This window comes from Xenopus laevis, chromosome 7S, assembly GCF_017654675.1.
Source record: "Xenopus laevis strain J_2021 chromosome 7S, Xenopus_laevis_v10.1, whole genome shotgun sequence".
NCBI lineage: Eukaryota > Metazoa > Chordata > Amphibia > Anura > Pipidae > Xenopus > Xenopus laevis.
Window position 1 is genome coordinate 5372690 of NC_054384.1, and position 144179 is coordinate 5516868.

The following is a 144179-nucleotide window of genomic DNA, read 5'->3' on the forward strand; positions in this document are numbered from 1 at the left end:
CATATACTCAGAATCTAATCCTCTCTGTGTTTATATTATAGTGAATTAACTAGACTTAACAAAGGGTTTGGGAATCATCCGCTGCCAAGGTTTATAGCCGATTCCAACCCTTGGTGACTTTCCCAGAAATCGCTATTATTAACGTATTAAATGTTGGAGAATTTGGGGGAAGGGAGGAGTTAGTCTCTATAAATGGATTTCTGTATTCACTCTGAGTAAAAATTAGCTGGAATTCAAGAACAGTGATTATTATTAGTGGAGTGAGTCAGAAGATGTGAAGAGCCAGAGGGCATCCCTGCCAGGCCATTAGCAAGTCCCCGGGGCTACCTCGCTATTTCCTACCACTGGCCTTTTAAGGGGAAATTCACCTTCAAATTAACTGATACAGACAGCGGCATCTGCTCAGGGACCTGCAGTTCAAAATCAGTGACAGTTATTAAATTCATTTAGGGGTTACACAAGGTGGTTGTAGTTCAACAATAGCGATGAGCCGATTGGTCCCATTTGCCAAAGAATTAGCCACTCCAAATGCATCAAAGTCAATGGGGGCTTTTTCTTATCCGCGACAATTTCGTCTTTTTTGACGCAGCAAAATTTTTCAACACAGATTTTTTTTTTGGCGGCAGTTTCGCACAGATGACGAATTTCATCATTCGCTAATCACTATTCAACAATAGCTGGACAATTGCAGTTTTCATGTACCTTAGATAGAAGACAGTTTGGGATACTAGGAGTTGTAGTTCAACAACAGCTGTAGGGACACTGTTAGTAGTTACATCTAAGGCTAATGTCATGTGAATTCATCAGTAAGTGCCTGAAATCTTGGAGACCTGTCCTTCTGCTAAAGAATGAGGCTTTTGAATATGATTGTACTGCTAATAGGATCTGTCCCATTTCACTACGTCAAAAAATTTGCGAAACTCTGAAATCATTTGCGAAACTCTGAAATAATTTGCGAAACTCAGAAAAAATTTGCGAAACTCAGAAAAAAAATGTGATATGCATTGAAGTCAATGGGCATCAAAAATGTTTTTGACATGCGACAATATTTTTCTCACTCCAAACGCATCAAAGTCAATGGGCGTTTTTCTTATGGTGACTTTTTTGTCTCAGCGACAATTTTGTCTTGGCGACTTTTTTGTCTCGCCAACTTTTTTGTCCAAATGTATTAAAGTTAATGGGCATCAAAAATGGAATAATCTGTGCATTACAGAAGTGGAAGCAGCCTCATTGTAAACTGCAACGTATTATTATACTATCGCTTTCTCTCTATCTCTCTCTCTCTATATATATAAAATTATTATCTCACTGCTATTGGGCTGAGCAGCACAGGATTTATTTTTTTGCAGAGTGCGGTCCCTTCATCTAAAATTTCAGCCCTCCTTTCCTATATCATATACAGGATAATGTAACTATAACCTGTCTGTGGGAGCTTTGGCGACACCTGCTGTTCAGTATTGGATGAATTTTTTTTACCATTTGGTTATTGTTACGATACCCAGAAAAAAACACAAATAATAAAAATACGAAATATAGTTGTTATTAATACTATTATTACATTGTTCATCCATTATCTGGAAATCCATTATCCAGAAAGCTCCGAATTACGGAAAGGTCGCCTCCCATCGACTCCATTACAATCAAATAATCCAAAATTTTCTCTAGAATAATAAAACAGTAGCTTGTACTTGATCCCAACTAAGATATAATTAATCCTTATTGGAAGCAAAACCAGCCTATTGGGTTTATTTAATGTTTATATGATTTTCTAGTAGACAATTTATGGAGATCCAAGTTGAGGAAAGATCCATTAACCAGAAAACTCCAGGTCCCGAGCTTTCTGGATAACAAGTCCCATAACTGTATTCTAAAACACTTTTATGTTTTGGTGTTACTGCTCCTTTAAGTAACAATTACTTACAAAGCAGAACGACAGTATCAGCGAAACTGATCAACATGACCTATTGGCAACATTTCATGTACATAAATATTTTGAAGAGTAGATTCTTTAGTGTCGGTATCACTTTAGGGCATTTATATTGATATGGTCTTGCCATTTATACACTATATTTTAACTGTAGTTAGTGCTGAGAGGAGAAGCACCGGTGCAAAAGATTTTGCGTTCTTAATTCACAAAAAAGTTTGAAAGGAATGAATGTTTCCTAAATGTGTTTGGCCCCCAAATCCCCAACACTTGCTCCACCAGTGGAAGGTCCACCCCTGTGTCCCCATTTTCCATAATTAGCACAATAGCAGGTATAGTAGGGAGAGATGGTGCCTATAGTAACAGTGGGATAATAGTCTCTAGGAAGGGAGTGTGACTGTGGGATAGCAGGTATAGTAGGGAGAGATGGTGTCTATAGTAACAGTGGATAATAGTCTCTGGGAAGGGAGTGTGACTGTGGGATAGCAGGTATAGTAGGGAGAGATGGTGCCTATAGTAACAGTGGATAATAGTCTCTGGGAAGGGAGTGTGACTGTGGGATAGCAGGTATAGTAGGGAGAGATGGTGTCTATAGTAACAGTGGATAATAGTCTCTGGGAAGGGAGTGTGACTGTGGGATAGCAGGTATAGTAGGGAGAGATGGTGCCTATAGTAACAGTGGATAATAGTCTCTGGGAAGGGAGTGTGACTGTGGGATAGCAGGTATAGTAGGGAGAGATGGTGCCTATAGTAACAGTGGATAATAGTCTCTGGGAAGGGAGTGTGACTGTGGGATAGCAGGTATAGTAGGGAGAGATGGTGCCTATAGTAACAGTGGATAATAGTCTCTGGGAAGGGAGTGTGACTGTGGGATAGCAGGTATAGTAGGGAGAGATGGTGCCTATAGTAACAGTGGATAATAGTCTCTGGGAAGGGAGTGTAACTGTGGGATAGCAGGTATAGTAGGGAGAGATGGTGCCTATAGTAACAGTGGATAATAGTCTCTGGGAAGGGAGTGTGACTGTGGGATAGCAGGTATAGTAGGGAGAGATGGTGCCTATAGTAACAGTGGATAATAGTCACTGGGAAGGGAGTGTGACTGTGGGATAGCAGGTATAGTAGGGAGAGATGGTGTCTATAGTAACAGTGGATAAAAGTCTGTGGGAAGGGAGTGTGACTGTGGGATAGCAGGTATAGTAGGGAGAGATGGTGTCTATAGTAACAGTGGGATAATAGTCTCTGGGAAGGGAGTGTGACTGTGGGATAGCAGGTATAGTAGGGAGAGATGGTGTCTATAGTAACAGTGGGATAATAGTCTCTGGGAAGGGAGTGTGACTGTGGGATAGCAGGTATAGTAGGGAGAGATGGTGCCTATAGTAACAGTGGATAATAGTCTCTGGGAAGGGAGTGTGACTGTGGGATAGCAGGTATAGTAGGGAGAGATGGTGTCTATAGTAACAGTGGATAATAGTCTCTGGGAAGGGAGTGTGACTGTGGGATAGCAGGTATAGTAGGGAGAGATGGTGTCTATAGTAACAGTGGATAATAGTCTCTGGGAAGGGAGTGTGACTGTGGGATAGCAGGTATAGTAGGGAGAGATGGTGCCTATAGTAACAGTGGACAATAGTCTCTGGGAAGGGAGTGTGACTGTGAGATAGCAGGTATAGTAGGGAGAGATGGGGCCTATAGTAGCAGTGGGATAATAGTCTCTGGGAAGGGAGTGTGACTGTGGGATAGCAGGTATAGTAGGGAGAGATGGTGCCTATAGTAACAGTGGGATAATAGTCTCTGGGAAGGGAGTGTGACTGTGGGATAGCAGGTATAGTAGGGAGAGATGGTGCCTATAGTAACAGTGGATAATAGTCTCTGGGAAGGGAGTGTGACTGTGGGATAGCAGGTATAGTAGGGAGAGATGGTGTCTATAGTAACAGTGGATAATAGTCTCTGGGAAGGGAGTGTGACTGTGGGATAGCAGGTATAGTAGGGAGAGATGGTGTCTATAGTAGCAGTGGATAATAGTCTCTGGGAAGGGAGTGTGACTGTGGGATAGCAGGTATAGTAGGGAGAGATGGTGTCTATAGTAACAGTGGATAATAGTCTCTGGGAAAGGAGTGTGACTGTGGGATAGCAGGTATAGTAGGGAGAGATGGTGTCTATAGTAACAGTGGATAAAAGTCTGTGGGAAGGGAGTGTGACTGTGGGATAGCAGGTATAGTAGGGAGAGATGGTGTCTATAGTAACAGTGGATAATAGTCTCTGGGAAGGGAGTGTGACTGTGGGATAGCAGGTATAGTAGGGAGAGATGGTGCCTATAGTAACAGTGGGATAATAGTCTCTGGGAAGGGAGTGTGACTGTGGGATAGCAGGTATAGTAGGGAGAGATGGTGCCTATAGTAACAGTGGGATAATAGTCTCTGGGAAGGGAGTGTGACTGTGGGATAGCAGGTATAGTAGGGAGAGATGGTGTCTATAGTAACAGTGGATAATAGTCTCTGGGAAGGGAGTGTGACTGTGGGATAGCAGGTATAGTAGGGAGAGATGGTGCCTATAGTAACAGTGGATAATAGTCTCTGGGAAGGGAGTGTGACTGTGGGATAGCAGGTATAGTAGGGAGAGATGGTGTCTATAGTAACAGTGGATAATAGTCTCTGGGAAGGGAGTGTGACTGTGGGATAGCAGGTATAGTAGGGAGAGATGGTGTCTATAGTAACAGTGGATAATAGTCTCTGGGAAGGGAGTGTGACTGTGGGATAGCAGGTATAGTAGGGAGAGATGGTGCCTATAGTAACAGTGGATAATAGTCTCTGGGAAGGGAGTGTGACTGTGAGATAGCAGGTATAGTAGGGAGAGATGGGGCCTATAGTAGCAGTGGGATAATAGTCTCTGGGAAGGGAGTGTGACTGTGGGATAGCAGGTATAGTAGGGAGAGATGGTGCCTATAGTAACAGTGGATAATAGTCTCTGGGAAGGGAGTGTGACTGTGGGATAGCAGGTATAGTAGGGAGAGATGGTGTCTATAGTAACAGTGGATAATAGTCTCTGGGAAGGGAGTGTGACTGTGGGATAGCAGGTATAGTAGGGAGAGATGGTGTCTATAGTAACAGTGGATAATAGTCTCTGGGAAGGGAGTGTGACTGTGGGATAGCAGGTATAGTAGGTAGAGATGGTGTCTATAGTAACAGTGGATAATAGTCTCTGGGAAGGGAGTGTGACTGTGGGATAGCAGGTATAGTAGGGAGAGATGGTGTCTATAGTAACAGTGGATAATAGTCTCTGGGAAGGGAGTGTGACTGTGGGATAGCAGGTATAGTAGGGAGAGATGGTGTCTATAGTAACAGTGGATAATAGTCTCTGGGAAGGGAGTGTGACTGTGGGATAGCAGGTATAGTAGGGAGAGATGGTGTCTATAGTAACAGTGGATAATAGTCTCTGGGAAGGGAGTGTGACTGTGGGATAGCAGGTATAGTAGGGAGAGATGGTGTCTATAGTAACAGTGGATAATAGTCTCTGGGAAGGGAGTGTGACTGTGGGATAGCAGGTATAGTAGGGAGAGATGGTGTCTATAGTAACAGTGGATAATAGTCTCTGGGAAGGGAGTGTGACTGTGGGATAGCAGGTATAGTAGGGAGAGATGGTGTCTATAGTAACAGTGGATAATAGTCTCTGGGAAGGGAGTGTGACTGTGGGATAGCAGGTATAGTAGGGAGAGATGGTGTCTATAGTAACAGTGGATAATAGTCTCTGGGAAGGGAGTGTGACTGTGGGATAGCAGGTATAGTAGGGAGAGATGTCAACTGATTATTTTATTTATTTATTTGCTTTTAGCAGGGGAAAACCTTTCTAGCTAAAAAAAAACATTGCAACAACTTTGGAAAATCAGTTGATTTATATATATATAATACACAAAAGCCATGAATATCCTGTAAATTATATCCTTATAAACGGTGAGTAGTGATGTCATCAGTTATAAATGGTGAGTAGTGATGTAATTTCTGTCACATGACTCACTAAAATTTGTGTATTATAATAAATAAAGTACCCCCAGTTGTAAAATATGAGGATATTAGAAGTTACCTCGGAGTTCCATGACCTGTATAAAAACACTCGGCCTTCGGCCTCGTACTTTTATATGGTCATGAAACTCCTCGGTAACTAATAATATCCTTATATTTTACAAGAGGGGGTACTTTATTCACTATATATATCATTTCTCAGCCTCACATAAATAACTTACATTTGTTCTAAAGGCTCAAAGACTGGTGTTCAAGTTATCCCGGAATCGCACACTCCCTGAGTACCTTCTCATACTCAAATACACAGAAGCACCAAGGAGACAGAATGTTCTCCATCTTTATAAACATCTTTTCCCTGAGTAAAACAAGAGAATTCCAATGTGACAGTAATGTTGTTGCTATACATTGGTCAGGCACTATGGACATTTCAATGATCTTATTGGCTACATGCTGGTCTATTTAATCTCCTTACTGGACTTGAGCTAAAGTTTATGTTTCTCTTACACTCTACCTAATTCTGTTAAAGGATAAGTAAACCTTGAAATATAAGTGAAGGAACGAGGAAAGATGTGAGAAAGGTTTCTAATTTTATTCCTAAGCAGAAGAACATCAGACTCTTTCTTTCTCCTGACAACTTCCTTGACTACTTGCTGGTCAGACTGGTGGGAAACTGACCAGCAGGTGGCGCTGTTGTAACAAAATTCATTCATATTAACAGTACATGTATCCTTTAATATCTTGGAATTAAAACAAAATAAACAATGAATGTACATAGCAAAAGTGCTGAGAATAGCACCGCCATCAATTTTACATTCACTTATTTTTGAGGTTTACTTATCCTTTAAGTCAGTAACTGATGTTTGATCCCCAATTCTTAAATTCTTAAATATTTAAATTATCAAAGGAGGTAACATCTGACTTGTGATAAAGCTATAAAGCAAGGAGGGAATGTGTAGGTGTCACAGGAAGGAAGTAATTATAATCAAGTTCTCAGGAAATGCACTTTCCAATGCAAGTAATGAAACCTGAGCAATTAGTCTCCCCTTCTTGGTGAACCATTTTGCTTCACCAAAAATTCCCAAAATGGCAAAAATTCGCCAAAATGTATTGGAATCTGACAATTTTTTTTTGATGCGCAACAATTTTTTTCACCCGTTGGAATCTATGGGCGTCATTAATTTTGCAAACTTGCTGAAAAATTTTGCTCATCGCTAGTGTTAAGTGTTCTGAACAAGGTCAGACTGGAGTTGTGGGGACCCACCAGGGCTGCAAATGAAGGGCCCTTCTGGCCGTCCCCGGGGACCCCCTCCTGACCTCCAATTCCCTGGACCGCTACCCGTATACGTTGCACAAGCGTGGCAGCACAGTTTATTTCTCTATGGGGCAGCCAGGGAGCAGGTCTGGGGTGGAGTGGTGTCCCAGCGGCCCATTCGACACTGGTTCTGAATTGCTAACCTTAGCCTGCATGCCCCCTGCTGTACTTTTTACATGTATTCTAGGAATTAGGGAAGCTGAGACCAAGCCCTTGTTCTTCTGTCCCTCTAAACGTAGAGGCAGGAGTAAATCCAGGCCATTGTGCTGCCCATGGAGCCTGATAATCACTCATCTCCAGTACATACCCTGCTCCAGGGCACAGGGTGAGTTGGTATTAAGCAGTGCAGAAATATTCCTGCTTTCTCTTGTACTAAATGAGGCAAGTTGCTAGGAGTTATGTGTAGTCCCAGGGGCGTTTCTGCCATGAGACTAGGTGAGGCGGCAGTTTCCCTGAAGTTACCTTTTAAAAAAAACGCTCATGGTAACTTTAAGAGCCAAATATCCTGTTATTAAACTAGAAATTTGGCTTTTCTAGCACTTTAATCCTGAAATGCCCCTGTGTAGTTCTTAGAAGTGCATGGAACCTTTCCTGCCACCACTTCAGGAGGAGACATTCTTTCCTCGTCTCATTGCAGAAGTATGGGCATAATGTATGTATATGTATTGAGGTTCCCTTTGGTCCTATTCTCCTCTTAATAAGGCAACAAGATGAGTTCTTAATCCCCTCACCTGTTAAATAAATACAACTATCCACAGGCAAATTCATTTGTAAATGTGCAATCTAATAATACCCCAGTAAACTTCAATGTTCTCCTCCCTTCCAGTTTGTCCTATGGACCATGATAGCTTCCTAATTCCTAATTTTCTAATTCCTCACATTATGAACACTCAGCTGCACAAAATGGGCTGCATCATCTTCTTCCTCCAGTTTGCATTTCTATACATATAACATGATGTCCATTGAAACATTATGCATCCAATATATATGGCGGCCACTCTTGTCACCATCTCCATAATGGAAGGCTTTGCAGCACTCATAGTCAAGAAGAAATAGAGTCTATTCAAGACAGTAACAGTCAAATCACAGTTTTGTTCACCCTTTCGTCGTTGATTGCACCGTTCCCATGTGCAATCTCTTCTTAATGCGGCACTTTACTGTTTAATATATTAATGATATTTTCTGCAGGTCTATTGAGGCCACATTCTCTGAGACTTTCAATGAGTTTCTGAAATGCCCCTTGTTGACCATGTTGTGTATACCAGCTTCTCAGCAACTGGTACTTTCCTTCAGAGCCTTGTCCGTGGTTGTTTTTAATGTCATCTATGGTAGGATCACCGAGACACATTCTTCTTACACATTGCACCATCTGCTCATAGAACATTTCACCAGCCAAGTCTTGTAGATACGGTTCCAAATCAATATCTTAGGAGAAAAAGTAAATTGCAACATGATCAGATCATTTTGAATTGGAGACAATAAATGGAGAGGCTTCAAATTGGGGGGGTTGCGTTCCTCTGGATCAACTAGCAGTTACGCAGGTTAAAATAGAGTTAAAAGTTTGAACTCGATGGGCGTGTGTCTTTTTGCAACCTAACTTACTATGATACTATGTTAACTTCATAATCTTGTATGCACTTATTAAAAACTTTCTCTGTGTCAGGTCCACTTGAGGTGGATCATGGGCCAATTTTTAACAGTACATGTCTTCACAATTTTCCCTCAATAATTACCCAGATAAAGAGCTTTGATTCTCTGTACTTCCTGTTCATGGGCTGCTCTCTTTCCTATGGTTGGACAAAAGGTCTTCAAGGAAAAGTTTGACATTGCAAATTTCTATATAATTCAGACTGATGCCACTTTGGCCATCAAACTTCCACTGTATCTCCTGACCCAAAGAGGTCAAGAGTTTTCACAGCCTAGTCATCTCATGTCCAAGGCTCACTCTCCCTTTTCATAGCCACGGGGAGAGAACAGCCCAAGAATGTGAAGTTTATAGATTTTAATCAACGTTTCTGGGTAAGTAATGAGGTAACAGCAAGAGGATTCTAGTGAGGATATAGATATTTACTCGTGCACTTGGATTTGATATTTCCCAAGGTTATACCTCTCTCCCTCTCTTTAAGAAGCACAACCTTTGTCTCCAAGGAGAAGATGCACCAGGAGTTTCCCATTGCAGTGATTTCTTTGTGCACTCGTTCCCATGGTCAGATTAAAGGTCAACCTTAGTTTACACGTTGAAGTCGGACCAGGGTCTGTGCAAATTTTTATGGGCAATATAATTCAGAGTGATGCCATAGTGGCCTTCAAACTTCTTCTTCACTCATTCCCATGGTGAAAAAAGGGAAATCTTGGTCTTCAAGGAGAAGGTTTCCCATGGATTTCCATAAAAATGATTACTATGGCCAATGTAATTCAGACCTGTAGGGATCAAGAGCATGTAAATCCCAGCCAGACCCCTTTGCAGGTTGAAGACTCGTATCAACTTTCCTGGCCATGGGGAACAGGAATCTCTGCACCACAGCACTGTACCCGATTAATAACCTTGATAGGAATGGATTCTTATTTTGGGGCTATTGTATCCCATCCCCCCTATGTTATATGGTATGTCACAGAATGAAAGGCATTAAAACCTTAACCATGAACCATGGAAGATGACCACATTTATACATAATATATATATATATATATTGTTTTACCTTTAAGGTATGAAGGATAAGGCTAGAAAAAAATGAAATAAAGTGTTATTAAAAGTAGCTATTGTTATAAATATGGATATTACTGCACGAAAGGACATTTGAAGTCCAAGTAACATTGACGATATCACTTCTAACATATAACACATATATTAATGAACAAGAATTTACATTTATACATAAACTGGGAATTTTAAGAAGCAGAATAGAATAAAATAAATACCTCCAATGGGGGAGTTGGTGGCTAATGTCAGGGAAGGAAAGAAAGAAAATAAATAAACACAAACTGTCACAAGATACTTCTAACTGTCACATGCTCCCCAGATGTACCAAAGACACCCACAGAACCATAGGTAGGGATGTCGTGGACTGTTCGCCCGTGAACTAATTCGCGCGAACATCGACCGTTCGCGTCCGCCGAATGTTCTCGAACGACGCGCGACGTTCGCCAATTTGGGTTCGCCTTAGCTGGCGCTTATTTTTGCCCTCTCACCCCAGACCAGCAGATACATGGCAGCCAATCAGGAAGCTCTCCCTCCTGGACCACCCCCACACCCCCTGGACCACTCCCCTTCCATATATAAACTGAAGCCCTGCAGCGTTTTTTCATTCTGCCTGTGTGTGCTTGGAAGAGCTAGTGTAGGGAGAGAGCTGCTAGTGATTTGAGGGACAGGTGATAGTAACTTTGCTGGCTAGTAATCTACTTGATACTGCTCTGTATTGTAGGGACAGAACTCTGCAGGGATTTGAGGGACATTTTAGGTTAGGTAGCTTTGCTGACTAGTAATCTACCTTCTACTGCAGTGCTCTGTGTGTAGCTGCTGTGGGCACTGATCTCTTCTGATCTCTCATCTGCTGACTGCTGCAATAACCCAATAGTCCTTGTAAGGACTGCTTTTATTTTCTTTTTTGTTTTTTTACTTTGCTACTATAAGAGCCCAGTGCTATTAGTCTAGCTGTGTTGGGGAGTGGGACTGGTGTGCTGCTCCTCCTAGTAGTTCACCACTACCAGCACCAACCAGAGTCAAAATTGTTACAAAGTATCTTATTTGCACCTGTTAGCTGTTCTGAGCTCTCTGCCAAAAGCTAATTAAGTTAGAAACTGTTTTTTTTCTGGCTGTTCAGTGCAGAGAAAAGAGGGACTTTCCAGTATAAAAGAGGGACAGGGGGTTGAGTGGTCAAAAGAGGGACAGTTGGGAGGTATGCAAGTGCCACCTAGCTGTGTGAGCTTTTTCACATTCTGTCTAAATAACAATAATAATTCCGTGTCCATAAACATCACCTGAGTGATGTTTTTACAGCAGCAATAATATATTCCGTACCCACTACTGTATACGTTGCCCTTGCAGGCATTGTTTGCCCAGTCTTTAACCAAGTGCCACCTAGCTGTGTGAGCTTTTTCACATTCTGTGTCCAGAAACATCACCTGAGTGACGTAGTGTGATTTCTGCCCTTTACAGCACAAAACGCAGCGCTGTGTCAACAATGTATTTTTCAGATACATTTTTGCCCTTGATCCCCCTCTGGCATGCCACTGTCCAGGTCGTTGCACCCTTTAAACAACTTTAAAATCATTTTTCTGGCCAGAAATGTCTTTTCTAGCTTTTAAAATTCGCCTTCCCATTGAAGTCTATGGGGTTTGCGACGTTCACATTTTTTCCGCCGTTCGCTACATCCCTACCCATAGGGCCACTAACTAAAGCAGCACTCGGGTTATAATTAGTTATAAATATGGATATTACTGCACTGCTGGACATTTGAAGTCCAATGAAAATAAAAGTAACATTGAGAATATCACTTCTAACATATAACACATATATTAATGAACAAGAAATAAACTGGGCATTTTAAGAAGCAGAATAGAATAAAATAAATACCTCCAATGGGGGAGTCGGTGGCTAATGTCAGGGAAGGAAAGAAAGAAAATAAATAAACACAAACTGTCACAAGATACTTCTAACTGTCACATGCTCCCCAGATGTATCAAAAACACCCACAGACCCATAGGGCCACTAACTAAAGCAGCACTCGGGTTATAATTAGTTATAAATATGGATATTACTGCACTGCTGGACATTTGAAGTCCAATGAAAATAAAAGTAACATTGAGAATATCACTTCTAACATACAGTATAACACATATATTAATGAACAAGAATTTACATTTATACATAAAATGGGCATTTTAAGAAGCAGAATAGAATAAAATAAATACCTCCGATAGGGGTGGTGGCTAATGTCAGGGAAGAAAAAGAAAAAAAATAAACAAACTGTCACATAGTACTTCTGACTGTCACATGCTCCCCAAAAAAACTCCCACAGGGCCACTTACTATAGCAGCACTTATATAGATAACTAGAGTTGCCTCAGTCCTTGGGGGGGTAAATTCTGCCACTCTCTGTTCACGTGTATCGGATTTTTAGCGGCATATTTGTGAGAAAGGGAGAGTTTGCCACACAAGTGAATAGAGAACCTCAGATTGTGGCCCTCGATGGTTTCTACTGGGGCCACACCCCAAGTGAAGTGGTAACATGTCAATCGATCAAAAATAGATAATAAAAGAAGGGTTTTATCTGCTCCATTGGGCGTTTTCACTGCCATTTCTAAAAAATATATAAATACTTTTTTTTTACTTAAATGCATCAAAAATCTATACAAAGTTAATAATACACAACCCATAAATGTGTCATTTCTATATGAATTGAGATGAAAATGAGGATTTTTAATGTTGCGCCACACAGACAATAAAGACTGCTTTCAGTTCATAGAGGGGACAGGAATTGCGAGTGCCAATTGTGCGTCTCTTCTTTTGATACTGATACAATTTTCGTACACAATGATACACAATGCAGAATACAGTGGGGCTCATTTATAGGGCAGATTTGCCCCTGTGCAGTTACCCATAGCAACTAGGGATGCACCAAATCCAGGATTCGGTTCAGGATTCGGCCTTTTTCAGCAGGATTTGGATTCGGCCGAACCGGGTTCCGGCCGAATCCAAAATAGTGGATTCGGTGCATCCCTAATAGCAACCAATCGCCAATTCGTTTTTTTTCAGCCAGCTGCAGGCAGAGCAATGGAAGCCAACATCTGGTTGTCATGGGTTACTGCCCAAGGTGCAAATTTGCCCAATGTTAATACATGACCCGCAGTGTACAAAGTGCAACAAAGTAGCCTGTAGCGTTTTGTATTTTGCACATTGCATTAAGCATTGTAAATGACCCTACTGGCTGTGGCATTTAAGCGGCTGTAACTACAAATAAAATGGACAGATATGATGAAAGGCGCATACCTGATACCTGACACTGGTGTTTGACATGCATTTCTGTAAAGAGAAGAATCTCAATTACTCATCCGCAGATCATTGCTTCTTTTGGGCATTTAATTGTGCCTCTAAATACAGATTCAATTCTGCCTCTAAATACAGATTTAATTGTGCAGAAACCCTTTATCCAGAAAGCTCTGAATTATGGAGAGGACTCCATTTTATCCAAATAATCCAAATGAGGTTAAGCCACTGATTCCTATATTCCCCTTTCTTACATATCACAGGAACATTCTGCCTTAGAGAAGAGAGGGCTGCTTGTAAGAGGGTGAACCAAATGTGGTAATTGAATTGTGGTTGGAAGTTGATTGAATAATGTGTGTGAGTATGTGTTAAAAATTGTTGAGAGTGTTATTTGGGTGAGTGGCCAGCAGGTGGAGCTCAAGGGTAAGAAAAGACACAGGATAGGGTTAAAGAGGCCTGGGGCATAAAGAAGGACTGTGAGTTGTCCCGGTCGGAATAGTAAAGGGGTGCTGGTCGAGCACCGGATTACTGAGACGGGAAGGCTTGGCGGAGTGGTAAAGGGGTGCTATGGTGCACCGGATTACCGAACCAAGCGGTTGACGAGTCCGGAATGGTAAGAGTTAACCTTGCCTGAGATCTGGGAAAGGCCCTAGGAAATTGTGGTGGAAAACTAAGAACAGTTGTGACACAGGAGTTGATGTTGCATGAATGTGTGTAACCAGCAAGTGTGACTGTACGAAATCCTTGTGACTCCAAATAAATCAGAAATATTTTTATTTAAAAATGACTACGTCTCACGATTCTTTCCTGTAAGGGGTTAACAACTGGAGGGCCCCCTACATATTCAATCAACTTCCAACCCCAATTCAATTACAACATTTGGTTCACCCTCTTACACGCTTGGGTTTATAGAGAAGAAAAGGGGAGAAGAATTGAATGACACTTGGGCAGAGGGAAGATAAGTAGCAATGGGCGAATTTGTTGCGTTTCGCTTTGCCGAAAAATTGGTGAAATTCCAGAGAAATCCACAAAACTGTGAAAAATTCGCAAGACATGAATTTTGACGCCTGCGTCAACTCGCGTCAATTTTGCCGCTTGCATCAATTTTGACGCCAGCGTTAAAGTCAATGGGCGTCTGAATAGTGTTTGATGCGAGTGACTTTTCCGACGCACGTCTAAATTTTTTTGATGCCGGCTGGCGAACTTTCGCAGTAGTTTTGCAAAATTATTCGCAGGCGGAGAAAAACATGGAAAATCTCAGCAGATTCTCACCTGGCAAATGTATTTGCCCATCACTGAAGATAAGGGGAGAGTGGAGGGACAGCATAAGCAAATAGGGGTGAATTGCAAGCAGAAACTGAAGAAACATCATTAATCAGGTGGGAAAGTAAAATAATTCCCAAATTATATTGCTGAACCTGCTTATTAGTAAAAAAAACAATATATGAAATGTGCCACATTCCGGCACTGGACATGTACTTACTACAAACTTGAAAACTGCGCCTAGAAGAAAAAATAAAGAAATACAGCGTTTATTCAGTTGTACAACATAAGTATTACTAGCTGACTTGTTGTAGTGGCTCAGTACTTACACACAGCCAGTACTATCAGTGGCAGTAATATCAGCAGTGCCCAGTAGTATCGGTACCCTGCACAGGAGGCAAAAAAATACAAATATCTCACTGTGATCTCCATGCAGTACCATAAGGATTCAAGGGAACCTCAAACCATTAGTAGTTTATTTGTTATTCCTATTATATAGTTAACCATTGTTAAAGGGCACCTGTTGGGCAAAAATGTTATCCCCAAACAAAGTTGCCATTATCCGGACACCTGTTATCCAGAAAGCTCTGAATTACCGAAAGGCCGTCTCCCATAAGACTCCATTTAACCCAAATTTTTAAAAACAATTTCCTTTTCTGTGTAATAATAAAACAGTCGCTTGTACTTGATCCCAACTTAGATATAACTAATTCTTAATGGAAACAAAACCAGCCTATTGGGTTTATTTCGTGTTTTCTAGTAGGGCTGTATTAGCCGGCACCTTTGGTCATGGTCGGAAAAAAATCTAGTGGGCCCCGGCCCTTATGGGCCACCGCCTGCTCCCCCAATCGGCTGGCAGAGTTCACGCACGCGTACGGGGCCCCGGAAGTTTGGAAGCTGGTGGACCCCAATGCTCCAGTCCGACCCTGCCTTTAGTTGGAGATAACATTTTTGCCCGACAGGTGCCCTTTAAAGGCATACTGTCATGGGAAAAAAACATTTTTTTCAAAATGAATCAGTTAATAGTGCTGCTCCAGCAGAATTCTGCACTGAAATCCATTTCTCAAAAGAGCAAACAGATTTTTTTATATTCAATTTTGAAATCTGACATGGGGCTAGACATATTGTCAATTTCCCAGCTGCCCCAAGTCATGTGACTTGTGCTAATAAACTTCAATCACTCTTTACTGCTGTACTGCAAGTTGGAGTGATACCACCCCCCTCCCTTTCCCCCCCAGCAGCCAAACAAAAGAACAATGGGAAGATAACCAGATAGCAGCTCCCTAACACAAGATAACAGCTGCCTGGTAGATCTAAGAACAGCACTCAATAGTAAAAACCCATACCAGAAAGCATTTCTCTCCTAAAGTGCAGGCACAAGTCACATGACCAGGGGCAGCTGGGAAATTGACAAAATGTCTAGCCCCATGTGAGATTTCAAAATTAAATATAAAAAAATCTGTTTGCTCTTTTGTGAAACTGATTTCAGTGCAGAATTCTGCTGGAATAGCACTATTAACTGATGTGTTTTGAAAAAAACATGTTTTCCGATGACAGGATCCCTTTAAGAAGACAATATACAGAATATATTTATTGTATACACATTTCTCTTCTGTCCTCAAAGGCTTAGCTTTGTCAGATCAGTCGGCCACTCCCTATCTAGCAAGCTGGGCAGACTCACTACCTGGTATTTCATGGATTCAGTATTTCAGGACCTATTTATTAATCATATCCCTGATGGAACACCCTATGCTTTGTTACCCACGTTTTTTTCTCCACAAGTGCAGGTGACAAAACTTCAAAATATACCAATTTTTCTGTAAATCTCCGGTGGTAAAACATCGGAATTGGGCAGCTCCCTTATATGATTCGACGTTTTAGCACCAGAACAGATCTAAAACTGAAAAGTGTTTGGGAAATTTGATCCATTAACACAGAGATGCTGAATGATTCCTGGACACAAATAACGACATCTCATTAGAGGCATTTATGGGCCAGAATTCTAATATTACATAGGTGGCCATAGACGTAACAATTACCATCTTTCTTGGATAAGATGTTTCCAAGAAAGATCGTTTGTTTCAATACACACGTGTAGAACTGAATCATCAGATATAGATATAATAAGATTCTGTATCTGACGATTCAGCACTAACAATGGATGATTTTTTGGTCCCTTCAAAGGCACCAGATCCAAATTGGACATCCAGCCCAATCGACGAGCCGACCGATATTCAAGTCTTCTGCTGATATCAGTCGGCTCTTTTCCCGCCATACACACACGCCGAATATTGTATAAACAAATTTTTGGACGATATTCAGTGCATGTATGGGGAGTCTATGGCCACCTTTAAATACAGTATATTTTCTCTTGTCACCTGTAGATGGCAGTATCACCTCAATCACTAAATGCCTGAAAAGTATAAGTTTAGAAGCACCAAATGATTCTGTTTGTTCTTCTCTGAACAACAAAAAAAAACAGGTTTGGCCACTAATTTGGGCATTAGATTATATTCTCGTACATAAGGAATTACCTTTGCACACTGCGTCTGTTGTCTCTGTACATCTTTCTGCAACACCGTTTTCACACCTACAACAAAAGGCCCAAAGTTCAGGGACATTTCTTCTATCCACTACCATTTTTTTTAAAATAAAACTTTATACTGATATAATCATCTTGCGTGAATTGCTGATCGTTAAACTGACATCATTATACTACTACTATAGTTTATATAAACAGGGGGCAGCCTGTTTATATAAACTATAGTAGTACTTATCTGTTATCTACTGTGTATCCTGTGCTTGAATGGCTGCCCCGATGGCTACACAGCAGCTTGTTTATATAAACTATAGTAGTACTTATCTGTTATCTACTGTGTATCCTGTGCTTGAATGGCTGACCCCATGGCTACACAGCAGCTTGTTTATATAAACTATAGTAGTACTTATCTGTTATCTACTGTGTATCCTGTGCTTGAATGGCTGCCCCCGTGGCTACACAGCAGCTTCTTTATATAAACTATAGTAGTACTTATCTGTTATCTACTGTGTATCCTGTACTTGAATGGCTGCCCCCATGGCTACACAGCAGTTTGTTTATATAAACTATAGTAGTACTTATCTGTTATCTACTGTGTATCCTGTGCTTGAACGGCTGCCCCCATGGCTACACAGCAGCTTGTTTATATAAACTATAGTAGTACTTATCTGTTATCAACTGTGTATCCTGTGCTTGAATGGCTGCCCTCAAGGCTGCACAGCAGCTTGTTTATATAAACGATAGTAGTACTTATCTGTTATCTACTGTGTATCCTGTGCTTGAACGGCTGCCCCCATGGCTACACAGCAGCTTGTTTATATAAACTATAGTAGTACTTATCTGTTATCTACTGTGTATCCTGTACTTGAATGGCTGCCCCCATGGCTACACAGCAGTTTGTTTATATAAACTATAGTAGTACTTATCTGTTATCAACTGTGTATCCTGTGCTTGAATGGCTGCCCCCATGGCTACACAGCAGCTTGTTTATATAAACTATAGTAGTACTTATCTGTTATCTACTGTGTATCCTGTGCTTGAATGACTGCCCCATGGCTACACAACAGCTTATTTATATAAACGATAGTAGTACTTATCTGTTATCTACTGTGTATCCTGTGCTTGAATGGCTGCCCCCATGGCTACACAGCAGCTTGTTTATATAAACTATAGTAGTATTTATCTGTTATCTACTGTGTATCCTGTGCTTGAATGGCTGCCCCCATGGCTACACAGCAGCTTGTTTATATAAACTATAGTAGTACTTATCTGTTATCTACTGTGTATCCTGTGCTTGAATGGCTGCCCCCATGGCTGCCACAGCAGCTTGTTTATATAAACTATAGTAGTACTTATCTGTTATCAACTGTGTATCCTGTGCTTGAATGGCTGCCCCCATGGCTACACAGCAGCTTGTTTATATAAACTATAGTAGTACTTATCTGTTATCTACTGTGTATCCTGTGCTTGAATGGCTGCCCCCATGGCTACAAAGCAGCTTGTTTATATAAACTATAGTAGTACTTATCTGTTATCTACTGTGTATCCTGTGCTTGAATGGCTGCCCCCATGGCTACAAAGCAGCTTGTTTATATAAACTATAGTAGTACTTATCTGTTATCTACTGTGTATCCTGTGCTTGAATGGCTGTCCCCATGGCTACACAGCAGCTTGTTTATATAAACTATAGTAGTACTTATCTGTTATCTACTGTGTATCCTGTGCTTGAATGACTGCCCCATGGCTACACAACAGCTTATTTATATAAACGATAGTAGTACTTATCTGTTATCTACTGTGTATCCTGTGCTTGAATGGCTGCCCCCATGGCTACACAGCAGCTTGTTTATATAAACTATAGTAGTATTTATCTGTTATCTACTGTGTATCCTGTGCTTGAATGGGCTGCCCCCATGGCTACACAGCAGCTTGTTATATAAACTATAGTAGTACTTATCTGTTATCTACTGTGTATCCTGTGCTTGAATGGCTGCCCCCATGGCTGCACAGCAGCTTGTTTATATAAACTATAGTAGTACTTATCTGTTATCAACTGTGTATCCTGTGCTTGAATGGCTGCCCCCATGGCTACACAGCAGCTTGTTTATATAAACTATAGTAGTACTTATCTGTTATCAACTGTGTATCCTGTGCTTGAATGGCTGCCCCCATGGCTACACAGCAGCTTGTTTATATAAACTATAGTAGTACTTATCTGTTATCTACTGTGTATCCTGTGCTTGAATGGCTGTCCCCATGGCTACACAGCTGCTTGTTTATATAAACTATAGTAGTACTTATCTGTTATCTACTGTGTATCCTGTGCTTGAATGGCTGCCCCCATGGCTACACAGCAGATTGTTTATATAAACTATAGTAGTACTTATCTGTTATCTACTGTGTATCCTGTGCTTGAATGGCTGCCCCCATGGCTACACAGCAGCTTGTTTATATAAACTATAGTAGTACTTATCTGTTATCTACTGTGTATCCTGTACTTGAATGGCTGCCCCCATGGCTACACAACAGCTTGTTTATATAAACTATAGTAGTGTGTCTGAAGCAAACAAACCAGCTTTACCAGTACAGGACAACAGTACATTATATTATCATTTCTTTAAAAGGGGCAGTAATACTATTATGCTACTCGTGCCAAATAATGGATTTCTTTTGCTTCCACTTTATATGGCATGTGCCAATGCAACTTCCATTACTAAATATACAGACACATATAAATACAACCTACAAAACAACACAGAACAATCCTACTCACTGGGTACATTGCTGACAGTGATCGCAGCTCCTGGGGTCTTGGCTGGAATTAGTACGGCAGAAATAACTGGCTCTGCATTTACACACGGTATTCCGAGAGACTGTACAAGGGAAATTGACTTCCTCTCCTATAAGGTATAAAAAAAAATATTTATTTAGTTCAGGGTCACCAACCTTTTTTATTTGTGAGGAACATTCAGATGTAAAAAAGAGTTGGAGAGCAAGTCCTGGGGATGCCACATAAAGGCTGTGATTGGCTATTGGTAGCTCCTATGTAGTGATGGGCGAATTTATTCATCACGCGTGAATTTGCGGCAAATTTCTGCATTTTGCTGCCGGCAAATACATTCGTGAAATTGCCGGCAAAATTTTTTTTGACGCCGGCAACAATATAACGCACACCCTCAGACTTTAATGCAATTGGACAATATAGGCGTGCATCACCGACGACAATTTTGACGCCCGTGAAATGACGCCGGCTTCGTGAATTTTTCAACGTTTCGCAAATTTCGCGGAAAAAATCACAAATTGTTCGGCAAAGCGAAATTGGAGAAATTCGCCCATCACTACTCCTATTTGGACTGGCAGCCTACAGGAGACTCTGGTTTTTAGACAACCAAAACTTGACTCCAAGCCTGGAATTCAGAAATAAGCTCCTGCTTTGAGCTAAGGCCGGGGTTGCAACTTGGGGAGGGGGGTCAGAAGACGATTCACTTCTCGGGTGGGGAACCCCAAGCCTGCGCTGGAGCACCCATAGTGTTGATGCTAAGTCTGGGTTCTGGATGCACCAAATCATGCAACCACCTGAGAGACCACCTGAGAGACCACCTGAGAGACCACCTGAGAGACCACCAGAGAGACCACCTGAGAGACCACCAGAGAGACCACCTGAGAGACCAACTGGGAGACCACCTGAGAGGCCACCTGAGAGACCACCTGAGAGGCCACCTGAGAGACCACCAGAGAGACCACCTGAGAGACCACCTGAGAGACCAAACCCACATTATGGCAACCCATGGTCAAGTTATACCCACCATGTTCCTGATCACACAGTCTGCAGAGGAGACACTCATGGTAGCCATTGGCTTTGTCCATATAATCTTTTCCATCAGTGCAAGGAATACAGGTGGGTTTCTCGTGCTCCTCCTGACAGTCGTTCTCGACACGCGTCCCTGCAAGAATAAAGCAAAAACCAAGTCACTGGCAGCCACACTGACGTATCTACTGCAACATTCAAGCGCCGAGAGTCAGCACAGCTGGTTAAAAAGCCACTAAACGGCACCTTCATGAGTCCTTCATCTTTTATTAAGACGGAAATGATTTGTTTATAAGGTTTCCACTAGGGATGCACCAAATCCACTATTTTGGATTCGGCTGAACCGCCGTATCCTTCGCAAGAGATTCGGCCAAATACCGAACCGAATCCTAATTTGCATATGCAAATTGGGGCTTGGAAGGGGAAAAAAAATTTTCTTCCTTGTTTTGTGACAAAAAGTCACACGATTTCCCTCCCTATGCAAATTAGGATTCAGTTCGGCTGGGCAGAAAGATTCGGCCAAATCCTTCTGAAAAAGGCCGAATCCTGGCCGAATCCGGAACCAAATCCTGGCCAAATCCGGAACCAAATCCTGGATACGGTGCATCCCTAGTTTCTACCTTTGCCGGTACCTAAATCGGAAGAAAGGGGGTGGGGCAGATGCCATTGGGGGTGGATCAGTGATGACATAAGAGGCAGGCACAAAGAAGTAGGTGGAGTTATGACACCAGGGTGGGGTTATCGTATCGCTGTAATGCAACTTGCTGGATTTCCATCCAGTTTTCTCAATGTTTTAAATCGGACAGAAAATGTTTTGTCTTGTTCAAAACCACACTGGTGGCACCCCTATCTCTTATCTATATTTTGCCTGATGAGTAACCCCGATCCTTTAATTACAGGTGTGGGATCAGGTCTGGACTGGGACTCAAAATAGGCCCTGGCATTCCAAGTACAGAGAGGCCCAATCAGCTCCCACCAAACCACTAAATAGTGACTGTCTATGGCATCTTATGGCAGCCCCTCTGGCATTTGCCCGAACCCACAGATTGCCAGTCTGAGCCTGTATTGGGATCTATTATACAGAAATCAGTTATCCAGAAAGCTTTGAAATACAGCAATGCTAATTATGAAAATCGATTTCTTGATTGATTTGCTTTTTTTTTTTGTTTATTTAATAAGAAATTAACCTCACTTGATAAACCCTTTATTGGCCAGATTATTGTTCAGTTTTCGCAAGGCTGAAACCCGAGCAGAAACTTGAGACCCAAACAGAAAAACCGAACTCTACGGGTCAAAACAGAACAGGTGGCAACCCTTTTTATTTGCTTTGCTTCTAGTAAAGGATTAAATGGCTGGGCCTTAGTTATCACTAGTGATGGGCGAATTTATTCACCAGGCGCGAATTCCCATGATTCCCTGCTGGCGAATAAATTTGTGAAACCGCCGTAAAAAAAATATGCTGCAATATCTTAATGGTGCAAGTTAATGGTTAATCTGGGTACATACCATGTTAATACACATCCAGAGACAAGCAGTAAAAACAGAGAGATGGACAAGTCATTACTAGACAGACATGTTATACTAAGTAAATCTGATGTAGGAGGAGGCTAAAGAGATATCAATATTCATTACTTACAGGGTAAACCCCATTGTACATATACCACTATCCCATATAGAACACTTGAGTAATAATCAGTATTGTGTCTTTATATCAGGGGTCCCCAACCTTTTATATGAGCCACATTCAAAATGGAAAAAGTGTTGGGGAGCAACACAACTATGAAAAAAGTTCCAGGGATGCCAGATAAGAGCTGTGATTGGCTATTTAGTAGCCCCTATGTGGACCGGCAGCTGATAGAAGACTCTGTTTTGGCAGAACACTGGGGGTTTTCCAGCTAAAACTTGCCTCCAAGCCTGGAATTGAAAAATAAGCACCTGCATTTTGGCAACTGGGAGCAACACCTAAGGGGTTATTGTTCAGGAGCCACTGAATGGAGGCCAACTGCTTTATGTGAACCCCCACAGTAACTTCTAATATCCTTATCATTTAGGGGGTACATTATACCTTATAATACATGAGTGATACTCAGAGTTCTCTGTATAACTCAGCCTGCAGCCTTGTGTCTTTATATGGTCACAGAACAACCCCTCAGTGACTTCTAATATCCTTATCATTTACAGTAGGGGGTACATTATCCCTTATAATACATGAGTGATACTCAGAGTTCCCTGTATAACTCAGCCTGCAGCCTTGTGTCTTTATATGGTCACAGAACAACCCCTCAGTGACTTCTAATATCCTTATCATTTACAGTAGGGGGTACATTATCCCTTATAATACATGAGTGATACTCAGAGTTCCCTGTATAACTCAGCCTGCAGCCTTGTGCCTTTATATGGTCACAGAACAACCCCTCAGTGACTTCTAATATCCTTATCATTTACAGTAGGGGGTACATTATCCCTTATAATACATGAGTGATACTCAGAGTTCCCTGTATAACTCAGCCTGCAGCCTTGTGTCTTTATATGGTCACAGAACAACCCCTCAGTGATTTCTAATATCCTTATCATTTACAGTAGGGGGTACATTATCCCTTATAATACATGAGTGATACTCAGAGTTCCCTGTATAACTCAGCCTGCAGCCTTGTGCCTTTATATGGTCACAGAACAACCCCTCAGTGACTTCTAATATCCTTATCATTTACAGTAGGGGGTACATTATCCCTTATAATACATGAGTGATACTCAGAGTTCCCTGTATAACTCAGCCTGCAGCCTTGTGCCTTTATATGGTCACAGAGCCCTTTAGTGACTTATAATATCTAATATCTTTATCAATTAGAGTAGGGGTGCAATATTAAATATGCATAATAAAGAGAACTCACCAACTGCACAGTTCATACAGCAGAATTTATTTCCAGGATATTCCCCTTCTGGACATTTTGAGTCTCTTCTAAAAACCTTGCGCAGTGACACTGATCTATTGCCAATGTTTGTGTTTGTGGGATCTTCTATATTATGAATTACAGATGCAGAATTCCTTTCCACTGCCTGCGAATAGATATAAAATATACAACAATAAATATTAAATACACGTATAAATAACATCTGGGGGTATCTTCATACTACATGTGTCTTTTTCCCTTACCCTCTAGATTGTAAGCTCTTTTGCACAGGGCCTTCCTCTCATTTTTTAGCGATATTGGTTGTGATGTATGTAACTCCATATGTTCTATGTATGTAATTCATATGATTTAGTTGTATAAACATATTTACTTTACGGCGCTGTGAAATATGCTGGCGCTATATAAATAAATGTTAATAATAAAATAATAATAATAACTGGATTGGGTTTCCATTGCCAAATAAAAGGTAAGTGCACATGAGATGATCCTTATCTGCATTAGACCCCTTACAACCACCTGGTTAATTGGAACTAGTCTTCAATACTAGATGTCTATGTACTTCTTGTTCTGTCTCTACTCATTTCTATAGTGATACTGGGGGTGGGTTTGCTCCCTACAGTGCCCCCCAAAAGGGGTTTAGGTAGTAGGGGGCTGACTGGATGTGTGACTTACACAGTGGAAAAGGTGGTGAGTTTGCAGCAGTATTGGGTAGGTTTTGAGGGGGCAGTGGGTGGGAGTAACAAAGTGTGTCTGGACTGGGGGCAGTGGCGTAAATACCGGGGGAGTAGGGGGTGCGATTGGGCCAGGGCCTGCACCCCCTCGGGGCCCCCTGGTAGCTCGCGCGCCACTGAGTTTTTTTACTAATTGCGGCTATACGGAGGGGGGCGGGGGCCCGGCTGCACGTCCCGCACCAAGGCACGCCCCCCTCTAGTTGCGCTACTGACTGGGGGTCTGGGCCCACTGGGGTTTCAGGTCTTATGGCCCCCCAGAATTTCATCTCCATACATCAACCCCCTTCCCAGCCGCACCCCTCCCCTGCACGGCCCCCACACACCTGCTTTTTTCTTATTATAGGGAAGTCAGAGTGCAGCACTTAGGGTCACAGGTGGGTGTGGGTTTTATGAGTCGGCAGGGCCCACCTGGTTTTTCCCCAGTGTCCCGCTGGTCCAGTCCTACCCTGGGTCTACTCAGAAACAGGTCCCTTCTACTTCCCAAGGGGGCCCAAGTGGACAGTGGACTTTCCCCTGGAGGCAGACCCTGTTAAGTAAATATTATTTACTGTGTATTTTTTTGCTGTAGGTTCTAAGAAGAAAATAGTGGTTCATTGTGCAGTTTCAGCTTTACTTACATCCAGGCTCACCCTTCCTTATCATTTCCCACAGAAACATAATAATCACATATAATCGATCTAAGGGTCAGGGCACACAGGCAGATTTCGGGGGGTCGTCGGCCGGGTGCCACTAGGCCGAGCAATCCGCATGGTCCTAGCGCCTGCCTGCACTACCTCACTCAGGCGCAAGTGTGCTGGCGTGCAAGTGTTGGAGAACTGGGGAGCAGCGCACCCCCAGTGCTCCCCATAGAGCGGCAGGGCGGGCCCAGAAAAATGTGCCGCCCTAGACCCGGGCCTATGTGACCTTGCCAAAAATCCGGGCCTGGTCGTCAAGCAACAAATCTCCTCTTCTTCAGGGTGACTAATCTCGTGTAAACTTTGGGCGACTTCGGAAAATTTACATTTTACATTTTAGCCGGCAGGAAGGCAGTGGAGGCAGTTCAGGGAGATTAGTTGCCGGGCTACTAATCTCCCAGAATCTGCCTGTGTGCCCTGACCCTTCGGGCTCAGGGGATATGAAAGAGAAAGGTGCAGGTAGGGACCAAGAACCCTTTGCTATTTGACACCTACTGAATTCACTTTCTGTTAGTGAGGTGATAGTTAATATGTGTAGTTTGTTTCTATAACTCAATTACCTATCTGATCCCACCTATTAACTAGTGTTAGTGCACGGTGCTCCAGGTCAGTGGTCCAGATCACTACAACATTCTTCATTGTTTTATAATGTCACCACTAGGGGCAGAATAATACCTCCCAACTGCTGAAAATCACAAGTCCGAATCTTTTAGACCACACCCCTGACTTTCCCTGTTCTGCTTAAGATCCAACCCACTATTCTGGATTGTTCTGCCTGTAACGGGACCATTGGGTTCAGAAGTAAAACTTTATGTGTAAAACAGAGTCATATTAAATTGCCATTTCCACCTATGTCGGGGTTATATTCCCACAGTTATAGGGGCCATAAAGATATTTAGCAACAGAAGCAATATAAAGGGAAAGTAAAACTAATCAATTACATATTCTTGTCTTTATACTGTAACATTGTGTTATTGCAGCACATACCCAGGCCAGATCTGAGGTTGAACCACATTTTTGCTTTTTATAAATATAAATATAATCTTGTTATCCCTCACAACCCCAGCAAGGTCGATGGACTGATTGTGCTAAGCAATATGCACAGTGACATGACACTAATACTTTCTTTGACTTCGCCTAAACAGAACGTTAGATATGTATAAGTACTATAGTAGTACTTATCTGTTATCTACTGTGTATCCTGTGCTGGAATGGCTGCCCCCATGGCTACACAGCAGCTTGTTTATATAAACTATAGTAGTACTTATCTGTTATCTACTATGTATCCTGTGCTTGAATGGCTGCCCCCATGGCTACACAGAAGCTTGTTTATATAAACTATAGTAGTACTTATCTGTTATCTACTGTGTATCCTGTGCTTGAATGGCTGCCCCCATGGCTACACAGCAGCTTGTTTATATAAACTATAGTAGTACTTATCTGTTATCTACTGTGTATCCTGTGCTTGAATGGCTGCCCCCATGGCTACACAGCAGCTTGTTTATATAAACTATAGTAGTACTTATCTGTTATCTACTGTGTATCCTGTGCTTGAATGGCTGCCCCCATGGGCTACACCAGCAGCTTGTTTTATATAAACTATAGTAGTACTTGTCTGTTATCTACTGTGTATCCTGTGCCTTGAATGGCTGCCCCATGGCTACACAGCAGCTTGTTTATATAAACTATAGTAGTACTTATCTGTTATCTACTGTGTATCCTGTGCTTGAATGGCTGCCCCCATGGCTACACAGCAGCTTGTTTATATAAACTATAGTAGTACTTATCTGTTATCTACTGTGTATCCTGTGCTTGAATGGCTGCCCCCATGGCTACACAGCAGCTTGTTTATATAAACTATAGTAGTACTTGTCTGTTATCTACTGTGTATCCTGTGCTTGAATGGCTGCCCCCATGGCTACACAGCAGCTTGTTTATATGAACTATAGTTGTGTTGTTTCTGAAGCAAACACACCAGTTTTACCAACAGTACATTGTCTTTCCCTTTAATTCTTACTGTTCCTTTTACTCCATGTTTGTGCTCTCCATATTGTAAACGCTAGGGAACAGGCAGCAAAAATAACAAAGGAAACTGGTTTCTATAATGAGGGAATGGCGAGGGCCTGGGCAGGGTTTGCTCTCTCCTTATTATAAATGACCACAGGGTGGAACCACATGAAACTGCCGGCCCTGCGAGTGTAAGTTCTGCCTCAACATTAATCAGCGCATTCTAGTGATATGAATCAGCGCTTTATATCGTATCTCATTATAGCGTATCTCTGGTTAATTACCTTTATGTAATAACAACTTGTGTGTAAGAAAACACTATTTGCATAATTACAAAGGGGGCAGAAATAATACATGAGTGAATTGCTAATATAGAAACGTAATTGGAGCTTGTTTATCAACACTGGGCAAATTTGTCCTTTAGCATTTACCCATAGCAACCAATCGCCGATTGATTTGATTGGTTGCCATAGGTTACTGCCCATGGGCAAATTTGCCCAGTGTGGATAAATAGTTTAAATCAGGTAAATCTGTTTTTCTTGTTATAACTTGACAAATCGCTGGAAGAAGGGAAATTCCCTCCCTCGGAATGTACAAGAAACAGTTATGAGTCACTGATATAGAAGGAAATGTTTTAAATGATTCAAAACTATAGGAGCAACTTTAGGCCTCTCCATTGGGCATATTCTGAGCTGGTACATTGTATACACACAGACATACTAAGGTACAAGGCTACAGGGAACTCTGAGGATCTCTCATGTATTATAAGGGATAATGTACCCCCTACTGTAAATGATAAGGATATTAGAAGTCACTGAGGGGTTGTTCTGTGACCATATAAAGGCACAAGGCTGCAGGCTGAGTTATACAGGGAACTCTTGAGTATCACTCATGTATTATAAGGGATAATGTACCCCCTACTGTAAATGATAAGGATATTAGAAGTCACTGAGGGGTTGTTCTGTGACCATATAAAGGCACAAGGCTGCAGCCTGAGTTATACAGGGAACTCTGAGTATCACTCATGTATTATAAGGGATAATGTACCCCCTACTGTAAATGATAAGGATATTAGAAGTCACTGAGGGGTTGTTCTGTGACCATATAAAGGCACAAGGCTGCAGGCTGAGTTATACAGGGAACTCTGAGTATCACTCATGTATTATAACTAGGGATAATGTACCCCCTACTGTAAATGATAAGGATATTAGAAGTTACTGAGCTGTTCTGTGACCATATAAAGGCACAAGGCTGCAGGCTGAGTTATACAGGGAACTCTGAGTATCACTCATGTATTATAAGGGATAATGTCCATTTTAATCATGGGGTGCTTGTGTCTAGTAGAACCTTCAGGGCTGGAGATCAGAGATCAGACAGAATTGCACAGACCAAAAGGGAAGCAGGGCCCATAGAAGTTACAGCATCAGGAATGTGAAAGTGTTATGCTATTGTCATAGATTCTGTGTTGTGTAGCGTTAAAAGTTAATTGCTATTAAATGTCATCTGTCCCTATGCACTGCTTGTTATGACTCCTCACACAATGTAGCAGAAGCCAGATTAACAGACCTGGAGGAGAAATAGCCCTGCCAGACTGTGATTATTTAATATAATGTGTGTCTGACATTGCCACAATACAACCGCCCAAGCTTTAACTACTAAGGGCTACTCAGACTTGCAGTTTATTCAGAGCCGGGCCCAGTAGAACTACTTCACCCCCACCTGCTACTCGCTCTGCACATTCCCCCACTGCCACTGCTGCCTGTGATCCTTCAATACGAGCGAAGCCCCTTTAACTGCCCAATAATTCTCCCTCTGTGCCATTGTCTTACCCTCCCACTACAGACCCAAGATTTCCAAGTATAGAGTCTGAACTGAACACAAAATCTGTATGAACTTACCAGGGCGACAAACAGGCAGATCCAGGACAATAACATATTGGCAGCCACAGAAAGACTCACAGGGACGCGTCTCTGCTTGTGCTGAATAAAATGAAACTAACTGACTTGGCTCCTTATTCTACTGCGGTAGTGACGTACTCAACAACTGACAGCAGGGAAATGCCTCCCTTTCAGGGAAGAGACTGATACTGAGCATTTCTCAATCTTCACCTTTATCCCCTATAACCATAATAGTCTCTGTGGGATAGCAGGTATAGTAGGGAGAGATGGTGCCTATAGTAACAGTGGGATAATAGTCTCTGGGAAGGGAGTGTGACTGTGGGATAGCAGGTATAGTAGAGAGAGATGGTGCCTATAGTAACAGTGGATAATAGTCTCTGGGAAGGGAGTGTGACTGTGGGATAGCAGGTATAGTAGGGAGAGATGGTGTCTATAGTAACAGTGGATAATAGTCTCTGGGAAGGGAGTGTGACTGTGGGATAGCAGGTATAGTAGGGAGAGATGGTGCCTATAGTAACAGTGGATAATAGTCTCTGGGAAGGGAGTGTGACTGTGGGATAGCAGGTATAGTAGGGAGAGATGGTGCCTATAGTAACAGTGGATAATAGTCTCTGGGAAGGGAGTGTGACTGGTGGGATAGCAGGTATAGTAGGGAGAGATGGTGCCTATAGTAACAGTGGATAATAGTCTCTGGGAAGGGAGTGTGACTGTGGGATAGCAGGTATAGTAGGGAGAGATGGTGTCTATAGTAACAGTGGATAATAGTCTCTGGGAAGGGAGTGTGACTGTGGGATAGCAGGTATAGTAGGGAGAGATGGTGCCTATAGTAACAGTGGATAATAGTCTCTGGGAAGGGAGTGTGACTGTGGGATAGCAGGTATAGTAGGAGAGATGGTGCCTATAGTAACAGTGGATAATAGTCTCTGGGAAGGGAGTGTGACTGTGGGATAGCAGGTATAGTAGGGAGAGATGGTGTCTATAGTAACAGTGGATAATAGTCTCTGGGAAGGGAGTGTGACTGTGGGATAGCAGGTATAGTAGGGAGAGATGGTGTCTATAGTAACAGTGGATAATAGTCTCTGGGAAGGGAGTGTGACTGTGGGATAGCAGGTATAGTAGGGAGAGATGGTGCCTATAGTAACAGTGGATAATAGTCTCTGGGAAGGGAGTGTGACTGTGGGATAGCAGGTATAGTAGGGAGAGATGGTGTCTATAGTAACAGTGGATAATAGTCTCTGGGAAGGGAGTGTGACTGTGGGATAACAGGTATAGTAGGGAGAGATGGTGTCTATAGTAACAGTGGATAATAGTCTCTGGGAAGGGAGTGTGACTGTGAGATAGCAGGTATAGTAGGGAGAGATGGTGCCTATAGTAACAGTGGATAATAGTCTCTGGGAAGGGAGTGTGACTGTGAGATAGCAGGTATAGTAGGGAGAGATGGTGCCTATAGTAACACTGGATAATAGTCTCTGGGAAGGGAGTGTGACTGTGGGATAGCAGGTATAGTAGGGAGAGATGGTGCCTATAGTAACAGTGGATAATAGTCTCTGGGAAGGGAGTGTGACTGTGAGATAGCAGGTATAGTAGGGAGAGATGGTGCCTATAGTAACAGTGGATAATAGTCTCTGGGAAGGGAGTGTGACTGTGGGATAGCAGGTATAGTAGGGAGAGATGGTGCCTATAGTAACAGTGGATAATAGTCTCTGGGAAGGGAGTGTGACTGTGGGATAGCAGGTATAGTAGGGAGAGATGGTGCCTATAGTAACAGTGGATAATAGTCTCTGGGAAGGGAATGTGACTGTGGGATAGCAGGTATAGTAGGGAGAGATGGTGCCTATAGTAAACAGTGGGATAATAGTCTCTGGGAAGGGAGTGTGACTGTGGGATAGCAGGTATAGTAGGGAGAGATGGTGCCTATAGTAACAGTGGGATAATAGTCTCTGGGAAGGGAGTGTGACTGTGGGATAGCAGGTATAGTAGGGAGAGATGGTGCCTATAGTAACAGTGGATAATAGTCTCTGGAAGGGAGTGTGACTGTGGGATAGCAGGTATAGTAGGGAGAGATGGTGTCTATAGTAACAGTGGGATAATAGTCTCTGGGAAGGGAGTGTGACTGTGGGATAGCAGGTATAGTAGGGAGAGATGGTGTCTATAGTAACAGTGGGGATAATAGTCTCTGGGAAGGGAGTGTGACTGTGGGATAGCAGGTATAGTAGGGAGAGATGGTGTCTATAGTAACAGTGGGATAATCTTTCTTTGTATAAATACTAATCTTGCACCCCAATCTGTGTACTTTTAATGGCAGTCACTAAGAACTGAAATACTAATCTCTTGGCCCATAGCCCTTAGAGAAGAAATGTCTGCATAAAGTGCCCATAATTACATATGACAAAAATACTTTTTTCTCAGAGATCACTAATTTCCTGGAAACTGTTTTTGTTTTTAAAGAAGCTTCTAGGAAATGAGTCATCACAGCATTTCTACAGTAAGTGCTGCTTTCAGTGTATCCCTTCCTTGTGTAGTAGTAAATCCGCCTGCATTCTTTGTCGGTGTTATAAAGTAATGTTGTTGTTGTTGTAATTACCTGTAGTTATGTTTGTGTAGATGAACCAGCGCTATAAGCTCGGGATAGACAGAAAGTAAGTAATAGTATATAGTATAGTATTTCTTCGTTCGTTGTTACACCTTTCTGTGGGGTTGGAGTTATTTATTAAGCGGAGTGTCTATTTTTCTTTCACCTGCAGGGTTCACTTGCCCTTCAACCAATATTTTTTTAAAAAGTGGCACTATCTTTGTATTCAAATTATATATTTACAAACGTTTAGAAATATTGTTTGCGTTATTCCACCAGGCGTTGTAGGCATCCGTTGGTTCTAAAGAGATGTGCTCAACATTGTGTAAAAAACCTTTAATAAATAATCTTAAAATTAGGGATGCACCGAATCCACTTTTTTGGATTCGGCCGAACCCCCGAATCCTTCGTGAAAGATTCAGCCGAATACCGAACCGAATCCGAACCCTAATTTGCATATGCAAATTCGGGGGGGTAAGGCGAAAACATTTTTTACTTCCTTGTTTTCTGACAAAAAGTCATGCAATTTCCCTCCCACCCCTAATTTGCATATGCAAATTAGGATTCGGTTCGGCTGGGCAGAAGGATTCGGCCGAATCCGAATCCTGCTGAAAAAGGCCGAATGCTGGCCGAATCCCGAACCGAATCCTGGATTCAGTGCATCCCTACTTAAAATAAAGATTGCATATTTACACTTGGAATTAGCCGACTTCTTCCATGTAGGCCATCTCATTGTTGTTCCTGATGAAGCCCAACACTACCGTCAGCAAACTTCACAATAGTGTTTGAGTGATGTGTGGCCACACAGTCCAAAGATATATTCTTATGGATGATGTGATCCTTTCGTTATTGTATATGGTTCACCTTCAGAGTTAGGCACCGCCAGACCATCAGACTTATGCACGACATGTTTGGGGCCCAGTGGCCCTTCCTCAGGTGCTTATACAAATTTATATTAGCACCTGAGGAAGGGCCACTGGGCCCCATACATGTCATGCACATTTTGAATAAATGAATCACCGAATCAGCAATTGGTCCTATTTAAGAATTGTGGCCACACAGTCGTGGGTGTAGAGAGAGTACAGCTCCCTTGTGGAGCTCCAGTATTAATAGTGATACTGTTAGACACATTTTTACATAAAAAAACAAAATATAATTGTTTAAAATGAAGTATAGCAGCAGAGCATATGTAGTACAAGAGGAACCGTGTTATTTACATAAGTGACAGTGAGTGAAGATTGTATAAAAATATAAAATATAAAAACATCAGTACAGTACACCAAATAACCATATTATGGCGATAGTGAAATAAAAGAAAAGAAAACGGTGCAGTAACAGCACACAGTATTAAAGTGCAATAGATGTGAATTGTATAGTACTGTATTGTGGTGACCGAATGTGTCACATAGATCAAGTGGGTGCAAGGGAAAAAAGGGAGAGGGGGTGGGAGATATGGTTAAGGTGACATGAACCATATTATTTACATATTACATAGTAAGTGAAGATTGTATAATACGTATAAAAATTTTAAAAAAACAGCAGTGCAATACTGTATTGTAGTGATGTAGAGTGTCACATAGGTCAAATAGGTGCAAGTGAGAAAAAGAAGAAGGGGAAAGGGATATGGAACATTATGAGTAAGGTGGCATGTCCTGGTTCAGCAGTCTATTGGCCTGAGGATAGAAGCTCCTTTTAAAGGAGAATGAAAGGCTAAAACTAAGTAAACTTTATCAGAAAGGTCTATATAAATACACCAGTAACCCCTCAAAGTAATGCTGCTCTGAGTCCTCTGTCAAAAGAAACAGCACATTTCTTTCCTTCTATTGTGTACTCATGGGCTTCTGTATCAGACTTCCTGTTTTCAGCTGAAACCTCCAGGGCTTGGGCTTGAGCATGCTCAGTTTGTTCCTCTCTCCCTCCCTCCTCCCATCCCTGCTGTAATCTGAGCTCAGAGCTGTAAGTGAGCAGGGAGAGACTCAGGCAGGAAGTGATGTCACACCAAGATTATATGGCAGCTTCTATTCTAAACAGAGACAGTGTCTAGAGCTGTTTACTCAGGTATGGTAAAGCATTCTGCAGAATAAATATAGCATTCTAGCTTGCACTATTGTGGCTAATCTGTTGGCAATAAACTGTCTTGGAGCCACTCCTGGTACCTTTAAGAGCCGAATTTCCAGTTTTAAAACGGAAATTCGGCTTTACTAATGCAAGAGAGTGCAATTGCGCTCTGCGCATTAGTGTTCCTACCTCCCCTCCCAACAGCTAAGCCAGCGAGGGGCGGCAGCATTGCAGGAGCCGCCTCAGGCGGCGCTTTCCTTAGAATGGGGGCTGATCCTGAGGGCTTTGGTCCTGCATCTCTTGGTATAAATGTTCAGCAAAGATGGAAGAGCTGACCTGCAGCAGTGTTCTGCTGTACATATCACTCTCTGAAGGGCTTTGTGGTCCTGGACACAGCTGTTTCCAAACCAGGATGTAATGTTCTGTTAGGATATTTCCACAGCACTGAAGTAGAAAGTCTTTAGGATCTTCAAAGAGACCCCAAACGTCCTCAACTGTCGGAGATGGTACAAATGCTGCTTTGCCGTTTTAGCTTGAACCTGGATATGTTTAGACCATGTCAGGTTCTCAGAGATGTGGACTCTGAGAAATTTAAAACTGCTCATCCTCTCCACTAGGGTCCCATTGATGTTAAGGGGTTTGTAGTTCCACTGTTGTCTTCTACTAAAGTCCACCACCAGCTCCTTGGTCTTGGTAACATTCAGCAGGAGGCAGTTTTCCTGACACCACAGGGTCAGGTTATCCACTTCTTCCATGTAGGCCATCTCATCATTATTCGTGATGAAGCCCAAAACTACCATGTTGTCAGGCCACACAGTCGTCCCAAAAATAATCTAAAAAGAAGGTTTTTAACCAGAAAGCCCCTTGAAAAACTGAACAATGAATGCTCTTCTGCCTTAGATAATTCATTTCCTCACCAATGATGATTGTCAAACTCATCAACATTTAATATTGAAAAGATCGGCCAAGTGGATCCCTTTTTAGGAGATTCCTCAAAACAACAGAAGGCTGAAGGACTGATTCCCAGTTTAATCTGTGTTAAATTTGCTTCTAGGAAGATTTCACTTTAAAAATGATGGCAGGATTTGGATTTGACTGAATTAGTAGATCAGTTCGTCAGATTATTTTGATTCCATTTGAAGTTAAATTTTTAATTTGGATTGGTATTAAGATATTTTTGAGGAGGATAGATCCCCAAATGGCCTACTGAGGGAGCTAGTGAACTTGTCCATAACACTGAAACAGAAGAAGGGCCATGAAGATCCAAAACATATTAGGGCTAGTTTCTAAAATGCAAATGTATAAATTCTGCTATAGCTTAGGAACCCCTCTAGATGTCACCACAGAAACAGATTTTCTGCATAGAACCAAGACTCCCATGAATCAAGAGTCATGAATTGTTCTTGAGTGAGGGGAAAGCAAAACAGATTTCCATAGTTTCCAAAACAAAATCAGCATTTTCTCCAAAACACATTACTAAACATTACGTGTATGTTTTGGAGTTAAGCAGACTACTGTGAGTCTATTTATCTTCTTGTTGGTCTTTCTCTTTCCTTTCAACTCCTCCAAGATTAGCTTTCTCTCCAATAAATTGAGTCTCCTCATAATGTGTCCAAAATAACCTTCAGTCTTGCCATGTTTGCTTCATGGGGATTTGTTTGGACAATGATCCATTTGTTTGTTTTCCTTGTCCATCATATTCTCAAGACGTATGCTTCTTTGTTGTCCAGCTTTAATATCCATAAAGACTCACAAGAGATACCATAACCTGATCTTTGTTCTTCTAGATGCAGTAGATCAGTACAGTCTTTCCATGTCTTTCATCCTACACATCTATGCACCCGGCACTTGATCAAGGAGGCAAAAGTTCTCTACTTCTCTGTCTTCCCCACCATGTCTACATTTGGTGTGTTTTCTCTTGGTATAATATACAGTACATATTTAGCTGTAGTCCCATTTTTTTGTATGTTTAGCTTTCTTGACATGGCTCTTCATGTCTTCTGAACTTTCAGCAGCTTGACCATGATGTTTCTTCCACTAATCTTGGACCCTGAATCAAATTTCTCCAGTTTTCCTTGTCTCGTTATATGTCTTAATGTTTAACTGTGATCCAACAAATCTTCTGGATTTGTCTGTCTTCTTCATTCCAAGCCTTAGTAGATGTTGAAATCTTTGAAATGCACGATGGGAAGTAAATACCCAACAAAAAACAATGGGATGGTTAACTTGCCTATTAAAATATCTTTATCTGACTTTTCTGCCACCTGCGTGTTTTTCACTGTGGCTTTGTCCTGTTCTTTTTTGCATCTTTCAGTGAGACTATATGATGACTTCCATCCATAACACTATCTTTATGATGTTATTGAAGCAGTGCCTCCCAGGTTCTATCTTGGATGGCCTGTTTTTTCAGACAGTCCCTTCCCACAGACTATTATCCACTGTTACTATAGGCACCATCTCTCCCTACTATACCTGCTATCCCACAGTCACACTCCCTTCCCAGAGACTATTATCCACTGTTACTATAGGCACCATCTCTCCCTACTATACCTGCTATCCCACAGTCACACTCCCTTCCCAGAGACTATTATCCACTGTTACTATAGGCACCATCTCTCCCTACTATACCTGCTATCCCACAGTCACACTCCCTTCCCAGAGACTATTATCCACTGTTACTATAGATACCATCTCTCCCTACTATACCTGCTATCCCACAGTCACACTCCCTTCCCAGAGACTATTATCCACTGTTACTATAGACACCATCTCTCCCTACTATATCTGCTATCCCACAGTCACACTCCCTTCCCAGAGACTATTATCCACTGTTACTATAGATACCATCTCTCCCTACTATACCTGCTATCCCACAGTCACACTCCCTTCCCAGAGACTGTTATCCCACTGTTACTATAGACACCATCTCTCCCTACTATACCTGCTATCCCACAGTCACACTCCCTTCCCAGAGACTATTATCCACTGTTACTATAGGCACCATCTCTCCCTACTATACCTGCTATCCCACAGTCACACTCCCTTCCCAGAGACTATTATCCACTGTTACTATAGGCACCATTTCTCCCTACTATACCTTCCATCCCACAGTCACCCTCCCTTCCCAGAGACTATTATCCACTGTTACTATAGACACCATCTCTCCCTACTATACCTGCTATCCCAGTTACACTCCCTTCCCAGAGACTATTATCCCACTGTTACTATAGGCACCATCTCTCCCTACTATACCTGTTATCCCACAGTCACACTCCCTTCCCAGAGACTATTATCCCACTGTTACTATAGACACCATCTCTCCCTACTATACCTGCTATCCCACAGTCACACTCCCTTCCCAGAGACTATTATCCACTGTTACTATAGGCACCATCTCTCCCTACTATACCTGCTATCCCACAGTCACACTCCCTTCCCAGAGACTATTATCCACTGTTATTATAGCTGCGTGTGCACTGATTACACAGTGATGAGATTAATATGTGTAACATTACTTAGTGTTCTCAATCTATTGTTACTAACAACTGGTTCACTAATGGGTCCCAGGCAGCCCCCCCCCCCAGCTTCAGCCCCCGTGCCATGAAAATACTACAGTAGTACAATGTCAGGAGACACAGTTCAGTACTTTTTTACCATTATGCTGATTTTGATAAAGATTACTATAATGTGACCCCATTAATCACTTATATTATATCTCTATTTAGGAAATGCTGCAATATACACAACACTGTGTTCCTGCTGGGGAAAAGGAATTATTTTAATCAGAACTTTTTCATTTCTTTCCATTGGGTATTTCTGTGAATTGGCAAAGAAACTGGCTACGGGCCACGGGTTCCTCCCAGCCAATCAACTTATTGTTACCATAAATGTAGATATGAGCCGTTTCCTTGGGGCTCTGGGATTGTCGCTGGGAAGCCGGAGAGGTGCCGGGAGACAGTCCATTTGTCTCTCCCGAGGAGCACGGAAAGTAAAAGCTTATAATATTCATTCTCTGGAGATGGAATTCTTATAAACGTTGGGTTCTGGGGTTTGTCGGATAGATATAAACAACAGGGAAAGGCAATGTGTTTAGGGCACAAGGGATTCAGCCTCTCTACTTCTTATGTGAACAAAGTGGTGTTGCCGTAGTGGGAATCTACAATGTTACTGTCTCATTGAGATATTTGCTATTAACTTACTATTAATTAAAGATGGAATTGTTGGTTTCTGTGGCCTTGGTGCAGAGCAATAGAACAAGGGCACAGCAATGATTTTAGAACATTTTCATTTAATGGCGTTACTTGTCCTTCAACTGCTCCTTCTATGCTAGAGTGCAGTCCCTTGGCCCTTTAATAATAAGTAATAAATCTGCTGAGTGCAAGGCTTAGAGTTCTCCTATAAAGAGACAGTGGGTAAGAGTTAGACAGCAGTGCAAGTACTTAATGGTTCCCTCCCTTTAAGCCCAATATGGATGTAATGTGATGTATCCCTTTGCAGTTGGTCTCCTATAAAGTTTTGCATCGGGTCACATGACCAGCACCCATTCTGAGACCAGTTATGGTACCGATGGGAGAATTGAGCTCTCACTGGTGCGCTGTGTTTAGGGTAGAGGCCGGGCCCCCAGAGAAGGGAGTGGGGGTTTTATTGGAAGAGTAAAGACTTGCAGCGCTCCTGTCTCTAATGGAGTGTATTAGGGTTACTTATAACCTTCTCTATCTGCACGGAGCACTGATATAAATCTGTTCATTTCTCATTTGACCACTGGCTTTTGAAAAGGTTCTTAACAATGTGATTTCACCTTCAGCCATAAATATTAGGCAACATAGAAAGCCTAGTCCCAACAAATGGACGCACACTTTCTCCCTTAAAGGGATACTGTCATGGGAACACATTTTTGTTTCAAAACGCATCAGTTGCTGCAGCAGAATTCTGCACTGAAATCTGTTTTTTTTTCAAAAGAGAAAACTGATTTTTTTATATTTAATTTTGAAATCTGACATGGGGCTAGACATATTGTCAGTTTCCCAGCTGCCCCCAGACATGTGACATGTTCTCTGATAAACTTCAGTCACTCTTTAGGGTAAGGGCACACCTGGAGATTCGGGGAGATTTAGTTGCCCGGCAACTAATCGCCTCTTCTTTGGCACACAGGCAGATTCGGGGAGATTTAGTCGCCTGGCGACTAAGCGACTCTTCTTCCCCGTGTCTTCCGCCTGCTTCAATGAAAAAACGCCTGCGGCAATGCACACGCTGTGCTTCGATTTCCGAAGTCGCCTGAAGTTGGAAACTTTGGGCGACATCGGAAATCGAAGCACCACATGTGCATTGCCGCAGGCATTTTTTCATTGAAGCAGGCGGAAGACACGGGGAAGCAGTTTGGGGTGATAAGTCACCCCAAAGAAGAGTCAATTAGTCGCCAGGCGACTAAATTCCCCCGAATCTGCCTGTGTGCCCCTGCCTTTACTGCTGCAGTGCAAGTTGGAGTGATATCATCCCCATCCCTTTCCTCCCGGCAGCCCATCAGCAGAACAATGGGAAGGTAACCAGATAACAGCTCGCTGGTAGATATAGCACTCAATTGAAAAAATCCATGTCCCACTGAGACTCCAGTTACATTGAGTTGGAGAAACAATAGCCTGTCCAGTTCTATCCTGAAGTACTGGCTTGGTCTTAAAGCACATGACCAGGCAAAATGACCTGAGATGCACCTACACACCAATATTACAACTAAATACACTTGTTGTTTCCTGAATAACATTTTTTTATAGTAGAGCGAATTATTTGCAGTGTAAACAGTATAATTTAGAAATAAAAACTACATCATAAAAATCATGACAGAATCCCTTTAACCAACTCTTATACTGTTACACTTTGCAATATTTCAACTAAATGGTATTTAGTAGATTACCTATGCTACTACAGGGTATGAGCAAATATGCTGAATTGTGCTTAGTACAGGGAATACCTATGCTGCCATAGTTTTATGGGATCTCTCTGTACAGACTATGAGCAAACTTAGGGACTGTTCCTGCTGAATTGTGCTTAGTACAGGGAATACCTATGCTGCCATAGTTTTATGGGATCTCTCTGTACAGACTATGAGCAAATTTAGGGACTGTTCCTGCTGAATTGTGCTTAGTAGAGGGGAATACCTATGCTGTCATAGTTTTATGGGATCTCTCTGTACAGACTATGAGCAAACTAAGGGGCTGTTCCTGCTGAATTGTGCTTAGTACAGGGAATACCTATACTGCCATAGTTTTATGGGATCTCTCTGTACAGACTATGAGCAAACTTAGGGACTGTCCCTGCTGAATTGTGCTTAGTACAGAGGAATACCTATGCTGCCATAGTTTTATGGGATCTCTCTGTACAGACTATGAGCAAACTTAGGGACTGTTCCTGCTGAATTGTGCTTAGTACAGGGGAATACCTATGCTGCCATAGTTTTATGGGATCTCTCTGTACAGACTATGAGCAAACTTAGGGGCTGTTCCTGCTGAATTGTGCTTAGTACAGGGAATACCTATGCTGCCATAGTTTTATGGGATCTGTCTGTACAGACTATGAGCAAAAGGTGCTACAGAGCCAACAGTCCTTGTACACACTATAAAGCTGCAGGGGGGTAACCGTGTCCCCCAGCTCAGCCCAGCACCACTCCCAGCATGCACTCCTACACCTCTGTATTGTCTGATAGCAGCAACCTGGCATTGAGCTGATGCTCTCCCTTTGGTCAAATAGTGATTTCCCTGTGCAACAAACCAATGTCAGATTCTTGGCAAGATGCTATGGGGAGTTGCCGTGAGCAAGGTCCTCCGTTGTGTATTTATTTGTGTTTCTTTGTCTTTATTTGTTGCATTTTGTCTGATCTATATGAGATACTGCTCAGCACGGTACTATAAAGTGTCATAGACTGGTCTCCCACCCACCAGAGAGCACTCACCCTATATGGAGCTTTCTCCCCCATCTCTTGCCCTGCCCTGTGCCATAGCTCATTACTGACACATGGATTGCGCTACAGTCTGCATCCGAGGAGAGAGTGCAACTCAACTGAGCGACTTAAAGGGGACAGATACTGATGAGAAAACGCTATGAATTTCTCTGGGGTGCAGCTGCAGTTTGCAGATATTTCTGTTCCTAACGGTCTCCGAATATGAATGTGTTTTTTCCAGTGCTGAGAATTGGGGGGATTTTATGAGAGCTGGGGTGGGTGGGGGAGCTGCTCTATTACCCAAGCTCTCTGCACAGAAAGAAAATGGCAGCCCTCCAGCACTAAGCATAGTAACAATTACAATTCGCATATTAAGAGAATGTCTCCTGCCATTAAAACAAAATAGTTTTATGCAAAAAAAAATTGCTCTCTTTACAAATCGATAGTTAGTTATAGTTAAATACATTGTGCCTTTCAGAGAGTAATTAAAGGCAAGAGTAATGAGCCCATGTATCCCTATGTCCCTGCTTTATGAAAGAAATTCCTCCGTCCCAATAAAGCAGGAGCAGCCCTCGGCCAATCACAGGGGACCAGGAAGAGCCGCACGCACCGGCCGAGCTGCTTTCCCTTATAAAGTCAAGACACATAACTGGTATTTTGTGTGTTATGAGTTGAAGGGATCGCACACATTATTTCATGTTTTCCACAATGCTGCCTGAAATACCTCGCCTCTCTGAAGCCTCCCATATAAATGCCTGGCATTTCCAGACCGGCGAATATTTCTGCACATGAGCCAAGTGACTTATAGATGCAAGAGACTACTGGTCCAACTAGAATGGCCATTAAATCAGAGATAGCAGTAAATATACAGTCTGTGAGCCAAAGGAGGAGGGGAGTAACATAACCCAAAATGTAGATCATTTGAACCAAAAATTGATATGTAAAACATATCAGCCAATCAGCAGCCTTAACAGAAGCTTAATTTATTAAAGCATTGTGCAAATCTCACATTATGGCTGTAAATTGCCATGTTTTATACCCACAATGCCATGTTGCTTTCTAAGAATTTCGGGGTACTGAGGTTACACTTTAATTGGATCCAGCACAGCATGTACTCAGTACAGCAATATGGGAAAGTATTTGTGTTAGAATGACATTACCAGCACATCAATAAATGATAGTGACAGTCCTCAGTCGAGCGTATTTCACTTTTTTCACTTAAAGGGGTTGTTCACCTTTATACGGTAGAGATGGATATTCTGAGTCAATTTGGTTTTCATTTTTTATTATTTGTGGTTTTTTTTGAGTTATTTAGCTTTTTATTCAGCAGCTCTTCAATTTGCATCTTAAGCAATCTGGTAATTAGGGTCCAAAAAAAAAAATAATAATAATAAAAACCAATTGAAAAGTTGCTAGAATTGGCTGTTCTATAACATAATAAAAGTTACCTTAGGGTCAGGGCACAAAGGCAGATTCGGGGAGATTAGTCGACCAGCGACAAATCTCCTCTTCTTTGGGGTGTCTAATCTCCCCCCACTGCCTCCCCTGCCTTCCCGCCGGCTAAAATGTAAATCGCCGGCGTAATGGCACTCGAAGCGATTTGTTTTCTGAAGTCGCCCGAAGTTTCCTCGTGTGCTGCCTAATTAGTCGACTAATCTCCCCGAATCTGCCTGTGAGCCCTGACTCTAAAGGTGAACCATCCCTTTAAACTTTCTGTGTAGCTTAATTCAGATCAGGATAACTTAGCTAAAGATCATGCAAAAAAGTGGACCCACTTAGATTGTAAGCTCTATGGGACAGGGACCTGCTTCCTACAGGTCTCTCTTACCACATGGCACTTAAGCTCTGTGTAGGGTTTTAGTTGTTCTTTAAAGTGATATTGACACTTTTATAACAGAACTGAATCCCTGACTCAAAAGATACAATGAAGCCCATACCATGACTGATGCTTCTCCATGCAGAGTGAGCTCTCTGTTCTGCAATACATTAGAGGAAGTGAGACTTCCTGTTTGTAAAGGATTTCATCTGCCCTCTGCCTCATTGATAGGGGCTCCCATCAGTCTGTCAAAGCTTAGCGCCTGGGCAACAGAGAAGGTCCCACCTCTGGAACCCTGCAGAGCAGAAAGCACATTCTGCATGTATAAAATACAATATATTGTATAAAATACAATAGAGTGCTGATATTAATCTAGACGGCTCAGTCCCAGGTAAGAGGTAGATCAGAACAAAAGCTGTTAGCTATGTATCCATGTAGGATACCATGTTCATTAGCAGAATAAGACTCCAGCAGTATAAATGGCACTGCACTTGGGCCTTTACACTTACCTCCCAACATTTTGGAAATAGAAAGGGAGGGACAAAAAGATTCACCCAGCAAAAAAAATATTGACCACGCCGTTTTTGTGGTCACACCCCCTAATAACCATGTCCATTGTATAAATATTCATCAGGTTATGAAAATTTGAACACATTTCTGTGGATTTTATGTGTTATTACAGTTTTGCTAATGAAAGGGATTTGCCCTTTAAGCTGCAAATGACAGTTTCCCCAAAATACCTGCTTATCTTAAGTTGTTACAATTATTTCTTTGCTTATCTTAAATTGTTACACTTGTTTCCTTTGTTTATCTTAACTTGTTACAATTGTTTCCTTTGCTTTTCTTTAATTGTTACAATTGTTTCTTTGCGTATTCTAAATTGTTACAAAAGCATCTAAGTGCACCTGCCACATATTCTGGGCTCTCTGTCAAAAGCCAATTAAGTTGTTTGTGACATTTCAGTAACAAACCCGGGACTGCGGGCTGAGCTTTCAAAATCGGGACTGTCCCGGGAAAAACGGGGCAGTTGGGAGGTATTCTCACATCATACCCGGTAAATATGTGTAATAATATTTTCCCTATTACAAAAGGAGCCCTGGCACAAGAGTTATCTCAAAACAGTCGCAGGCCGGGGTCCATGACACCTCCTCTCATAGTTTGGATTTTAAGGTTCTTCCCTCATTCTTGAAAAAGTGATGTCACAAAGAACTAGGGAAGAGGGTTATATTATGCAGAGCACCCAGCAAACTATGGAGCAGAATGTTTAATGAAACATACACCTTTATATGGTCATGACAGTGCCGGGGGATCAGGGAAGATCATGGAGTAGAGGGGAGGAATTTAACTTCAACTCTGGGAGAAGGAAAAGTATATCAGCTCTAGTGACTGGGAGGCAATGCCCATCCTCAGTGTGCCAGGGGAAGAGAATGGCTCTATCCTTGTCCAAAGAGAGAGAGAGAGAAGGGGTGAATGGAGTTGCAGTTTCAGCCTTGGCATTGGAATCAATGAGTAGCAGTGCTAGGGTGTGTAAATGTAGATGCAATGAGCTTTCCTGCTGATCATTCCCATGATGAGTTGTCCCTGCAGTGCAGATGACAGTTTCTGAGGGCCACAACAATAAAGAGTGATGACAAGCTTTGCCCAAACGTCCCTATAAATAACACACACCCAGATATAATTACCCACCCAGTTGCAGGACACTCAGAATTCACCTTAAATAGACAAAAAAAGATCAGATGCGTCACTTTCTAGCAAGAAAAAGGCCGGGGCCCTTATATGAGCACCACCACATTCACAGACATGATAAAGAGATGTACAAGGGGGAGGCCTGACTGCTGCTCTAGAGGCTGATGCTTTTTTAAACATCTCTTATTAATAGTGATACCTGGGGATTTCTATGTAAAACTTCAGCAAATTCCCCTGTAGAGTGGGAGGGAATTCTGGCAGTTGGTGTAAAGCTCCTTTCCTGTAGTTTATTTCTCAACTTATTGAACAGCAGCAGATTTATTCCTGGGTGGGGGATGCGTCGCAGGTGGCGAGAATTCCCCCAAACCATAAAATAACTTCCTTTATGATAAAATTATATAAATCCCCTGAGTAATCCAGTTCCGCTAATGCTAAATACCCCTTAGGGTTCTTCTGCTAAACTGTATTACTTCTATAACCCATCGCAGCCAATCAGATATTCCCTTTTATTATACTGCCTGATCCAGACCACCCGAATCTAAGTTCTGATTGGTTACTGTGGGTCACTGGTATGTGAATTTAAATTTTAAAGTTAGAGGACATCAGGCAAATGATACCAGCATGTTGGTGGGTAATAGAAGCTCTTGGGTTTTGAAGTATTTCTATTTATATGTGTAATAAGAATGGCATAAAAGGGGTCTATTCTATAATACTAATCCCATACCTCCCAACATTTTGGAAATAGGGAAAAAAAGATTTGCTTCGGCGAAATTTCTCTGACCACATTTTGTGGCCACACCCCCTAATTACCATATTCATTTTACAAAATGTGGCAGGTTATGAAAGTTTTAACGCATTTCTGTGGTTTTTATGTGTTATTACAGTTTTGCTAGTGAAGGTGAATTGCCCTTTAAGCTGCAAGTCACAGTTTCCCCAAGAGACCTGCTTATCTTAAATTGTTACAATTGTTTCTTTGCTTATCTTAAATTGTTACAATTGTTTCTTTGCTTATCTTAAATTGTTACAAAAGTGCACCTGCCACGTATTCCGGGGCTCTTTGCCAAAAGCCAATTAATTTTTAGAAACTTTGTATCTTTTTATGACTGTTCAGTGCAGGAGATCAAAGTCGGGGCATTTCAGTAACAATCTGGGACTGCGGGCTGAGCTGTCAAAATTGGGACTGTCCCGTGAAAACAGGACAGTTGGGAGGTATGTAATCCTAAAGTGAAAAAGGTTTTACTTGCCCTTTGAATTAATTACGCTACAGCCAATCATATTTGTATAGATATGACCCATATGGGTCCAGGTGGATCTCTAGAGACATTTAGACAAACATTACTGATTATATATAGAGACAGAGATAATAGAGAATTCAACCTACTGGTAGAGTCGCACTGGGCAGGTGGGATATCGGGAAAAAACCTGGGGGGCCCTGTGAACCCAGACCCACTACCTGTCCGCAAACCCTATGCGCTAAAAAAAGATGATCACGGCCCCAAAACGATTAAGGTATGTTGGAGGGGGTTGCGGCTGGGGTGGGGGGTCCCTGATGGCCGCAGCCCTGATGCCAGGTAGTGTAGGGTAGGGAACCAATTTGTTACACCTGCGACCCGCATACTTACCCACTTGGACCCGCTACCCGACCCACAAGTACCTTATCCGCAAACCTATCCGCGACCCGCTGACTATCAAGAAACAGGAAGTGCGGTCATTGTAAACCGGAAGTGAGGTCATTGTAAAACTCGCTATTAAGAAGACCAGCGACCCACAAACCCGTAGAACCATGATCTGCGTCTATACCCGCTCCCGAAACCATCACCTACAACCCGTAGGGTACTGCAGATTTTTGCGGGTAACCCGCGGGTACCCTGCCCGCTGTAATACTCTAGTGTAGGGGGAGGGGGGTAATTTCCTATGCAAGTCCTGTTTCTCTCTTGGCACCCATTGCCTGTGGGGTTGAGTTGGATTTCTTTCCAAACAACGAGTCTCCTGGCGTAGTCACTTTAAGAGACGGGTCATTACAGAGGACTTGTCTCACAAAGCCCCGGCAAATAGCCAGCAAAGTGTTGCATTCCACAGCTCGATTCTTTCTACCTATTTCTATTTTCTGCACTGCCGGTTCTGACTCCTGAACTAATTCAGCAGATGCCAGTTAATTAACAGGCCACGGATGAAAACTCACATCTGTTACAGTTTTTGGGTGGCGTTGCCCTTTAAGTGGGCAGATGCTAGAGCAAAAAGTACAGATGCAGGCAATGGATTTGTGGGTTTATTTAATGATATCTCATTATTAACCCTGTCTGTGCAGTGCTTGGCCCCGTGGCTACATGAGGTTACAGAGCAGCAGCAGCAGCACCCAGTGTAGTGCAGGGAGTAGCACCGAGCGTTTAGTAAGGGGCCGGGGAGAGGTCTCAGCACCCTATGAAATTATTTCCTTTTATGTACATTGATGGGGAGATGCAAAGGAGCACACCCTGTGTAGCCGCCACTGTCTCTTCTCTTATGCCCATAAGTGCCTGCTCTGTCTCGGCAGCGGAGTTAACCCTTCAGCTCACAGACTGGGCTGCCTGCCCCTATTTAGCCAACTCTCAGTCACTGAAGTGAATTTGAGCAGCATCACTGGCACCTTCTGCTTATGTTACAAGGTATAACTGAATCAGGGAAGGCAAAGCAGACCTAGAAATAATATCTGCTCTGGCCTCTACCTACTTGCTGTGCTATTTGTAAGTGTCACATGGTATAACTGAATCAGTGAAGGCTAAAGGGGGACTATTTCTGTTGTGCATTTTGGATATCGGCACACGGTCAGATTTGGGGAGATTAGTCGCCTGGCGACAAATCTCCTCTTATTCGGGGCGACTAATCCCCCCGAACTGCCTCCCGCCAGCTATAATGTAAATCGCCGGCAGGTTGGCACTCGGAGCGATTCGTTTTCCAAAGTTGCCTCACGAGGAAACTTCGGGCGACTTTGGAAAACGAAGCACTCTAAGTGCCTTCCTGCCGGTGATTTACATTCCAGCCAGCGGGAGGCAGTTCAGGGAGATTAGTCGCCCGAATGAAGAGGAGGTTTGTCACCAGGCGACTAATCTCCCCGAATCTGAGCGTGTGCCCTGACCCTAAAGGTCAGGAGATTTTGCTTGGGGTAGGAAATTGTAGGTCAAATCCTACTGTCTGCACTGATTGGTTATCCACTTCCTATTCACTGACCAATCATCTCCCACTTTGAACTTTCTTTTATAGAATGCCTCCCTTCTGCCACTCAAAGCAAAGCTGTTTTTTTGGGGGGGGGGATATAATTTAACTGTACTATAAATATAACATGACTGTAACTAACTGTACTGTAGCTGTAACTAACTATACTTTAACTAACTGTACTGTAACTGTATTGTTATTGTAACTGTACTGTAACTGTATTGTTATTGTAACTGTACTGTACCTGTAACGATACTGTACGGTAACTAACTTTGTAGTTCCAAAGGATGTTGCTGAATACACCTCAAAAGAGAAATAGGGAAAACACATGGCAACTAACTGTACTGTAACAATACTGTAACTATACTATAGCTATATAACTGTATTGTAACTGTATTGTAACTGCAACTAACTTTATTGTAACTGTATGTACCTGTAACTAACTGTACTGTATCTGTAACTGTACTGTAACAGTAATAAAACCTGTATGGTAATTGTAACGATACTTTAACTTTTACCATATTTGTACTATGGATATAACTGTCACTGTATTTTAACTGCAACAAACGGTACTGTAACTATTGTAACTGTAATTAACTGTAGTGTAACTACTGTAATGGTAACTATCTGTAACTGTATTGTAACTGTTACTAATTGTATGTACTGTAACTATATAGTAGCTGTAACTAACTGTACTATAACTGTAACTATACTTGAACTTTACCATTTTTGTACTATGGACATAACTGTAACTGTATTGTAACTGTATTTTAAATGTAACAGTAACTGTTTTGTAACTGTACATAATTGTATTGTAACTATATTGTTACTGTACTGGAACTATACTGTAACTGTATCTAACTGTATTGTAACTGTTTTGTAACTGTAACTAACTGTACTGTTATTATATTGTGTCTGTAACTAACTGTATTGTAACTGTAATATACTTTAACTTTACCTTTATTGTACTATGGATATAACTGTAACTGTATTGTAACTGTACCTGATTGTACTGTAACTATATTATAACTGTACTGTAACTGTACCTCACTTTACTGTAACTGTTTTGTAATTGTAACTGTAACTAACTGTATTGTTACTGTATTCTGTCTGTAACTAACTGTATTATAACTGTAGCTATACTGTAACTGTATTGTAACTGTACCTTATTGTACTGTAACTATATTGTAACTGTACTATAACTGTAACTATACTGTAACTGTATTGTAACTGTACCTAATTGAACTGTAACTATACTGTAACTGTAACTATACTGTAACTGTATTGTAACTGTATTGTAACTGTACCTAATTGTACTGTAACTTTATTGCAACTGTACTATAACTAACTATACTGTAACTGTATTGTAACTGTACCTAATTGTACTGTAACTATATTGTAACTGTATTATAACTGTAACTATATTGTAACTTTACTATAACTATAACTATACTGTAACTGTATTGTAACTGTACCTAATTGTACTGTAACTATATTATAGCTGTACTGTAACTGTAATTATACTGTAACCGTAACTGTTTTGTAACTGTAACTATACTGTAACAGTATCTGACTGTACTATACTTTAACTTTATCATAATTGTACTACTGTATATAACTGTACTGTAACTATACTGTATCATAACTGTAACTGTATGTACAATGCACTGACCACCAGTGTTACACTGCCGTTCCTGAAATCCTTGCACGACTCCCTTTTTGGAGATGAAATTTCTTTATTAACCCTCACTTTGCCACTGAGCTTCACACCTCCTCTCTCCCTGTGTTCCCACTTTGGGGGGACGTTGGGCCCGTCAGTCGGGAGCATTGTATGTCAGTGGATTTTACCAGCTGTCCTGTATTTTTTTCCCCTTTTTATTTGTTTATATTCTGCAGCTGAAATCTCCTCCTCTGACTTGAGTACTATAATGGAATGCAATGGATGAGACCCAGGGCCCTTATCCAGCCAGATTAGAGGGATTCTGTCTTAAGGTCCCTATATGGATGTGTTAGAGTGAGAGATTGGGTTGGTGTCTGTCTGTGCTCCTTGTTTGGGAAGCTGGTGGGTGGGGAAGAGGCCAACACACTATATAGTCAAACCAGTTGCACATTCCCAGTGCACCATCCCGGAGTAGCAACCCCAGCACCGAGAGGGTAAGTGATGCTCTGCTGGAAGAGACCATTTGGATCTGATAGGGGGAAGGGGATGGTAATAGGGCGTGGTGGGGAGTGCATTGGCTGTGACAGTCCATTCCTCCATGGAGCTTCTTAGCTATAAAACAATCCTTATATATATACAGTATTTTACATTGTATAATAACATATATTTTGCCTTTTTCATGAGATATGTGCAGCCTGGGACCTACAGGTTTAACAACTCCCAGCAGCCCCTGACAACCTGTTGGGAGTTGTATCTCAAGCTTGAGGAATCTAGCAATGTATTTGGAATTACAAAAGTGCCTTCTTCTTGCAAGAAGGAATGATTAGTACTCTTGTCCAAGGAGCTTACAGTCTAAGCACAGGTTTAAAGCTTGCCAGGAAAAATGTTAAACTGAATGTGCTTTTCAAGGAAATAAACTGAAATGAAGGAAGGTTTGCTTGCCGTGTGGTGGCTGATGAGAGCTGCCCGGATACTAATTTAATTGTAATTTGGGAACGTTTCCACTGTGTACAACCAGCTAATCTCAAGCAGAAAAGGGAAAACAGATGCTTAACTATTAAGCTGCTGTGCAGTACTGCTGCCTTTTGGGTTTGTGGCTGAAAACAAACTTTTAATACATGTTTTTAATTTTGTGTTAATTTAGGACAATTTGATGTTCAGTCTAGTTCCATCAATGAGAATGAGGAGAAATGTCTGGTCTGTGTGTTTAGAATCAGTTGTTTCTTGACTTCTTCATGTGACAGGCAGGGAATGATAAGAGGAGGTTCTTATTCATGGCAGGGCCTGGGGCTAACGATGATCTTCATGTAGAAAGTGGGATTATGTAGCAAAGGTGTCAAATTATCGCCAGGTCTAGTAACCCATAGCAACCACTCAGTAGATAGTATTCACTGGATTAAAGCAGGGTTACTGGATGTAGTTTGTTTCTGTTATTCCACATAAAATCTTGTTGTATAAGTGATACTATTGCTATCTTGCTTTGCTATAACTGCTATCCCCAAGCCTCAGCCCATTCCCAGAGACTCTTATCCACTGTTACTATAGACACCATCTCTCCCTGCTATACCTGCTATCCCACAGTCACACTCCCTTCCCAGAGACTATTATCCGCTGTTACTATAGGCACCATCTCTCCCTACTATACCTGCTATCCCACAGTCACACTCCCTTCCCAGAGACTATTATCCACTGTTACTATAGGCACCATCTCTCCCTACTATACCTGCTATCCCACAGTCACACTCCCTTCCCAGAGACTATTATCCCACTGTTACTATAGACACCATCTCTCCCTACTATACCTGCTATCCCACAGTCACACTCCCTTCCCAGAGACTATTATCCCACTGTTACTATAGGTACCATCTCTCCCTACTATACCTGCTATCCCACAGTCACACTCCCTTCCCAGAGACTATTATCCACTGTTACTATAGACACCATCTCTCCCTACTATACCTGCTATCCCACAGTCCCACTCCCTTCCCAGAGACTATTATCCACTGTTACTATAGGCACCATCTCTCCCTACTATACCTGCTATCCCACAGTCACACTCCCTTCCCAGAGACTATTATCCCACTGTTACTATAGGCACCATCTCTCCCTACTATACCTGCTATCCCACAGTCACACTCCCTTCCCAGAGACTATTATCCCACTGTTACTATAGACACCATCTCTCCCTACTATACCTGCTATCCCACAGTCACACTCCCTTCCCAGAGACTATTATCCACTGTTACTATAGACACCATCTCTCCCTACTATACCTGCTATCCCACAGTCACACTCCCTTCCCAGAGACTATTATCCACTGTTACTATAGACACCATCTCTCCCTACTATACCTGATATCCCACACTCACAATCTATTGTGAATCTCAGGAATCTCTCTGATAGATACTTTCTCTGCAGTCGGTGGTCTATTACTAAATATGGTTTCCTTGAGGACCTACTCAGTAAATTACAAGTCAGGCGGCCCCTCCTCGGGAGTCTTTTTTTGGCTCAGAGTGAGACTAAATTGGTGTTTGAGCAAAACCCCCTGACCTGGAATTCTATTCCAAAAACAGATTTTTTACAGACTATTTCCTAATTAGGAAGTGATTTGTTCCGAGCCAGAAGCTTCATTCATGTGGAGCGAGTGATTGAGCTCAGGCACCAGACCCAGCGGCTGCCGCACATCACACACTGAAAGCAAATCCATTATTAACATGATCATCAGTCCAATATTTACATTACTCTATTTATTTTGTCATCAGTGCTCATTAATTCTGCTGGATTTTTTTTAGTAGGTATTTAAACACAACATGTGCTTTAAAGTAGAAGTTATCCAGAATTATTTTTTTGTTTTATTCTATATGGCATTGACATGTATTGAAATTCTGAGACTAGTTGCAGTTGGCCCTCAGATTTGTTCATTTTTTGTGCATTTTTTTGTACCTCTGTCAGGAACATGAAGGGGCGTGGCCAGAGAGCCAGAGGCCAATGATCCTATCAAAGCATGGTTAATTGTGGGGAAGTAACCGTCTATAGCTGAATCAAACATAGTGGGAGCTGCCATATTGATTACATGTGCTGAAGCATTCACCACTGACATAGACCATGTATTAGCTGAAACAAATAATATCTCAACACCTTCTCTTTTACCCCAGGTTTCTTGTTGGAAAGGTTTTAGCAAGTAGCAATAAAAGATGTGTGACGAAGAAGACACTACTGCACTGGTGTGCGACAATGGCTCTGGACTCTGCAAGGCTGGATTTGCTGGGGACGATGCTCCAAGGGCCGTATTCCCCTCCATCGTGGGTCGCCCAAGGCACCAGGTAGAAAAACGTTTCAGGGTGGAATATTAATGTGCAGTGCTACAAGGTAACCAGAAGGGGGCATGTTTATTATAACATTGCATGGCTCCAGAACTATTTGCAGCTGTAGCTGAATCAAATAAACCAAAATGGGTCAGGTTAAGGGTAGGATGGGGCAGTGTCTGGGCATAATTGACATGGCTGTATATAAAAAGGGTTGTCCTCTAAATAATATATAGTATTGAAGTGTTGGGGGGTATTCTAGGCTGGAGGTAAAATTGGTTTTGGGTGTTTTCTGAGTGTGAAAAAGTCTCAAATTGCCTCCACTCATAACCATGGCTTCCCATGGAAGCTCCTTCATGGCAGAATCTAGTAAACATCCCAATAAAAACACAGGCACTAATGGGGCAACTGGAGAAAATTGGTGCACTGTGCTTATAAGCAAAAGGCATAAAACCATTGGCCTTAAGAGACAATGCCAATAGCCACGCGGCATCCAGGTCTGGTAACCTTTAGCAGCCAGTCAACAAACCAAAAAAAATGGACTTATTAGACCTGAATCAACTCCCAATATTCCGCTAACAAAAAAACTTTCAGGAGTAGGTCAACAGCAGTCGATGGGCTTCTGGTTGGGCCTACAAGTGTAGCTTACTCAACAGGGAACAGCTTGGCAGAAATGTGCTCTACTGACCAATCCCATTTCTTTTTTTTCTTCCCACCAGGGTGTGATGGTTGGTATGGGTCAGAAGGACAGCTATGTTGGTGACGAAGCTCAGAGCAAGAGAGGTATCCTGACACTGAAATACCCAATTGAACACGGCATCATTACAAACTGGGATGATATGGAAAAGGTATGGAGGACCGACTTTCACATTTGGATTGGTCTTTTAATAAATAACTAGAAACACTGGAATAAATGGTGGGAGATTGACTGAATTGTGGGTGGTCTCAAAATAGGTGGCCACCATTATTCTGAGCCTTCATGATGCATTTGGCTAAACACAGGGTACATTGCCATATATTTATGGTCCTGCAACAAGTGTTAGGAAGCCACAACCACTAGAAGAGGCTCAATACATCAAGAGGCACTTGTTTTGTGGACCTACTAATTGCTAATCTCATATTTTGCAATTAAACCACAGCCCTCTATCACAGGGCACCTTTCAAATGACCCAATATGACAAGAAATTATTTTTAAAAAAATGCCTTATAATATTATCTCTATGTGTTGCATCTGTAGATTTGGCACCACAGCTTCTACAATGAATTACGAGTGGCCCCAGAGGAACACCCAACCCTGCTCACAGAGGCTCCACTGAATCCCAAAGCAAACAGAGAAAAAATGACCCAGGTATGTGAGTTGTATAATAATGGCTCCCAATACTCATGTTCTTCACCCTTTTTTAGCCTTCAAGTTGCCTGAACTATGTCAAGCCTACTTACTGTGCCTGACCTACTCATTATGTCCAGTCCACTGACTGACACCAACCAATTGACTGTGTCCATCCTGCTGACTGTTTCTGACTGAGTCCTACTGGCTAATTCCAGTCTACTAACTTTAACCAACCTTCATGAGCCACTGACTATGCCCTGCCTACTGACTATCCAGTCTACTAGTTATGTCCAACATAATATTATGTCCAGCCCACTGACTGAATCCACACAACTGACTGTGTCTCGCCTGCTGACTTTGTCTAACCAGTTGGCGTGTCCCATTGACTGTGTCAAGTCTACAGACTGTCCAATCTGCTAACTATGCCTAACCTACTGACTGAGTCCAACTTAATGACTATGTCTGGCTTAATGAAAGCATTTCATATTTATCCTCATATACTGTACATAAGCGTACAGTACAACGGTACGTTGATGACTTTTTTTTTTAACAGTAGGCACCAATGCACAAAGTGGGGTCTCTCGTTGACTTTACCTTCCTCTCTTTTTTAGATAATGTTTGAGACATTCAACGTGCCAGCAATGTATGTTGCTATTCAGGCGGTGCTATCCCTCTACGCTTCTGGCCGTACTACTGGTAAGTGCTCCTCAACCAGCCATTCGGGAGCCTGTGCCATCTCTTTTGGTGCTTATCAGTAATAACCGGTTTAAAACCATTTTATTTCAAGGTATCGTACTTGACTCTGGTGATGGTGTCACCCACAACGTACCAATCTATGAAGGGTATGCTCTCCCTCATGCAATCATGCGTCTTGACCTGGCTGGCCGTGACCTAACAGACTACCTCATGAAGATTTTGACTGAACGCGGCTATTCCTTTGTAACTACTGGTAAGATGGTCCATTTTCATAATGAGAAACAAATTCCTCCACTCCCAGCCTACCTTTAATATCATATATGGTGCTTTCATCTCAATCTGATGTTTTTTTTCATCAATTATTTCCCCTAAATGAGCTAAATACCCCTTGATCTTCAGGGTTATTCTTAGATAGGGGAGCCAGAAAATTCCCAACTGGCAGGGATATATATTAAACACTATTCCTTTTACTCTTCTCTACAGCTGAGCGTGAAATCGTGAGAGACATCAAGGAGAAGCTGTGCTACGTAGCCCTTGACTTTGAGAATGAAATGGCTACTGCTGCCTCTTCCTCCTCTCTAGAGAAGAGTTATGAACTTCCCGACGGTCAGGTCATCACAATTGGAAATGAGCGTTTCCGCTGCCCTGAGACCCTGTTCCAGCCATCCTTCATTGGTAAGCGTTTGTTACAGTAGCCTTCCAAAATGAGCTATTCCCTTGGGAATAACTGGACAGTCTGAGTGAAGGCCGCTGTCCTGTACTCACCTGTGACTTCTCCAAGTGTGGTGTATTTATCCACGTCATCTTTTCCCCAGGTATGGAATCTGCTGGCATCCATGAAACAACTTACAACAGCATCATGAAATGCGACATAGACATCCGAAAGGACCTGTATGCCAACAATGTATTGTCCGGTGGTACCACCATGTACCCCGGCATTGCTGACAGAATGCAGAAGGAGATCACAGCTTTGGCTCCTAGCACAATGAAAATCAAGGTATGGCTAAATTTTGTTTGGTACAGGTACACTCTTACACTCTGGTGCAACCTGCCAACATTACACTAAGCCCCTCCCCTGGACCGTTTCTTTCATCTAAAAATTCATGGGACAGGTAACAACTATAGAGGAAACAAACCCTACAAGAGCTGTGGGTGGCAGCAGGTGTAGGGGGTTCAGTTGGGCACTGAATGATGTTTATGAAAGAAGTCTTGATCCATGTGCTCACAATCAGGTAGATCAGGGATCCCCAACCATTTGAACCCGTGAGCAACATTCAAAAGGAGTTGGGGAGCAACACAAGCCTGAAAAATGTTCTTCGGGTGCCAAATAAGGGCTGTGATTGGCCATTTAGTAGCCCCTATGTGGATTGTCAACCTACATTGAGACTCTGTTTGGCAGTGCACCTGGTTTTTCTACAACCTCCACACCTGGAATTCAAAAATAAGCTCCTGCTTTGAGGCCACTGGGAGCAAAACCCAAGGGGTTGGAGAGTAAAATGTTTCTCACAAGCTACTGGTTGGGGATCACTGAGGTAGATGGTCCACCAACTAGGGTTCAGTGTTGGATCACATGGGAGGCAATGTACATAACATCCATCACCCTATTTTAAGTCCAACCCCTTTTCAAACCCATGATTCATAATTGTCCCACCACAATAACACCTTGCGCTTTCTCCTCCAATCAGATCATTGCCCCACCTGAGCGCAAGTACTCCGTCTGGATTGGTGGCTCCATCCTCGCCTCCCTGTCTACCTTCCAGCAGATGTGGATCAGCAAACCAGAATACGACGAAGCCGGCCCCTCCATTGTTCACCGCAAATGCTTCTAAAAAAATTCCTCTTCTTTATTTTATTATTTTTTTATTCCAGCCTATAACTGTGAGTGTGCTCCAAAAAAACAAAAAAAAAAAAAGTACACGGCCGCCACCGTTTCATTCCAAAATCATGTCTTAGTCTCTGATTCGATACAAAGTATTATTATTATTTTTTTTTTTGGTTTGTTTTGTTAATTAAAGCTTAATCATGCCAACAGAATCAGCTTGTCTTTACTTTCTCATTACTGGCAATTCGTTTTGGCTTAGTGCACCCTCTGCTGGAAAATAAGGACGCAACAATAAATTAAGCTAAAAAAAAAGGGATGAAGAACATGCAGTTATCTTTGTGGTAAAGGAATTCTATTCCTTGATTGCCTCTTAAAGGGATACTGTCATGGGAAAAAATGTTTTTTCCAAAATGAATCAGTTAATAGTGCTGCTCCAGCAGAATTCTGCACTGAAATCCATTTCTCAAAAGAGCAAACAGATTTTTTTATATTCAATTTTGAAATCTGACATGGAGCTAGACATTTTGTCAGTTTCCCAGCTGCCCCTGGTCATGTGACTTGTGCTCTGATAACAGCTGCCTGGCAGATCTAAGAACAACATTCAATAGTAAAAACCGATGTCTCACTGAGACACATTCAGTTACATTGAGAAGGAAAAACAGCAGCCTGCCAGAAAGCATTTCTCTCCTAAAGTGCAGGCACAAGTCACATGACTGGGGGCAGCTGGGAAATTGACAAAATGTCTAGCCCCATGTCAGATTTTAAAATTGAATATAAAAAAATCTGTTTGCTCTTTTGAGAAATGGATTTCAGCGCAGAATTCTGCTGGAGCAGCACTATTAACTGATTCATTTTGGAAATGTTTTTTTTCCCATGACAGAATCCCTTTAAGCAGAGAACCCATTCTTATGCTGATGGTAAAATCCCCTTTCTTCCTTTTTCACGGTTCTTCCTATTCCAGTAGTATGTTTTCTTCTGCCAATTAATTTGACTGCCTGTCTCTGAACCCTTCCCAAATTTCTCAGGGTCACTTTCATCTACACTGAAGCCAATGTGCCAGTTCCATTCCTAGTCTGCCATGGGGCACAGTATCGAAGGCAGCAAATATTCTATTAAATCTGTTTATACCTAGTAGTATTGCCTGCAGATCTGGGAAGCCTACTCTATATTCCATCTACAATATCATCCTAGGGGACTGCAGCGGAGTGGCCATACGTAGAGATTCGCTCGCTTGACGTCTCCCCGACGTTGAGGTGGGCTTTATTGGTCTGATCTGATCATGGGGCCTAGGGCCCAACAATTGGATCATAATGTAGCCAACACGGGCGGTCGGATAGCGGAACCGCATCAACGTATAGATGCACCCGCGATTTGACGGGATTTTTTAATCCTGCCCGATCGACATCTGGCCGACTTTTGTTTTCCTAGAGCCCATTTTCGTTTTTCCCATTTCAAATGCTGTTGCGTTTAAAACGACACAATGCTCCGTTATACAGATATGAAAACAAAGGGAATTAGCGTCAGGTTTGTTCATTTAAGTCTCCTTTAATTCCAGGCCCCTCCATCTAAATGCACAGACACAAGATGGTGCAGGTTGTTACAGCACAGCCGGAATTGTCACAGAAATCAAGAAAACAACCTCAAAAATATCCAGGTGCAATAAATAGGAAACTATCACATTTAAATGTATAAATTAGAAAAAAAAAAAAAGTCCATTTGAATTCCTAGAAAGAGGGGGAGGGGGCAATAAAACTGTCAGCCGCTGTCCAATCAGTCCATTGCAGTGGAGAATGTGGCCCCCGAGTTGCCATCACCTCAGGTCCAGAACAGTGATACCGGCATCTCGTACCATCACGTGTCTGCAGGTCTGAAAGGGAGAGACTGATCAGTGACAATCTGCATTGCACTTTCAGAGCATTAAAAAAAGATAGATATATATATAGTGAATAAAGTACCCCCTATTGTAAAATATAAGGATATTATAAGTCACCGAGGAGTTCCATGACCATATAAAAGTACGAGGTCAAAGGAAACTTCAAAAGAGGCTGGCACAAGCCTGGAGCCACGAAGTAGTAAAGCCGGAGTCAGATTTGTAAAAAAGGGTTAAAAAGAGCTTACATTTTATTTACCAAAATTAAGAACCATAGCCTGACGGGTCATAAGACTGGTAAAAAAAGGTCAAACCCTTCCTTATCTCGTCCTGCTAATTTATAAACCCATTACAAGAACCCAGACTATCCCATCATAGATATTCCCCAGGGGCAAGCAGGAGGTGTAGATTTTGGGTGAATTTATAACAATGGCTGCAGGGCCAGGTGTGTGCTTTTATCTTAGACCAGAGGTGTAACGTTGGGGTCCGGGTCCCACTGGGCCCCCTATGCAACTAATCAGATCTTTGCTTTTAGTTTCTAACTGCTGAAATCGAATGGCTGATTGGTTGCTCTGGGTATCATCACCAGTAATCCTTCACTCCACTTTTTACACAGCTTGATAAATAGATCCCTAAATCCCATTATTTTAGAACAGGGGTCCCCAAATTTTTTTTACTCGTGAGCCACATTCAAATGTAAAATGAGTTGGGGAGCAACATAAGCATGAAAATGTGCCAAATAAGTACTGTGATTGGCTATTTGGTAGCCCCTATGTGGACTGGCAGCCTATAGGATGTTCTATTTGGCAGAACAACTGGGTTTTATGCACCAAAACTTGCCTCCAAGCCTGGAATTTAAAAAAAAAAAAGCAGCTTCATTAAGGTCACTGGGAGCCACATCAAGGGGCTGATGAGCAACATGTTGTACCAGAGCCACTGGTTGGGGATCACTGATTTAGAAGGACCCACTTACATTGAATTGTCTGGGCTCTTTGCTGTGAGGGTGGAAGCCCTTCTTTTTACATGCAGACACCTCCAACATCCCGGCGCTAGTGAGTCGGAAGATTCCAGTACTAAAGAAAAAATTTATGAAAAATGAAAAGGTGCCATAGGGTATTTCAGATAATTCAACAGAGGGCATAGGGTATGTTAGATGATAGGGTTTAATAAAAGGGCATGGATATGTTAGAACAACAGGGGGGGCATGGGGTATGTTAGATGATAGGGTTTAATAAAAGGGCATGGATATGTTAGAACAACAGGGGGGGCATGGGGTATGTTAGAACAACAGGGGGGGGCGTGGGGTATGTTAGAACAACAGGGGGGCATGGGGTAAAGAAAGGAAACCTACTCATTGTGCTTTGGTGAACAAACAATGGCAATGGCTTCTGGTAACATGAGCTGATAGGAGCAGTGAGTATGAAGATCCACGCTGGATAGGAACGCTGTCTGAGTTGGATGCGTCTGAAAAAACACAAAAAAGTATTTCACATAAAGGCGCATTACATGTATTCATGCCTAATGTGCCTATTGGCTAAAGTATTGGGTATCCCCATGACCACTGTAATCCCTATGGTGGCACAGAGACCTAATATGAGCGGTTCCACTGACATGTTTTCTTGGCCTGTGCAAAATGGTTCAGGTGTTTTCACCACTCTATTTGGTCACCATTTTCTTCGGGAGCAGAAAAAACACTTCCAAACACCAGAACTGATTTGTGGGTCTATATTCTGATCCTTTTTTTTTCTGGACGCCTACTAGGCATATGGAAGTCTATTGGCTCTGTTACTGGAATGGTTAGAGCTGAGCAGCTAATCTCAGTGGATGAGCGCAAGAGGCCATCCAATCACAGACTCAGAAAGGATAGACCTGATATTGGCTGGTCTGAGTCAAGAATACAGTTTAAGAATGTGCTCAAAGCCAGAGAAGCATGGAGAAGTAGGTGACCCAGGCTCTGTAGTGGAAGGTAGGGGGCTTGGGACAATCCAAGAAGGTTGGGATTTTCAGACATCAGAGCTGTAGGCTGGGCAACACCACATGCACTAGTATCTCTTGGCACCCCCTTGCCCTACAATACCAGCTATACCATAAATTTACAGTACTAACTAAAACTGCAGCTCCCCTATGCATGGGGCTCAAGGCACTTGTCCCTCTTTGCACCCCCCATAAAGATCTCAGCAGATTGCTCAGACTGGCCATTCCTATAGCTATTAGTAATACAGAAAAACCCAAGGCAACTATCTCATGATGCACAAAAATTGTGCTTCCAAATCCAGGGGTCACTTTCTGAACCCCAGCCAGAATTAGTCTAGGCAGCCATAGACAAGTGCAAATGAAGGCAAATGTGCTGTGAGCAGTAGGGTGCCGACTCACTTACATGGATCCAACCCAGGGTGAGGAGGTTGTGCTGATCCTGTACATTAAATAGTTCCTCCACATTCTCCATGTCACAGTAGTCCGGTCCCGCAGACTGCTTTGGTACAATCACATGGGTGATGGTGAATTCATCGTGAGTCTGCAGTACAGAGGGGAAGGCAAAGGAGAGGTGAGCCATCGGCCATGGCAGTAGGAGGAGGGAAAAAGAGACTATACATTGGCCAACAGGTGCACAAGCTGAACAACAGTATAAGCCAACTTGCCTATCTCCCCGGATGGCCAGCAAGGAATTCTCTTCTCCTTTGGGTTATCTACAGATCTGAAATTAGGTGGAGGGACTTGCACATTAGGGATGTTGCTAGGTCCCAAAGAGACCTGGAATGAAGACCCACCACCATACAGTTCCCAATACACACCCATGTGATCACAGTCTCTCTCTCTTCTAATTCTTCCTCTCTTCTTTTCTCTTCTACCCTTCTATTTCCTCTTGTTTTTCACATCTTTCTTCCCATTTCCTGCACCTCCCTCCATGTTTGTTTCTTCTGTTCTCCAAATGTCTCTTTCCCACCTTTTCTGATCTGCTTTTCTGCTTCTTATTCTCTCTTTTCATTTTCTTTTCCTTATTTGTTTCTGCTCTTCTGTGCCTTTATATTGTCCTGCTCATGTTCTCCTCTTCTGATCTCTTTCTCTGGCTTTTTCCTTTTCATTACCTTCGGTCATCTCCCGTACCCTTAATATTTTTGCCCTCAAACATTTCCTCTAACCTTTTCAATGATTTAAGTAATGTGTAGTAAGTTGCCCTGACATATTTTTAGGCTATAAACCACTGCTCCCTAATCTTGCCAAGATGTAATTCTAAGCACCTTTCCAATACATATATTCCTTTTCAATGGTTTTAAAGATATTTGTAATTCGTTTCATACAGGAGATTTGTATTAAAGTGTATTTGTATTTAATTCATAATGTAGCAAAATAATCATCATTCTGTTATTAATCTCAGTTTTTAATGGACTCCCAGTAACCCTTACCAGTTTGCCACAGAGGATACCACAGGTCTCGATCCCTCTGGAAGTATTGGCTTCAGCCAACTGTAGAAATCGGTGGGACAGATCCCTGGGCAGTGCAACCAGCCGAAGGCCATCCACTATTTCATCTAATGGGGAGAAAAGATATGGGGTCAGCAGAGGGTGGGGGTACAGAGCACAGGTCTGCAGGTGGAGCAGTACATGGCACAAGTCTGTAGGTAGAAGGTACATGGCACAAGTCAGTAGTAAAATGAAAGATATTCCAAAAACAATAGGGAGCCAAGCTTAACTTAGTTGACTTCTTGAGGCTTCACATATACTGGAGGCCATAAATGGAACAGTTAAAGTATCCAATAAGGAGTGTGGAACCTAGAGCCAATCAGCTGCAACACAGGAACAGCTTCACAGTTAAGGGGGCCACGTATGGATGATTTTAGAGATCTGATCAGAAGAGCCGTCCTTAGGGGTGGCAAATAGGGGCAGCTGCCCTGGTCCTCCTACTTGAGAAGGACAGTGGGGACCCAATGCTGATTGCAAAATCACTGCTTAATGACTCCCCAATCAATACAAGGCTCTGAACTAGATAGTATCCCCTGGGACCCACAACCCTTTAGGACAACTCAACTATCAGCCCAAAATCCACATCGTGAGAAAGTATTCATTTTTAAAGCAAATGCGGAGTATTTTATGATTATATTACTGTTTATACATACTGGTAGTACTGGGATACACAATGCTGTACATTCTTTACACTTGCTGGTACTTACTCTGCACAGCACTCAGTGTAGCTGCTGGTTTCAAGGCTCTAGTCACAGGAGGGGACTGCCCGGAATAGATAGAGGCATCATTCCTCTTTGCCTGTTCTTTAGAGCTGGATTTGGTGGTAGAGATGCAGGTCACCATTCCGCCATCAATCTGCTCCGGCACCTTTGGCGCATCTTTATTTTTCAGCTGATCTCTGATCAAGTCCTGCTTCCGCAGCTGGTCCTCGAAGAAGCTGAACTGTTCCGTTTCGATCTGTTGTTGGCGTAATTGCGCCAGGCGCTTTTTTTCCGCATCTATTAACTGCTGTTGCTCCAGTTTCTTCAGGCATTCCGATTTCCGCTTGTGCTGGAGGAAGAAGAAAGGCAAAAGTCTGGAATTAAAGGCCATCACTAAGGTAGTGCTTGTCTGATTTTTTTGTTTTAATTCTCCTCCAATTCCCCAGTGGAAGAACTGTTGCTCAGGGCCCCCTTAACTCATAACAAGGTTACAGATATATAGAAACATTGGGGTAACAGTCACCCTGCTATAGTTCCAGGGGTACCCAGGGCACAAATAAGCACTCACCCCAAATCTCCCCCTAACTGGTCTTCAGACTGGGCCCCCTTAGCTCATAACAAGGTTACAGATATATAGAAACATTGGGGTAACAGTCACCCTGCTATAGTTCCAGGGGTACCCAGGGTACAAATAAACACTCACCCCAAATCTCCCTCTAACTGACCTTCAGACTGGGCCCCCTTAGCTCATAACAGATGTATAGATGCATAATTGTCTGTTCATATTCCACAGCAGAACATACTATCCCTTTATAACTAAAATCCAGGTATTAGCGGTTGTTGCCTGTTTTTCCAGACCCTTCCCATAGGTGTCACTGTTCCCACTAAGATAACAGGCCCGGGGCTGAGTGCAACAAATTCACTCCCACTGCAGAATCTACTCCAGACTCATCACTAATCATCATACAAACAATTATCTATTATTTGTAAAGCACAAACACATTTCCTCAACACTGTACAGAGATTATACATTATACTGATCAGTCAGGGTTGGACTGGGACCCCCGATCCACAGCTGACTTGGACAAGGAGCGGGTCTGGGCCACCGGGGCCCACAGGAGCCGGGGCCCAGCAGGTTTTTTCCTAGGATCCCACCGGCCCAGTCCGACCCTGTCCCTGCCCCAGTGGAGCTTACAATCTAGTCCCAATCACATTCACACACACACACTAGGATGAGTTTTATCAGGAGCCCATGAACCAGCCTGTGTGTATTTGGATTTTGTAGTTACCTTAAAGGAGAAGCAAACCCAAAAGTTAAAAAACCCCTACCCCCTACGGAGTTCACGGGCACCATCTTCAGCCGATTCGGTAATCTTCATAATGAGACCAGCGCTTCAGCAATTTTTGGCGCATGCGCAGTTGTCGCGATACAGAAAATTGCTCCAACTGCGCATGCGCCGCTCCACCAGTCTCATTCCGAAGAAGATGGCGCCCGTGAACTCCAATGCCTGAATCTACACCGAGGGGTAAGTAAAACGTTAGGGGCATTTGCCCGGGGTAACACTTAGACTGGGTGGGAGGAGGCCTATGTAGGGTAGGGTTTTTTTAACTTTTGGGTTTGCTTCTCCTTTAAATGATTCCATTATCATGGCAGTTAGTCATCTGGGACATGGGAGTTGGGGCAATTCTGCAACAATTATTACCCAGTAGACTATGTCCTTTGCCCCAAGGGAACCTGCCAAAATCCCCCTCTGCCCTACTCCATAACCAGCCCTGATTGTATAGGAATGCCTTGACCCAAGATATATTCATTTTTATCCAGGACTTTGTTATTTTTTGTTATACGTTTATTGCGCCTCTGTCATAGGTCAACAGTGTGACATGAAACAAACACAACGTTATTATATGAAAATCAAAATATAGTTTGTTTCCCAAAGGCCCAGCCAACGAGGAGCATCATGGGACTTACTATGCCTTGTAGGTACTCCTGGTATTCCAGGTTGTATTTCTTCAGCAGATCCTTCTTTAGCACGTCCGTTCTTGGAAATGCAACTTCCTTGAGTTTCTTAAAGAGAAACATACAGAGATTAAACGTTTCCAAGCTCCACCCACTAGAGGGCGTATTAGGACTCTGTGTCAGTATGTGGGTGTTTCCCCGTGAAGCAGCAGGACCAGTATGTCTGTAGGCCACATTACATTAATAAGTATATGACACCCAGACAGCACCTTGAAGGGCCACAGCTGATTTGGGGGCTCCAGTTGGAGAACTTAATTCCAAATAAACATAGATCAGGGCACCCAGGCTCCCTAATTCCGAGCTTCCTAGTCTGTGGTCTTTCAGGTTTTTGAACTACAACTCCCATAATCCCCCCATGCAGATGTGCCCATTAAGCACAAGGCTAGGCTCATATTGGGGCCCCAGCTACAGAACTCATGGGGGCAACATCTACCAAAGGGACACTGGGGGTTGTTACAAAGAAGGGAGACAGGACAAACTTCAGTTGGTGATAGCGCACACCCCTTTAACTGTACTCTGATGCCTTTAAAAGAATGTCTTGGTTGTGCAGATCTGGAGGAGGAAAACTATTTTATACCGTCAATATATCTTGCTTTTCGGGAATTTCATATTGCTGATAGTCTCTGTGTCCGGGCAGTTTTTCTACAAATAACCTGTAACAAAAATAAATACATGTTCACGGTGGTATCATTTTAAAGGAACACTAAAAAAATGAAAGTGTTAAAAAGGAGAAGATAATATAATACTGTGCTGCTCTGCACTGGTACAACTGGTGTGTTTGCATCAGAAACACTACTATAGTTTATATAAACAAGCTGCTGTGTAGTCATGGGGGCAGCCATTCAAGCACAGGATACACAGTAGATAACAGATAAGTACTACTATAGTTTATATAAACAAGCTGCTATGTAGCCATGGGGGCAGCCATTCAAGCACAGGATACACAGTAGATAACAGATAAGTACTACTATAGTTTATATAAACAAGCTGCTGTGTAGCCATGGGGGGAGCCATTCAAGCACAGGATACACAGTAGATAACAGATAAGTACTACTATAGTTTATATAAACAAGCTGCTGTGTAGCCATGGGGGGAGCCATTCAAGCACAGGATACACAGTAGATAACAGATAAGTACTACTATAGTTTATATAAACAAGCTGCTGTGTAGCCATGGGGGGAGCCATGCAAGGACAGGATACACAGTAGATAACAGATAAGTACTACTATAGTTTATATAAACAAGCTGCTGTGTAGCCATGGGGGGAGCCATTCAAGCACAGGATACACAGTAGATAACAGATAAGCTTTATAGAATCCCATTGTATTGCTACACCCAAAATAATATCTGATCCTGTTCCCAGGTACAGTCAAAGATCCTTAACTGAAAGCAATCTGATTGGCTGGTATGGATTAGTATGCAAAGAGCCAATGGCACAGCCCAATGAACCGGGTTCTTACGTGATAAATTTGTTGTAGAGAACAAAGGCATTTTCAAGGTTTCCTTCTTCCAAATACACCGACGCCATCCTCTCCATCTCCACCCCCGAGCGGAAATATCGCCTTGGCGTGATGTCTTCATTGATGGTGATGTTACAGCCCAACTTGCTTAGCACTCGCACGCGCTCATCTGGGCTTAGTGATACGTCAGTGTGATCTGGAACAGCCACCAGCTTCTTCTGCGATACACGAGAATACACAAAGTTTACTCTACAGTAACTATATAGGCTGCTGCCATATGGGCTCTGTTGAGCACGTACTCAATTTACATTCATTAGTTAATTTTTCTAGATTCTGAGATATTAGCAGTTTTAACTTTGAAACAACAGTGCCACCTACTGGTCAATTACTGGATAGCAGGTAAAAAGTCTGTATTTGGTTGGTTGCTATTTGTTAGCAGGGCTGATACAACACTGAGACTTATTACATAACCCTCAAAGTTTGAACCATGTCTATTAACTTATAGCAGTCAAGTTGGTGGCATTGTTGTAAAATAAACATCTGATCTGGTTACTATAGGCTACTAGTGGCAACTGGTCCTTTAAATCTGCCCAACCAATAGCCCTTCAGCTGTTACATAGTTAAGTTGGGTTGAAAAAAGTAGGGATGCACCGAATCCAGGATTCGGTTCGGGATTCGGCCAGGATTCGGCCTTTTTCAGTAGAATTCGGCCGAGTCCTTCTGCCGGCCGAACCAAATCCTAATTTGCATATGCAAATTAGGGACAGGGAGGGAAATTGCGTGACTTTTTGTCACAAAAGGAAATAAAAAATGTTTTCCCCTTCCCACCCCTAATTTGCATATGCAAATTTGGATTTGGATTCGGTTCGGTATTCGGCCGAATCTCACGAAGGATTCAGGGGTTCGGCCAAATCCAAAATAGTGGATTCGGTGCATCCCTAGAAAAAAGACCAAAGTCCATCAAGTTCAACCGCTTCAAACAAACATAAATACATACTCTCACATAAACTATATACACCAATATCTATATTATACTATTATACCATGAAGTTCAATTGGAGAAGCGATCAGTACGAGGATGCACGTTGTTACAAATTAGCAACTAGATTATAAAGAAGAGCCACAGTCCGGGCAACACTGATACAAAGTGCAAGTACTAGTGATCCTCTGATCAGTTGTACAGTATACAGTTTTTATTATTTCTTTTAGTTTTCATAATATTAGCAGTTTTAGGCTGCTGCCATCATGCATTTGTAACTGGAGCCCCTTCTGCTGCACGGAGTGACTGAACGGAGCAGAGAAGCGTTTTGACATTCCCTCTTCATCAGCAACTTGAGCTTCTGGAGTTCCGTCCAGCCGGCCTGACTGTACTGCAGGGGGCGCTCCTGTTGCAAACTCATGATATTGACAGTGTAAAACTGCTACAATCACGAGAACTGAAAAAAAAATGTAAATTGCACTCGGAGCAATTTTATATTTTTTTATGGATGGGTGGGGTGGGATTTAACTGCTGTTAAAGGTTAAGTAAACATTTAAAATAAGTAAATGTAAAATTGATGTTGAACATTTGTTACAATACCACCACCTGCTGGTCAGTTTCCCACCAGTCTGACCAGCAAGTAGTCAAGGAAGTTGTCAGGAGAAAGAAAGAGGCTGATCTGATGTTCTTCTGCTTAGGAATTAAATTAGAAACCTTTCTGAAATCTTTCCTAAGCAGAAGAACATCAGCCTCTTTCTTTCTCCTGACAACTTCCTTGACTAATTGGTGGTCAGACTGGTGGGAAACTGACCAGCCGGTGGCGCTGTTCTAATTCATTCATATTAACAGTATATATTTCCCTTAATATCTTGGAATAAAAACAAAATAAATAATGAATGCACATTGCAAACATTCTTAGAATAGGACCCTCATCAATTTTACACTCACTTATTTTAAAGGTTTACTTATCCTTTAAGCAGCCTTTGCAGTGGAGAAGTACAGAGTGGATTATTCTCACACTACACTATGTGGCACATGACAGTTGCCCAAAAATCCCATCCCCCTTCCAGCTGTCACCTGAGCATGGCCAGTCCCCCTGACAGTTACCAGAGTATGCCCCTCCTCAAGGGGTTGTCCATGAATGGTGCCCCCCAACATTTACCCAACTGTCCCCCTTCTCATAGCTCAACCTCACGAATATTCATTCTCCCAACACCACCGTGATGTCTGCACTCCCCTCCCACATCAGAGCTGTTATTATGGTTTCTGTTCCACCCCCATTAGGAGAGGTGCAGGTTGTCCTCTGCTGAGACCCAGTTCTCTGCTCATAATAAGAACATAATAATGAAGGCAAAATGCATCACCAGAGAAGAAACAGAGATCGGCTGCTCCATCTTGACTGCAGGTTGTTGCTCAGGAGGCAGCGGGGAAACAGCTTCACAGTCGTTCCATCTGCAGCCTGGGGGGGGGGGAGAGAACAGAGACAGAGAATCAGTGACGGCTCCAATATATCAAGTAACGTCAGTTCCTCCATATGAATCAGAAGTCAATGAATAGACAGGAAACAATATGTTATGGTCCCTTATCTATACGGCTGTATATGAGCAGCACACCCATCACTCCAGCAAGAACAGAAACACCAAACACATCTGTTTATATCGATATAGGGACATAGCAGCCGAGTCTGAAAAAAAGGCACATTTTCTTTTTCTGACTCCAAAAGGGCAATGGGACCAGTCCCTGGATTAAAGCTGGCCATAGACGCAAAGATGGAGTCGTACGATTTTCTGACTGCGTGTGGATCGTCCTGACATTTTTCGTACCATGGGGACCGGTCGTTTAGTGGAAAGCACAGGTTAGAAGATTTCTGATGGATAATTTCTCAGCATGTATTGATGATATGACATTAGTGACGGTCACTTCTTTTTGTCGGACATAACTTTCGTACGATTTCGTATAGGCAGAACATCGTCTGATTTTACTACTTTATTTAATCTGAATGGTTAGAGGCAGGTCAGAAGATTGAGACCAGTGTCGGACTGGGCCGGCGGAACACCAGGAAAAACCCTGGTGGGCCCCGCCGGCCTAGTCCCAGTCCTTGCATGGAAGCGGCTTTATTCCCTGGTCCCCAACGAGGCTGAACTAAAAAGAAGGTAGGCGTGGGGAGCCAGTGGATGTCACGGCTAGGGTTGCCACCTGGCCGGTATTTTACTGGCCCGGCCAGTAAAAATGATGCTTAATCCCAATGTTATTAGTAGGGAAAAAAAGATGAATATATAAGAGGGCCGGTATTTCTTTCCAGAAAAGGTGGTAACCCTAGCTGCGGCTTGCGGAGTGGGACCAGAGGGCGCTTTGCGTCTGGGGTGGGAGACCCTGGTGGGGGGCCCAGGGAGGGGTGGTGGTGGGCCCCCGGCCCCCCAGTTCAACGCTGATTGCAACGTCCAATCGTTCGTCGGATACAAGTCTAAAATCGGCACGTCTGTGACCAGCTTTACTCTGCATTCACAGTATTAGATCAGTAACCAAATAGTGTTTTACTTACTAGAAATGCAGCCAACCAGGCCCGGACTGGCAATCTGTGGGTTCTGGCAAATGCCAGAGGGGCTACAATAAGGTGCCATAGAAAGCGAGTATTTAGTGGGCTGGTGGGAGCTGTTTGGGCCTCTGTGTGGGAGCTGTTTGGGCCTCTGTGTACCTGAAATGCCGGGGCCTATTTTAATTCTCAGTCCGGACCTGCAGCCAACCCTTCCTTGAAACATCCTAATGAATCTGCCATTACTGCTCTCAGTCACTGGGGTGCTGGGAGCTGCCGTACGTATAATAACGCCGCACAATTTTTCATATGGTAAATCCCGCGGCATTTGGTCTGAACGCAGAGGCTTCCTAAATAAACTCCAACCAAGAATGAGGCAATGTGCGGCTCTGTTTGGTGTAAATGAACCTTATGAAAGGTGGCTGAACCGGTTCCCGCTATAGTGGGGCCTCTAATGAAAAGGCCATGTGCCTCCCTAGAAAAGTAAACATGCCCATGGGCTACGAGGCAAGGCTCAATGAGTGCGCAGAATTCTTTTCAGCTTAATCCAAACTAGGTCACTATACCTTCATTATAGAGACACTAAAGGCCAAATAGGCTGAAATTTGGGGTGAACCCAGAAAACCATTACTGGGAACTCAGCTACACAAATATGAGATATCCCAGTCACTATTAAAAGGAGCTGCTGGGACAGGGGGCTGCACTTCTGCTGGAGGTTAAAAGCTTTCCGTCTTGTGGACGTACCACCAGCACAGAGTGAGAGGACAAAAGCAGAATTGGCAGCTGACAAAATGCCAAGTGTGACGCCGACCTAAGTGCCGGCAAATCTGCAGCGGAGAGAGATAAGGGGGTTAACTGGAGGCGCTCAAGGTTGTTCTGCTGAAGGGCGATTGGTATCAGTGAGCGCAATTCATTCAGCCTTGGAACCAAGGTGCCATAGAAGCACCCATATATAATAAACCCGCACACCCAAGATAAGTGCAAATGTATCTGTATTGCAATGAATCAGCTAAAAGACTGATGTGTATAAGATACAATCCCTTTCATCCTCTAGTGCAGGGGACCCCAACTTTTGTTACCCATGAGTAGCGATGGGCGAATAAATTTGCCAGGATTCGCAGCAAATTTCCGTGTTTCGCCGCCTGCAAATAAATTCAATGGCGAAAAACCTGCAGCATTAAAATTATTCAGACGCCCATTGACTTTAATGCATTTGGACCAAATAGCCGCGCATGTAAAAACTGGCGCTCGCATCAAAATTGACACGGGTCAAAATAATTGTCTTCCAATGGGGTTGGTGAGTAACATATTGTACCAGAGCCACTGGTTGGGGATCACTGGTCTATATCCTCTTTGTTTTACCTCTAAAGTTTCCCCAGTTTTCAACAAAAGCTGCCTAAGTCATTGCTTGAACCTTTATATTGCATCAGTCCTTGAATGTCAAAAATGGGACTTTTTAAAGGGATACTGTCATGGGAAAATTTTTTTTTTCCAAAATGAATCAGTTAATAGTGCTGCTCCAGCAGAATTCTGCACTGAAATCCATTTCTCAAAAGAGCAAACAGATTTTTTTATATTCGATTTTGAAATCGGACATGGGGCTAGACATATTGTCAATTTCCCAGCTGCCCCAAGTCATGTGACTTGTGCTCTGATAAACTTCAATCAATCTTTACTGCTGTACTGCAAGTTGGAGTGATATCACCTCCCTCCCTTTCCCCCCCCTCCATCAGCCTAACAACAGAACAATGGGAAGTTAACCAGATAGCAGCTCCCTAACATAAGATAACAGCTGCCTGGTAGATCTAAGAACAACACTCAATAGTAAAAACCCATGTCCCACTGAGACACATTCAGTTACATCGATAAGGAAAAACAGCAGCCTGCCAGAAAGCATTTCTCTCCTGAAGTGCAGGCACAGATGACCAGGGGCAGCTGGGAAATTGACAATATGTCTAGCCCCATGTCAGATTTCAAAATTGAATATAAAAAAATCTGTTTGCTCTTTTGAGAAATGGATTTCAGTGCAGAATTCTGCTGGAGCAGCACTAGTAACTGATTCATTTTGAAAAATGTTTTTTTCCCATGACATTATCCCTTTAAGCTCAGTAATGATGATCATTATCTGCCAGTCTCTGGCACGGAGCATATGAAACACAATGGAATAAAGATCCAGCGTTTGAATTGTCCGGCCTTGTGAACTTTTACACACACAAGTCTGAGCTCGACTCGAGTATAAAAGTAATAAAACACGTGCAAACACTCGCCCCATTCACTCCCAACCTTCGGCAAATAAATGCACTTTCGGCACATTTTGTCGTTAACTGACCAAGAGCCAGAAATCCTCCTCTTTATACCCAGTAAAGCTCATGTAAATGACAAGGTCCACTTCCAGATTGGCCAGCGCTGTAGATATGAGGGTAATGCACTTTGTTCCCTAAGTTTATTGTAAGGAACTTCCGAAAGCTGGAGGGAAGCAGCTTCTCAATGACACAGAGATCTGTATTCTTCCTATTAAAGGGTTTGTTCCCCTTTCAATTAAGTTTTGGTACGGTGTTGAGAGAGATATTCTGAGATAATTTGCAATCGCTTTTCATTTTTTATTATTTGTGGTTTTTGAGATATTTAGCTTTTTATGCAGCAGCTCTCCAGTTTGTAATTTCAGCAGTCTGGGTTGCTAGAGTCCAAGTTACCCTAGCAACCATGCATTGGTTTCAATTACGAGACTGGAATATGTGTAGGCCTGAATAGAAAGACGATTAATAAAAAGGAGCCTTACAGAGCATTTGTTTTTAGATGGGGTCAGTGACCCCCATTTTTGAAAGCTGGAAAGAGTCAGAAGGGAAAAGGCAAATTGTTCAAAAGCTATACAAGTACCAATTGACAGGCTTCTTAGAATTGGCTATTCTAAAAGTGGACTTAAAGGTGAACCACCCCTTTAACCCTGGGGATGCCGACTCCCTAGCCCTTGGTTGAGCCCTAGCTCCTGCATTAAAAAATAAAAAATTTTACGCCAGGACTAGAGAGCATTCAAGCAACATGCAATAGTGCTCAGAGGAGCGCAGTTACTTTCCTACATGGAGTTGCATCCCCTTTTGAGCTTCCCTTTGAATGCAGAATTTGATTTTTAACATGAAATAAGGGACAGGGCACACGCTCTGATTGGGGAGATAAGTCGACCGGCGACAAATCTCCTCTTCTTCGGGGGCGACTAATCTCCCTGAACTGCCTCCAGCAGTGTAAATCGCCAGCGGGATGGCACTCGGAACGCTTCGTTTTCTGAAGTTGCCTCACGAGGAAACTTCAGGCAACTTAGGAAAACGAAGCGCTCCGAGTGACATCCCGCCGGTGATTTAGGGCAGGACTCCACGAACTATTCCGCCGCGATGCGCAAAAGCGCAGGCGTGACGTCGGATACAACGAAAATAAAGTAAGTAATGCTATTGTCGGATAGTGTCTCATTGATGACGCAGCGTCTGCATCCGACAGTCGTGTCGCATCGTATTAATGCTGCGACACGATCCGACAATAAAATTACTTACCTTATTTCCATCGCATCCGACCCGACGCCTGCATTTTTGCGCAGCGCGGCGGATCGCAGCGGAATCGTCCGTGGAGTCTTGACCTTACATTTTAGCTGGCGTGAGGCAGTTTCGGGGAGATTAGTCGCCTCAAAGAAGAGGAGATTTTTTGCTGGGCGACTTTGCTAAGCGTGTGCCCTGACCCTAACAGTCCACTGAATGATTCTCTGCCTAAAGAGCTGACATTCTGTGTGCAGGATACAATAGGGATGGACTACTGGTAAACTAGCAGAGGTCTCAGCATACAACTGCTTCCACAATATCAAACCCTACAATATACTCTATAATATACCCTATAATATACCCTATAATATCGCCATGCCAACCTCTATGCCACACTGAAATAGACCCATAAACACTGAGCAGGTTCTGTAACCCTAGTAAAGTCTATATGGAGGCTTGAGCTTGTGAGACCCCAGAGCTGCTTTGTTCATGTCTAATCACAGAGTATCTGGCAGCCAATACACAGGATCAAACAGAAGGGCCCTTGTGTCCCATGAGAGATCTTCCCCCTATAATCAGCACATATTACAGCCAGGGGTAGAACAATGGCCCCAAGGGCATCTATAATCGGACTAATCCTGGCACAGGGAAATAGGATCCATCTGCAGAGGCTGCAAGAGAAATCAGTGTTCCTTCAGCTCCTCTCTGCAGCCAGAGGGTTTTATTTTAGCTACAATTAAATGGATGGGTCCAAGGTAAAATGCACCAAAATGTTAGTTGCCCTGTTCCTCACAAAGGGCCCACCCTACAGAGAACAGCCCCAGAAGATAATGCGGGTGACTTTGTTTCAATTGCCTCAGTAGCACTTTATCTGTTCGGGGTTAAAAGTCTGTAATTATATTGTGCAGTCTTACAATTGGCAGCCAGGAGCAACTTGTGACCAAGGCATCATGGGTAAATAAAGGTCACATCATTCCCCAGAGTCCACAGTAGAGGAAGGGGCTATTGTGGGCATCACAGCCCCCCACCAATTAAAAGAACTGGCTCATATCATAGACCTCCCCAAAGCATAAGGATTATAACTAAGTGAAGGAAGGAAGACTCTCATTGGAGGATTTGCTTTGCATTAACTAGGGTGTACCAGGTGTATAGCGTTGGGTTGCCTCCTTTTCTGGAAAAAAATACTGGCCTTCCTCTAATCCTGCTGTTTTTATTAATAACATTATTTTTAGCATCATTTTTACCGGCCGGGTGGCAACTCAGTGTGGAGTGAGAATATAGTGTTACATTCGTAGCAATGTATTGTTTTTTTGCCCATTATAAGGCACAACCTATTGCTGACTCAGCTGTTCCCAATGCCCCTTCCATGAACACTCATATCCTCCTGATATCAATGTTCTATGAGATAAATGTATTTCCAGTAACAGGACAGAAACTCTCAGCCAATACGGCACATGAACGTTTTGCCTAAAATATCCCGGCCGGAGTCAGATCTAATTAGGCCATAACATACATTTCTTGTGATGAGAGGATTTCATGGTCCACAGGTCACTCAAGGGAGGAGGAGGAGGCTGGTTTGAGGATAATAAACTTGCTAATTCTGCTGCCTTTGATCTAGTAATTCCTTCTAATATCCTTATCATTTACAGTAGGGGGTACATTATCCCTTATAATACATGAGTGATACTCAGAGTTCCCTGTATAACTCAGCCTGCAGCCTTGTGCCTTTATATGGTCACAGAACAACCCCTCAGTGACTTCTAATATCCTTATCATTTACAGTAGGGGGTACATTATCCCTTATAATACATGAGTGATACTCAGAGTTCCCTGTATAACTCAGCCTGCAGCCTTGTGCCTTTATATGGTCACAGAACAACCCCTCAGTGACTTCTAATATCCTTATCATTTACAGTAGGGGGTACATTATCCCTTATAATACATGAGTGATACTCAGAGTTCCCTGTATAACTCAGCCTGCAGCCTTGTGCCTTTATATGGTCACAGAACAACCCCTCAGTGACTTCTAATATCCTTATCATTTACAGTAGGGGGTACATTATCCCTTATAATACATGAGTGATACTCAGAGTTCCCTGTATAACTCAGCCTGCAGCCTTGTGCCTTTATATGGTCACAGAACAACCCCTCAGTGACTTCTAATATCCTTATCATTTACAGTAGGGGGTACATTATCCCTTATAATACATGAGTGATACTCAGAGTTCCCTGTATAACTCAGCCTGCAGCCTTGTGCCTTTATATGGTCACAGAACAACCCCTCAGTGAAAAGCAGAAGTGATAATTCTTGAGTTCATACCGATTGTTCCATTCTCACAGTATTTCCACCTGTTCCTATCAATGATTTAGTGGTTTCCTCTATCAGACTTGGGCCCCTGGGGCGCTGAACCTTATAAAAGCCGCACGGGTGCAGACGGGTGTTAGAGCAACGCTCCCACGCAGTCACCTGACAGACAGGGGCTTATTAAAGGGGTTGTTCACCTTTAAATTAACTGTTAGTATGATGTAGAGAGGGATATTCTGAGACAATTTGCAGTTGGTTTTCATTTTTTATTATTTGTGGCTTTTGAGTTATTTAGCTTTTTATTCAGCAGCTCTCCAGTTTGCAATTTTATCTGGTTGCTAGGGTCCACATAATCCTAGCAACCATGCACTGATTTGAATAAGAGACTGGAATATGAATAGGAGAGAGATCCCATAAAACTATGGCAGCATAGGTATTACCTGTACTAAGCACAATTCAGCAGGAACAGTCCCTAAGTTTCCTCATAGTCTGTACAGAGAGATCCCATAAAACTATGGCAGCATAGGTATTCCCCTGTACTAAGCACAATTCAGCAGGAACAGTCCCTAAGTTTGCTCATAGTCTGTACAGAGAGATCCCATAAAACTATGGCAGCATAGGTATTCCCTGTACTAAGCACAATTCAGCAGGAACAGTCCCCTAAGTTTGCTCATAGTCTGTACAGAGAGATCCCATAAAACTATGGCAGCATAGGTATTCCCTGTACTAAGCACAATTCAGCAGGAACAGTCCCTAAGTTTGTTCATAGTCTGTACAGAGAGATCCCATAAAACTATGGCAGCATAGGTATTCCCCTGTACTAAGCACAATTCAGCAGGAACAGTCCCTAAGTTTGCTCATAGTCTGTACAGAGAGATCCCATAAAACTATGGCAGCATAGGTATTCCCTGTACTAAGCACAATTCAGCAGGAACAGTCCCCTAAGTTTGCTCATAGTCTGTACAGAGAGATCCCATAAAACTATGGCAGCATAGGTATTCCCTGTACTAAGCACAATTCAGCAGGAACAGTCCCTAAGTTTGTTCATAGTCTGTACAGAGAGATCCCATAAAACTATGGCAGCATAGGTATTCCCTGTACTAAGCACAATTCAGCAGGAACAGTCCCTAAGTTTGCTCATAGTCTGTACAGAGAGATCCCATAAAACTATAGCAGTATAGGTATTCCCTGTACTAAGCACAATTCAGCAGGAACAGTCCCTAAGTTTGCTCATAGTCTGTACAGAGATCCCATAAAACTATGGCAGCATAGGTATTCCCTGTACTAAGCACAATTCAGCAGGAACATGTTAGAGGTTTATCTCCCTATAAAGGTATAATGATATGCAAAATGTCTGCTGCACCAGCCCGAGGACCTGATCCCCAATAAATCATACCAGTCTCATTCCAGGATATCAGATCAGAGATGGCTCAGCAGAAACCTCACAATTGTGTCCGATTCCATTTAACACACTATAACAGGTGAGGATCTTGTGACCTTAAAATGCTTTCACATACCGGCTGGGGCCTGGAGGATTAATAAGTTAAATCATGTGAAAGGGAGGTCACTGGAAAATGTATGGCCAATTCTACAGCATTCTACTAAATGCCACCTACACACACCATAACAAACTGCCAGGCAGGCAGCAGTGTAACAGCAGTTACTGGGTGTCACATGGCTCATATAGTGCAAACAGTTAGTCATGTGACTCACACAGCGAATGCTATAGAAAACACTGGTCCTGTGAGCTAAACAAGGGGAGCCACCAGAAGGGCCTCCAACCCAACCTGCAGTCCTTCTGCTTGTGTTCAACTAAAACTCTCACATTGCCCACTGAAAGCAGGAGCTGCTGGACATAGAAATAAAAAATGTTTATTTTATCTGTTTATTAGAGACCATATAATGTACTTCCCCAAAGGCATTTGTACCCCTACAATCAGCACAGCCCCCCACTGTGATACTACGCCCCCCACCAGCAATTTTGTCAGGTCCGTGACAGTGATGCCATTACTGAAAGCCTTCCGCTGCCAATCAGTACAGGTATGGGACCTGTTATCCAGAATGCTCGGGACCAGGAGTTTTCCGGATAAGGGATCTTTCTGTAATTTGGATCTTCATACATCTATTTGTTTAATCAAGTCTGAATGCCAAAAACTCGAAAAATTTAATTTTTTTTTTTTACTAGTAAATCCGAATTTTTTGTGGAAAAAAAAAACCTTGAATTTTTGTTATTTATTATACCGTTAGTATGGAAAAAGTCGGAATCTGAAAATCTGGTATCACAGACCTGCCAAGGTTGTTTATAAGTCAATGGGAGAAGTCCCGAAGATCTGCACTGGGTTTCGTGCAAAAATACGGGAAAAATTCGTATGATTTAAATTTTCGTACGATTTTCACGATTTTCAATAGATTTTTCCCGCTCTGGAAGATGTATTGATAAATAAGGGGAAATAACCTGTGCCATTTGGTTGGCGTATATTTCAGAACATAATGAGATAAATTCAGATTTTGATAAATAACTCCAAGTCTACAAGAAAATCATATAAACATGAAATAAACCCAATAGGCTGGTTTTGCCTCCAATAAGGATTAATTATATCTTAGTTGGGATCAAGTACAGGCTACTGTTTTATTATTACACAGAAAAAAGAAATCATTTTTAATAATTTGGATTATTTGGATAAAATCTATGGGAGATGGCCTCTCTGTAATTCAGAGCTTTCTGGATAATGGGTTTTATCGAATAACAGATCCCATACCTATATAGACTGATAATCAGTATGTGGAATTTACCTTGTTTGTGAAATCATTACACAGGTATGGGACCTGTTATCCAGAATGCTCGGGACCTGGGGTTTTCCGGATAACGGATCTTTCCGCAGCTTGGATCTTTATACCTTAAGTCTACCAGAAAATCATGTGAATATTAAATAAAGCCAATAGGCTGGTTTTGCTTCCAATAAGGATTAATTATATCTTAGTCGGGATCAAGTACAAGCTACTGTTTTATTATTACACAGAAAAAAGGAAATCGGTTTTAAAAATGTGATTTTTTTTCGGATAAAATGGAGTTTCTGTAATTTGGAGCTTGATGGATAATAGGTTTCTGGATAACAGATCCTACACCTGTACCAGTGTTACAGAATGCCAAAAAACATTGGGGCAGTTACTATACATTATATATATATATATATATATATATATATATATATATATATATATATATATATATATATATATATATATATATATATATATATATATATATATCATAAAGGCTCCTCGGGCCTCTTACACTACAGTTCCCATCAAGCTCAGTCAGTGGTTGGTTCTGCTGGAGACACAAGTATTAGAAATAGAGGACTTTAGTCTGACGCCAGGCAGCCTAATGGAAAGCTCTTTAGACGAGTTCCAGCCAACCAGAACATTGGTCTCCTTATTATCCCACTGGGATAAGCAACACAAGAGCAACACACAGCTCAATGAGAGACAACCACAGCCCCAGTGAGATGGCAGTTGCTAGCTGGCAGTCACTAGCAGGACTAATATCCATTATAAGTTAATGGTTTGTAGAGAAACGTCACAGCTATAAAAGCTGCTTGTTCAGAGATGGAATCCATGGCCCCGGGGTGCAGAGACAAGAAATCAGCCAATCATTTCCACCTGGTTTGGACCCTCCTCTCCTATTGGCCCAAGTCAGTCCCAATGACTCTACACAGACACCATTGGTTTAAAGGAGTTGTTCTTCTTGGAGTGAACTTTTAGTATGATGTAAAGTGTGATATTCTGAGACAATTTGCAATTTGTCTTCCTTTTTTATTTTGTGTGGTTTTGGAGTTATTTAGCTTTTTATTCAGCAGCTCTCCAGTTTGCGATTTCAGCCATTTGGTTGCTAGGGTCCTAATTCCCCTAGCAACCATGCATTGATTTGAATAAGAAACTGCAATATGAATAGGAGAGGCCTGAATTGAAAGAGGAGTAATAGAAATCAGCAATAAGTAGCTTACAGAGCATTTGTTTTTTAGATGGGGTCGGTGACCCCCATTTGAAAGCTACAAAGAGTCAGATGAAGAAGGCAAATAATTTAAAAACTATAAAAAAAAAATAATAATAAAGACCAATTAAAAAGTTGCATTGAAGTGGCCATTCTTTAACATACTAAAAGTTAATTTAAAGGTGAACCACCCATTTAAAGGGGTGACCCATCTAAAAAACAAATGCTCTGTAAACCTACACATTTAGACTTATTGCTGATTTTTATTCCTCATCTTTTTTTTATTCCTCCTCTTTTTTTATTCAGGCCTCTCCTATTCCAGTCTCTTATTCAAATCAGTGCATGGTTGTTAGGGTAATTTGGACCCTAGCAACCAGATGGCTGAAATTGCAAACTGGAGAGCTGCTGAATAAAAAGCTAAAGAACTCAAAAAAACACAAATAATAAAAAATGAAAACCAATTGCAAATTGTCTCAGAATATCCCTCTCTAAAACATAATAACAGTTCACGCCAAGACGAACAACCCCTTTAAAGAGATGTACTGGCCACCCCTATTAGTTATAGAATAACAAGGACTAATCAGGCATGAGATAGTCATCACTATACTGTCAACTCTGTACTGTGATCTCCCCAGTGATTCATTTATCCACCATATGACCCTTACGTTGTTGCTGAACTACAACTCCCAGATGCCGACGGATGTTGTCATACTATAACTCTTAGGTTTAAGAAAGCCTACGGGAGTTGAAGAACAAACACTCAAAAGCTCTCTGACGCCAGTGGGAGTTGTAGTTCTACAACTCCCTGCAACAGCAAAAAACTGGGAATAGTACATTGGGTTGGGTAAAGGGGATCCCAACTGTTACTGTCCCATCCTGCTCTGTTATAACTGGTACTATTTCCCCCTGATACAAATAACTGGTGCTCGGGGGACGGCAGAACGGTACGTTCTTTTAGTTTAACATCCCCATTGATAGGAACAACATTGCTTTTATCAGCTGCAGCTCATCAGGTTGTAGTAGGGGGAACAACTGCTTATGTTGCAATTCTGGGAGTTGTAGTTGAACAACAGCTAACGAGCAATACATTCGATGATGTCAATGTGTAAAATAGTCTCTCCTCACACTCAGCAGCTGCACATCATTGTACCTTCCATGTGTTCAGCAGAAATCACTAATTAATTATTAACCCCAACTCTATGTTCCACATCTTCTCCTGATTAAGGTGTAACCCTTGCCGTGCCAGGGAGGTGAGCAGGGTGCATCCTGGGTAATAAGACACAAAGCAGCCACTTACCTGCAGTGTGATTTGTGCAGCCGCCCCCGCTGGCAGTTCCTCTGCCTTTTCATGGGGATCAGAAGCCGCCGGCTTTTGCTGGAAGCAGCTCAGTTCTACCAGAGAGAGAGAAATCAAATGACAGCAGCAGTTTTTTTTCCTTTCTCATTTCACGGTGGATTCCTATTGGTCGCCTGCCCTGAAATGAATAATCAGCCTCCCAGACAAAGAGTCCCTGCTCTCTATATACAGACATTTATACATACAGAATGAGAAGTGGAAAGCCTTCTATTGGTAGCCACCCTCCTCCCCAGCTGGCCACCCTGTCATTGTGTTACCTGGGCTACTGCAGGCGGTGTGCTGGCTACCAGTGACTCATGGCCAGTCCCCAGGGAGAGGAGAGAGACAGGCAGAAACGTGGGACAGAGCTGTGACTGCGACTCCCTCATAAACTGTCAGGCAACCTTGATACAGCCAGTGCCGCCTGCAGTGTAAGGGAAGAGCCCGCCCCCTCCAGGAACCAACATGGCTGCCCCTGCCTCTAATTGCCTCCTACTGACCTCCCATGTCTGTGCTAAGGAAATGCAGGAGGGAGCTTTCCTTCCATTGTTATCATTATATTTACTCATGTATATTCCACATCTGCCGAGCAGCCTACGAGGCCCCACTGGGGTTCACACCTCAGCCCTTTAAAACTAGAAAATGACTGTATAAAAGGCAAAGTCTATAGAAGTCTGCTGCAGACTGAAGTGATTTCTAAGAAGACATGACATACATAACTCCCAACTGTCGCATTTTCAGAGGGACGGCCCCTCTTTTGACAGCTCAACCCACACTCCTGGGTACTGGAAAGTCCTAATTTTCTCTGCACTGAACGGCCTGAAAAAGAAACAATGTCTCTAACTTAATTGGCTTTTGGCAAAGAGCCCAGAACAGCCACAGCTTCAGATAAGATCCATTTGTAACAATTTCAAGATAAGCAAATAAGTAATTGTAACATTATAAGATAACAGGTCTCTTGGGAGAACAGCTTAAAGGGCAATTCACCTTCATTAGCAAAACTGTAATAACTGGGGAAAAAAACACAGAAATGTGTTCAGACTTTCATAACCTGCTAAATTTTGTAAAATGAACATGATAATTAGTGAGTGTGGCCAAAAATTGCCACGATGCTCGCTGCAACTATTTTGTCCCTCTTTTTATTTCCAAAATATTGGGAGATATGGACATGTCACTACTCATGTCCTGCTCCTTTGCTGACGTTCACGCGCTTACATGTCGCTATGTCCAAAATCAACCAAACTGCCCAATCGAACCGGATATGTGTGATACATGCACGATTTAAGGGGCAAAAAAAAAAGGGGGGTTGGGGTAACAGTAGTTTTTTTTAATTGCCCCTCGCTAGCGCTATGTCACCTGCACCAAGAGCAGGACCGGACTGGGATTCCAAACAGGCCCTGACATTTTAAGTACACAGAGGCCCAAACAGCCCCCACCAGTCCAATAAATAGTGAGTGTCTATGGCATCTTACAGCCCCTCTGGCTTTTACCAGAACCTACAGATTGCCAGTCTGGGTCTGACCCGGAGGGACTCCCAGTGCAGATCAGCCATGTTGGGGGACACCCATCTACATAATGAATGAATGCAGTAACTTGTGCATTATGCACATGAGCTCTGATGGCCGCTCACACCGGGAGCTCCCTCCCTAGTGTACTAGCACTGACGAGGGGCAATTTTTTTAAAAAAAAAGTAGTTACCCCCAAACTGAGTGCAGCTGTATTAGCCCACGCCTTTGGTTGGGGATAATATAATAGGCCAACAGGTGGTGCTTTACAGTGTCCTAAATCGGCAGAACTAGCAGCCACGGAGCAGTCTGATTGGCAGAACTAGCAGCCACGGAGCAGTCTGATTGGCAGAACTAGCAGCCACGGAGCAGTCTGATTGGCAGAACTAGCAGCCACGGAGCAGTCTGATTGGCAGAACTAGCAGCCACGGAGCAGTCTGATTGGCAGAACTAGCAGCCACGGAGCAGTCTAATTGGCAGAACTAGCAGCTACGGAGCAGTCTGATTGGCAGAACTAGCAGCCACGGAGCAGTCTGATTGGCAGAACTAGCAGCTGCACAGCAGTCAAGGTCATTTGGGGTTAATAACTGGTACACTGACTTTTTTCCTATATACAGTAGCTACCCGTTTCTCATGGTGAGGGGGAGTTCTGGCTAAAGGCTGGGCCAAAGTGGGGTTTGAAAATGTTTGACAGTCACTAACACAGAAATGCACTGTTTTGCCAGAAGCATGAGTGACCCCCATTGTGTCCCTGATTTTATTTGGTCCTGTTGGAAAATTGTTCCTGCAAACTGAGCCGCACCCGTAGCCAGAGCTTGTTGTCTGTAGCTTGTTGTAGCCCAGCAGTGTTATCTGCCCCCAGTCTGAGCAAACAACTACACTGGCCCCTGCACATACTAATCTCACTAATGGTCGGGCCATTTTGTACATGAAAAGGTTCTGTGTCCTGGGGCTCAAGACGGGCCTAAGACACTAAAGTGGAAGTAGCACTTGTTTTCAGGTGTCACCTTGTCCAAGATTTCACAATTGTGTTTTGTTGTCTATTCCTGTTGCTGACAACCTGCTGTCCTTGCCTGATCCTCATTCCTACCTGTTGTCCTTCATTATTGCTCATTCCTGCCTGTTGTCCTTCACTATTGCTCATTCCTATCTGTTGTCCTTCACTATTGCTCATTCCTATCTGTTGTCCTTCACTATTGCTCATTCCTACCTGTTGTCCTTCACTTTTGCTCATTCCTACCTGTTGTCCTTCATTATTGCTCATTGCTGCCTGTTGTCCTTCACTATTGCTCATTCCTACCTGTTGTCCTTCATTATTGCTCATTGCTGCCTGTTGTCCTTCACTATTGCTCATTCCTACCTGTTGTCCTTCACTATTGCTCATTCCTACCTGTTGTCCTTCACTTTTGCTCATTCCTACCTGTTGTCCTTCATTATTGCTCATTCCTACCTGTTGTCCTTGCCTGATTCTCATCACTGCTCGCTGCCATTATCTATTCCTTATTGCTGCCTGCTGTCCTTGCCTGACCCAAATGATGAGTTGCAATAGAGGTGCATAGCTTTACTGGCACCGTATAAACCCCACAACCAACGCACGATAATGTGATTCTGCAGCAAAAAATGCAAAATACAAGCGACTTTTTACTTTCCATTCTGGCACCTTCACCTGGCTGGTTCAACGCTGGAGAAGGGACTTTTAATTGACACCAACACAGATAAACTGGAAAATCTAGTTCTCCTAAATGACTGCAGTCTCCTGTGTATATCAATGGGCGAGGCAATTCATAGTGTCACGTGATATCTGGGTGATACCAGTGCACATGCCGGGCACACCAAGGAGTGAGAATGATTCATTAGAACTGAAACCAATTTATGTTCTATATATGGAGAAATGCTTCCTTTTAAAGCAGAAGTACTGGTTTTGCTCCTGTGCATCTGAATGGTTTGCGTCCATTTTTTGCACTTTGCTCCCTTATAAATAAGGCCTCTTGTGTCTGCAGGTCCCATATTAAGGTAGTGCAGATGGGCCAAATGCTGCCCCATCTGGTAAAAAAAAAGTTGCAAATTTGTTTAATGTCCACCCTGCAGTTCTCCTGGTGTCAAACTTCAGACATCGTTAAGTTATTTCAATAACTGGTCATCCCAAATTGATATACATTATTATTCTCCTATGGATTGGGATCCCTGCCTCTCTGCAATGCCTACGGTGCAAAATCTATAACCGACCCCATATCTTTAGCTATACATGTTCATAATTTGGGTCAAGATGGCCTACAAAATACAAATGAATGGATGAGTAAAATGAGAAGGTGGGAAGCAGATTTCTACCTCCCAGTGGTATGAAAAGTGGAAGAGCATAAGGTATCCAAAGAAGTGATGCACTTTCAGTTGAGCAGAAGTGCATCACCCAGACCACCCTCCTACTTTACTATTCCCCTGTGCCCTTGATCTGCAACCTACAAACCCCAATGTTATTTAGTCCTAACAGGCTCCCCAGGGGTCTCTCCTTCCCTATCAATTGCTACCTCTTTATTGGTTCCCCTCATCCCCAGTGGTGCCTGGGGCACATGCCTCGGTTGGGTACCCCAGGTTCTGACCATTCCATCTGGGAACATCCATGATATTGTTCCTTTCTGGGCATGTCCATGTTACACACAGGACCAAGTGACCCCAGCCAGAAAGTATATCTGAAATGGAGTGGTCTAGTACTATTTTTGACCCCACCTTAAGCCTGACATGGATGTGTCGAGAATCTGGCCACTTCTAGGCCCAAGACACAAGCCAAGCCATGGTGGGAGTACCCGTGATTGTCATCTGAGAGACCTTTTAATTTCTATGAACCAGGAGCTGCAATACCGCTATAGTTTTTAGGTTGCCCCTGGGAGGCTAGGACTGGTCCACTAGGTTACCAGGAGGAGATCTCCCAGCAGACCGTTCTTCTGTTTCAGTTCTAGACTTCTATAAGCATTTTACTCACTCAGTTGACCTGATTTCCCTATCGCTACCATGGTTTGCTTCCCATATGCAAGGCCACCAAAAGAGTCTCCTGTTCAGTCACAGTGTAAGTGTAGTGTGCTCTTGAGTGGGTCCACCATCATTACTCATACTCTGCAGTAGGACATTGGGAGCCCACCAGGACATGATAGTTATAAATGGAATAATGGGACCTTTTTTGGTGTTTTTTGCTATGTGAGAAGAAGTAGAATCTGGAGAATTGGGGAAAGACCAGGAGACAACAAGGGATAAAATTGAAACAAAAAAAGGTAAGAGAGAAGGTGAAGAAGGTAAAAAGAGGGTAGTGGTTACTGTGTGTACCAGTCCAGTTTACCAGGTAACCCGCCCACCCTAAACACATCCTATATCCAGCAGAGGCCCATGTGTCCTTAGAATGTTCTGGTTGAGTTATTCTATGTTAAAAAAATCACAGTAAGCAAAGAGAACATTGCATGAGCTTATCTCTAGAATAAGGTTGGCCGTGGAAGGGAGGAGACTAAAGGAAAAGTCCAGCCCATGAATCTAAATCAAATGGACTTGTATTTTCCAAGATAAATGTTATATCACATGTTGGGCCATGAAGCTGGTTTAGGAACAACCCAAGGAAATCCTAGTTTTACTGTGTAAAGGGTAAATAGGCCCTATTTATAAGGAGAATGTATCTTTAGTTCAGCTTGACGGTATAGCTTAATATAGCCCCCAGACTATTCCTGTTATGTTTTTCCCAAAAAATTACCCTGGTTTTACTAAGCATTACACAAATGCAAATAATTTTTCGTATAATAGAGTCCCCCTAAGAAGGTATCCCCCAAGGGCTTCTGGGAATTTTAATATGAAAGCTCACACCCCTCTTGCAAAGACCCTTGCAGTAAAGTCGCAGGCTTCTGGGTATGTGAGTGGTGCTTGGAAGCCTGTGCAGCTCCACAGCAGAATACAGCTCCAGCGCAGCCGAGGAGTTCATAAAAACATCATTTATTTGCTTTTCTCCTTAAATTTACTCTGCTTGTTTGTGTTATGAGAAGCATCGTTTCAAAAACTCTCCCAAATAGAAGCTGTATTTGTTCAAAATCATCGGTGCCCCAGAGGGGCGCCATCTGCCTTTAATATGGCCGTTGCAACTGCCACATCCCACGTGGCCACCCTGCAGGAAACAATGTGCCAGTGTGTCTCTCCCTATATAAGAACATTGATAGAGAATTAGATGTGAAAAGAAGAAGTGTCATGTTAGGCTAATGGGGATAATTCGGTACATATTGGAAGCTAGCATGTAGGCAAACTCTTATTTGTCCCATGATCCTCTGCTGATCTATATTTATTGGACCTTCCATAGACAAGAAAACCGGTCTCCACCTTGGCAGGGAAACTGCAGTCTGGTTGTACTGTAGTTAGGAGCCCCATGGCAGAGGCCCAGAAGACTTAAAGTTGCTTGTGGAGACTGGCCAAGGAAGAAGTGGATTGTGGGAGAGGCTACTTCATGATGGGGTGTGGCTGGAATGGATCAGGGGTGTGGTTGTGAGTCTGAGGGCCATTTCTTTTTCAATGGGACCTCATTCTACTTCTCGGTATGGCCCTGTTAACTAAAGTTGGCCATAGGCCCAAAGGTAAAGTCGTACAAATCTAAGTTTCGTATGATTTTTGGACCATGTGTATCGGATCATCCCAACATTTTTCGTTCCATGGGGATCGGTCATTTAGTCGATAGGTCAGGTTAAAAGATTTCTGTCAGCTAACGATAATATCTCTGCATGTATTGCCTATCTAACAATATCAATGAGTGACTGTCACTTCTATTTGTCGGACATAACTTTCGTACGATTGCTGTCACGGTCACAACATCGTCTGATTTGTTCTTTTACTACTTTATTTAATCTGAATGGTTAGTGGCAGGTTGGAAGAATAGGACGTCCAATGGTTTGTCTGATACAAGGCTAAAATCTGGACATCTATGGCCAACTTTAGTATGGGAACTGATGGTCCATGAGGGTGGTCCTAACTGTTATCCTCCACCATATTTTTTTCAACTGTCACCATCTTGCCGTATTTCCACCATCTCGTCCTATTGTTACCGCGTTGCTTTGCTACTAACATCTTTCTCCACTGTTGCGATATTGTTCTAAAGTCTCCAACTTTGGGTAACTATAACTTCTATCCTATGACTGCTTTTCTGAGGCTCTCACTGTCGGGCTCATTTATAAACACTGGGCAAACGTGTCTGGGCAGTAACCATAGCAACCAATCAATAACTGGTTGTTTTGTTCTGTTTTAGCCAGCTGCAGGTTAAGCAATAAAAACCAAAATTTGATTGGTTGCCGTGGGTTACTGCCCGGGTGCAAATTTGCCCAGTGTTTATAAATGAGCCCCAGTATGTGAAGGGCCTGGGATGGTCTTTGGAGCATCTTGAAATTCTTTGGGTGACACACAATATTGGCAGTGGAACAATATAGTCCCCAAATCAGGACCAGGACTAGGGCTTAGGGTCGCCACCTGACCGGTATTCACAGGGTGTAACTATTGAAGCAGACCCTAAAATTAACAGAGACTCCAGAGCAGTGGAATAGGATCCAAGGTGGCACTGACTTATAAAACCTTTAGTGGACCCCAAATTAATTTTGTTGTCGGTCCCAGTAACTTCTAGCAAACGTCAGTGCTTCTGATTCTGGGGGTCCTTGATAAATGCTCTTTCTGCTCTACCCTAAAGCTAATGCTGGACCCAAGAAGCAACTGCCAGGACCACAAGTTGGCTACTATGCCCTCAGCCCGTATGCCCAGGATGTGAGTAACCAATGATGAGCACACGCTGCTGTAGCAACAAGTTGTAAAGTCGGGCTGCCTGCACTTTTACTAGGAAGGAACTGAAAGGGGAGGGCTGTGTTACAATCCGTGCACAACTGTCAGCGACTTGGGTAACCTGACACTTTGGGCTGGGCACCCAATACAGATCTGGCTCATCAGGATCTCTACACTTGTACCTTGGGATCCACAGGTTGCAGACAGGTCTCAGCCATTGTTTGAGGATTCTTTAGAACTCTGCTCTGGGACAGGAGAAGGCGGAAGCCAAAAGAGCGAGGGGGACCCGGACAAGGAGAAGACTTGGCAAATCCATCGAGGGATCATGGGAATTCTTTACTCTGAGGTATGTGGATATTTTACTGCCAGCGTGGCCTGGCCGTTAAAAATGATGGGTGATCCCAATATCAACCAAAGATAAATATATAGAAAGGCCGGTATTTTTTTCCAGAAAAGGTGTCAACTCTAATAACAACAGAGCCTGCTTTGGGGGTCGGGGGGGGGATCCTGGATAAAGACTTTTTCGACTGTAACCTCTAGTAACTTTATAATAGTTGTAGTAGCTTTATTTTGCAGTCATGTATAGTGTAACTCATGTACTGTATCCCTCAATCCTCCCCGGACTTCATTCCAGAGCAAAAATCCTGTTTCCCCAGTTGTGTGAGATCAATGTGCCTCCTCCACCCAACCACAACTCTCTCTTTCTTAAAGGGAAACTAGTCCCATTTTTCCACATATGTAAAATGTAATTTTCTAAATGCTGCAAATCATATAATATGGCCAGTGTATTAAACAATTACACCTTTTCAGTGAATTGTTTCCAATCAGCCACTCTGCTCTGTTAAGGGTCCAAAATACTGCAGAGTTGTAAAAAATGGGGGATCGGATCAGATCTGTGCAGCCACTGGGACAGAATGTTCTGTTATACAGATAGCTAGAATCTCAGCTGCCATAAAGCAGGGCAGGACTGTTGCTTACAATGGGGATCAGATAGGATCTGTGCAGCCACTGGGACAGAATGTTCTGTTATACAGATAGCTAGAATCTCAGCTGCCATAAAGCACGACAGGACTGCTGCTTACAATGGGGATCAGATAGGATCTGTGCAGCCACTAGGACAGAATGTTCTGTTATACGGATAGCTAGAATCTCAGCTGCCATAAAGCAGGACAGGACTGTTGCTTACAATGGGGATCAGATAGGATCTGTGCAGCCACTGGGACAGAATGTTCTGTTATACAGATAGCTAGAATCTCAGCTGCCATAAAGCAGGACAGGACTGCTGCTTACAATGGGGATCAGATAGGATCTGTGCAGCCACTGGGACAGAATGTTCTGTTATACAGATAGCTAGAATCTCAGCTGCCCAGGGCCCGTTACCCTATCTTTAATCCCACATATGACAGTTGTGGCCTCTTCAGTCAATTGTTAAATTATCTATTTAAGGCAAAACGGTCTCATTCAGTTACAGTACAGGCTGGTGTTTTTCACTTGTACTACGCAGAGTAGTGGGCACATAAGGTTGAACATAAAGTAGTGCCTTTATTTAGTATTGGCTACTATGTACAGCCATTCACTGGCCAAACCATTAGTTAATATCACTGGCACCCAGACCAGGACCCCAACGGGTGCTCTTGTGATTGCCATGTGGGGGGCTAGTGCACTTTGGCATTTAGGTCCATCTCTTATCCTAATCCATTGCCAGTGATAAAGCCGCTGGCACCATCCTGTCACATACATACAGAATGTTTCAGCTCTATGTTAGAGATAAAGATATTTCGGATTAAGCTGTGATCATGATGGATCAGCGAGAAGAACACATTCTGCGCCCTGCTGCACCCGCAGTCTGAATATCTAGGGACTGGGAGCACAGAGGCCATTGAGCACCTTCACAATTAAACAAAAAAAAGAAACTAACCATCTTTACTAACTCCGAGTATCACTCATGTATTAGAAGGGATAGTGTACCCCCTACTGTAAATGATAAGGATATTAGAAGTCACTGAGGGGTTGTTCTGTGACCATATAAAGGCACAAGGCTGCAGGCTGAGTTATACAGGGAACTGAGTATCACTCATGTATTATAAGGGATAATGTACCCCCTACTGTAAATGATAAGGATATTAGAAGTCACTGAGGGGTTGTTCTGTGACCATATAAAGGCACAAGGCTGCAGACTGAGTTATACAGGGAACTCTGAGTATCACTCATGTATTATAAGGGATAATGTACCCCCTACTGTAAATGATAAGGATATTAGAAGTCACTGAGGGGTTGTTCTGTGACCATATAAAGGCACAAGGCTGCAGGCTGAGTTATACAGGGAACTCTGAGTATCACTCATGTATTATAAGGGATAATGTACCCCCTACTGTAAATGATAAGGATATTAGAAGTCACTGAGGGGTTCTGTGACCATATAAAGGCACAAGGCTGCAGGCTGAGTTATACAGGGAACTCTGAGTATCACTCATGTATTATAAGGGATAATGTACCCCCTACTGTAAATGATAAGGATATTAGAAGTCACTGAGGGGTTGTTCTGTGACCATATAAAGGCACAAGGCTGCAGGCTGAGTTATACAGGGAACTCTGAGTATCACTCATGTATTATAAGGGATAATGTACCCCCTACTGTAAATGATAAGGATATTAGAAGTCACTGAGGGGTTGTTCTGTGACCATATAAAGACACAAGGCTGCAGGCTGAGTTATACAGGGAACTCTGAGTATCACTCATGTATTATAAGGGATAATGTACCCCCTACTGTAAATGATAAGGATATTAGAAGTCACTGAGGGGTTGTTCTGTGACCATATAAAGACACAAGGCTGCAGGCTGAGTTATACAGGGAACTCTGAGTATCACTCATGTATTATAAGGGATAATGTACCCCCTACTGTAAATGATAAGGATATTAGAAGTCAGTGAGGGGTTGTTCTGTGACCATATAAAGGCACAAGGCTACAGGCTGAGTTATACAGGGAACTCTGAGTATCACTCATGTATTATAAGGGATAATGTACCCCCTACTGTAAATGATAAGGATATTAGAAGTCACTGAGGGGTTGTTCTGTAACCATATAAACGCACAAGGCTGCAGGCTGAGTTATACAGGCTGAGTTATACAGGCTGAGTTATACAGGGAACTCTGAGTATAAGGGATAATGTAAGGGAAATTGGGTTAAAGTTTGGGTCACAGGTGTGCAATTAATTAGAGAACAAGTTTGAGTCCATGGATCCTGTTGGGAGTTATATCACAGTAAATGAGGATAAGGTGATACAAAAACTAAATCTGGTGCTGAGTAAGGATTCTTACAGACGAGCGGTTTTTACCTGCGCTTCCCTGCGTTCCGGTTTCATTTGTTCAGCCTCAGGGGAGCGCAGGAGCAGATGCATTGAATTCTTTTCAATGGGGCATGTAAGCAATGAACGCAGGTATAATGCAACATGCTGCGTCCCAACCTGCGTTCGGCGCTTACATGCGTCTGTGTGAGACTGTGAGTACAGCCCCATTGAAAAGAATTCAGTGCGTCTACTCCTGCGCTCCTCTGCGGCTGAACGTATGAAACTGGAACACAGGGAAGCGCAGGTAAAAACTCTCGTCTGCAAGAGCTGTAAGTTCAGAGGGCAACAGAAACAAGACTGCACAGGTCTGACAGCTCATAGTAGTGAATAATGTGACTGAGCAGTTACTATTGGGCACAGGTACAACTCACAGTGTATGACTCACGGCTCCTGCTGCTCCCCGGCCTCCCTTACACAAGAGCATTAATAATGAATAATGGCTGGATGTCTTGTGCACAGGGACGTCATGTTTATACAATATGGAGAGAAACACCCACAGATAAAGGATTGGCACCCTGCAACCCTCTGGCTGAACTACAACTCCCAGCAGCCATGAATTGTTGTACAACCCAAAATACTGCTTTGTATTTTGATCCACATTAGACAATGATCTGTTCATGCTCCTTTCACATCAGCCCCAGTTAATACTCCTTGTCTCATTCTCTCTCCCCAAATCATCAGCCTCTGCTTCTCACTGACCCAATACATCAGCCTCTGCTTCTCTCACTGACCCAATACATCAGCCTCTGCTTCTCTCACTGACCCAATACATCAGCCTCTGCTTCTCACTGACCCAATACATCAGCCTCTGCTTCTCACTGACCCAATACATCAGCCTCTGCTTCTCTCACTGACCCAATACATCAGCCTCTGCTTCTCTCACTGACCCAATACATCAGCCTCTGCTTCTCTCAGTGACCCAATACATCAGCCTCTGCTTCTCCCTGACCCAATACATCAGCCTCTGCTTCTCTCACTGACCCAATACATCAGCCTCTGCTTCTCTCACTGACCCAATTCATCAGCCTCTGCTTCTCTCACTGACCCAACTCACCAGCCTCTGCTTCTCACTGACCCAACTCACCAGCCTCTGCTTCTCACTGACCCAATACATCAGCCTCTGCTTCTCACTGACCCAATACATCAGCCTCTGCTTCTCTCACTGACCCAATACATCAGCCTCTGCTTCTCTCACTGACCCAATACATCAGCCTCTGCTTCTCACTGACCCAACTCACCAGCCTCTGTTTCTCACTGACCCAATACATCAGCCTCAGCCACCCATATACAGTATATGCACAAGAAAATAAAGGAGTATTTTTGGTTACAAGAAGCTATAATCACTCACGTTTGCCCTCTTTCTATTACAGCCGATCTGTCAGGCTGCCTATGAGAATAACTTGGAAGAGGTGCAGCTGCTCGTAGCCGAGGACCCCAAGAATTTGAACGTAAAGGACAACTTTGGTGGGGACACGCCGCTCATATGCGCCTGCAGGAAGGGTCACGTGCAAGTGGCCAGTTACTTGATCTCTGCGAGAGCCAACGTCAACCTCACAAATAACGTAAGAAGTCACTAAATGACAATATGATTGTTTGGCCCCAGGGAATATATCATAAAAGGGCCCCGTCTGTGCAGAACAAGCCAATATAATCCTCATCATTGTGATTTTCTAAACTGGCAGTTAGATATCTGTCTGATTTTCAATTACTTCTGCAAGAGAGGGCAGTATAAATAAAGGGGAGAGGTACTGTTATGTGGTTGTGTAATGGCTGCATGAGTCTGCTAATAAAGCACTGTTATACTCTACTCATCCTCGGCTACCCAAAACATAACAGGTACAATGAGGGAGAACTATACCAGCCATTCTGGGGGCAGGAGAGTAAATTTATCTCCAGTGTCCATAGTACATGAAATATCCGGCCCATTACTTGACATGTACTGAAAGAAGTCTCTGTCCCTGCAGAAAGATCGCACGTGTTTGCACTACGCCGTCAGGAGGAGATTCTCGTTCCTCGACTATTTGCTCATAATCATCTTAATGCCTGTGCTGCTCGTGGGCTACATAATCATGGTAAGCACAACGCAGGGGATTATGGGAAATAAAGTTTGGGGAGAAAAAATCCTCTTTTTTGTCTGCTATCACCAGTGAAAAAACTTCCACAAAAAGTAGGGCTGCACCGAATTCAGTTTGGAATTCGTCCTTTTTCAGCAGGATTCAGATTTAGCTAAATCCTTGTGCCTGGCCGAACCGAATCCGAATCCTAACTTGCATATTTAAATTAGTAAATTAGGGGCAGGTACAGAAATCACATGCCTTTTGTCGCAAAAGAAGAATTTTTTCCACTTATTTCCTTTCCTGCCCTTAATTTGCATTTGCAAATTAGGATTTCGATTCGGTTTGGTATTCTGGAATTCGGCCGAATCCCAAATAGTGGATTCGGTGCATCCCTAACAAAAAGCCCATACATTTTCACATATTTATCTTTGTTTTTACCAAAGGTCGGGGAAAATATGAAGAGTTTGAATTTTTCAGCCCATAGGATAATATGGCGACAAATGTCATTTTCACTTGACTTTAAGGATTTGGTTCAGCCAGGGGCACTTGGATTTGGCTGAATCCTGCTGAAAAAGGCTGAATCCTGAATTTGGTGCATTCCTAATTCCTACACAATTTGAATTTTAATCACTGGTGATAAAAAGCAGAAAAGGAACTTTTTTCCAATGTAAATCTGCCCCACAGTCTTTTGATCCACCCCGTGTAAAAGAACTAAAAGCCTGTTGGATCTTAATATGCCCAGTGTTGGACTGGGGTGTTAGGGGCCCACTGTGGGCAATCACCCAATGGTAGGGTTGCAATCTTTTTTCTTAGATTAAACCGGCAGAGGGCGGGCCGGTGATGTCGGGGACGGACCAGTGATTTCGGGGGGCGTGACAAGTGACAACAGGGGGCGGGATTACATCAGGGGTGATATTGGGGGCAGGGCAGATGACGTGGGAGCGGGACTGGTGACGTGGCAATCAGCGATTGGCTGATGGTCATGTCATTCACGTCAATGTCCTATATTCCTAATTTCCTAATTTGGAAATCCGAACAGGCCCTTTCCACCCGGGCAGCACCTCCAAAAAATGCGATGTCCGGGTGAAATCCATACAGGTGGCAACCCTACCCAAGGCCGGGCCCACCACCCCAGTCATGGAGGTCAACTCCCAAACCCTCCCCCACTGCGCCACCTTATACCTCTTCTTGCAGCCACAGGTGCTGGGCAGGCATTGAGTCTGGGGCCACACAAGGGCCACAACTACTGGGATTTTCCCATTGTCCCACTAGCCAAGTTTTCCCCTGCCTGTGCTGCCCAACCACCATCTGAGAAAATGGCATTAATCAACCATTAAAAATTCCGACCTCGGATACTGGAGCTGTCCCAAGTGAGACATTCCCAAAGGCACCCAAAAAGCATTTTTAAAAACTTTTTTTAAAAAACAGGTGTTTTTTGCAACGTGCCAGAAGACATGCTGCATTGTTTCCATAGTTTAGAATAATTTACAATAATTTATCCTCAAAGCTGATGACTAAAATCCTACTGCCATTTTGAAAGAAAATTTCTGGCAAATTATAGTAAAAAATAAATAAGTAAATACATTTTAAATAGGAAACACATATAGAACTTAGACCCAAAGTGAATTCATTGGGGATTAATCAGCGTCACCCAGAACAAATCCCTACATTCTCCTCCTTCTTAAAAAGCAGCCTCTACCTTTATTACTTCCAATTTGTGCTGGGAAATCTATTTGAGTGTTAGCTCATATGCCCACAGCTGTGCAAGTGAACCCAGATCTGTCAGTTCCTTGCTCTGTACTAATATGATGTTGTTGTTCCCAGGTATCGAAGACCAAGCAGAACGAGCGGCTGATAAAGCTTCTGCTCCAGTCAGGGGTGTCGGTCAATGCTGTGGATAGTGTAAGTTGTGTCTAACAGGGGGGCAGTTAGTGGCCATGCTCTTTTGGGCAGGTTTCTATGAACCTCCTTAAAAGGGTTGTTCACCTTTAAATTAACTGTTAGTGTGATGTAGAGGGGGATTTTTTGAGACAATCTGCAATTGGTTTTCATTTTTTATTATTTGTGTTTTTTTGAGTTATTTAGCTTTTTTATTCAGCAGCTCTCCAGTTTGCAATCGGGTTGCTATGGTCCACATTACCCTAGTAACCATGCACTGATTTGATTAAGAGACTGGAATATGAATAGGAGAGGTCTGAATAGAAAGATGATTAGTAAAAAAAATTAGCAATAACAATATATTTGGAGCCTTACAAATAATTTGATTTTTAGATGGGGGTCTGTGACCCCTGTTTGAAAGCTGGAAAGGGTCAGAAGAAGAAAGTGAATACTTCAAAAACTATAACAAATAAAAAAATTAAAGCCAATTGAAATGTTGCTTACAATTAGCCATTCTGCCATTTCACCCATCTGGTTGCTGGGATCCAAATACCCCTAGCAACCATGCACTGATTTGAAAAAGAGACTGGAATAGGAACAGGAGAGGCCTGAATAGAAAGATGAGGAATAAAAACAACATTTTTAGCCTTACAGAGCATTTGTTTTTTTAGATGGGGTCAGTGACCCCCATTTGGAAGCTGGAAAGAGTCAGAAGAAGAAGGCAGATACTTCAGAGACTATAAAAAAAGAAAAAATGAAGACCAATTGAAAGGCTGCTTAGAATTAGCCATTGTATAACATACTATAAGTTAACTTAAAGGTGAACCACCCCTTTAATAATGGTAAATTTCTTCCAACGGAGAATTGCAACTAAATTGAGGTGCAGTAACTTTAACCCTTTCCCTGGGATCCTGCTTTGCAGCGCTGCCTCAGCTAGCACAGGGTTAATGCTGTCTGGCCTCTGTCTTTAGATCATCCCTGAGCCCTCCCATTGATTTGAGCCGCAGGATCTAATGGTCTAATGGTCACTAGTGAATAATCCACAGAGCAGCTTTATCTGCCCAACGCTGGTCATCTCATGCATTAAGTGTATACAGCTCTGCTGCATTGTGCATGGAGCGCATTATACTGGGCTGCACGACTGGTAATAGAATAGGAGGTCCCTGTGGTGAACAAGCCAACGAGAAAGCCATTAGACCCATAAAATCCACTTAGAGAGTCCATCACCCTTCCCTTATAGCCAATGGCTTTCCTATGGTGCTGGGACCAGGCATTAGCATTACTATTATACACTATTATAGGAATTTCCAATACTGTCTGTACATTTCCAAACTTCTCATACCTCATTTCATGACAATACTACAAAATAATATATTAATATATTATATACACAGTATTAATTCTATATTAATATATATACTATATATACAGTATTAATTCTATATTAATATATATATATATTATATATACAGTATTAATTCTATATTAATATATATATATATTATATATACAGTATTAATTCTATATTAATATATATATTATATATACAGTATTAATTCTATATTAATATATATTATATATACAGTATTGATTCTATATTTATATATATATTTATATTATATATACAGCATTAATTCTATATTAATATATATATTATATATACAGTATTAATTCTATATAAATATATATATATTACAAATACAGTATTAATTCTATATTAATATATATTATATATACAGTATTAATTCTATATTAATATATATATACAGTATTAATTCTATATTAATATACATATTATAAATACAGTATTAATTCTATATTAATATATATATATAGTATAATAATTGTATTCTTATGAGTGGCTGATGTTTTGTACCCGGGTTTGTGTTGCAGAAAGGGAACACAGCGCTACATTACGCCTGCCTGTTGAAAAGCAAGTCTGTGGTTCCGCTTCTTCTGGATGCCCAGGCTGATCCCAACATCAAGAATAAGGTGAGCACCAAAAAGGTGGTAGGCCAATTAATATACTGACAACATAAAGGGGGTTGTTCACCTTTGAGTTAACTATTAGTATGATGTAGAGAGGGATATTCTGAGACAATTTGCAATTGGTTTTCATTTTTTATTATTTGTGGGTTTTGAATTATTTAGTTTTTTATTCAGCAGCTCTCCAGTTTGTAATTTCAGTAATATGGTTGCTAGGGTCCAAATTCCCCTAGCAACCATGCATTGATTTGAATAAGAGACTGGAATATGTATAGGAAAGGGCTTTAATACAAAAGAGGAGTAATACAAAGTAGCAATAACAATACATTTGTAGCCTTACAGAGCATCTGTTTTTAGATCGGGTCAGTGACCCCCATTTGAAAGCTGGAAAGAGTCAAAAGAAGAAGGCAAATAATTCAGAGAAAAGAAAAAAGAAAAAATGAAGACCATATGCAAATCAGGATTCGGATTTGGTTCGGCTGGACAGAAGGATTCGGCTGAATCCAAATCCTGCTGAAAAAGGCCGAGTCCTGGATTCGGTGCATCCCTACTTCTGATGCTGATGACTGAACAACCTTTCCTCCACTGATACTGAAGGAAAGGGTGTTTAGTCATCAGCATCAGAAGGGTTACTTTAAGATAAGGGCAGCGGTATTAATGAGAGGTATTAATGCAGCACCTGCTGATACTCAAGGTAGTTCCACCCCTGCTGTTTCCCACTTCCCCAGGGAAATAAAAAGCCAACCGTCTGCTATTGGCAACTTAATTTCTACTTCTCTCTCTTTTCCAGGACGGGGAGACCCCAATTGATATCGCCGAGAGGCTCAAATTTGCAAAAATCTTACAGATGCTCAAGAAATCCTCCTAAATCTGAGTAACACCCGCTGCCCTGGCACCCAAAGTCTCAGCAAATGGTGGCGCCCCCTGCTGGCGGTTACACAGAAGTGGAGGGAGTCGGGGGAGGTAACCGTAACCAGTATTTTATAATATCGCATCAAGACCATAATATATAATAATATATAATCTGTGGCCCCACGGCATCAAAAGGGCCCCTCAGGGATGAATGCTGGGAGTTGCAGGGCATACAGGTTGGATGGGGCCCCCAAATCATCTATTGAGGCCCTGGTGCTCCCTAAACCACAAGCATTTGTTCTTGTTCCTTAATATGGAACGGGGAGTCGTGTAGAGGAATTGTGATTGGTCGGTTCTGGAGAATGTTACACGGCAACAGACAAGGTTTCTGCTTTATTTATATATTCACACGCTAACAAAGGCAGACGTTATTGGCTCCGCCTTTTATTGGCTTAAATAAAACCTATTTATAAGAAGAGTTTTCTGTTATTCAATACACAGAGAGAAGAGGAGGCGAATGGAGTGTGGTATGTGCAAATGGCAAAAAAGGGGCTGTTCACCTTTAAATTAACTGTTAGTATGATGTATTGTAGAGAGTGATACTTTGAAACAATTTGCAATTGGTTATCATTTTTTATTATTTGTGGTTTTTGAGTTTATTCAGCAGCTCTCCAGTTTGTAATTTCAGCAATCTGGTTGCTAGGGTCCGAATTCCCCTAGTAACTATGCATTGATTTGAATAAGAGACTGGGATATATATAGGAAAGGGTATTAATAAAAAGTATCAATAACAATACGTGTGTAGCCTTTCAGAGCATCTATTTTTAGATGGGGTCAGTGACCCCCTCCCCTCATTTGAAAGCTGGAATGAGAAGAAGACCAATTGAAAGGCTGCTTAGAATTAGCTGTTCTATAACATACCAAGGGACATATTTATCGAATTTCGAATTGAAAACACTTTGAAATTCTAATTCAAAAAGACCAACCAAATGAAGTCAAAGTTTTAGGAATATCGCATCTGATTGAATTAGAGTCAAAGTTTTTCCCAAAAAAAACTTGGATTTTTCAAAGTCCACCAATTGACTCCAAATGGGTTCTAGGAGGTCCCCTATAGGCTAAAACAGCAATTCGGCAGGTTTTAGATGGCGAACGGTCGTAGTCGAATTATTAAAGAGAATGAACATTTTTTTTTAAATTCGAATCAAATTTGGAGTATTCCCTAGTCAAAGTACACAAAAAATAGCTCGAAATTGAAATTTTTTTTCACCTGAAAATTCACCTCGACCTTTGATAAATCTGCCCCTAAAAGTTAACTTAAAGGGATAGTGTCATGGGAAAAATAATGTTTTCAAAATGAATCAGTTAATAGTGCTGCTCCACCAGAATTCTGCACTGAAATCCGTTTCTCAAAAGAGCAAACAGATTTTTTTATATTCAATTTTGAAATCTGACATGGGGCTAGACATATTGTCAATTTCCCAGCTGCCCCAAGTCATGTGACTTGTGCTCTGATAAACTTCAATCACTCTTTACTGCTGTACTGCAAGTTGGAGTGATATCTAGGGATGTAGCGAACGTCGGAAAAAAAGTTCGCGAACATATTCGCGAACTTGCGCAAAAATGCGAGCGGTTCGCGAACGGTTCGCGAACCCCATAGACTTCAATGGGAAGGCGAACTTTAACATCTAGAAAAGACATTTCTGGCCAGAAAAATGATTTTAAAGTTGTTTAAAGGGTGCAACGACCTGGACAGTGGCATGCCAGAGGGGGATCAAGGGCAAAAATGTATCTGAAAAATCTGCCTGTGTGTGCTTGGAAGAGATAGTGTAGGGGGAGAGCTGTTAGTGATTTCAGGGACAGATGATAGTAAGTTTGCTGGCTAGTAATCTGCTTGATACTGCTCTGTATTGGAGGGACAGAAGTCTGCAGGGATTTGAGGGACATTTTAGCTTAGGTAGCTTTGCTGGCTAGTAATCTACTGTTCTCTTTAAACAACTGCCATACGTTGACCTTGTAGGCATTGTTTGCCCAGTTTTTTTGGACGCAGCCACTGAAGCACAGTTGCCAGAAAAAATATGCCATATAAATGCTGAAAATAGTCATTTTTCGCCATACGTTGACCTTGTAGACATTGTTTGCCCAGTTTTTTTGGACGCAGCCACTGAAGTGACTCCGGTGTTTTTTCTGGAGACGGTAATATTATGGATATTTAGACAGAATGTGAACAAGGTCACACAGCTCGATGGCGGGTTGAAGAAAACAGTGTGCAAATAATGCCTACAGGGCAAATAATGCCTAAAAGGTCAACTTATACACTACTACAGCGGTAGTAAAATAAAAAAAAGTAAAATAAAAAAAAATGAATATTAAAAAAAAAAATTAAAGTTGGTGCTGCTGAACTACTAGGAGCAGCAGATTAGCACACCAGTCCCACTCCCCAACACTGCTAGACTAATAGCACTGGGCTCTTATAGTAGTAGTAGTAGTAGTAGTAGTAAAACAACAAAAAAATAAATAAAAGCAGTCCTTACAAGGACTACTGTTATTGCAGCAGTCAGCAGATGAGATCAGAAGCAGGACAGCTGCCCACTGCAGCTACATACAGAGCACTGCAGTAGAAGGTAGATTACTAGCCAGCAAAGCTACCTAAGCTTAAATGTCCCTCAAACCCCTGCAGACTTCTGTCCCTCCAATAACAGAGCAGTATCAAAACGATTACTAGCCAGCAAACTTTCAACTGTCCCTGAAATCACTAACAGGCAGCAGCTCTCTCCCTACACTATCTCTTCAGCACACACAGGCAGAGTGAAAAAACGCTGCAGGGCTTCGGTTTTTATAGGGAAGGGGAGTGGTCCAGGGGAGAGCTTCCTGATTGGCTGCCATGTACCTGCTGGTCTGGGGTGAGAGGGCAAAAAAAAGCGCCAACAATGGCGAACCCAAAATGGCGAACGTCGCGCGACGTTCGCGAACTTCCGGCGAGCGCGAACACCCGATGTTCGCGCGAACAAGTTCGCCGGCGAACAGTTCGCGACATCTCTAGTGATATCACCCCCTCCCTTTTCCCCCCAGCAGCCAAACAAAAGAACAATGGGAAGGTAACCAGATAGCAGCTCCCTAACACAAGATAACAGCTGCCTGATCTAAGAACAACACTCAGTAGTAAAATCCAGGTCCCACTGAGACACATTCAGTTACATTGAGAAGGAAAAACAGCAGCCTGCCAGAAAGCATTTCTCTCCTAAAGTGCAGGCACAAGTCACATGACTTGGGGCAGCTGAGAAATTGACAATATGTCTAGCCCCATGTCAGATTTCAAAATTGAATATAAAAAAATCTGTTTGCTCTTTTGAGAAATGGATTTCAGTGCAGAATTCTTCTGGAGCAGCACTATTAACTGATGTGTTTTGAAAAAAAAAATAAAAAATTCCCATGACAGTATCCCTTTAAAGGCAAACCATCTCTTTTAAAGGAAAACAAATGGTAGGAAGACCCTACTTCTTTTGGGCAGAGAGGCGTTCCACAAATAACTAAAGATGAACTAAAGCCTAATACTCAATATAGCTAAAATAAAATGCTGTCGTTTATATTCCAAACTGCACCAGCCCAGAGGTTCAGAAGTCTCATAGCCGCAATCCTCCAGGCCTTCAAATTCGTCCCCGTCTTCTAATCTTGTTAGGCCTTCCTGTGAGTGTCAGTGGCACTGCACATGCTCAGTGTGCTCTGGGCTGCTGTTGAGACTTTAAGCTTAAGGTGGCCATACACTATAAGATCAACTTGTTCAGGTTGTCAGGTCGCCAAACGAGTGGATCTTTCCCCAACAACGACAGGGCGATATCGGGTTAATCCCTGACGGACGCCCCCATACACTGTCAGATAATCTGCCGAATCAACCTAAAGTAGTGATGGGCGAATTTGTGCCGTTTCGCGTGAATTTCGCGAAACGGCGAAAAATTTGCGAAACGTTTTTGACGCTGGCGCCCGTTTTTTCGGGAAATTTTTTTTTGACGCCAGCGAATTTTTGCCGCGAATTTTCACAGGCGTTTTGCGAATTTATTCGCTGGCGGCGAATCACGCAAATTCGCCGCAAATTCGCGCCTGGCGAATAAATTCGCCCATCACTAGGTCATTGGATCATGATATCCCAGGGTGGGGAGGGAGGGGGACTGTGTGTACATCAAATTCAATGGACATATTTTGGGAAGCTAAATATATTTTTACAAAAATCTTTGTCTTCATTAATCCAGACTGGGTCCTACATGGAATGACATTAAAGTCATCTGTAAATAATTTGTAATATATAAATAGCAAAACTATAACAAAATGCTTCAGGTCTGGGTGAGCAGAAAACCATAATTTCATTATTATAACCAGAACCAGTATGTAATAGGGTGATTGGTGTTGTGAGCTAAATGTATGTGAATTGTGGAAAATGGAAAGTTGGAAATGATGAATCATTGAAAATGTTTTAAAATGTCAAAGTGTAATTTGCATGTGTCACCACTAGATGGCAGTGCTGAAAGGCACATGCACAAAATTAGGAGCAGCACATGGAAGGGAAATGTCACAGTTGTGCTTAAAGCTGAAAAGTATTTAAAGGCGAACCACACCCAAGGGTTGTTGGTTGGTGAATACAGTTTGGAAATAGATAGTGCTAGGGCTACAAGTGTAAGGACTAGGTACTTCAGACAGTTAGGTGAATGGGTAGCCAAGACCCCAATGAGGAGGTAGAGGCTTAGGAGCCAAGGCTTTGCCAGTGAGGGCAGCAGTGATAGTGAGGCACGGACACCCTGAAGGAGGAGCAAGAAAAGTCCTATCTGGAGTAGGCCAGAGATCGTATGCCGGACTGGTAGGACCGGAAGGTGTGAAAGGAATTCCCACCCGGAGTAGGGCAAAGGGACGTAGCGCATACATCGGGCTGCTAGGACCGGGAGATAAGTGACCCTGGAAAGGGATGATTCTGTGACTCTATGTGAGGGGTTCACGAATTGGAGAGTAAATGCTTTGCAAGAAATTGAGTGACTGTTATCGAACTGTGACATGATTTACAAATGTGAAAATGCCCTGGACCAGCAATGTGGATTTCCATCCTTGGAGGAAAAAGTGGTTCCCATGGTAACAACGGTAAATTTACCCCTTCCTACCCTTACAAGTACAAGTGCCCATTGGTTAGAGAAGGAATACAAATATAAGATAAGTACTGTCCGTATAGCAATATAATATCCTAGTGGTTACAGTCTATGGGCCATAATGATGCACAGACTCATACTGGGTCAGTATTGGGAATACCTGAGTCACTAAGTACCCGAGGCACAGCTTGCAGTGAATCTACTACCAGTTTACTCCTACCAGTTGGCTGTGCCTTCCAGAAATAGCAGCTGAACAACGGAAATGGGTTTGACCCTCACAGCCAAAAGCGACCCTGATTAAAGACTGTCCCCTCTATAAGGCACATAGAAGTCACATGTATCAGTCTTATCTTTTAGTATTTCTAAGTGAACATTATGGTTGTTGGATGAAGCTAAAGAGCAGATACACGTCAGGGACCATCTTGGGCTCTCTAGTTAATTTAAACATCATCGATGAATGGCAGACATTCAAATCGCCCCTAAATGATTTAGTGCGTAGATAGGGAAAGTGCTTTTGCTTAAAGGAGAACTAAACCTGTGGGTCTTTTCGTGGCTTCGGGACTTCAACTTCAGCTCCTTTCGCGGCTTGGGGTCTTTTTGGAACTTTGGCTCTTCGTGGCTTCAGGCTCTTCCAGGCTTTGGCTCTTCAGGATTTCAGCTCTTCAGGACTTCGGCAGAGTATTAAAATAATACATTGGTGACCAGGAGTGTAATAAAAAAAACAAAACAAAGGTATTCAGTAGAACTGAAGTCAACTTTGGCTCCTTTCTTGGCTTTTGGGTCTTTTTGCGGTTTCAGGACTTCAACTTTGGCTCCTTTCGTGGCTTTGGGTCTTTTCGTGGCTTCGGGACTTCAATTTCGGCTCCTCTCGCGGCTTCGGGTCTTATTGGGACTCTGGCTCTTCGTGGCTTCGGCTCTTCGTGGCTTCGGATCTCCGTGGCTTTGGCTCTTTGTGGCTTCGGGCTCTTCGCGGTTTAGGGCTCTTTGCGGCTTTGGGCTCTTCGCGGCTTCGAGCTCCTTGGGACTTCAGCAGGTGCGGCACGGCTTTGTTGCTGTCAAGGAGGGCCTTGACACTTCCGGTAATAAAACTTTGCAAGGTGTTCACCTGCATTCACAGCTTGTGTGCCAGTGTGCCTTTTCTTAGTATCAGATTTGAGGTTGCCGGTTGCCTCTATCACTGTGCACCAAGGAAATTGGAATTATCTACACAGACATGTGTGCGTGAGCAATTACTACTTTGTAAGGAGGGCCTTAGCCCAGTACAATAGCCCCCCTGATGGCGCCCTGTGTATGCAGTGATATGCAATGATATCAGACATGTTGGCAAAGGAACCTTCTGTGTGACAAATTGCACATTATTTGTGGATTAAACCAAATGCTGTACCTCAATCAGGACCTCTGGCAAGACCCCCAGTTTTACTAATGGGATCTAGGAGAACTTGACTGTGGCAACGGGTGCGAGGCCAAAAAAACATTCTGATCTTCTTACCCAGTTGCAGCAAGCTTGAAAAGTCAATAAATACTGATAAAGCAGAGAACAGTACAAATAAAGGATATTTGTAAATAAAAAATAAATCACAAAAAAAAGCTTAATTAGGACAAATAGTGGCCATGTAGTTCCCTATCTAGATCCCCTGTGAGACAATAGAAGCATTATTATATGTGGATGGAAGCAGAGCCTAATGCAGGTATAGAGCTGCTCCATTCCCACCTATACGTTACGTACCATGGGTGGGCCCCTGAGAATGGCCAACATAGAAGATCTGCTCCTGACCAGTTGTCTTAGTGATAAAGTCTATGGCAGCAGGAAGATCCTTTTGAGCCATCTCCTCGTAGCTGAAAGGGAAAAAAAGAGTCAGTCTTGGGCCTGTAATAAAATAGCACAATGACAAAGGCCACACACAGGTCTGTGTTACAAGAGAAACGGAGAACCGATGAAGGGGACATGGGAAATGTGGGACGATAATGAGGAAGCACAGAGACTAAATAGATTGATATGGGCCATTGTATTGTAGGATGCCTTATGTTTATGTGTGGATCAGGGACTAGCCCAATTTTAACATCCTTTGCGGGGTTTGTGGATCTAATCTACCCTCCACTACCTGCATTTGACTGTATCATTAGTACATGTTTGAGTGGGCATGCTTTAGGCGCTCCAGTGAGCTCCACAACCCCCAACAATACTAACAGGTTTAATGTGTAAATGGCAAAATGTTAAAAGGAATACTCTCATGCAGTTGGGCAACTAGACACTTAGGGGCCCTGGTCCGAAAATTTGCAAATGCCCCCCCCCAAAAAAAACTCGTAGAAGGATGGCACGGTGGCATTTCCATGTATAAATACCCCACAACTAATAGAAGGATGGCACAGTCACATTTCCATGTGTAACTAACCAAAAACGAATAGAAGGATGGCACAGTCTAATTTTATGTATAAATACCCCAAAACTAATAGAAGGATGGCACAGTCACAATTCCATGTATAAATACCTCAAAAACTCTTAGGCAAATGACACAAATGCAACTTTGCACATTACATCAAGGAAAGGGTTAAACACCAGAAGTCAGTGCAATAAATGTGGTTTGTATCCTTTCCAGGCATTCTTTCTACACTGATAGTCTGCGAGGGGGGGGGGACCTGCAACTCAGAGTAGAGAAGGACCTTCCTCAAATCCTGCCTGTCAGCTAAGTCCTGGACCCATTAAATTAAACTGGCGCCCTTTACCCTGCCTACCATTACACGTTATGTAGCCAAGGTCACACAGGGCATCTCATGCATGTGCGCACACTCGAATCCCCACCCCTCTTAATCTCCCACTGTTTGTATGTGCCTGTAAAGAACGAGGGAAAAGACAAAAAGAAAAAGACACTTTTGGCTGTGTACTTTCCCTCCCGGGACACTGGCCCCATCAGGGGTGCAGGGGCTATGATCTCTGGTGCAGTTGCACCTTCTCCACCCCTAAGCTGAAATATCCTGCTACAACAAGCAACACCACATGTTTAGGGAAAAAATTAATATGAAAGATATTTTTATCATTTTATTTTCATCCCACTAGCCATCAGATTACCAAAGACTTGTGCTCATGTCTCCTTGTGACCTTTCATGGGATATGATTTCTGAGCCAGTCCCTTCCCGGTTTTCCAGTAGATGTACTGTAGGTCTCCACTGATCTCTGTCCTCACACACTCTGGTGGGCAGATCAATGCGTCATTGTGGGAGACCCCCTCAAATAGAGGTAATATTGGTCTGGCCTTACAGCAACAGCGATAAACTTCTACACAGTCACCAAGATGACAGACCCAGGAAAAGGCCAGAGATCACATCCACAGGACAAGGTGTCATATTCGCCTTGGACTCATCATGTGGCAACAGTAGGGAAGCTTTCGTTCGGTGACACACGCTAAGTTTCCAGGGGCAATTCACCTCTTCTTCTGGTGACTAATCTCCTCTAAATGCCTTTCCGCCAGCTAGAATGTAAATCACCGGCAGGATGGCCCTCGGGCAATTCCTTTTCCAAAGTCACCCGAAGTTTCCGGAAAACGAAGAAGAGGCGATCTCCCCAGAATCTTAGCATGTGTTGCCACCCTTACAAGTCAATACAAATGTCCAAATGAAGGCTTCCTACAAATACCGATTAGATGTAATACTGGGAAAATGTATTTTTTATTCAAAACACATCAGTTAATAGCGCTGCCCCAACAGAATTCTGCACTAAAATCCGTTTTTCAAAAGAGCAAACGGATTCTTTTATATTTAATTTTGAAATCTGACATGGGGCTAGGCACATTGTCAGTTTCCCAGCTCCCAGCTTCCCAGTCATGTGACTTGTGCTCTGATAAACTTCAGTCACTCTTTACTGCAAGTTGGAGTGATATCACCCACTCCCTTCCCCCCCCCCCAGCAGCCAAACAACAGAACAATGGGAAGGTAACCAGATAGCAGCTCCCTAACACAAGATAACAGCTGCCTGGTAGATCTAAGAACAGCACTCAATAGTAAAATCCAGGTCCCACTGAGACACATTCACATGACCAGGCAAAATGACCTGAGATGCACCTACACACCAATATTACAACAAAAAAATAAACTTGCTGGTATATTGTAGAGTGAATTATGTGCAGTGTAAACAGTGTCATTTAGAAATAAAAACTACATTATAAAAATCATGACAAAATCCCTTTAAGCTCCACTGGGGCAGAGACTAATGTGACAGATTGACCTGTAGAGCTTGTCAGTGCTATTTTCTACTATAATAATAATAATAATAATAATAATAATAATAATAAAAATGACAATAGTTCTCAATAGGAACAGAAACACAGGCCAACTGGACTATATAATACACACACTCTGCTGTTCCTGATCCAAACGTCGTAGCCAGAATCAGCCAGAATAAATCCCAAACTGTTGTTTTCCAGATCGCTGACCCAGTTGCTGCCAGAAGTCCATGCTGCAAATAAGCCACCGGCCTGGGGCCTGCAGGTGAGCGAAACCAAGTGATTAGTCCCTGGTTAGACACATTAACCTGGGTTATACCAGTGTATGAACCACTCCATCATGCAATAGTATTTATTTTATGCTTTTAAAGGAGCTCTGTGGGTTTCTTGGTGAGCAGGTATTTATTTAATTATTTTCCCAGACTGCACTGTGATTGGTTACCTAAAGAGTTAACTGAGGGTACACATTTCCTAGAATTAAGGCTGGAGAGGGGAGGTTGGACTCACAATGGAGCCGGTGTAATGTTCTATTATCGTTCCTAACTGGGCCAGGAATTAGGAATTGCATCTTCACGCACATCCAATGTAAAATACGCTGTTTTCCTAAATCATCTGTTATTTCCAAGAATTCAGTCTCACCCTGACATGAACACATTGTCCCGGCCGCAAGGAAACCTCATGTTAGCTTCTGGCACACAATGTTAAAATGTTCTTTTCCAGCACAAAACTCCCAGCCAAGTGAGTGAGGACACGGCACAGCTGAGGATTGGGTGGAGGCATTTCATTACTAGGCGTGAGTGCTAAAGCGGCCAGCAGGGGGCAGCGCTTCACTAGATTTTCAGCAGTTCCACAGCAGAACAGAGAAGCCTAATAAAGAGTGTGTTTCCAAGTGTCAGTAATATATTCCATGAATTGCAGCCTGATACATAGGGGGAAGCCAGGCAGGCTGTCACCAACACAGCTGCTTAGTGACACCAATGTGAAAGTATGTGCCTTGTTCCACTGTACATGGGAATAAATGGGAATATATGGGAATAAATGGGAATATATGGGAAAACATGGGAATACATGGGAATATATGGGAATACATGGGAATACATGGGAATATATGGGAATACATGGGAATACATGGGAATATATGGGAATATATGGGAATAAATGGGAATATATGGTCAGTTTGGCAGAAAGACACACAACTGGGCACAAGGAGAGGCAGCGAGGAGCAGGCCATAGTCAAGGGTAGGACATGGAATTAGGGATGTCCTGCAATTTATTAAAGAGAAACTGTCATGGGAAAACATGTTTTTTTCAAAATGAATCAGTTAGTGCTGCTCCAGCAGAATTCTGCACTGAAATCCATTTCTCAAAAGAGCAAACGGATTCTTTTATATTTAATTTTGAAATTTGACATGGGGCTAGACATTTTGTCAGTTTCCCAGCTGCCCCCAGTCATGTGACTTGTGCTCTGATAAACTTCAATCACTCTTTACTGCTGTACTGCAAGTTGGAGTGATATTACCCCCTCCCTTTCCCTTCCCAGCAGCCAAACAAAAGAACAATAGGAGGGTAACCAGATAGCAGCTCCCTAACACAAGATAACAGCTGCCTGGTAGATCTAAGAACAACACTCAATAGTAAAATCCAGGTCCCACTGAGACACATTCAGTTACATTGAGAAGGAAAAACAGCAGCCTGCCAGAAAGCATTTCTCTCCTAAAGTGCAGGCACAAGTCACATGACATGGGGCAGCTGGGAAATTGACAATATGTCTAGCCCCATGTCAGATTTCAAAATTGAATATAAAAAAATCTGTTTGCTCTTTTGAGAAATTAATTCCAGTGCAGAATTCTGCTGGAGCAGCACTATTAACTGATGCGTTTTGAAAAAAACATGTTTTCCGATGACAGGATCCCTTGAAGTCGAAGTTTTTGGTCGAACCGCTCGAATCGAATTAATAGCACATTCGATCGAATTTGATTCAAAGTTTTTCCCCAAAAAAACTCAAATTGGTTCTAGGAGGCCCCCTATAGGCTAAAACAGCAATTCGGCAGGTTTTAGATGGCGAATGGTCGAAGTTGAAGTTTTAAAGGGACAGTACATGATAAATTTCATATTTGAATTTTTTAATTTTTTTCAAATTCGAATCTAATGTGGGCTATTCCCTAGTCACAGTACACAAAAAACAGCTTGAAATTAGTTTTTTTTACATTTAAAAATTCACCTTGACCATAGATAAATCTGCCCCATATAGTGCCACTGCTTACAATGGATGTCACACAGAATCCATGGCCATTGGGACAGAATGTTCTGTTATACAGATAGCTAGAATCTCAGCTGCCATAAAGCAGGACAGGACTGCTGCTTACAATGGGGATCAGATAGGATCTGTGCAGTCACTGGGACAGAATGTTCTGTTATACAGATAGCTAGAATCTCAGCTGCCATAAAGCAGGACAGGACTGCTGCTTACAATGGGGATCAGATAGGATCTGTGCAGCCACTGGGACAGAATGTTCTGTTATACAGATAGCTAGAATCTCAGCTGCCATAAAGCAGGACAGGACTGCTGCTTACAATGGGGATCAGATAGGATCTGTGCAGCCACTGGGACAGAATGTTCTGTTATACAGATAGCTAGAATCTCAGCTGCCATAAAGCAGGACAGGACTGCTGCTTACAATGGGATCAGATAGGATCTGTGCAGCCACTGGGACAGAATGTTCTGTTATACAGATAGCTAGAATCTCAGCTGCCATAAAGCAGGACAGGACTGCTGCTTACAATGGGGATCAGATAGGATCTGTGCAGCCACTGGGACAGAATGTTCTGTTATACAGATAGCTAGAATCTCAGCTGCCATAAAGCAGGACAGGACTGCTGCTTACAATGGGGATCAGATAGGATCTGTGCAGCCACTGGGACAGAATGTTCTGTTATACAGATATTAGAAGCCATAAAAGAAAACAAAGGTCTTTGAGCAATTTCGGAATGAGAAATCTATACTGTGCCCTCCAACCTTCTGCCAGTCAATTGGTATCAAGGACTCAGTGTCCTCAAGCTAAATTTTCCAGCCTCTACATCCCCCCCCATCAGTTGCCAGGAAACCAAACTCATTTAAGTCATTTTTCAGACCATATAATTTAAACCCTATTGTATTTTCATATATAACAGCAGAGCACTGCAGGGTAGCTGTTTCCATGGTGATAAAGAGGGTATTTAGTGATGCACATTACTAACATTGCACCATCATAACATTATTTTCTACATCTCATATTGGGATGTAAAACCCGAGCTCTGATTTATTCTAAAAAAATGTGAAGAAGTTGGAATATGAGACTTTCTATCTGTGTCACATGAAAAGCTGCGGAGTTAACCCATTGGGCAGCAGCAAGCCAATAACACATGATCCAAAAGGAACTGTATGGGGGGGATTTCCCCATTTAATTCAATTATAAATTAGAGACATTGCAAATTGGAGGCTCTCACGCTTTGGGGGATTTTGAAGGATTTGGAAAGTATTTTTTTCTTTATAGGCAGCCAAGGGTGGGGGTTGCCTCCCTAAAAGTCCTGCAAAGAGACAAAAAGTCACATCTGGTATCGTAAGGACCAATAATGCTTTCTACACTAGCGATGTGGCCCCTCTTGGTATACTCTTTCCTTATACTCATACTCATGCCTCATACTCATGCCTCATACTCATACTCATGCCTCCTACTCATGCCTCCTACTCATGCCTCATACTCATGCCTCATACTCATACTCATGCCTCATACTCATGCCTCATACTCATGCCTCATACTCATACTCATGCCTCATACTCATGCCTCATACTCATGCCTCATACTCATGCCTCATACTCATACTCATGCCTCATACTCATGCCTCATACTCATGCCACATACTCATACTCATGCCTCATACTCATACTCATGCATCATACTCATACTCATGCCTCCTACTCATGCCTCATGCTCATACGCATGCCTCCTACTCATACTCATGCCTCATACTCATACTCATGCCTCATACTCATGCCACATACTCATACTCATGCCTCATACTCATGCATCATACTCATGCCTCCTACTCATGCATCATACTCATGCCTCCTACTCATGCCTCATGCTCATACTCATGCCTCATACTGATGCTTCATACTAATGCTTCATACTCATGCCTCATACTCATGCCTCATACCCATGCCTCATACTCATGCCTCATACTCATACTCATGCCTCATACTCATGCCTCATACTCATACTCATGCCTCATACTCATACTCATGCCTCCTACTCATGCATCATACTCATGCCTCCTACTCATGCATCATACTCATGCCTCCTACTCATGCCTCATGCTCATACTCATGCCTCATACTGATGCTTCATACTAATGCTTCATACTCATGCCTCATACTCATGCCTCATACCCATGCCTCATACTCATGCCTCATACTCATACTCATGCCTCATACTCATGCCTCATACTCATACTCATGCCTCATACTCATGCCTCATACTCATACCTCATACTCATGCCTCATACTATGGGGCCCCATAGAATATTTAAAAAAAACATTGGTGGCAGGGGCCTATATAGTATTAACATAATACATTGATGGCTAGGGGTTTATTAAATAAATAAAAAAAACACATACATTGGTTTTCAGTCAAACCTTAAGCTCCTTTTGTGGCTTCGGTTCTTTTCGCGGCTTCAGGACTTCAACTCCATTCGTGGCTCTGGGTCTTCAGCAGTGTCGGACTGGATCCTTGGAGGCCCACTGGGTTCCACACCCCTGGGCCCCACGGCGCACGTGTCTCATATGCGTATGCGCGAACGCAGTTCCGTTACGTATACGTGCATGCACGGACACCAGCGCATCGTGGATGAGTATGTGCAGATGCCGGCATGTGTGAGAGTACACCGGCATGTATGAGCGCCGCCACGGTTTTTTACTGGTGTCCCGCCTGCCCAATCGGACCCTGGTCTTCAGCACTTCAGATCTTTGGCGGTTCAGCGTATAACTTTGGTGCTGTCAAGGGGGCTGGGCTCATGTGTAGCACAGCTGGGCCCCCCTTTAGGCCCAGGTCCGGTATAAGGGTACCCCCTGTGAACAGGCCCATGGGTTCCTATAAAGTGAATTCTGCACGGCTGGCTATACCTATTTGCTGTGGGTCCAGGGCATCAAGTTTTCTGATGGGTCCTAGGAGACCACCAGCAATTATGCTGTATTTATTTTGCCATGCATTCCTGGGGAATTATACATGAAATTGGTACTGTATTAAATGGATTGTTCACCTTTGAGTTAAAGGAGAACTTACCCCCCCTCTACCTAAGCCCCCCTAAGATTCCAGGCATTGGCCTTCTCCCCTCTCCCTCCCCGCAAAGTATTAAAAAAAACCCTTTCAAAATTCTGATCCTTAAATGCAGAGAAGGCCGGCGGAGCTCCCGGTCGCCATCTTGCGTATCTTCCTGTAGTCTTTGGGTCTCTTCGCCGTCACAAAGCTGTTGGCACAGTTGGGCCAAGTCAGGAATCAGCATCCGCAAATTGGTGTTGAGACCCAAAAACTACACGAAGATCCACAAGATGGCGACTGGGAGCCCCGCTGCACTTCTCTGCATTTAAGGGTGAGAATTTTTTACAGGGATTTTTTTCAAGGCAATGTCTGGAAGCTTAGGGGGGCTTATAGTAGGGGGAGGGTTAGTTCTCCTTTAACTTGTCGTATGATGTAGGGAGGGATATTCTAAGACAAATTACAATTGGTTTACTTTTTTTTATTTGTGTTTATTTAGCTTTTTATTCAGCAACTGCTCAGTTTGTAATGTCAGCAATTTGGTTGCTAGGGTCCACATCAACCTAGCAACCATGCATTCATTTGAATAAGAGACTGGAATATGAATAGGAGAGGCCTGAATAGAAAGATGGGTTGTAAAAAGTAGCAATAGCAATATATGTGTAGCCTTACAGCCAGGGATTTGGTCAGGATTCTGCCTTTTTCAGCAGGATTCGGATTCGGCCGGCCGAACCGAATCCGAATCCTAATTTGCATATGGGAAATCATGTGACTTTTTTTTTAACAAAACAAGGAAGTAAATGTTTTACCCGTCCCTCCCCTAATTTGCATATGCGAGTTCACGGCAGCCGTCATTTGTTTTTTTTGGTGGGGTCAGTGAAGCCCATTTTGAAAGTAGGAAAGAGTCAGAAGAAGAAGGCATCAAATACTAAAAAATAATAATAATAATAATAATAATAATAATAATAGAGACCAATTGAATAGTTCCTTGCAATTGTCCATTTTATAACATACAAAAAGTTAACTTAAAGGGGAACAATCCCGATAATACTGAATGTGTTCTGGAGGAATTATACTGTAGATGCAATTTGTACTGTATTTATCCTGAATTGTCTATGAAATGTGCCCAGTATTTATGTTAATATTATGCTAATGTTCTATCTATATCTTCTATATAGATTATATTGTATATGGAACTGGCCCTGGATTTATCCTGAGCTTTTATACATGAAACTGGGACTAGAATTATCCTGGTATTTATTTTGCATCAAATTGTCACCGCATTCTCCTGTGTATCGATGGATTGGGCCCTAGGATCAGTGAAGAAGATTTCTTAACTTCCCCAAAAAAACAAAAATCATCCTCCGCCTGTGATTTGTATCATCATCATCTTCTACCTTGAAATTGGAAAAGGAGAATTAAAAAGAGGAACAAAATACAATGACTCCCCGATCTTGAAATGTGTGTTTAAAAAATAAAAAAAAGTCTAAAAGCAGAAGAATAATAAAAGCGCATTGAGTAAGTCCTGCGGGAACATAAAGTTCAGAAGAAATTAGACTTTGGCCCAAGTGGAGCAGGTCAGGCAAAATCAGCTCTACTGTTTGTCTTGAGCAGAAATGGCTTCCCCTGGTTTATTGCCTTCTGAGGGGAATGTCCTCTGGACTGGGGATGCTGTTAGTTCATGGCAGGAGGTGTTCTGATGTCATCAGTTATAAACGGTGAGTTCTGATGTCATCAGTTATAAACGGTGAGTTCTGATGTCATCAGTTATAAACGGTGAGTTCTGATGTCATCAGTTATAAACGGTGAGTTCTGATGTCATTTCTGTCACATGACTCAGTGAAACTTGTGTATTATAATAAATAAAGTAACCCCTGTGGCAAAATAGAAGTTACCTCAGAATTCCATGAGCCTCGTGCTTTTATATGGTCATGAAACTCCTCGGTAACTTGTAATATCCTTATATTTTACAAGAGGGGGGACTTTATTCACTATATAATGTAATGATACCCTGCACTGGTAAAATGAAAGTGAATTTTAATGAGTTAAAAGTGGATTAAATTAATTAAAATAGAATGCACTGTTGGCCTGCACTGGTAAAACTGGGGTGTTTGCTTCATAAGTACTACTATAGTTTATATAAACAAGCTGCCGTGTAGCCATGGGGGCAGCCATTCAAGCACAGGATACACAGTAGATAACAGATAAGTACTACTATAGTTTATATAAACAAGCTGCTGTGTAGCCATGGGGGCAGCCATTCAAGCACAGGAAACACAGTAGATAACAGATAAGTACTACTATAGTTTATACCAACAAGCTGCTGTGTAGCCATGGGGGCAGCCATTCAAGTACAGGATACACAGTAGATAACAGATAAGTACTACTATAGTTTATATAAACAAGCTGCTGTGTAGCCATGGGGGCAGCCATTCAAGCACAGGATACACAGTAGATAACAGATAAGTACTACTATAGTTTATATAAACAAGCTGCTGTGTAGCCATGGGGGCAGCCATTCAAGCACAGGATACACAGTAGATAACAGATAAGTACTACTATAGTTTATACCAACAAGCTGCTGTGTAGCCATGGGGGCAGTCATTCAAGTACAGGATACACAGTAGATAACAGATAAGTACTACTATAGTTTATATAAACAAGCTGCTGTGTAGCCATGGGGGCAGCCATTCAAGCACAGGATACACAGTAGATAACAGATAAGTACTACTATAGTTTATATAAACAAGCTGCTGTGTAGCCATGGGGGCAGCCATTCAAGCACAGGATACACAGTAGATAACAGATAAGTACTACTATAGTTTATATAAACAAGCTGCTGTGTAGCCATGGGGGCAGCCATTCAAGTACAGGATACACAGTAGATAACAGATAAGTACTACTATAGTTTATATAAACAAGCTGCTGTGTAGCCATGGGGGCAGCCATTCAAGCACAGGATACACAGTAGATAACATGTAGCCCCATGACTACAAAGCAGCTTGTTTTAAAACATGTTGCCCACGTTTTTATTATTTGTAGCAGCACTTTTGAGCACAAGGTGGCAGCATTTCTACGCGGTACCCTGCACTGCCAGTAAATACATTAAATGATAGATAAAGAAAGGTAAGTAAATGCTGTTCTTATGTGCTACTTAGTTATGGCCAGTTTTTGTTACAAAAATTATTATTTTGATAATTATTTTTAAACTGTTTCTTATCGTTTTCTTTTTCTAATTAGTCCTAGGGCTGTGAACCCTGCAGCGATGCAAATAATGGTTTCCAGAGAGTATTTTGGACAGCTGGAGTGTTCTATAAAGGAATCTTATGCCACAGAGCAGAAATGCTGGGTAATGAGCAATTACAGGGGGAATTTAACATGCGCTTAGTCTTCCCTTTGTGAGCAGGAAAAAAAAATATAAGCGAATCATTGATTTTCCCAAACTACTCAACTCTGTTATTATTAACTATTGTGCATTCTTTTATCAGCACACAAACTCAAGTCATATGGTTTATGAATATCTCTCTTTACATGGGCTGTTCCTGCTGAATTGTGCTTAGTACAGGGAATACCTATGCTTCCATAGTTTTATGGGATTTTTCTGTACAGACTATGAGCAAACTTAGGGGGCTGTTCCTGCTGAATTGTGCTTAGTACAGGGAATACCTATGCTGCCATAGTTTTATGGGATCTCTCTGTACAGACTATGAGCAAACTTAGGGGGCTGTTCCTGCTGAATTGTGGTTAGTACATGGGAATACCTATGCTGTCATAGTTTTATGGGATCTCTCTGTACAGACTATGAGCAAACTTAGGGACTGTTCCTGCTGAATTGTGGTTAGTACAGGGGAATACCTATGCTGCCATAGTTTTATGGGATCTCTCTGTACAGACTATAAGCAAACTTAGGGACTGTTCCTGCTGAATTGTGCTTAGTACAGGGGAATACCTATGCTGCCATAGTTTTATGTTATCTCTCTGTACAGACTATGAGCAAACTTAGGGGGCTGTTCCTGCTGAATTGTGCTTAGTACAGGGGAATACCTATGCTGCCATAGTTTTATGTTATCTCTCTGTACAGACGATGAGCAAACTTAGGAGACTGTTCCTGCTGAATTGTGCTTAGTACAGGGAATACCTATGCTGCCATAGTTTTATGGGATCTCTCTGTACAGACTATGAGCAAACTTAGGGACTGTTCCTGCTGAATTGTGCTTAGTACAGGGGAATACCTATGTTACCATAGTTTTATAAGATCTCTCATTTACATAGAGCTAGAATCACCTGACTGGACAAAGCTAGATAGGCTCACATTTAAAGAATAAGTAAACTTTTAAAATAAGTGAATTTGAGGAGGGTGCTATTCTCAGCATGTTTGTAATTTACATTCATTTTTATTTATTTTTATTCTTCTGATTAGGAAAGATGTGAGAAAGGTTTCTAATTTTATTCCTAAGCAGAAGAACATCAGCCTCTTTCTTTCTCCTGACAACTTCCTTGACTACTTGGTGGTCAGACTGGTGGAAAACTGACCAGCAGGTGGCGCTGCTTTAACACAATTAATTCATATTAACAGCACATGTATCCTTTAATATCTTGGAATAATAAAAAAAAAAATTATGACTGTAAATGAGAAAAGTTTACATTCACTTATTTTAAAGGTTTACTTATCCTTTTAAAGAAAATATGGAAGCAGAAATGTGGCAATAACTCTTCCCAAAACCTGAAGTCAGATTTTTCAACTCTATTCTCCTGTACTAAGGCAAGTGCTTTGAAATGACAGAGTTATAAACATCATTTCCCAAACTAATAGACTGGATGAACCATTGTGTCCAAGTCTAACGCTTCCCACCTACTGGGGTCGCTGCTGTGGGAAAGTTTCCAGATGGAGCGATCCCAGGAGGGCCCTTTGCAGTTCTGTTTTCCTCATTACCTACATGTGGAAATTCACAATGATTGTAATAGGGATGTACCAAATCCACTATTTTGGATTCGGCCGAACCCCCGAATCCTTCTCGAAAGATTCGGCCGAATACCGAACCGAATCCGAATCCTAATTTGCATATGTAAATAAGGGGTGGGAAGGGGAAACATCTTTAACTTCCTTGTTTTGTGACAAAAAGCCACGCAATTTCCCTCCCCGCCCCTAATTTGCATATGCAAAATCGGATTCGAATTCGTTTCGGCCAGGCAGAAGGATTCTGCTGAATCCGAATCCTGCTGAAAAAGGCCGAATCCTGGCCGAATCCCAAACCGAATCCTGGATTCGGTGCATCCCTAGATTGTTACTTCAGCACTGGTTATACCTTAATAATTTTCACCCTAACCAAGAAACCTGACTGTATGCAGTGAAATTCTCCCTTCATTTACTGCTGTGGATAGGAATTGTCAGACGGTCCCTAACTGCTCTGCAGGGAAACAATCATACTTATGAACAGCAGGGGGAGCCCTTGTCTTACTTCCCAGCCATGCAGAACTCAAGCAGCTTTGTTTGTTTCCCTGTAGAGCAGTCGGCGACTGTGTAGACATTTGTATTGGATTTTATTTTTGTCTTTACATCCCCTTTACTGTTTCCAACTCCAGCTGCAGGGACAAAGATCATGGAGCCAGATTTAAACAGATAAACTGGGATTCTATTTGGAGGATTATTTTGCTGCAGCCACTGGTTCTGCAGAGTTGGAGAAAGTTTGTATTAAACAATACAAAAACTATAAAATCCACATTAGATTACATGACAACACAGGACCCAGTGCAGTCTGTATATTCTGATTATTAATCAGTCTTGTTGTATCGGCTTCTGGCAGATATTATTTGACTTGTGCTGTTTAGATCATTTATGACGATCCCTAAGCAGTCCAGACCACACTGAGCATGTGCACAGTCTTGGTCTTGCAAAGATGTATAACTAAGTTACAAGATGGTGACCCTCAGTGACTTCTAATATCCTTATCATTTACAGTAGGGGGTACATTAACCCTTATAATACATGAGTGATCCTCAGAGTTCCCTGTATAACTCAGCCTGCAGCCTTGTGCCTTTATATGGTCACAAAACAACCCCTCAGTGACTTCTAATATCCTTATTATTAACAGTAGGGGGTACATTATCCCTTATAATACATGAGTGATACTCAGAGTTCCCTGTATAACTCAGCCTGCAGCCTTGTGCCTTTATATGGTCACAGAACAAACCCTCAGTGACTTCTAATATCCTTATCATTTACAGTAGGGGGTACATTATCCCTTATAATACATGAGTGATACTCAGAGTTCCCTGTATAACTCAACCTGCAGCCTTGTGCCTTTATATGGTCACAGAACAACCCCTCAGTGACTTCTAATATCCTTATCATTTACAGTAGGGGGTACATTATCCCTTATAATACATGAGAGATCCTCAGAGTTCCCTGTATAACTCAGCCTGCAGCCTTGTGCCTTTATATGGTCACAGAACAACCCCTCAGTGACTTCTAATATCCTTATCATTTACAGTAGGGGGTACATTACCCCTTATAATACATGAGTGATACTCAGAGTTCACTGTATAACTCAGCCTGCAGCCTTGTGTCTTTATATGGTCACAGAACAACCCCTCAGTGACTTCTAATATCCTTATCATTTACAGTAGGGGGTACATTATCCCTTATAATACATGAGTGATACTCAGAATTCCCTGTATAACTCAGCCTGCAGCCTTGTGCCTTTATATGGTCACAGAACAACCCCTCAGTGACTTCTAATATCCTTATCATTTACAGTAGGGGGTACATTATCCCTTATAATACATGAGTGATACTCAGAGTTCCCTGTATAACTCAGCCTGCAGCCTTGTGTCTTTATATGGTCACAGAACAACCCCTCAGTGACTTCTAATATCCTTATCATTTACAGTAGGGGGTACATTATCCCTTATAATACATAAGTGAGTTACCTGCAGTCTTGTGCTTTTATATGTGAATGCAACATTTTATTTAATGAGTCAATTACCAGGCACTTTCTGTAGTGATGGAGCGCAATCTATTGTCCTCCAGATGCTTTACTACAACTCCCAGAATACCCTTATAGCTAAAGGATACTGGGAGTTGTAGCCAAACATCCTCAGGTTGTCATTTTATGGTTAACTCTATGACTTTCCTAATTGCAAACAGGTGTCTGACTTTTTAAGTAACAAGTAAAGAAAATAAAAAGAAATCAATAGTTAAAATTAGAAATGTGTTCAATGCCACCCGCAGTTTGGCAGGTCTGACGTAATCTGGTTATTTCTGCCTCCAACAAAAAGCACAAAAGAGGAACTTGTTCTCTCTACAATAGAGAATTATTTGTTTTATATGTCTCCAGAGAAATACCAGATGTCCGGTTAAAGGGATAGCAGTACCCACAAAACTTCATTTTAAAGGGGGGAGGGGTATATTGCAACTTAAGTTTTCATGCCATTAGCGCTGGACTGATTTCTGTCACTAAAATGTGTTACATTTTAATGAAGTTGTTCTGCACTTTTTGCTTTTCCCGGCTCAAACTCCTCCACTGATGTAATGAATGAGTTTCACAATCTGTGACCAGTATGACAGAATGTTCTGTTATACAGATAGCTAGAATCTCAGCTGCCATAAAGCAGGACAGGACTGCTGCTTACAATGGGGATCAGATAGGATCTGTGCAGCCACTGGGACAGAATGTTCTGTTATACAGATAGCTAGAATCTCAGCTGCCATAAAGCAGGACAGGACTGTTGCTTACAATGGGGATCAGATAGGATCTGTGCAGCCACTGGGACAGAATGTTCTGTTATACAGATAGCTAGAATCTCAGCTGCCATAAAGCAGGACAGGACTGTTGCTTACAATGGGGATCAGATAGGATCTGTGCAGCCACTGGGACAGAATGTTCTGTTATACAGATAGCTAGAATCTCAGCTGCCATAAAGCAGGACAGGACTGCTGCTTACAATGGGGATCAGATAGGATCTGTGCAGCCACTGGGACAGAATGCTCTGTTATACAGATAGCTAGAATCTCAGCTGCCATAAAGCAGGGCAGGACTGCTGCTTACAATGGGGATCAGATAGGATCTGTGCAGCCACTGGGACAGAATGTTCTGTTATACAGATAGCTAAAATCTCAGCTGCCATAAAGCAGGACAGGACTGCTGCTTCCAATGGGGATCAGATAGGATCTGTGCAGCCACTGGGACAGAATGTTCTGTTATACAGATAGCTAGAATCTCAGCTGCCATAAAGCACGACATGACTGCTGCTTACAATGGGGATCAGATAGGATCTGTGCAGCCACTGGGATAGAATAGAATGCATGTTATTACTGCCAACATATCTCATCACACTTTAAAGGAGAACTAAACCCTAAAAATGAATGTGGATAAAAATGTCCTATTTTATATACTGAACATATTGCACGAGGCTAAAGTTTGAGCTTGTCAATAGCAGCAATGATCCAGGACTTCAAACTTGTCACAGGGGGTCACCATCTTGGAAAGTGTCTGTGACACTCACATGCTCAGTGGGCTCTGATTGGCTGTTGAGAAGCTAAGCTTAGGGCTCGTCACTAATTATCCAGCAGAAAATCAGCTTCCCTGGCTGTAATATAAGCTGATGCTAAAGGTTTGCTGATTATTCAATTCTGATGCTAATTGCCCTGGTTTCTGTGCTGCCATGTAGTAATTATGTGTATTAATTACTAATCAGCCTTATATTGTGACATTTCTATTCTATGTGTACTGTATATTGTGAGTGGGTCCCTAAGATCAGTAAGTGACAGCAGCACAGAGCATGTGCAGTGAATCAGCAGAAAAGAAGATGGGGAGCTACTGGGGCATCTTTGGAGACACAGATCTTTACTGCTAAAGGGCTGTGGTTGCCTTGGGCTGGTACAGAAGCACAAAACATCATGTACAACATTTCTAGCTACTTCTTTAGTTAGACTTTAGTTCTAGGACGTAGAGAGCTTCTAGGCACCAGGTATAGCTCTTGAAACCAAATAGGACTTACTCAATGTTTTGGAAGACAATATTCTGGGTGACTCACAAATGGGAAAAGGAATTCTGTGGAACAATGCAGAACAACCTAAAACTAAATGTTTCTTTTTTAAGAACTATGCAGCGGCTAACTATGTGTTGCTAGTAGTAGCTGGTGTTAAGGTTGGAAGGGGCTGCTGTAGTTTTATAGAGTCTCAAGTTGACCGTCTGTTACTAAAACTACTATTAAATATTTTTTTTTATACCAGGAGAAATAAAGGTGGTTATAAATCCGGAGCAAATTATTGTAAAATGAAGGCACCTCAGAAGGTGACTGTAAGACACGCCGGGAGATCCTCCAGCGCTCTTACCTCCCGGTGCGTCTCTTCTGGGTTGCGGTGAAACGTCAGGCGCTGACATCACAAATCTTCCAACTAATGCCGTGAACGTTACAATTATCTGGAACCCTCAACAGTGTTGGGTATACTCACATGCGCAGGGAATCCCTGTGGATTCCGGTGTTCACCGATGCACTTTTGGGGCCCCGGGATTTCTGCTGCGGAAACTAACAAAGAGTAAGTGCGTTTTCAAGTAACAAGTCCGTAAGTGAGGTACCGGCAAGGATAAGGCAAAACAGAGACGAAGAACAGGCAAAAGGGTCGAGGCAGGCGGTTAGAATCAGAGTAAAAAAAACAGGCAAAGTCAAAAACCAGAAAATTCAATTCAGTAGAAACGTTTCGGCAGGATCTGTAAACTGAAAAATTGTGATTTGGCTTTTTAAAGGGAATCTTTGGCGCCAAAATTCGAATTCGCACCGAATGATGACGGTCGGCTTGATAAAGGGCCCAGTAGAGGCCAGAAACGTTGCCGCTTTGTTTGCGAGCTGAATAAATACTGATCAATTGCATCAGTTGTGCCGCAGGTCTCTTGCTTGGTCATGAAGCTCGCTGTCATGACGCAAGAGTCACGTCGCTGGCGCAGTGACGCTGGTGCAGTGATGCCGGCATCAGCTGGAAGATTCGTGACATCATCGCCGGACGCTTCGACGCAACCCAGAAGAGAAGCGCCGACAGATAAGAGCACTAGAGGATCTCACAGTTACACTATGTCCCCCTGATCCATAATGGACGGCTGTAACATGCATCTAAGTAGAGATATAAATCCGATTTTATTAACCCCTGACTCTTTAAGCTTTTCAGTAATAGCTGGAATCCTGTAAGAATTACCTTAATTACCTAAATACCAACAAGGCCTGACAGTTGTTATACAATATATTATGTCATTTGTACCTTTTTCTACATTATTCTCCCCTGGGCCCCCTGATGCTGGAGTGCTGTTAGAAATAGATTTTAAAAACAGTGCTTAGTGATGTCATACTATAAAGATGTTGCTTAGTGATATCACCTGAGCTACAGGACTCACCAAAACTTGTGTGAATAATATACCCCCTATTGTATTGTAAGGACCGCAATCAGGGGGGCACAGGGGGTACATCTGGCCCGGGCCTAAAAAGGGGGGTCCGGCTGTACTGCCCTTCTCAAATTAGCCAGGTCCCCCCTTGACAGCGTTGAGCTGCCGAAGTCCCAAATTCCCGAAGATCCAAACTGCCGAAGACACAAAGCACCAAAGACTGAAGCGGTGAAGACGAGAAGCGGCAAAGACCCGTAGCGCCGAAGACCCAAAGCCGTGAAAAAGACCCAAAGCCACAAAAGGAGTCAAAAGCTGAAGCCCTGAAGCTGCAAAAAGACCCAAAGCCATGATAGGAGCCGAAAGCTGAAGCCCTGAAGCCGCAAAAACACCCGAAGCCACAAAAGGTGTCTAAAGCTAAAGCCCTGAAGCTGCGAAAATGACCCAAAGCCACGAAAGCAGCCGAAGCTAAAGCGCTGAAGCCGCAAAAAGGCCTGAAGCCACGAAAGGAGCCAAAGCTGAAGTCCTGAAGCCGCAAAAAGACCCAAAGCCACGAAAGGAGACGAAACTGAAGCCACAAAAAGATATGAAGCCACAACAGGAGCCTACGGTAAGTTTCACTGAGCTCCAATGTGTTTTTATTAACTCCTGGCCACCAATGTATTATTTTACCACTATATAGGCCCCTGGCCACCACAATAACAAGTGTGAGGAGGTTTACCTTTTTTTTTAGCGTTGATGGCCTTTTTACTGGTGTGGGATCTGGGGTGGGGTTTGGGGGCAGAGCTGGGGAGGTCTGGAACCAGGGGGCCCAGAAAATGTTGTTGTATGGTACAAGTCACAGACGACTTCTATGACCATATCAAAGCATGAGGTTGAGGGTCACGGAACTCCAAGGTGACTCGTAATTAGGGTTGCCACTTTTTCTAAAAAATTTTACCGGCCGGTGGGGGGCGGGAACAAAAGGAAGTGGTCCATGATGAAAAAGGGGCAGAGTCACGCACAAAGGGGCGGAGCAACATGCGCAATGACCAGAAGCCTGAAAAAAAAGGTAAGTTCTGAGCGAATTGGGGGCGGGCCAAGTGCTTTTTTTAAGTGTATTATAAATTGCCGGTGACTATATTGCCGCTAAATTTGTAATACCGGCCCCAGCCTTGGCAGGTGTTTTACCAGCTAGGCAACCCTGTAATATCCTCATACTTTACAACAGGGGGTTTATTATTTCCTATAATACACAAGTATCTGCCATGTGACAAACTTGAGATGACTGAGCCCCGATTGTAAGGATATACTTTACAGGGTATTGGTGGCCCTTGTGCATTAGAGGTTGTTTTCATCTGCACTGTGTGAATCTTTTCACATTTCATGGCTTGTTATCAAGGATAAATCTGTTATAAAGGACAACTGTGCAACTGTCATCAGAGCCATCAGCCATTTTGCTGCTTCTTCCTGAAGGTTAATTGTACATTTGTCCTTATAAGACCAATAAGAACCTTTCCAACAAATGAAGCAGGCCCTCAATATTCCGAATAGAGCCATCTCTTTTAAACGGAGCCAGTGGTGTCTGCTCTGGGGAAATAAAACTCTTTCCAGCAGTATCATTTATGTCTGCTTCTTGCAGTGTTATTGTGTCATTCCAGATGGCCGCTGAGTCAGGTGTGGGCCAACTGAAGAATTAACTGCTGGCATTGAAGCTTTCATACATGGTATCCCGCTGAGAGTAAATAGAAAAGCTAAAAAGAGAAACCTTGATGGATTATAGAAGTGTATTCTTCATGCAAAATTTGTTAGCTGTTCCAGTTGAGAATTTCTTAATACCCTGTAACAAATATATATTTGTTATACCATATATACTCGAGTATAAGCCGTCCCGAGTATAAGCCGAGGTACCTAATTTTACCTCCAAAAGCTGGGAAAGCTTATTGACTCGAGTATAAGCCTAGGGTGAGAAATGCAGCAGCTTCTGGTAAGTTTCAATCAAAAAATTGAGGGTTTCTGCTCTTGTTTTGGATGCCGGTGACCATTCTTGGAAGCTGGCGAATATTCTTGGAGACTATTCTTGGATGCCGGCGACTATTCTTGGATGCCGGCGACTATTCTTAGCGACCGTTTTTGCGCTTGACCCGAGTATAAGCCGAGGTAGTGTTTTTCAGCATATTTTGGGGGCTGAAAAACTTGGCTTATACTCGAGTATATACGGTATAGCTAAACTGTATATACAGTTTAGTTTGCACTCTATTTGTATACGCTAATTGTCTGGATGCCAGAATTTAAAAAACGATATAACATCATACAAAACTGCATTCATATGTCCTGCAAAGTGGAAAAACTAATTTGTTTTACCAACGTAAGAGACCTTCAAAAACTTTAGGAGGAGCCCTCCGCTACCTGGGTGCCGCAAGGACCAGGGAGAAAGTTCTAGGCAGGCAAGGGAACGGAACGTTGTAACTGGAACGCAGAACAAGAAGTGTGGTCGGGAAACAGGCCAGGTCAACATCAATCAGGAGCAGCAGTACAGATTCAGGAAGCAAGAGAATAGTCAATATCACAGGCCAAATTCAAACGCATCAATTTCGCAGTATAAAGCAGGATCCAAAAGAGGAGTCAATACACAAGCAATGGTCAGGACAGGCAGAGGCCTAGACAGGGTCAGGGACAGGCAGGGTCAAGAGCAGATCAGGAACACTTCAGAATCACACCCAGGAACTAACAAATTAGACCTTATGTTGGACAACAAACCTCAGGTAAAGACCCCATTAAATATTCAAACTCTGCGCTAACCGATGACTTCACGTTTGGCGCTTCCGAATAAAGCCGAAAATAGCCGATCGACGTGAACCTGGAAGTACCCGCAGAATTGGCGCTGAAAAAGTCAGACGTGGTGGGCGTCCCTGCCGTGGATGTGATGGGCGTCCCTGTAGCACCCCTACTAGACCACTAGGCAAGTCCATTACATGTGGAAGGGCAGAGGGGGTCGTTGGCAAGATTGGGTCAGAAGGAGAAATATGTGTTGAAGTAATATTGGTTAGAGGTTTGAGAAGAAAGAAATGTGGTAGCTAGAGATGTGTTGAGAGAATGAGTTTAGGTAGGCTGGGTAAAAAGAAAGATCCAGTGTTATATAAGGAGGTTGGCAAAGTTTTCAGGTAAGATGGGGAGAGACAATTAAATAGTTGGGTAGTGAAAAGTGGTTATAGAGATTGGGTGAGATAAATGAGATGGTTTAGTAATGTGCTGAGAAAGAGGAGACGGGTTGGAGAGACTGAGAGACTAGCAGAAGTAGTGGTTGGGTGAAGAGGAGTAGAATTGGGTTATGGGTGAAGGAGAGTGATTGAGTGAATTGAAGGAGGCTGGAGAGAGAAATGGAAGGTTTGGAAAGGCTACATGAGCTGCAATAAGTAGTTATTTTGGGTGTGGAGGAGAGAAGAAGGTTTGCCCAGGTTAGGAGACTAGAAGTAGAGGTTGGCTTAGAAGGACCTGAGAGAGGTAAGAGGTTTAAGAGGAAATATGGAGAGGCTGGATAAAGAGGAAGAGAAGAAAAATGCACAAGGATAGAAGCAGCATATTCATAAAATATATAATAAATAATAATATAAGAGGAAGTACATTTAGAAAAATATTTACTTCAGTTTTGAAATATTTATGGTTTATTTTATGGTTTTATAGTTATTTGTGTAACAGGGTGTTTCACTCTTTGTCATGTTCATGGATCTACTCATCAGCCAAGTCATGCTTTATGTCTGGGATGCTGGTTAATTATGTTAGAGCATAGGTCTTCCAGGAGAAAAGTCTGTCACTAAAGAATCTCTGTATCTGAAAGGTCTTCCTTGTATCATGGAGCTAGAAGAGAACATGTTCATTGAAGCAGAACCTGGGCCATTCTCCAGGCAAAACAGTTCTAGCAGGGAACAGAGAACTTTCATAGTCAACTGAGTCAGACAATATGGTAATGTATGGTAATGTATGGTATGTAAGAAGAGTAGGAATGTAGGAACATAGTAAAGCTCTCTCTTCATGCTCTACCATAGAAAAGCAAGCAAGGGTAGCCAGAAACTACTAACAGATGGGGGGAATTCACAAAAGTGGAGATACCGCATTTTTGAAGTAAAAGTGGTGGGATTTTTTTTAAAAAAATTGACAGAAATCCGCCTAGATTCCTACTCAGCCACCACTCTTCTTTTTGTAGAACATGCCACATTTGTTTTAGGGTGGGCTCGTGTCTAGGGTATTAGAAGTGGCCACTTCAAGCATTTGCACCAACGTCTCTAATAAAGGCATTTATATGATCTATATGTACCTGCCCTATTGTAATTGACCTAAGAGTAAGGGGGTTATGTAATAAAAGGCACTACATTTGCAGCCAATCAGCAGGTAGCATTTACTGGTCACCAGTTTAAAAGCAAACATCTTATTGGTTGCTATGGGTTACTGCTCCTGGGCAAACTCAGTGCCTTTTATTACATATGAGGGTAAGAGCACTAACAAAGTTTCACTAGGGAGAAACGAACACCAGAAAAAGTTTCCAATGAAACGTTCAAGCAGATGAATTAAAGGACCAGTAACATCAAAAAAATTTTTGTAAAAAAATGTTTTTTGTAAAAAAGTTCGTTATTATACATTGAAAAAAACCCATCAAGACAAATAAATCTATAAGATCCCAAAGCCTTTATTAACAAATAACTTACCGAAACTCTGCTTACACTCCTCTTCAGAAAAGGCGACAGAGCGACGATCAATTGTGCGGTGCTCGATTTCTCCTCCCTGGCTATCTCCTATAAGGAAGGCCTATAAGGAAGGCAGGGAGGAGGACCGCCGATCGCTTTCTGAAGAAGAGTGCAAGGGGAGTTTCGGTAAGTTATTTCATAATAAAAACTTTCTGATTTTAAATTTTGGTTGTCTTGGTGGTTTTTTTTCAATGTATACTAACGGATTTTTTAAAAAAATATTTTGAAGTTGCTGGTCCTTTAACTTCGCATTTTGGTGAAATAGTGTAGTGGTAGCGAATTTACACCTGGCAAAGTGGCGCAACGTGTGACAAACATTCGCTGATGAAATTTGCCCTTGAATTTTCCCCAATGATTTTGTTTTAATCCAGGGATAATTATGCCCAGGGTCGGACTAGGGTTGCCACCTTTTAACAAAATTTTCACCGGCCAGTGGTGGGGGCGGGAACAAAAGGGGCGGGCTGTGACATCAAAGGGAGTGGAGCCTCAGCACGCAATGGACTAGTGGTGGGGGCAGAAACAAAAGGGAGGGGCCGTGATGTCAAAGGGGGTGGAGCCACGGCACGCGATGGACTAGTGGTGGGGACGGAAACAAAAGGGACAGGCCGTGACGTCAAAGGGGGTGGAGCCACGGCACACGATGGGCAGAAGGCAGCAAAAAAGGTAAGTTTTGATCTGATTGGGGGCGGGCCAAGGGCCTTTTTATGGGGTATTACAAATTTACCGGCAGCTACATTGCCGGTAAATTTGTAATACCGACCCAGGCCTTGGCAGGTTTTTTACCGGCTATGCCGGTAAAATACCGGTCGGGTGGCAACCCTAGGTCGTACTGGCCCACTAGGATAATGGGAGAAATTCTGGTACGACCCCATCTTGCTGGGCCCTGACCCAGTCACCAGACCAGTCACACAGTCCGTTCCTGCCACCAATCATGTGGGCCTCTGGAATTGGTGGACTGTGGGATGGTGGCGGTGGCCTTTTCCCTGGTGTGACCATAGACATTCAGTCCAACACTTAATTTATTAATTAATTTATAGGTTGACAACCAAAAAATGGCTTCCCATGCAGCATATGGTGGTTTCCCTATATCCCCTTTAATAAAATGATGTGACTTCCTACCAAGAAGGCTGTTAAAAACGAGGAGCATCATTTAGTCTAAACAGATTTTTGGTGGCAAATCTGATCCCCAGGTTGAATCTGGGCCCTACAAAACAAAAGGTTAATTGTGGAACATTTGAGCGTCTGTCAGTATAGAACACCCCAACTGCGTCCGTATCAGAGTACACAGGGCACCCACTCGCCGGGATATTAGGAGTTGCCAGACTACGTGCTGGAAGATTTTCTAATCATATCAAATCGCTATGATCTAATCCGGAAGGCAGGCAAGAGATTTCTCAGCAGTTTGATTTTTGGGAATTGGAAAATGTCAAGTAGTCAAAGGCCGTCTTTCTGCGAACAAAGTGCGTGAAATTAGCAGGGGCTGAAATACAAAGTCGCACAGACACGGAGCTCTTTGAAATTTGCTGCGTGTCACAGTCGCCATTCATTCAAGTGCTGGACATCAAAGCGCCATCCACCAACACAAAGGCCACATTAACTTCAACAATAGTCTGGGACGTGGAGCTCGATACAGTCATAGAATGTGCTACTTCCACAAAAGTCTGAAGGGCTCTCACTATTTTTAACTCACGGGGTCATGCGCAAGTTGCTCAGTACACATTTGCTTTAAAGGAGAACTAAAGCCTAACTAAAGAAGTAGGTAGAAATGTTGTACATGATGTTTTGTGCTTCTGTACCAGCCCAAGGCAACCACAGCCCTTTAGCAGTAAAGATCTGTGTTTCCAAAGATGCCCCAGTAGCTCCCCATCTTCTTTTCTGCTGATTCACTGCACATGCTCTGTGCTGCTGTCACTTACTGAGCTTAGGGACCCACTCACAATATACAGTACACATAGAATAGAAATGTCACAATATAAGGCTGATTAGTAATTAATACACATAATTACTACATGGCAGCACAGAAACCAGTGCAATTAGCATCAGAATTGAATAATCAGCAAACCTGTAGCATCAGCTTATATTACAGCCAGGGAAGCTCATTTTCTGCTGGATAATTAGTGACGAGCCCTAAGCTTAGCTTCTCAACAGCCAATCAGAGCCCACTGAGCATGTGAGTGTCACAGACACTTTCCAAGATGGTGACCCCCTGTGACAAGTTTGAAGTCCTGGATCATTGCTGCTATTGACAAGCTCAAACTTTAGCCTCGTGCAATAAGTTCATTATATAAAATATGGCATTTTTAGCCACATTCATTTTTAGGGTTTAGTCATACGCAGCTTGTTCGCTCTCTAAATAAAATCAAGTAATATCAGGGCAATAAACTGGTGGATGAAAGGAGTTATTTGCGTATCAGATGAAGGACACATTGGGGCAGGGAGCAGAGGAGAAGCTGATTGCAGAGCCTTTCTCATAACCTTTGCTTCCTCCTACGCAAGCAGAGCAACTGCAAAGCCTTCTGCCTCCTGAAATAACCAGAGAGCCGGCACTCGGCCAGCTGTGTTTTGGGGGAAAATAAAGAACAACTAATAAATCTTTTTCCGCTGAGGACTATTCAATCTTTAACCCCTTCCTTTCTTGTCTCACAGTGAGAACTAGATATGACTGATAGAATTTACATCATACCGGAATCAGCGGGCTTCACCCACTTTCCAGCCAGTAGACCCCAAAAATCAGTATTAGGCAGTGTCGGACTGGCCCGGTGGGCCCCGACCCTCGTGGGCCCCCGCCGGGCCAGAACCCTTCTGTAGATATTTCCAATCGGGAAAAAAAACACTTTTTTTTCTGGGGATGCGCAGCGCCGCCTGCGCATGCACGCCAAACGGCGCTGTTGCGCATGCGTGCCGAGCGGTGTCGATGTTGCGCATGCGCGCCGAATGGCACTGTTGCTGGGCCGACGCGTCTTAGTAGGGGGGCCGGAGGGGGGCCCCTGGACAGCAGTCCCGGTGGGCCCCGGGCCCCCCAGTCCGACCCTGGTATTAGGGCCCTTAAACACGGGCGGTTTTAGCTGCGCTCCCTTTCGTTGCGCTTCCTTCCGTTCAGCCGCACGGGAGCGCAGGAGTAGACGCACTCAATAATTGTGAAGGAGGCTCTACTCACACAGACGCATTTAAGTGGCAAATGCAGGTGGGACGCAGCATGTTGCATTTCACTTATGTTTGGCGCATACATGTGTCTGTGTGAGTACAGCCCCCTTCACAATAATTGACTGCGTCTACTCCTGCTCTCCCCTGTGGCTGAACGGAAGGAAGCGCAACGAAGGGGAACGCAGGTAAAACCGCCCGTGTGTAAGAGCCCTAATTGGAATCCTAGATTCATTGGGGCAGATTCACTAAAGGGCGAATAGTCGCTAACGACTGATTCGCACACATTGCACCACTTTGCCAGGAGCAAATTCGCTGCCGCTACGCTAATTCATTAATATGTGAACTTGCGCCCTGGGCAGCAAACACTGGCGACTTTTCGCTAGCGTTACTTCAGCAGTGCGCGCATTTCATAGCAAGCTAGCGTTCGTTTGTGCCTAGCGAAAAATTTGCTAGTGATTTTTCTGGTAAAAACGGCACGAGCTTGGGGAAATGTAGCAGCTAATTTTATTTACTGTGGGTTGTCTAATATATTGGCATCCCATGGTTAAAGGGGTCGTTCACATTTTAATTAACTGTTAGTATAACGTAGAGAGCGGTGTTCTGAGATAATTTGCAATTGGTTTTCATTTTTTATTATTTATGGTTATTTAGTTTTTTTATTCAGCAGCTCTCCAGTTTGCCGCTTCATCAATGTGGTTGCTAGGAGCCAAATTACCCCAGCAACCATGCATGAATTTGAATAAGAGACTGGAATATAATCAGGGGACACCCTGAATGGAAAGATGAGCAGTAAAAAGTAGCAAGAACTAAACATCAGGAGCCTTAGGGCCTTTACAGACAAGCGGTTTTACCTGCGCTTCCCTGCGTTCCGGTTTCATGCATTCAGCCGCAGAGGAGCGCAGGAGTAGACGCACTGAATTCTTTTCAATGGGGCTGTACTCACACAGACGTATGTAAGCGCCAAACGCAGATTGAGACGCAGCATGTTGCATTTTTCCTGCGTGCGTCACTTACATGCGTCTGTGTGAGTCCAGCCCCATTGAAAAGAATTCAGTGCGTCTATTCCTGCGCTCCCCTGCGGCTGAACACATGAAACCGGAACGCAGGGAAGCGCAGGTAAAACCGCTCGTCTGTAAGAGACCTTACAGGCCTTACAGAGCTTTTGATTTTTAGATGGGGTCAGTGACCCACATTTCAATGCTGCAAAACGTTTGTAGAAATCAGCAAATAATTAAAAAAATATATATAACAAAAATAAATAATAAAGACCAATTGAAAAGTTGCTTAGAGTTGGCTTTTACTATGTTATAGAATGGCTAATTCAAAGCAGCTCTTCAATTGGTCTTCATTGTTTATTTTTTTATAGTTTCTGAATTATTTGCCTTCTTCTTCCGATTCTTTCCAGCTTTCAGATGGGGGGTCACTGACCCCATCTAAATACAAATGCTCTGTAAGGCTACACATTTATTGTTATTGGTAGTGATGGGCAAATTTGTCTAGTTAAAAAATTTGCGGGAAATTTGCAAAACGGCGAAAAATTTTGAAACGTCAATTCTGACACTCGCGTCAATTTTGACGCCGACGTTAACGTCAATGGGCGTCCGAATAATGTTGATGCACAACGGTTTTGACGAGAGCGACTTTTTTGTCTTGACGCCAGCAAATTTTTGCAGCAGTTTCGCAATCAATGGGCGTCCAAATAATCCTGACACGTGAGGGTTTTGACGCAATCGGCTTTTCCAGCGCGCGTCCAAAATTTTTTGACGCCGCTGAATTTTAGCAGCAGTTTCGCAAATCTCTTCGAAAACCCCTAAATTCGCCACAAGCTCGTGCCTGTCAAATTTATACACCCATCACTAGTTATTGCTACTTTTTATTACTCATCACTTTTTATTAGTCCTCTCCTGTTCATATTCCCATGTGTTATTCAAGTCAGTGCATGGTTGCTAGGATAATTTCGACCCTAGCAACCAAATTCATGAAACTGCAAACTAACTGGAGAGCTTCTAAATAAATGCTAAATAACTCAAAAACTATAAATAATAGAAAATCAAATCCAATTGCAAATTGACTCCGAATATCACTCTCTACGATATACTAAAAGTTAATTTAAAGGGGAACAACCCCTTTAAATTCAAATGCTGATTTTAGTGGGAGGAATAGGAAATACAGTAGGGTTAACCCCGGCCTTGCCAGTTAATGATGCTGGATGTCAAGGTTATCAATAGGGAAGAAATATGAAATTATATAAAGGCCTGGATCGTTTTCTAGAAAATGCAGGCGGGGGTATAGCAGGTCAATGAAAATCAAGGGGGTCTTGAGAAATTTGCAGTTCGAGACGAGGTCTGGTTGTACCTTTCTAACAATAACAAGTCTGGCTGAAAGCGATTCTATAAACATAGGATGTAATAAATAATACTTAAAACTTTATGAAACCTTTTCCTTATTTGCTATTTCTGGCATTTTACTATTGATGTTTTTAGGGGGGAATGAAAAAACCCCCTGACATATTAGCATGTAAGCCGAGCGTCCCAGTTGTAGTTAATAAGTAGAAATGTATAGACCTGGCTAAGCGCATAATCCCTCGCAATCTGCCGCTACCCTCGCGCTTGGGCAAAACGAAACCGCACGACTATTTTTATACCTTCGTAACCCCGAGAAGAGCTTGTGGTCCCCACACTGACTGAGGTGGGAGCTCGACTTCCCCAAAACGCTGCCTGTTTGGGCGAATTAATAAAATGGGGAATTTCGAAATAATGAGCTGGGTGGGGAATCGCAGTTTCAGGAAATAAAACGCCGTCGTTGAAATATATATATTTTTTTTATAGTTATTAAAATTCAGCAGTGTGTTAGGAGAGCTGCTACAGTCTCCTGTTTCTTCATAGACTTACAAAAACTTGTATTTTTCTCTGATTATGAATTCCAGCGGCAGCATCTCCTGCTTTTTATGTGCTTGGCCATTGCCAGGGATTTATTGTCCTGATTTTAATTTGCTTATTGTTAACTCGACATGTCCCTGAAGGGCCACAGGTTGGACAATGCTAATAATAACATTCACCCTAAAAACTATACCTGCTTTCCTAAAGCAACACCACCTTCCCAGAGACTATTATCCACTGTTACTATAGACACCATCTCTCCCTACTATACCTGCTATCCACAGTCACACTCCCTTCCCAGAGACTATTATCCACTGTTACTATAGACACCATCTCTCCCTACTATACCTGCTATCCCACAGTCACACTCCCTTCCCAGAGACTATTATCCACTGTTACTATAGACACCATCTCTCCCTACTATACCTGCTATCCCACAGTCACACTCCCTTCTCAGAGACTATTATCCACTGTTACTATAGGCACCATCTCTCCCTACTATATCTGCTATCCCACAGTCACACTCCCTTCCCAGAGACTATTATCCACTGTTACTATAGGCACCATCTCTCCCTACTATACCTGCTATCCCACAGTTACACCCCCTTCCCAGAGACTATTATCCACTGTTACTATAGGCACCATCTCTCCCTACTATACCTGCTATCCCACAGTCACACTCCCTTCCCAGAGACTATTATCCACTGTTACTATAGGCACCATCTCTCCCTACTATACCTGCTATCCCACAGTCACACTCCCTTCCCAGAGACTATTATACACTGTTACTATAGGCTACATCTCTCCCTACTATACCTGCTATCCCACAGTCACACTCCCTTCCCAGAGACTATTATCCCACTGTTACTATAGGCTACATCTCTCCCTACTATACCTGCTATCCTACAGTCACACTCCCTTCCCAGAGACTATTATCCACTGTTACTATAGGCACCATCTCTCCCTACTATACCTCCTATCCCACAGTCACACTCCCTTCCCAGAGACTATTATCCACTGTTACTATAGGCTACATCTCTCCCTACTATACCTGCTATCCCACAGTCACACTCCCTTCCCAGAGACTATTATCCACTGTTACTATAGACACCATCTCTCCCTACTATACCTGCTATCCCACAGTCACACTCCCTTCTCAGAGACTATTATCCACTGTTACTATAGGCACCATCTCTCCCTACTATATCTGCTATCCCACAGTCACACTCCCTTCCCAGAGACTATTATCCACTGTTACTATAGGCACCATCTCTCCCTACTATACCTGCTATCCCACAGTTACACCCCCTTCCCAGAGACTATTATCCACTGTTACTATAGGCACCATCTCTCCCTACTATACCTGCTATCCCACAGTCACACTCCCTTCCCAGAGACTATTATCCACTGTTACTATAGGCACCATCTCTCCCTACTATACCTGCTATCCCACAGTCACACTCCCTTCCCAGAGACTATTATACACTGTTACTATAGGCTACATCTCTCCCTACTATACCTGCTATCCCACAGTCACACTCCCTTCCCAGAGACTATTATCCCACTGTTACTATAGGCTACATCTCTCCCTACTATACCTGCTATCCTACAGTCACACTCCCTTCCCAGAGACTATTATCCACTGTTACTATAGGCACCATCTCTCCCTACTATACCTCCTATCCCACAGTCACACTCCCTTCCCAGAGACTATTATCCACTGTTACTATAGACACCATCTCTCCCTACTATACCTGCTATCCCACAGTCACACTCCCTTCCCAGAGACTATTATCCACTGTTACTATAGGCACCGTCTCTCCCTACTTCTAATGTTATTAGACAGAAAGCTGACACTCACAAAATGGTAGCAGGGGGGCCTGTGTGACAAATCTGTGTGATTAATAAGCAAAATCATTTAGTCCACTACTCACTTGCCCTGACTGCTGGAGGACAAACACCATCTGAGCCATTAGCCAAAGGGTCCAGGCAAATGTCAAACTTGTTATGGGCTAAATTGTTCAAAACAACAACCGCCTGCAGTTCAGAGGATGTAAAGATAGTATCATATTTACAGGACAGATTGGTGCCCTCCTGCAGGGGCAGGTTTATTATTTAATGTAGTATTTAATTGAATGCTGTTGGTTATCCTTTAGGGTATCTGTGCTGTAGTTCTTTATATCAGCAGGGAAAGTCTTGTTGCGCTGTGGCTGCAGGTGGAGATGTGATGGTGCAAGGAAAGTCTTTTGTGCAGATGTGCTGCTTTATACAATATAATGTCTGCCAATAAAGCCACAGACACTTCTCATAGTAACTAAACAGGAAGAGAGTAGGATGGGAAAACATATGTGCTTCAGAAATCGAAGGGTTTTTTTTGGGTCGAAGAGGTCTGTATGCGATCAAATTGTATGAATCGAAGTAATAGCTCATTAGATTGAATTCAATTCAAAGTTTTTCCCAAAAATAGATTCTAGGAGCTCCCCCTAGATTCTGCAGGTTTTAGATGGTGAATGCTCGAAGTTTAATTTTTAAAGAGACAGTGCATGATAAATTTCGATATTTGAATTTTTTTCAAATTCAAATTGAATTTGTACTATTCCCTAGTTTGGGTACACCAAAATAGCTCAAAATTCGATTTTTTTTAATTCGAAAATTCACCTCGACCTTTGATAAATTTGCCCCTTAAACTAACTAACTTTTAATGTTATCATCTGTCACTTTATATTAGGGATGCACCGAATCCACTATTTTGGATTCGGCCGAACCCCCGAATCCTTTGTGAAAGATTCGGCCGAATACCGAACCGAATCCGGACCCTAATTTGCATATGCAAATTAGGGGTGGGAAGGGGAAAACATTTTTTTACTTCCTCGTTTTCTGACAAAAAGTCATGTGATTTCCCTCCCGCCCCTAATTTGCATATGCAAATTAGGGTTCGGATTCGGTTCGGCCAGGCAGAAGGATTCGGCCGAATCCGAATCCTGCTGAAAAAGGCCGAATCCTGGCCGAATCCCGAACCGAATCCTGGATTCGGTGCATCCCTACTTTATATACAGGTAAGAAATGCCGGAGACCTGTCCTGTCCTATCCCAGCAACCCTCTGAACACCAATGAAAACCCTGGCGATATTGTGTTCATTTCATTTTGACTAAAGCAACTATTGTATCCCACTCCCTCAGGGTAAGGCCACACATGAGGCAACTTCGGGCGACTATGGGAAACGCATCGCCGCGTGTGCATTAGCGCAGGCGACTTTTCATTATAGCCTATGGGAAAACACGATGAGGCAGTTCGGGTAAGTCGCTCAGAAGTCGAGGCAATTATTCGCCAGGCAACAAAATCTCCCCGAATCTCCTCGTGTGGCCTTACCCTTAAACTTCTGGGGGCCCCTACTAAGCTGTGGATACGCAATGCTGTTCTCTTTTCTCTACCCTTTTGGTTCCCCTCCTACATTCGGAGGCTTTGCACAGTTTTAATAAAGAGGAAAACGGATCTGGGAGCTCCATCGAGTTCATGAATAAATCTCGGGCAATCACATCTTGGCTCTGGCTAAACTGTGGCCTTTAAGTGAATTTCTAAGGCAACATAGCCAAGGAATCCAGGTAACACGACACCTATAATTAACCAGCCGACATTAAAATCCAGAATTATAGCATTTGGAATTACCGCTGGGTTTGACATATTTACATATATATATTTCTCTAATCTTATTGTGATGTCTCTCACCTTCCAGGAATAATCTTGTATTCATCCAGCCAAGTCAACAACTCCCGTCTGTATCGTAGGCCCAAGAAAAATACAGGCTTTTATTGCTCCAGTCTGGTCCTGTAATAGGAACCGTGTTGTCCTCTTCTCCAAGACCGTTTTTTTAATGGCTTTACTTTTGGAGGGGACGGGGTGCGCGCGGGATTTATGGCCGATCTGCAGATAATATGATATATACGTCTTGAGTCAACTTTATTGTTTCATAACATATACTCTGGCAACCAAAGAGGGGCTCGTTTGCCAAAAGACAACTTTGTGGCCTTATTATAAATTCACTTTAAGAGATCTCCCCCAATGATTCTTTAACGGCAAGGGGCTCATTGTGATCAGGGCCAAATTTAAAGTATGAGTTGGATAAAAGCTTCTAGGAAATATCTCTATATCGTTTACTAGAGCCCCAGAAGGAGCCATCACTATAGCTTGAGAGCCTGTTCTCTGTTTGTGAGATATTTAAGGGCCCCCAGTGGGGGTACAGGGGGTACTACAGTTAGAGGCTCTGAAACAGAGGTTGAGTTTGGATTGTGGAGCAGAGCTTTAGCATAAATAACATTATCCTGGGTGGATCAGGTGCATGGGCCCATTCTTCCATCCAGGAGGCCTAGGTTACCAGTTGCCTAAGAATTAGGGCCCCCTGGGGAGAGGACTCTTTATAACTTAGTAGTACGAGCCATTTCTAGCTATAAATATACATAATAGCAGGAAAATAGTCCTTTATTTACTAACAAGTTGTATTTATTGCATTACTTTCCTCTTGCGTTGGCCAAGTTATAGGCGCCATGTTGGTTGTGATTTAAAGCTACAGTAGTGGGATTTATTTTTCAATAGTAGGGGGAGCTCCTGTTCCATTGCAGTACTACAATCATGGCTAATGCAACTAGGGATGCATGAATCCAGGATTTGGTTTGGTATTCCGCCAGGATTTGGATTCAGCCGAAGCCTTGTGCCTGACCGAACCGAGTCCGAATCCTTAAAGGGATACTGTCATGGGGAAAAAAAAGTTTTTTCAGAATGAATCAGTTAATAGTGCTGCTCCAACAGAATTCTGCACTGACATCCATTTCTCAAAAGAGCAAACAGATTTTTTTATATTCAATTTTGAAATCTGACATGGGGCTACACATATTGTCAATTTCCCAGCTGCCCCAAGTCATGTGACTTGTGCTCTGATAAACTTCAATCACTCTTTACTGCTGTACTGCAAGTTGGAGTGATATCACCCCCTCCCTTTTCCCCCCAGCAGCCAAACAAAAGAACAATGGGAAGGTAACCAGATAGCAGCTCCCTAACACAAGATAACAGCTGCCTGGTAGATCTAAGAACAACACTCAATAGTAAAAGTCCATGTCCCACTGAGACATATTCAGTTACATTGAGAAGGAAAAACAGCAGCCTGCCAGAAAGCATTTCTCTCCTAAAGTGCAGGCACAAGTCACATGACCTGGGGCAGCTGGGAAATTGACAAAATGTCTAGCCCCATGTCAGATTTCAAAATTGAATATAAAAAAATCTGTTTGCTCTTTTGAGAAATGGATTTCAGTGCAGAATTCTGCTGGAGCAGCACTATTTACTGATTCATTTTGAAAAAAATTTTTTTTACCATGACAGTATCCCTTTAAAATCATGTGACTTTTCATCACAAAACAAGGAAGTAAAAAAATGTTCTCTTTCTCCCTCCCCTCACTGATTTGCATATGAAAGGGTTCGGATTCAGTTCGGTATTCGGCCCAATCCTTCACAAAGGATTCGGGGGTTCACCCAAATCCAAAATAGTGGATTCAGTGCATCCCTAAATATAACTCACCTAACCGTTAAATTACACGGGCAAATATGGCTTTACCTGGTGCATTGGTCGTAAGTGCAACACGGGGTAAATTTACTAAGTGGCGAAAATTCGCCAGCGACTGCTTTGCAGCCATCGCAACACTTCGCCAGGTGAAAATTCGCTCAAACAACATGAATTTACTAAAGTGTGAAGTTGCATCCAGGGCGCTGAACGCTGGTGAATTTTCGCTAGCGTTACTTCTGCAATCAAAGCAAAGGTGCGTTAGCGTTCAATTCTGCCTATCTCAACTTCGTTACAGGTCTTCGCTCAGGCTAATTTGCATATGGCGGGAAATGATAAAGTTGAATGGACGTATATGTTGCAGCAAATACATTACATTAGACAAGTCCAGGGAACCTTAATAAAGTCAATAGAGTTGTTATATTGCCCTACACATGAGCCCACTGTATAGTTTATGTTCCATATGTTAGGAAATGTACAGGGGAAACCGGTTACCCAAAAAAAAATTTAAGGACTTTTGCAGGCTGAAAAAAACGAAAAGACGCCAGCGTTTTTTGGGACTTAGACACACTTTCCACTAAAAATATGACGTAAGTAACAGAAGATTGAGGAAGATCTATTCACTCCAATGCACTTCTGGTCTGAGCTGGAGAATTCAAGTCTGGGGAAAGAGGTAACGTTCAGTAAAATCCTCATCTTAGTGAATTTGCGGAGTAACGTCCACTTGCCAGAGCGAAAATTCACCTGGCGATAAAGTACGAATGAGCGCGAGCGTCTGTCTCTTTCGCTAGTGAAGTTGCGCCTGCGCCCGTTAGTAAATCGGAGAAGTGGCTGAAAGCGGTAACACTAGTGAATCGTCCCCAGATTTAGTCACTTCGCCCTTTAGTAAATCTGCCAGCCCTGCAATTTAGCACCTACTTTCATGACTGCGGATATAAGTGCATACTGTATATGCAAATGTAGCCATAGTGCTCTCTCTTTGCGCACAACAGTTTTTTACACCTGTAATCTTAATTAAAACACATCAAACTCTACCAAATTAAATGCCCCTTCCCCATCCATGGGCATTGCTTAATATACTCTCCATTGCGCTGTTTTTATTTATTTATAATGCACACAAAAAGCAGTAAAAGCCTGGTAGGAACCCTAAAGTGGCCATAGACGCAAAGATCCGCTCGTTTGGCGACACGAGCCGATCTTTCCCCAATATGCCACTAACGGGTATGGCTATATCGGGGGTAATCTGTACGTTCGGCCCTATGGCGGGACGGACGGGACAAAATCAAACCTGACCAAACGACCGATCTCCACCGGACGAAAAATGACGGGCCTCTCCACACGGTCCGAAAATCGTACGAATCCTCGATTCGAACGATAGGATCTTAGCGTCTATGGCCGCTCTAAAAACCCCTAGGAAATGGTTTAAAGTCACAGTTACTTGTTCGTATTTAAGGAAAAAAAACTGGAATGTGGCTTTAAAAGAAGAGCAGTGGTCTCTGGGTGTAAATAATAAGTGCAGAGAATGGGAGAGACGCAGACAAATCTGCAGTACATGAGGGATTGTACATATATATATACTCTGGATGTAATTACAGGCACATACAGTATAAACAGTGCTTAGTAGTGATGGGCGAATAAATTTGGCAGGCGCAAATTCGGGGCAAATTTCGCAATACTGCATCAAAAATTTGCTTCGAAAATTTCCATCAAAACATGTTGGACGCTCGTTGGAAAAGTCGATCATGTCAAAATCGACAAAAGCTTCAGAATTCACGAATTTTTCAGCGAAACGGGACAAATTCGCCCATCACTAGTGCTTAGTCCTCCTGGAGTGATAATAGGGTGCACTTGAAATACCAGGGCCGATTTTGATTCCCAGTCCAGACTGGACTCCGGGACTGATTAAATAGTAAATAACACAGTGTAAAATAGAACGATATAAAAAGTCAACGAAGGCCAAGTGCTTTTATTTATATATTTTCTGATATATATTTTTTTTTTATTATAATACACAAGTTTCAGTGAGTCATGTGACAGAAATGACATCAGAACTCACAGTTTATAACTGATATCAGAACTCACCGTTTATAAGGATATAATTTACAAGATATTCATGGCTTTTGAGTATTATATTCACATATTGTACAACAGGGGATACTTTATTTGTTATAATACTAATAATGTTTCATGTAGCAGAAATGACATGACCGAGCTCCGATCATAACTGATGACATCACTAAGCATCAATAATACAGATATCATTTAAGGGATGTTCATGGTACAGGTCTGAGACCTGTTATACAGAATGCTTAGGACCTGGGGCTTTCCGTAATTTGGATCTTCATACCTCAAGTCGTCTAGAAAATCATACAAACATGAAATAAACCCAAGAGGCTGGTTTTGCTTCCAATAAGGATTAATTATATCTTAGTTGGGATCAAGTACAAACTACTGTTTTATTATTATACAGAAAAAAGAAATCATTTTGAAAAATGTGGATTATTTTGATAAAATGGGAGACGGCCTTTCTGTAATTCGGAGCTTTAACGGGTTTCCGGATAACGGATCCTCTACCTGTTATATAAACTGTACAGCATACCTCCCACCATCTTGGAAATTGAAAGAGGGATAAAACCATTAACCGTGCAGAGTGCCGCAAATCTTTTTGACCACTCCCATTTTGTGGCCACACCCCCTAATTACCATGTCCATTTGGCAGGTTATGAAAGTTTCTGTGGTTTTTATGTATCATTACAGTTTTGCTAATGAAGGTGAATTGCCCTTTAAGCTGCAAGTCATAGTTAACACTGCTTATCTTAAATTGTTACAATTGTTTCCTTTGCTTATCTTAAATTGTTACAAAAGTATCCAAGTGTACCTGCCACATATTCTAGGCTCTCTGCCAAAAGCCAATTGAATTAGAAACTTTGTAGAAGGAGTCTGATACTAGCCCAGCTACTAGCCCAGCTTAAAGCCATCCTGCCTGATCTCCCTCAGCCTAAAGGCATCCAGAAATGGAGATACTCATCAGGTAACAGGAATAACCTGAGCCTTTGTGTGGGGTTGGTTTAAGCTCCACGTCCACCAACAACTTTAAATGGGGCAACGGACCATGAATTTGGCAGGTTTTAGGAGGCGACCAATCAAATTCAACTTACTTCCAGGATCGAGGTATGATAAATCTACAATTTTGAATTAGAGTTTATTATTATCATTATTATTATTATTCCCAACTCAAATTTTTGACCAAAAATTCAACTTTATTCAAATTTACCATTCAAACCTTAATAAATCTGCCCCTTAATGTCATTTACATGTAAATTGCTCTATAAATCGATTTCGAAGGGGAACCAGATGAGTCAAGTGCAGCAGCAAATAAAGAAGGACGTGCAGGGAAGTCATGTGATTGGTACTATGGGGACATATTTACTAATACTTCTACTTCCTCGTTTTCCATTTTTTCCGTACTGGTGAAATATCTCATCCATATATGGAAAGGCTTCACTTGGGGGGGGGCATAAAGCCGAAGTGCCGAACAGCCGAAGTCTGCGAAAAGACCCGAAGTCACGAAAACAGCCGAAGTTGATTATGTCTTGTACAACATTATTATTAATCTTTAGGTCAAGGCCAGACATGGCGTTTTTACGTTGCGTTTTTAAAAAAGGTGTAAATACGCCTCTGACACCACACGCAACCGTCAACATGCGTTTTTTTCATGCGTTTTTCAGCACGTAGGTTTCTTTTCCCAACATGCACTTCTCATTGTTCTCGTTCCCCATGATCCCGCTTGCTGGAAATAGAAAATAGAAAAGCTATTTAGAAATAGAAAAGTTATTTACATGCAAAATGGAGCAGGAATGATCGTCAATACGCAACGTAATTACGTCACCGGCCGTAAAAACGTATATGCGTCATTTATCTCTCAAGAATTTGGACGCCATATTTAAAAATATGCTGAGTATTATGTAAAGCGTGGTATCAAACTTGCAGATCCCATAGAGTCTATTGATTTTGTAGTTTTTTTGATGTATTGGCGTTTCTGCTGAAAAACGCCAATGCTGGCGTCCCGTGGCTGATTTCGTCTTTCAATCGCCCTGTGAGAATTGCAATAGTGCGTTTCCCATTCGTTTCAGTGGTAGTGCAGTTTATGCGTATTATCGCCCGGCTGAGCTTTTTTAAAGACTCAACGTAAAAACGCCAACGCGGTTGAGCATAAATACGCCAATGAAACCACACACACATGATAATATACATTTCTCAGCCTGTAGTTTTCTATTTCCAACATGCATTTCTGTTTTTTCTCATTCCCTACAATTCTTCTTCCATTCTACTAATTATTTTAGTAAAGTTTTGCGAAAAAAAAGCCAAGTGGAAAACAATTTACATATGTACAGAATGTACAGAATAAACTGCTTGTCAATACGCAGCGTAATTACGTTACCGGCATACGCCGTAAATACGTATATGCAAAATCTATCTTGCGAGAGTTTGGCCGCCATGTTGCAAATACGCAGCGTATTTCAGCTAAGGGGCTGATTCATTAAGGGTCGAATATCGAGGGTTAATTAACCCTCGATATTCGACTAGGAATTGAAATCCTTCGACTTCGAATATCGAAGTCAAAGGATTTAGCGCAAATACTGTGATCGTACGATCGAAGGATTATTCCTTCGATCGAACGATTAAATCCTTCGAATCGAACGATTCGAAGGATTTTAATCCAACGATCGAAGGAATATCCTTCGATCAAAAAAACGTAGGAAAGCCTATGGGGACCTTCCCCATAGGCTAACATTGACTTCCGTAGCTTTTAGCTGCCGAACTAGGGGGTCGAAGCTTTTTTTAAAGAGACAGTACTTCGGCTATCGAATGGTCGAATATTCGAACGATTTTTAGTTTGAATCCTTCGATTCGAAGTCGTAGTCGAAGGTCGAAGTAGCCCATTCGATGGTCGTAGTAGCCCAAAAAATACTTCGAAATTCGAAGTTTTTTTACTTCGAATCCTTCACTCGAATTTAGTGAATCGGCCCCTTAGTGTATTTCCAAACCTGCAGATCTAATAGAGTTCAATTATATGGCGTTTCCTTGGCATATTGCCGTTTCTGCTAAAAAAACTCAAATACTGGCGTCTTGTGGCGGATGTTGGCTCGCAAGT

At 42.6% G+C, this 144179-nt stretch overlaps 4 protein-coding genes and 1 non-coding gene across 8 annotated transcripts; 2 read left to right on the forward strand and 3 right to left on the reverse strand.

Annotated features, from left to right (window-relative positions):
• Positions 1-7074: 7074 nt before the first annotated feature.
• LOC108697171 (tumor necrosis factor receptor superfamily member 6) lies at positions 7075-29187 on the reverse strand. 2 transcript variants are annotated; one of them, XM_041570851.1, is made up of 13 exons: positions 29067-29187; positions 23736-23901; positions 20843-20980; positions 19810-19936; positions 17032-17087; positions 14827-14883; positions 14718-14737; positions 13238-13270; positions 12161-12178; positions 11823-11843; positions 10169-10189; positions 9949-9970; positions 7075-8674 (listed from the first exon to the last, which is right to left on the reverse strand). In XM_041570851.1, exons 1-13 carry the CDS (start codon positions 29100-29102, stop codon positions 8391-8393), a joined length of 999 nt encoding a protein of 332 aa, XP_041426785.1. In that variant the 5' UTR covers positions 29103-29187; the 3' UTR covers positions 7075-8390. The 2 variants fall into 2 exon arrangements, with proteins under 2 accessions (XP_041426785.1, XP_041426786.1); XM_041570852.1 differs by lacking the exon at positions 10169-10189.
• A 20187-nt stretch (positions 29188-49374) lies between these two features.
• Positions 49375-56346, forward strand: acta2.S (actin, alpha 2, smooth muscle, aorta S homeolog). 2 transcript variants are annotated; one of them, XM_018226776.2, is made up of 9 exons: positions 49375-49475; positions 52137-52304; positions 53006-53134; positions 53524-53634; positions 54228-54312; positions 54404-54565; positions 54796-54987; positions 55128-55309; positions 55998-56346. In XM_018226776.2, the coding sequence occupies exons 2-9, from the start codon at positions 52176-52178 to the stop codon at positions 56139-56141; spliced, it is 1134 nt and encodes a 377-aa protein (XP_018082265.1). In that variant the 5' UTR covers positions 49375-49475; positions 52137-52175; the 3' UTR covers positions 56142-56346.
• A 1317-nt stretch (positions 56347-57663) lies between these two features.
• On the reverse strand, positions 57664-107760 carry stambpl1.S (STAM binding protein like 1 S homeolog). Of its 2 annotated transcripts, XM_018226892.2 has the most exons (13): positions 107705-107760; positions 107196-107324; positions 104575-104684; positions 67987-68081; positions 65644-65861; positions 64761-64836; positions 64136-64231; positions 62173-62515; positions 61409-61533; positions 60382-60519; positions 59356-59468; positions 58978-59077; positions 57664-58001 (listed from the first exon to the last, which is right to left on the reverse strand). In XM_018226892.2, the coding sequence occupies exons 1-13, from the start codon at positions 107743-107745 to the stop codon at positions 57945-57947; spliced, it is 1641 nt and encodes a 546-aa protein (XP_018082381.2). In that variant the 5' UTR covers positions 107746-107760; the 3' UTR covers positions 57664-57944.
• On the forward strand, positions 87676-98198 carry ankrd22.S (ankyrin repeat domain 22 S homeolog). The gene is made up of 6 exons (XM_018227309.2): positions 87676-87946; positions 92320-92511; positions 92914-93021; positions 94831-94908; positions 96778-96876; positions 97661-98198. Exons 1-6 carry the CDS (start codon positions 87926-87928, stop codon positions 97736-97738), a joined length of 576 nt encoding a protein of 191 aa, XP_018082798.1. The 5' UTR covers positions 87676-87925; the 3' UTR covers positions 97739-98198.
• Positions 105902-106215, reverse strand: LOC121396672. Its single transcript, XR_005963116.1, has one exon. It is a non-coding gene; the product is annotated as a small nucleolar RNA U85 (small nucleolar RNA).
• Positions 107761-144179: the final 36419 nt, after the last annotated feature.

Excerpts from the sequence above, each read along its gene's own strand:
- LOC108697171 (XM_041570851.1), bottom strand. The coding sequence starts at position 29,102 with ATGTTATTGTCCTGGATCTGCCTGTTTGTCGCCCTG. Across the intron at positions 20,981-23,735 it reads CTGTATGAACTGTGCAGTTG|GGACGCGTGTCGAGAACGAC; the intron begins GTGAGTTCTCTT and ends TTATTCTTGCAG. Across the intron at positions 17,088-19,809 it reads CACTGTCAGCAATGTACCCA|GTGTGAAAACGGTGTTGCAG; the intron begins GTGAGTAGGATT and ends CTTTTGTTGTAG.
- acta2.S (XM_018226776.2), top strand. The coding sequence starts at position 52,176 with ATGTGTGACGAAGAAGACACTACTGCACTGGTGTGCGACAATGGCTCT. Across the intron at positions 54,566-54,795 it reads CTATTCCTTTGTAACTACTG|CTGAGCGTGAAATCGTGAGA; the intron begins GTAAGATGGTCC and ends TCTTCTCTACAG. Across the intron at positions 55,310-55,997 it reads CTAGCACAATGAAAATCAAG|ATCATTGCCCCACCTGAGCG; the intron begins GTATGGCTAAAT and ends TCCTCCAATCAG.
- ankrd22.S (XM_018227309.2), top strand. The coding sequence starts at position 87,926 with ATGGGAATTCTTTACTCTGAG. Across the intron at positions 87,947-92,319 it reads TGGGAATTCTTTACTCTGAG|CCGATCTGTCAGGCTGCCTA; the intron begins GTATGTGGATAT and ends TTTCTATTACAG. Across the intron at positions 94,909-96,777 it reads CGGTCAATGCTGTGGATAGT|AAAGGGAACACAGCGCTACA; the intron begins GTAAGTTGTGTC and ends TTTGTGTTGCAG.
- stambpl1.S (XM_018226892.2), bottom strand. The coding sequence starts at position 107,745 with ATGAGGTTTCCTTGCGGCCGGGACAATGTGTTCATGTCAGG. Across the intron at positions 64,232-64,760 it reads AAAAGCAAGATATATTGACG|AAACTCAAGGAAGTTGCATT; the intron begins GTATAAAATAGT and ends TTTCTCTTTAAG. Across the intron at positions 59,078-59,355 it reads TGTTCACCAAAGCACAATGA|TACTGGAATCTTCCGACTCA; the intron begins GTAGGTTTCCTT and ends TTTTTTCTTTAG.